At 41.5% G+C, this 144179-nt stretch overlaps 8 protein-coding genes across 10 annotated transcripts; 6 read left to right on the top strand and 2 right to left on the bottom strand.

Annotated features, from left to right (window-relative positions):
* Positions 1-15627: 15627 nt before the first annotated feature.
* LOC138593565 (poly(ADP-ribose) glycohydrolase-like) lies at positions 15628-41939 on the bottom strand. 2 transcript variants are annotated; one of them, XM_069664636.1, is made up of 18 exons: positions 41855-41939; positions 41575-41703; positions 40698-40774; positions 39889-40598; positions 39223-39345; positions 38426-38512; positions 38118-38192; positions 33747-33839; positions 32288-32442; positions 30221-30300; positions 30049-30109; positions 28950-29025; positions 27650-27797; positions 22627-22705; positions 21716-21824; positions 18767-18872; positions 17565-17693; positions 15628-16544 (listed from the first exon to the last, which is right to left on the bottom strand). In XM_069664636.1, exons 2-18 carry the CDS (start codon positions 41688-41690, stop codon positions 16369-16371), a joined length of 2400 nt encoding a protein of 799 aa, XP_069520737.1. In that variant the 5' UTR covers positions 41691-41703; positions 41855-41939; the 3' UTR covers positions 15628-16368. The 2 variants fall into 2 exon arrangements, with proteins under 2 accessions (XP_069520737.1, XP_069520738.1); XM_069664637.1 differs by having other exon boundaries at positions 41791-41906.
* A 658-nt stretch (positions 41940-42597) lies between these two features.
* On the top strand, positions 42598-52862 carry adam9b (ADAM metallopeptidase domain 9b). Its single transcript, XM_069665107.1, has 22 exons — positions 42598-42747; positions 43125-43231; positions 43315-43391; positions 43491-43569; positions 43652-43728; positions 45092-45284; positions 45379-45441; positions 45722-45793; positions 45905-46074; positions 46197-46287; positions 47328-47458; positions 47968-48139; positions 48578-48667; positions 48828-49023; positions 49169-49280; positions 49997-50177; positions 50335-50421; positions 50507-50612; positions 51770-51899; positions 52000-52099; positions 52294-52331; positions 52431-52862. Exons 1-22 carry the CDS (start codon positions 42681-42683, stop codon positions 52567-52569), a joined length of 2478 nt encoding a protein of 825 aa, XP_069521208.1. The 5' UTR covers positions 42598-42680; the 3' UTR covers positions 52570-52862.
* Positions 52863-53331: 469 nt separating this feature from the next.
* On the top strand, positions 53332-56216 carry LOC138593405 (L-seryl-tRNA(Sec) kinase). The gene is made up of 6 exons (XM_069664404.1): positions 53332-53610; positions 54044-54284; positions 54501-54702; positions 54795-54870; positions 54954-55047; positions 55136-56216. Exons 1-6 carry the CDS (start codon positions 53392-53394, stop codon positions 55348-55350), a joined length of 1047 nt encoding a protein of 348 aa, XP_069520505.1. The 5' UTR covers positions 53332-53391; the 3' UTR covers positions 55351-56216.
* LOC138593404 (zinc finger protein Pegasus-like) lies at positions 55964-58801 on the bottom strand. Its single transcript, XM_069664403.1, has 3 exons — positions 58364-58801; positions 58087-58275; positions 55964-57913 (listed from the first exon to the last, which is right to left on the bottom strand). The coding sequence occupies exons 1-3, from the start codon at positions 58497-58499 to the stop codon at positions 56988-56990; spliced, it is 1251 nt and encodes a 416-aa protein (XP_069520504.1). The 5' UTR covers positions 58500-58801; the 3' UTR covers positions 55964-56987.
* Positions 58802-59119: 318 nt separating this feature from the next.
* On the top strand, positions 59120-63193 carry acadsb (acyl-CoA dehydrogenase short/branched chain). Its single transcript, XM_069664661.1, has 11 exons — positions 59120-59197; positions 59541-59703; positions 59782-59882; positions 59986-60192; positions 60346-60516; positions 60625-60750; positions 60842-60934; positions 61029-61118; positions 61221-61358; positions 61917-62016; positions 62474-63193. The coding sequence occupies exons 1-11, from the start codon at positions 59162-59164 to the stop codon at positions 62548-62550; spliced, it is 1302 nt and encodes a 433-aa protein (XP_069520762.1). The 5' UTR covers positions 59120-59161; the 3' UTR covers positions 62551-63193.
* Positions 63194-66819: 3626 nt separating this feature from the next.
* LOC138593377 (homeobox protein HMX3-B-like) lies at positions 66820-68633 on the top strand. The gene is made up of 2 exons (XM_069664371.1): positions 66820-67099; positions 67378-68633. The coding sequence occupies exons 1-2, from the start codon at positions 66820-66822 to the stop codon at positions 67968-67970; spliced, it is 873 nt and encodes a 290-aa protein (XP_069520472.1). The 3' UTR covers positions 67971-68633.
* A 1172-nt stretch (positions 68634-69805) lies between these two features.
* bub3 (BUB3 mitotic checkpoint protein) lies at positions 69806-75759 on the top strand. Of its 2 annotated transcripts, XM_069664368.1 has the most exons (8): positions 69806-69933; positions 70991-71185; positions 71277-71346; positions 71475-71626; positions 72463-72621; positions 73276-73453; positions 73631-73847; positions 75510-75759. In XM_069664368.1, exons 2-8 carry the CDS (start codon positions 70991-70993, stop codon positions 75517-75519), a joined length of 981 nt encoding a protein of 326 aa, XP_069520469.1. In that variant the 5' UTR covers positions 69806-69933; the 3' UTR covers positions 75520-75759. The 2 variants fall into 2 exon arrangements, with proteins under 2 accessions (XP_069520469.1, XP_069520470.1); XM_069664369.1 differs by lacking the exon at positions 75510-75759 and having other exon boundaries at positions 73631-75061.
* A 57077-nt stretch (positions 75760-132836) lies between these two features.
* On the top strand, positions 132837-139516 carry LOC138593938 (G-protein coupled receptor 26-like). The gene is made up of 3 exons (XM_069665022.1): positions 132837-133504; positions 134383-134496; positions 139285-139516. Exons 1-3 carry the CDS (start codon positions 132837-132839, stop codon positions 139514-139516), a joined length of 1014 nt encoding a protein of 337 aa, XP_069521123.1.
* The last annotated feature ends 4663 nt before the right edge of the window (positions 139517-144179 follow it).

The following is a 144179-nucleotide window of genomic DNA, read 5'->3' on the forward strand; positions in this document are numbered from 1 at the left end:
TGATCACAATGACAGTTTTCTATAGCTATGAAAGGTTTGTTTATATCTGTAAGGGTTGTTACTGGAGTTAAAAAATATTGTGGCAATGTCTCATCCCGAACTAGTATATGATAACATAACATAATGCTAAGCTAACATGGTTGGAAAATATGATGACCAAGGTGATCAGTTCAAAGTACAACTGTAACCCGAGAAACAAGTAATAATAAATGAATAATACATTTTATTTGTATTGCACTTTATATTTAAGGAATCTCAAAGTGCTACAGAGAAGAAAAATAAAACAAGACAATTTTTATGTGTAGTACTCATTTGGATTCGGTTGTCTGTTTGCAGTAAGGGCACTTTACTAACACACTCCCAACAGATGGCCTCGTTTCACTGGCGTGTGATGAGGCCTTTAGGGAGGGACCCAAATGTAATTCTCCATTGGTTAAACCACTGAACCAGGTCGACCAAGTGCCCAAAAAACATTAAACATTTAGTCAAGCTTCCATGAACTAGTCCAATTAAATTTGGAACTCAAATTGTGTAAATAAATCATGCAGACCAAACAAACAGTTCAGTGTGTTAGTGGAATTAAGCACAGAACAGTCAAGTTCCATGATGTAGCAAATCATGGAGTTCAGTTGTTTCTCCGGGACAGTATCCTGGCTGAACTAAGAAGTTGGTTTAATTTGAGCCACTGTATTGTGTACATCTGATGATTAAAGCACATATTATTAGACAATGCACTGCAATACTTCAGCAAACTTATGAGACAATGCAAGCACGTAGTTAAATGCTTGCTATGACCCCAATGTCTACTGCCAAACTTGCTTTACATATCCAAGAACACGACTGGAAGAGGGCTGTGGTTAGCGCTGTCGCCTCACAGCTAGAAGGTCCCGGGTTTGAATCCAGGATCGAACTTGGGGGGCCTTTCTGTGTGGAGTTTACATGTTCTCCTTGTGCATGCGTGGGTTCCCTCCAGGTGCTCCAGCTTGCTCCCACAGTCCATAGACATGCTCGTTAGGCTCATTGGTGACTCTGAATTGCCAGTGGGTGGATGTGAGCGTGAAAGGTTGTCTGTCTCTATGTGTCAGCCCTGTGATTGACTGGTATGTTCAGGGTGTACCCCGCCTCTCACCCAATGACAGCTGGGATAGGTTCCAGCCGCCCTGTGACCCTGAACGGGATAAGGGGTATAAATAATGGATGGATGGACAATTGGGAGACTGGTGGCAAAGGACCCTGAACCTCATATTCCTAAAGTCTATCCCACAAAACTTCCAGGCGGACTGTCAAATGAAGACTGAATAGGAAAGTTACTGTGACTCCTCATGTCACCTGACAAGAGCAAAAAGCTTGTCCACTGTTCTACATCAAGGAAGGAAAACACCTCTCCTCCTGAATCTTAATTTCAACAAACAGCTGCAACTTGTTAGTCACATGGTGGAATAAGCTTCTCTGGAGAGGTAGGGAAGTTTGAAATCCTGATATTTGGACAAAATGTTGAGTCTCATCTTTAAATGGGGCCATCACCTCAATTAGCTGGTCCATGGGCACTGTTCATGAGAAATGGGCGAGGTTGTCCTTGAGTGTTTTGGTTCTGCCTTCCTCACAAAAGGAGATTTCTGTTGAGTTCCTCAAAATGTTTCCTTCAACACCGGACAATAAACCCACTTGCAATCTGAAGTTCTTGTCCTTCTCCTTCTCCTTTCAAGAACACCATGGACAAGGCCATGCCTCCTCTTCCTTAGTCATCTCCTGGTTTGCAAGAACCTTTTCTTTGGCCGACCAAGAGTCCTCCTAAATTGACTGACCAAACTGGACCCACACCCAAGTTTGCTTCCAGGACATAAGAAGCTGCAGACCCTTTATTCTCCGGGGAGTAGCCTTGCTGAATCCAAAACCTATGGGCCTTTTACTCCATTATTTCAGCTACTATCAATGCTCAGTACAACTGTCACACAGTTAACAGTTCTCAACCTCCAAGAAAATAAAGTCTTGGCCTGGTTATCCCTTACCTCACCTTTATTGAAATTGTGCTTGTCAGTGTCGCACCGGCAATGTGACATTGCAATGTGGTCAAGAAAAAGTTGAGCTCCTTTTCATACACCTCTCGGCCTCATCCGGTGTGTCCGGGCTGAATTTAAGTATTGAACACCACTGTGGGGAAAACATCTCACACTGCTGTGCGAGTCACCTCACAGTTCTAATGCCAGCTGTCCAGCCCGGAGTCTATTGACAGAACATTAAGCTGGGTCATATAACGCCAGTGCTTGCGGCAACGGGTGCTTTCCCAGAGTGAGGAGCAGCTAGTGACAAGCCTTGGCGTTGAGATCAATGGCGGAAGCCCACCTGGAGATGGATGATGGTAGTACATTACCACTAATAAGTGTCTGCCACGCTGCAGACGGCGACAGAGGCTTACCTGCTGGCTGCTATCGACTCGAGAGGGGAGCAGAGCTGTCCATCCAGATTCCCTCCCCCCTTCTTAGGGGCCTGACAGAGTGCAAGAGATATGAAAAGCCATTGCGGCTGGGTTTCTCCCTCCAGTGAGAACGACAAAAGGAGGGGGCATTTTCTATACCCTAGTACATGTGCTGCTCAGTAGGTAGGCTGCTCAGTAAGGGTGGGTTACAAAGAGATACACAGCTTTACAATGAGACACTTAAATGTGATGATAAGTGGATTCAAAGCCACGGTTTAAGCTTGTTAAATCATTCAAACAGGCAACTTACTGCTACAAATCATGAAGCATCTATCTGTGTCTCCATTTTGTTTTGCTTTTTCACAGAATGATGTTCCTAAAAAGAGTGCAAAAGGCATTACTGATTAAAAACCTACCTACCTACAAACCTTATGGCGGACCAGTGGACATGCTTCAGACCCAATGAGCACACCAGCTCTCATATATCATGTTACATGCTGTAGTCACTAATCACTATGTAGTCGTAATGAGCCTTTGTAATTGAACATGCGTACATGAATCAAAAATAACAGCTACAAGATTACAATCTGACTCCATTCAACAGCCAATTAGTTACACCGAACCCGTCATCCAAATGTTATCCCAACACTATTAACATATTAGTCGATTCAGAAGACACGGGTGATGATGCAGCCATCTTTGGAAGAGAAACTGAGCTTGACATTTTCCCTCCGAAATGGAACACAGAAAAAAATTGTCTTGTGGTTCAGATATTGACATTTAAGAGGAAATTCAAAGATGGAACTTGTGCCATTCCAACAATCTTTCAATTAAGGCCGAGTCTATATTATAGCTGTCTGTTTTCACTCATGAAGGGATTCTGATAATGGCCGTTCTGGCATTTATGAGGAAACTGCTCCCAGGCCAGGAGCTACATTTACACACCATCTTGGAGCCTAATTGGGCAAGAAGTGAAGCCCCATTAAATAATATGCCACAATGTACAATATGCCAAGAGCTGAAACAAAGTGCCTGTCCCATTTAAGCTGGTTAAAGGCACTGATGCTGCCGTGACAGAATCCTGTACATTTCAGGATCACATGGAGACTGATTGGCGTCCATTTTGGCTTTTTTAAAAGAGGGAATGAGAGGATGTGACGGATGCTTTTACAGTCAGACTATTGCAGTTTAATACTATAATAGGCAATGAAATTATTCTCCAATGAAAAGATTACTTATATCACACATTGTTGCATTTCACCACAGCAGCCAACTTCAAGCTCTTCACTTTTGCGACTGTCAACAGTTTTCTTCAGCTGTTTTGATATCTTATAATGAGGCTCTGCTGGGTGACAACATGACATCCATTCATCTCCAGGTACAGCGCTTCTAATTTCTTTTCCTATTTACTCCCTGCTCAGCGCAGGTACTTGTTTTCTCATGGTTTCTAAACAATAATCCATCCCCAGGCTGCATATCAGCAGTAACTCAAGCTGCGCTACTGTAAACGCAGAACCTAAACAGCGTTGGCAACGTATGATTCATTTTGTGATTGGAAGATCAATAACCAATTTGAAGATGACCTGGTGGAGAGGATCCAGATTGCAGGGCTGTGCTTCGATGTGCAGCGTAAATCTCGGGTGGTGGATGTGCGTCTAGGCCTGCCACGGCTCCTGCTCTGGGGAATGATTTATGCCTCGGTTTCGCGGCGTGTCCTGAAGCGGTCGGGCTCTCGCCGAATGGCCGGAGCTAATTTGAGTGGCTCCAGTGAAAGAGGCTGCTGAGTGAATAGTGGGGATGGTAAACGAAAGGGTCAGGGTGTTACAGTTAGGGAAAGTGCAGAAAGTCATGATTGGTGTGGAGGAAGAAAATCCGAACAGCCATTAATCATTAGCTTCATCTTCATAATCAATATCAAAAGCTCAATTCACACTAAAATAAATGCTTGACTTCTTTTCAAGCGCATAAATGCAGTAGCACAATCTAAGCAAGAAAAAAGGAGGGAGAAAGTGAGAGTCCATGACTGGATGCGAGTCGAGAAGGTAAATGGTTGTGCCAGGCCATCATCTTAAGACCAGAGTCAATCATCCACAAAAGCACTGCAAAGAGACACGCTTAAATGCTCTCCTCACATCGGAGTAACAACCATTCCTCCGCTTGCATGGCCTCCCAGTTCAGCATGAGAGCAGCTCTGAGAGCCGGTTGCATAAGCGCCAAACGTGAACGGATCCAAGGCGACAGGAGGGAGAAAAGTTAGATGGAAGGAACTCATTAGAAGCGCTGCACTCTCCTCACAAACCCCATCTCGGGGATGTAGAGTAATTTGTTAACTGGCCATGAGTTTTGACGGATATCTCGCAACGCTTGACAAGTGAAAACAACCACCAGGCAGCTAATAGCTATACTGTCATGAGGGCAAATAAAAAGGCATGAGTTTGCATGCATGCAGGCTTTGTGGCGCTGGTCACATGAGACACGCAGTTTGCAAAAGGCAATTCCCTCACTCCCTAAGTTCCCCTAACAGATCTGCTCTCCCGCCAGGCCAGATGTGAGACGGAGGGATTGTTGGTGCTAGGAAAAAGGGGGTTGACTGAGGAGACGAGGGGTAAAAGGAAAAAAAAAGGTGTGCTTCATTAAGTGTTCAGATCCCAGGTGGCCATCTGTCCCGGTAGCACCATCCCTGTGGAGCAGAGCTGTGTGGTGTGGAGAGGAGATGAGCAGAGGCCTGCAGAGAGCAGCAGAAGAATCTTTGAGCCCACAGCTGCCAGTGGCTCCATCACACTCATGACTCTCCGGTAACTACACCAACACGCGATGGAGCAGCACCCGCTTCCTGCCTCTGACAATTACAGTGAGCCATTAAGGAGAATGAACGCTGCCTCAACAGATGGGAGAACGGAGGTGTGTTCATTGGCTTGTTTGGGGGAAGAAAAGACAAAGCTGAGGTGGAGGCAGATTGGGACAAGAGGAGACTGCTAAAAGTTTCCATAGCCGATGATTCCAGTTCTCGATACCTACCTGTGTTTTACTAAAGGTCAACTTACTATAAAATATTCTGTTGAATATATTCCTTTTGCGACTAAACATACAAAAACCCACCAAAATGAGTGCCTTGACACGTGTTTATCAGACTCTGGAAAACCTACTAATAAATGCCGATTGTCTCTTGCCCCATTGCCAGTGGAGTATACTCCTTTCGGTCTCCCGAAACAGGGTAAACAGTGAAGATATTACGGTGGTTAGGTCTTTATTCTATCTATTACTCATTCAGTCTATTTATCAAACTTGGCAGCAACAAATTTGGAACGATATTCGAGCGCTGCTCCGATGGAGACGGGCGTAACGACCCGGGTTTTCTGTTCCCATCATTGGCGATAATTACCCGGGTCTACTGCAGAGTCATTTGACCTGGGTCTGAATGCCGATTGTAGCCTTTCCCGCTAAGCAAAAAGTTTTTTGACCAGTGAGAAAGGGAGAGTTTTACAAGCGAGTTTAAGGGTTGAATTATTTCACTATTTGAAATGATAAGAAAACAACCCAAACTGGCAGTTATTTAATCCCTCCTGGCGAGGTTGAACTACAACACCACCATAGGGGACTCTCACTATGATCAACTAACATTACGCTGCATCGTTCACAGGGGAGTTTCCTCTTTAATTAACTAATTCCGACCACTAAGAGGTGTATGATAAGAGGCAATCGGAAGTTAATGGGTCACACAGCTGTGAAGTAAAACTGCATGGCCACCTTCCACAGGTTTGCCTCATGTGCTCTCCGTACATCCTTGAGCTCATCTGTGTGTATTTACTTCCAGTGGGCTATGAAGGCAGATGAAGGAGGAGCGGAGGGAAGCCTAGCTGGAGCTGTAAAGTAATGGTTTCCTGCTTTAATGAGCGACTGGGGACGGCAATATCTGGTGACAGAGAGGGTCCCTCTGCCGAGCCTCTGTCACAGTAGAGAGCCTCGTCCTAAATCTCGCTCTTATTGCTACGAGCAGCGCGACAATATCTCACTCCGGAGACGCAACTTCAGGTTTTTATGGGTGCTTGGGTAATTGAACAGCAGGAGGAAAAAGGGGTCTATGCACTTATCCGTAAAGGAAGTGTAAGCAAACTAAATGACTGGTGAATTGATATCGGTTCGCTCTCTTCACCCCCTCTCTGTTGCCTTTTACTCACAGTAGTTTGTCAATGAGATTTGTTTGTGAAGCAGCGGTGTTTGGCACTGGACGGATGGTGTCATCTAAGCTACATGTGTCCTGGTGCAAATAAGCCTGTCAGTTTAGCCACTGGTTCATATGTAATAGAGGACGGGACTGAGGGATGGTGGCAGCACAGTTTTATGGCCCCTAAAACCACACTTGTCATAGAAACCGTCCCCTGAGGCAGCTCCTACGGGCAGGACAGATATGTTTTGTCTCTGTATTTTACAATTACCTAACAGAGAGATGGACTATGTAACATTTTGAGTCTCTAAACTGGAAATATTAGCTGACACAGACTCTCAGGAGGCAAACGTTACAGCATGAAAGAAAACTGCAAAGTCAGACTTTTACTTCCACAATAAAACAGATTACTGACAGCTATATGAAGCAACTGAATTATGACAGAGATCCCATAAGACCTTTAAAGGGTTGGGCCACCATATGATACCACTGGACATCTTTAAATATTGCACATGTGGCAAAAAAGCGGAATCATTGGCATCTCCATGATTGTTCATCGGCCCACAATCACTTACCCGTAAAGTCCTGAATATAATTCGCACTGGAATTTAAGACGCAGTCCCCAAAGCTATTTATTAGTATACAAGTTATTTCAACACTATTTCAATTTATTTTCATTCAAAACACACACAAATTACAGCCTACCATCTGTTTTCTCCATGTCGAGTTTGCAGTCCGGCTAGCTGTAGCTAGCGGCAGCTGGCAGCCTACGGTATCGTTGATTGTTGTGAGGCTGGAGGCTGCACAGGCGATCATGACGGTGCATGTCCGTGACAAAGTGTTAACAACAATCTAGCTAATTTTCTTCTGTTAAAACAGCGAGGAAAACACAAAACAGCACTGAGGCATATTATAAATAGGAGACGTTGTAGCGGCTCGGACCCAGAAACAGTTTAATGCGGGGGTGTGACATCACCACTTAACATCCAGATAGCGCCGTCGTCTGGGTAAAAATACGGCAACACAATAACATACCTATCTCTGCATTTTATACTGGTATATTGTTTGCACAGGTATATAGGATGCAGCCCACTTTTTAGATAAAAGAATCTATTAAAAGTGCGTCTTATACACAGAATTTTACTCTAATCCCAAATTAGAGGTTAAGCTGAGGGCAACGATGAAAGAATCTCTGCACTTCTCATCTCACTTAGAAGTCATAAATCCCCCAGAGTTATGATACTTGAAATCACTTTAGCGCGTCTCATTTCTGTCTTGATTAAAAAGGATGTCTCTGTAAGGACTGGAGGGCTTTCATAGATGGAATCTAATTAACATTCAGTAAAAAGACCCACCAGGGATTCACTTTCTCACCAGGAAATCCTCAACCGCCTGTGCAGCCTCTCACGTCATGTGAATACAGTTTTCACATTGCAGAAAAACAAATACAAATGTCAAGGAAGCACAAACCAAAGAGAAACTTATTTGCTTCTTTTTGCTCCACATCCTGTCCAACTTCCAGGAAAGGAGCCGTTACATGGTGCGCTGCCACCCTAACAATGACAGCTCCATAACAAGCCTGGTGCACCGAAGAGCCCGGAGGTCCATTCTGCCAAAGCCACTCTCAGAAGCACTACAGGCACATGCGACAGCTCCCTCCTCTCCATGGACAAGCACACAAAGAGTCGACCTGAGACACGTGACAGGCCCTGGCCTGGAGCCGCTCTGCGCTGCTATTCCCCACAGTCCACTGTCACAACATCCTCACATACATGCAGCAAACGACACATCAAACACTGAGAGCTATGGAAACGTCCCAGTTGCTATTTCTATTCTAGAAAAAATCACAGAATTATGGGAGTGTTGTTAGTGATTGTTATTCACAAATCCCTCATTTTAATGATTAATCGATTAGTGTGAAGATATTCAATTAACACCACATTTAACAGAAGAAGGCCACAATTTCTCACATTTAAGAACCTTTTGGAACGTGTCTTGGTTTGGTTTTGAAATAGTTCCTGACACCTGACATATCAATTAAGTGTCAAAACATCTAAAGAAGTTAAATACACTCAGTCTTACTCATTTTATTTTTTTTTTCTCCCAGTTAACGGCTGCTGCCATGTGTTGGAATCTAATCATAACCCGGGAAATGATCAAGGCGAAAGCCTGTAAAAATATCTCCTTTGAAATGTGAGGGAAACATCTGTCTCTGGCACCTTTGAAACCCAAAGAGAGACATCTGCCCGACGTGGTGAAGCACCAAAAGTTCAACCTATTTTTATATACATCTAATTCCAACATGCAGCCCTTAATGTTGAAAATATTGTAAAAGCAAAAGAACATTGGTTTCATATTGCCTAATATTCTTGTTGTATGAAATCTTTGCCAGGCAGCAGAATATACTTTTCTTTTTGAAATTATGATTGGACATGTTTGGACGCAGAGCAGATGGTGGAAGGAGCAACAAGTGTGCAATTAAAGGCCTGAGGAGATGCCTGCAGTTCAACACAGGAGAGCTCCGGGAAGGAAACAAATTCAGCCACAGAGCGCAAAATTAAAAGTTCATACCTGCTGCATTTAAAGCTAAATATGACATCTAGAGTGCTAATGTACTGTAGAAATGAAACCAGCAAGCACACGTGAGCTAATTAACAGCTCAGGCAATTTTAAGTGGTCAGCAGACTGTCATGAAATTAATAGTTTTGCAGATACACATGGAGGTAACCATCCTCACACAATTGCCTATCCAGCTGTTTTTATCTCCACTTAATAAGCTGAGGCAGTAAATTCTATTAAGCGGAGTACAAATACAAGATGATCAGGGCCGATTTTGGGCTCGATTCCCCCCTTCCGACTATCATAACAAAGTCCCGATATTTTGATGCCTCTAAAGATGATCTCTCCAGATGTTCCTGTGGTGTGAGGGATGCTAAGAGTGATTTTATTTCTCCCCCGATCTGCTCGGAATTGCCGTCGTGGCCACACCGATTTCAAATCGTAAATATCAAACATTTTTAATATTTACGATCCTGTTGTGTGGGGGGAACCTCGAGGACAGCCGAGCACGCAGTCTGTGGATCATCTCGTGGAATGAAACAATAGCCAGTGGGGAAGCACGCTGAGTCAAGGAGGAAGCTCAACAACCGCAGCCATGGTGACAAAAGGCAAACAGGGAGCCTAAAGTAACATGTACAGCCCTTGTTCACGCCGTTTGTTCCTGAATTTTCAGTAAGAATTCCAAAAACTATCATCGCCAATTCTTCCTGCCCTTCGTCTGCCATGTTTGTTTAAGTCTCATTTGACCGCGAGAGTTTTGCAAGATTTCCAGTTGTGAGAGTCGGAGTGGAATCTGTTAGTGTGCTGTTTGGGCGTAATCGCTGCTCTCCACACACTATAGGAGCAAAACTGTCTAATCTATGATTATATGTCGTCATGTGTGGTGTCTCTCACATTTTCTTTCTTTTTTTTTGTAAGATTATTTTTTTGGCCTTTTATGCCTTTATTGACAGGCAGCAATGGATAGTGTCACAAACAGGGGACGAGTGAGTGGGGGATGACACGCGGCAAAGGGCCGAGGGCGGGAGTTGAACCCGGGGCCGCCGCATCGAGGACAATAGCCCCTCTCTCACATGGCATTAGACACCAGATTTCACATGAGTTTACCTAAAAATGGCGCAACATAAGCAGTAAGCTTGCCCTTTTCTCCCACATCCTTGAAGGGTTTTTCTATACAAGGTGCCGTGGAGATCTTGTGTTTGAGCAGCCATGGCCTTGCCTCATCTTTCATTCAAGCTGAGTCAGTATCAATCACATGACACTCCAGTGATAGATAGGCAATCTAATAACACTAGGAGCAAAAATAACTTCACTCACTCAATCCTTGACCTTACGGAGCGAGCAGTCAGTTTGCTTAAAAGCTACGGCTATCACATAAAAATTGATTTTTTCTTTTGGATCAATCGCTGTGGAAACATTTGAACTAAAACGGCCAGAGAAAACTGTCACTAATAAATAATTGCTGTTGCATTGGATTTATTCTCCGTCTCCGCCTCCTTTAAAGAAGTCCATATTTAAGAGGGTTTTTTGACTGCAGGCTATTTAGACCGAGGAAAAGATAATGCAAGCAGGTTTTCGAGGCAGCGAAGGAACAGCCTTCGGACGAGGAGCCATCTCAGCATGTGTAAGAGCCGGAGGAGAGACACAATTACCATCAAACGAGAGCGGCTGTGACACCGCTGAGGCGCCACACAGGACACAGGAAGTGGTGAAACATTTAGGTCACAGTGAGTTCACACATTATCGCAGCCACAGCAGGGAGAGCTGAAACGTTTACAGACGCAGCAAATTGTGTTAATCATGATGGGATGAAAGTTATTGGACATAAGAGCAGGGTTTAAAGAAGATGAGCATGACGAGGCAAACGTTCCGTCTGCAAAGGGAGGTAAAGGTTAGTTTACTAAAATGGTTGATGGCTTGGCTAAAGTATGAATGCGTAAAATATTTTAATTTTATTAGTTGTAATTTGTTGCCGTATCGATTAGTAAAAGTACTTTAGTGGAAGTAAAAGTGTAAAAAATGACTCAAGTAAAAGTAAAAAGTAGTTTGCTTTCTTTCTTTTCATAACAAAGCAATGTTGCCATGGTTACCTTACAAATGAAATAAAATGAAACCGTTATTTTCAAACCTGACCCTATGTTTACATGTTTGGTGTCAAAATGACGAGATGGACCGTTTGTCAAAGAGTAGGATCCTTTGTTTTACCAAAAACAGCCGTTAGATCGCTCGTCATTTTACTTCACAGAACAGAGGAGTTGCTGATGATCTACCGCTGCCTTGGTCGGTGTGTTACGACGTGTAACAAAGCAGTGGTAAACCAGCAAGTCTCGTGTTCTGCGAGGTAAAATTAGTGCTTTCTTAATGGAGTCTGGTGGTTTTAAAGCGAGCGATCTAACGGCTGTTAAAAACTTCCTTCAGTGTTTGTCAAAGGTGGCGTTTCACTCAACTCTTTTCTGTCCCATTCACGGTTCACTAACGTTACGCGTCGAGCTAGCAGTCGCAGCCCAGCTCCCCTTCTTCGCTTCGGACTCATCTGATTAACCTGTGTGTGATGCGACGCATTTGTTTGGCCTCCGGTCCAAGTCAGGTTTTCTTTCTAGCCGCAGTATCCGTAGATAAATATCTTACTTAGTAACGGATGGATATACAAATGTAGCAAATTATAACTTCCTTTAAAACATAGGCTACTTCAGTAAAAGTACAATTACTGACTGAAAGATACTCACAGAAGTACACGAAAAAGCTAATCAATTACAGTAACGTGAGTACTTGTAATTACTACTTTGTTACTTCCACCTCTGGCTTTGACCCAACACACATTTCTAAGCTAATCTACATTTTAAACTTCATTCATTTTTATATTTTTGACTTAAACGTGTCAACCACCTCTGCTTGTACCAAGAAAAATGGTTATTATTCATGACGAATCAATTTCAAATTAGCAGCATCCCACAAGTACTCCAGTGCCCCAGGTGTAAACGCAGCATTCATCTTTTTTTCATTAAATGCGATTTATTATCATGGAAAGGACAACGTATGAATAATTAGCAGAAAGGAGCTCATGACAACGAATCCTATTTTTGTCTTATGTCTTCACTCCAAACAAATGTAAGCCACAGCTCGCAGGGTTTCATCAAACATATCAATATTCAGCGGATAACGCCTTTATTCTGTGGCCAAGAGGAGCTCTCAGAGCCCCTCCAAACACCACAGGGAGTATCCACTAATGATCCAAAATGATAAGGAAATATGAAGTAAATAGCGGGTAATGAATTTAAATAAGCATCCGCATTTATTATACAGCAGTCTACATAATCAGAGCTGACCTTCTTGGGTGGAAACACAGCGAAAGCGGTAATATTAGATGGCGATGTGGTTCCAGCTTCAAAAAGAATCTCATGATGATCTGTTTGTTTGTCCTCTGGGGTCCATTGATAATTTAACAACAGATTAAAGAAAACTTGGCCTTACTGTAGTGCTGCATGATGACTCAATTCAAATGCATGAGTGTACTGTACCTTGTGTTTGAATAGCTGTGATTTTTAGTCTCAATGGGAGCACTTCCTGTTGATATAAAGGTGCAAAGACAGCACATACGGTTCTCTGTCGTATTGAGACTCCCAAGCTTCCAGTACAGAATAGGTAACGGAGTGGATAGATAGTCTCTTCACTCGGAGAACCAAGGTTACAACGTAACCAAGCGTTCTCTACCGTATGGGGACTATCTCCACTCCACTCTGTTACATATTCTATATGTGTTGGAAGCTGGAGAGAGAGTCTCTTCACTCGGAGAACCAAGGTTACAACGTAACCAAGCGTTCTCTACCGTATGGGGACTATCTCCACTCCACTCTGTTACATATTCTATATGTGTTGGAAGCTGGAGAGAGAGTCTCTTCACTCGGAGAACCAAGGTTACAACGTAACCAAGCGTTCTCTACCGTATGGGGACTATCTCCACTCCACTCTGTTACATATTCTATATGTGTTGGAAGCTGGAGAGATAGTCTCTTCACTCAGAGAACCAAGGTTATAACGTAACCTTTGACGTTAATGCTAACATCAGCATGCTAACATGTGCATAGTGACAATGCTAACATGCCAATGTTTAGAATGTATAATGTTAACTATGTCAACAATCCTAGTTTTTTAGCATGCCAACATTTACTAATTACTACTAATTCTTACTGGATGGTGGTGCCATTTGGAAAGTGAAGGGATCACTAAAGTTCGTAGGATTCATCTTCTGGGAACTATGAATGCTTCCACTGAATCTGTGGCCATCTATACAGTGGTTGTTGGGATGTTTTGGTCTGGAATGCTTGATCAATGCCAATCCCAAGAGCCAAGCTGCTACCACGGCTATAAACAGGGAATTTCAGTTATTTCAACGACCTATTTACATATCATGAATTTGCAGGGGTGAATTAATCTTCAGAGAGGAAGCAGAATAATCACAGTAGATGATCCTAAAGCAAAAAAAAATCATGGCTTCAATACGCCACTAAAATACAACATAAGAAAATGACCAGTCAAATCAATGGCTAATGTAGATAGCTTTGGCGTGCCAGTCGCCAGCCTCGGAAGCTAATGACCAGCCTATCCAGTAAAAGATCCATTGGGTTGCTATGTTAGACGCATGACTTGCCGGCCTGGTCGAATTAATTGGCGGCTTCTCATTTACCACCTCCGGCCTCTCAGTTACCTGCGCTGGCTTATCATTGGTGAGATCAGTAGCTGGCTTCGGCCTCTCAATAGTCTTAATTTTGTCCTTTTCCCTGCGCCATAAAAAATTGGCTACTATAACCCCAAACAATGGAGAATGAGAATGAAGAAGCATGCCTGGGACCAGTTTTGCTACGACCCATCTGTGTTGAGCTTGTAAAGTATTCTCTGCATAAATATTATTTACCTGTCTTTTACACACCAAACTACAGTGTAGTCATCTGTCAAAGTGGGATCATGTCTAAAAGACGCTGTTCGTGACTTTATAACAGATGGTATCCAAAAGGTCAAAGACACACATGGGGCTCGCTGCAGAGGGATCAATCCAGTAGGATACCCATGTGTGTTTATGGTGGATCCCACAGGGAGAGACGCCACCAAAGGCTTGTTTTGAACTCAGCACGTTACAAAGGGAGACCACCTACCTCAAGTCCTGATTCCATGGAGGCAGACGGCACCAAGCTTAGAGACGCCTGCGCCTCATTCATTCACATAAGGATCCCAGGAGTCCATTCAGCAGTGCTCACTCTGGGGACAACTCATTTAACATTCAACTAAAAATATTTAGTCAATAACTCCTGCTGAGTGGGTAATCTGTAAATAGACAGATAAACACTTAGAAGGCATGCAACTAGAAAATCACACAAAGAGAAAGTGTCTAATAATATGCATCACTAAAATACTAAGCTTGGGTCTATAGTTAAAAGTAAATGTAAAAGTAAATGTCTGTTAAGTCAATATCTATCGCCGAATGAGGTAACATAATGGTGATTGAGCCTATGGCCCACTGACGAAAGCCTTTGCTGTGCCCAGTTAGTGACGTGTTTCCATCAGCCAGCAGTGGTTGGTCTGCCAGAGAGGGTAGGCGGAGCTAAACGGCTGCTTTTCCGCTCTCTGCACGTGTTGCGAGTAAACACTAATCTACTATGGCTGAACAAACAAACAAACTAAAGATCGATGACTACAGATACAACTTCAAAAATAAGTGAAAATACAAAGAAAAAGAAACGAAGTTGACGCTCAGATGAAGCAAACAGTCTGAAAAGGAAAGCGACCGTCAGCGAGGAAAATCAAGAGATACAACCGGAGCCAACCATGGACGTCACACATGCGACACTGTCTGGATATCTGGGAAGTGTGCTCCCGCTATTACCGTTTATCACCATAGGTGCCGCCAAAGAGAACGAAACTGAGATCTTCAAGATTACCACTTTAAACACATGCTAAATGGTGTTTGTATACTTAGCAACTTTAATACAATTATCCTACTGATGTGTCAGATTTATGTGGAAAGAACACACATTATCTATGTTGCCAAAAACAAATGTATGTCATCAAACCTGAATCATCGGTGCCAAAGGTCAACCCTCTGAGACTTACGTCGAGCAGCTTCTTCTTGATGCAAATGAAACAGTGTTTCATCCGACAGACAGAGAAATCACCCAGTAGCTCCACTGCCCGCCTCTGACTGGATGCTCTGTGATCTCCTCTTTACTTAATGAGGTGTCATGTACAGTTTATATAAAAGGTATGACCTTATTAAACTCTGAGTGAAAGGGTGAAGCGATAGCTGGGGAAATATAAATGGCACGGCAGTAAAGCAAAGGGACAAGGAGCCCTCTTCCTGACTGTTCTGAGATGTATTGCGGCTCCATTCAAATGCTTCAGAATAAAAAACGGGAAATATAAAAAAATTAGATATCAAATATACTTCAAACTGATTTTATTAAAGATGTTTGAAAAACAAAATTAACTGTACTTTTCATTCAAGTCTAGCTATACAACAATAAGAAGGCCTACAAATATCAGATTTACAGTGAATAAAATACAGAAACAAACAAATCAAATGAATATTTTAAGTGCAACTGGGTTCTTTGAAGTGCATATCACACACAACACAGCAAAGAATCCAATAAATGAATTCATGGACCCATGATTATAACTAGAATTTTGCACTAAACGCAGAAGAAAGGAGACAATTTCCCAAAGAGCCGGGGCTGCTCTTTAAATCCAACCGCTTTCCTGAGAGCGCTCCGAGCTTTCCGAACCCGGCTCTTGTTATTCTTTTCCTTTAACTCGATTTCTGACAGCCAATTCAATTAGGCTGGATATGTGTGGGTGTAAAAAAGGCAACATGACAAACTGAGAAGATGGATGGCAACCTTTGCTTCACCATTAAAATCACAATTGCGTCGTATTGAAGCTCAATCCATTGGCGTATTACCAGCAGCGGCGAATTGAACACAGCTTGGACAGCAGCGCGAGACAGGGTCATAACTAATCACCTTCAGCTGCTCTGTTGTTTTTGAAAAGGATCTGCATTGCCGGATTTTCACGTTTGCTTGCAAGCAGTGGAGCAGTGGAGGATTTAGTATATCGCCACAAAATATGCCCAACAAAAAATATATCAGATAAAAAAGCTGAAGGCAGATTGAGAATGTTTTGATTTGGTGAATGTTTCATGTCCAACAATAAGGCACGGTGACTCATCAGCCGCCTGACCTTAACTGCTGTCTGTGGGGACGTGTTGTCTGGCCGAGCCCCCGTCTGAGACATCCGGCGCCGGGGAGGAGCTGACCTGTTGGTAGATGAAGGAGTAGAGGCTGACGTCGGGGCGTCGACCGAGGCAGCTCTTACACACTGAGCTGTAGTACTGCCCCAGGAGATCGTACACCTCCCCTGTGATGGAAACAAGAAGATAAGGTGTGTGTTGTCTTGTCTCTGAAGTAGACCGATACCACGGCGGGCAAAATGAGGAGTTTCAGGAGTCATAATTAGCCATATTATTATATGATGGGTAACAAGAATCCAAAGAGTAAATATCATTCTGAAACATAATTTGAAACATAATCATGGTAGGGTTGGGCGATATGACATAAAATTTATGTCTATTAATATTTATTTTCCTTTTGGCGGTATCGGTATTACATTGCGGAATTACAAAATGAAAATTGTTTTCATGTACAAACAACTAAGAATTATACTTATTATTATTTTGGACTTTAAAGTCTGTTTTCTGTTTTACAAAACCAAAACCCCCTCCCACTTTTACCACACTTGGTTCAGTGACTACAAATCGACTTATGGGCTGCAGCTAGGTTACTTGTCATCTACTGTTTCTAACGGTGTTCAAAGGAAACAAAACTCAGGCATCCTACTTCCTGTCGCCAAACGCACAACCTCATGCCGTGTGTGCGCAGCAGGTGAAGCCACTAAAAGTAAACACTCCGCAACGCCTCTGCTCCATGAACGGTCCGTTCATGTGGCCACAGCGTTAAACAGCAACGGCGCAAGGTTCCTTATAACACATTCACTGAAAAGCCGACTCGGGTAGCTGCGCGTCTGACTCAATCATCCCGCCGACATTATATATGACACTACAGCATTGTGCACATGTTTACGGGCAAGTGACACACGCACTGTGCATGCAGATAGCCAGGTCTCTGTGTGCTCTGCGGAAGAGATGCACTCTGTGATATCAGACGGACTTTTCCTGTAGGTAAGTTATGATAAACGTGTACGAAAATCGAAACATTTGTTTTTATCCCAGTATTGACGGTGTGAAACCGGTATACCTCCCAGCCCTAAATCACGTTATCATTTCCTACTTAACAGCTGCACCAGAGAAAAAGAAAAAGTGCAAAGAGCGAACGGCAAAAAGTTGCAAGAAGTAAACAAGAAGCTGGTTGTTTGCCTCACCGACACTGATCTTCCTCTGAGTGAGGAAAGAGTGCATGTTGTGGACATCTGTCATGAGCTGGCTGTCACCAAAGGTGAAGTAGGCCACATCTCTGCCCGCCTCTGCAGCTGCCAGCATCTGGAGCAGAGCTGGAAGAGAAGAAACCGGTAATAAACCTCAACGGAAACAGTGGCACAAAATCTGTTTCAATACAGTAACAAGTTTCTTCTTTGGAGGTTAAATTCTGATCCTGTTATTTGTAAAAATACAGCAAAGTTTAAACAAACAAAGGTCCTAAAAGTCACCTAGTAGCTGATGTTACCGTTTGAAGTGTGCAGCATCTCTCTCTTAGTCATGTACTGTAAAAGGTAAGTAATCGAGGGAATAGGTCTCACCCCCACTGAGAACTGTGGATTAGTTACAAAGAGAGGCCAGGTCTGGCCCCGGAGAGCTGTGAATATTTTAAGAGACTGGAAATACGTCTGCTGATTAATGAAGGTTGGGTCGGTGGTGAGATAACGAGCAAAACTGAATCAACATTTTCAGAGGAGGGCTAAGCTGAATATGTCTACACTTCAGCACTTTCTCTTCCCGGCACTGTTTTAACCGCTTTTATCGTCAAAAATGTTCCGACAATTAAAAAATAGGTGTCTATGTGAGGCCATGGAGGGTAAATCCAGGAGGAGAGCAGTGTTAGAATTATGAGGCTCTTCCTGGGAGGCATGTCATTAAGCAGACAGTAGGCGATAATGCCCATGGAGGGATGTACCATGCTTCAGCTAATTAACAAATATGCATGGTTGTATGTGCAGTTAGTAAGTACAGGGGCTGTAAAGTCAAGTAGAAAGTGAGAAGCAGAGCTTCTATCGCAGACTGATACTCTCCTTAAGCGCCCTACTCAGTGACAGTGATACAAGGCTTAGACAGGAAGCTGTAACGGATTGATGGACTGGAGCAGGCGATCAATTTCACTATTAATGAAACATATTAACTTTGTCATTTAATCAATAAAAGGAAGGCGACGAATAGACCTTAACTAAATGAACGAATTCCCGGAAGACAAATGGATGCCCTCTCTGATCTGCTGGAGCCTTTCAATCTGATATTTATTCTTTTATATCGAAGAAAGAGGGTCTGCTTAGACTGCCGAGTGAAGTGAAGATGATGAGTTCACAGTTTTTTGTACAAGATCGACTGACGGCAACGTAACGTCAGAGCTTACCTTTCAGACGTGTGTCACCCCCAAATACCCCGCAGCCCCAGTTCCCTGTAGCCACTGCAGAAAGGTTTTGACTTTGATCCTCAGGACGAGCAAAGCCGCAGAAGGCCTAAAAGAAGACAGAATCGGGAAGATCAAATAAATATTTTAGGAGAGGAAATATAAACACAAAGCAAAACAAACTTCTATATAAATACAGCTCCAGTTAAGTCCCGCCCACACCGGAGGGAAACATTAATCAGAAACTGAATCTTTAACGAGACAGAAAGAATATGAGAACTTTGTGATCCTGACACTCGGCCAGGCAAATTGAAGAGATTAAAGGGGGGTATTATACTAATTTCAAGCTTCATATTTCAGTCTGTGATACCTGTGGAGTAGCTTAGCGTAATTTACAGTTAAACAAACTCCTCATTTTTCTCACCCTGGTGCTCTGTGCAGGCCCTCACACAGCCTCTGCCAGAAACGACCCAGTCAGCTCTGTCCCTTTAAGAAACCTCGCCCCTAACAAGCCTGCTTTCTTCTGATTGGCCAGCTCTCTGAAGCCTGCTGTGACGTCACAAAGTGCAGCGTGTAGAAGACACTGTGTTCACAGCTGCCTGCAGACTGAGCTGAGAAGCCTGGTAGCTAGCGGGCTAACTAATGCCACGTAACTTAACCTATTATAATAATTTGTTTCAAGGCCCCTTTCGTTTTTTTTAACATGTGTAACGCTAGCTATTCGAGTGAGTTAAAACCGAAAACTTTTACATGTAAATTTTATTCCTCGGCCGTGTAACAGTCCGCCATCTCGTTTAAATTGGTGCAGTGAATCTCGGGATACGTTGGGCCGCAAAGGATGCACCAGATGGATCCTTCGCAACCCGGGAAAAGGAGAACTCATTTATCGGACACACCTGAAGGAGCCTTCGAATTGGGACAGCCTTCAACAGGCCGCTGTGACGCAGTCGGCCTTCAAATACAGCCTTCGAAGGATGCAGCCCCTGCATTGGGACACAGCTTATGTAAAGCTGTAACGTTAGCTAGGAAGTGGCCAAATGCTGATGTTAGCTGCCGTCTAACGCTGTTGTTTTTAACTTGAAACATGGCCCAGTGTTCCTCTGCATTTTTACCATTTACTGTCTTCTTATTTGCTGATCAAACATGAAGCGATGTCAGTATTGTTTTGTTTTAATTTACTTCTCTGGTAGACAAAGGACTCAAAAATAATCTGATATCCTAAAATCTTGTGTTTTAGGCTAGCTGAAGTTATTTTATTAGTTGCATTCTGCGGCACAAATTGGTTTCCCTTCCATTCGGGGGATTTTCAGAATATGATTATAGTTTTCTTGTGTTGCATAAGTGTACTTCTAAGACAAAGAATTGCACTAATGGATGTAATTTAAGTATTTTTAGTTTAATTTTAGAGATAGCCATGACAGAGTGAGAGTTTTTTGTTTGGTTTTTAGGGCTTAAAGTAGCAGAAAATATATAAGGTAGCAAGTTATCAAAGATATCGCCTTTGTCTCAATGAGAAAAGCCATTCCGTCATCTGAATTGTGAATGAAACAGGTCTTCTTGGGATGACATTACATCGACTTGTCAGCCACATGTCGAGCGAGCTCAAGTGAGTGGGAAATGATGTGTCATCCCGTACATAAAGGAGGCCTCAGGTCTTGAGATCACCTTATCATTCCAGATCAGTGGTGTGTTTTATAAGAAGCAGGTCTTCAGAACGTCTCCGTGCCATCAAACATAAATGGAATACTGAGAGCAACAAAGTAATTCCATTTGCCTCCTGGTCTGTGCTTGACACATGAGTCATTGAGTGTACACATGAAGGTAGTTGGTCGAACATACATTTTTAACAGTGTGTCATTTCACACCTATTGCCTCCATTGAGTTACAATTGGTGTGAAATTGGTGTGAGCTTTACATATAAATCATGGCACATTACGGACCAAACCCACGCACGTGAACAAGAGCATTTGACATGACAGCATGTCAGGTGGGCTGGATGTCACATGAGCAATAATTTCTTAAAGCAGGAGGTGTTACATGAAAGACCTGAAGGGGCCCAGAACATTAATTTTCATACTGGACATTACGTGAATAGTGAAAATAAATGGTGAGGGCCCGTCCTCCTCCTGACCAGTCATAAATCCCTCTTGTGAAAGGGCAAAAATGACATTTGGCTGAACAATATTCGAAAGAGGATTGATCTCCATGTTGGCGCATCCTTCACACCCTTGTCAGGGCTGTCAAACTCCTCCATGCTTTTTGATGGCGGACTTGACAACATCAACATCTTGATTTCCTGTTATGAATAGACATGGCCGACAGGGATGATCGCATACATGCAAGGGTTACTGTTTTAAACGATGTGCAAGGTAAATTTTATAATTATGATTAATAGCCCTGAGGTAGAAAAAAGTATTCTGGACCTAATTTGCTATAGACATATGAGAATCCATTTGCCCATATTACATAAATATGACGTAATATTCGCATATTTAGCTTGAGAAAATGACATCAATTATCCTTTTAGCTGACATTTAGGATGAAACAGTTTTCCAATTATCAACCAAATGGACATTAAAGTCATGGCACCTGTGTAAACTAAAGTAAAATGTCAAAGTAAAAACATAAAACTGTTAAAGGGACATGAAAGTTAAAGATCAAAGCCTAACATCAAAGAGCAGTGGTAGATTGCCCCCCTCACTTCCACTGCCATAAATTATACAAACTGCTGATTTGTCTACAAAACCAAAAAAATCAAACACAGCAGACACACATTAACTGTTTCATAACCAGCTGACATCATGGTTCTATTTTTGTTCCCAGGAGCAAAGGGCCCGGACCAGTTCTCATGATTTGTGGCATGCAGAGCAAAAAACTTGCAGAAACACGAGTAAAAGAACTAAACACACAAAGAGGTAGCAAGCAGGAAACACAGATCATATAAAATCTAACCTTGTTGAGTTCTCGGTTGATTCTCTGTGGCTGAAACTGTTCAAGAAAGCTCTTGAAGTGCAGCGCATCAATGGCTACGATCTCTGTGCATCTTCTCTGCCAGCCATCGCTGAAAAAAACACACAAAACAACAAGTGTGTTCACTTTACACCACTTGTGAGATTCCATATGAAACGGTCAGCCAGCCCTAACTGTGACTTGTGTCTTAATGTACCTGGAGCATTTAAACATGGGACTGCCTAGAGGTACTTTTGGATGAAATCAATTGTTGCTCAATGATGATTCACACATGGAACTTCATGGGAGACAGCGCAAGTTATGGCTGGCTGGCCTAATTGCAGCCAAAAAACTTGGATGTGGATGTTGTCCCAGTAAACAAGGCCAACGCCACTACATTGGAAATATGGAAAGGGGCTTCCTCTAATATTAGGACTACTTAAAAGATAGTACATGAATAAATATATGTATTGAATGACTAGATCGGAACCGAGATCGGGAGGGGGGCAAGCCAACGGGGGTGGTAAGTTAGTATGGCAGGAGGGGTTGAGGGGGAAAGGGATGAAAATACAGATGTCGATTTCTTCAATAAAAAAACAATTGTTCACAAAAAAAACTTCCAAACAATCATTTTAAGGACACGACAGAAAGCATGTACTGTGACTTAAAAACCCAAATATCAACCTAATGGTGGTTATGTAGGAGCCTTAAGTTTATAGGAGTTATTCTCTGGGGAACATGAATGTTTGTACCAAAATTGGAGCACAATGGCTCTTGAGATATTTCAGTCAGGTCCATAGTGGTGCTAACACCGGTTAGCCCTCCTGAAGAACTAGCATGGCTAAAAACTATTGTAAAGAAGTGGTGTAACCAAGCATTTAGTTATTATTTAGGCATTGTCTTTAAAGGCATACCTTTGAGTTGCGTCCTGGTGGATGCCATCCCATTTGTAGGTCTGAGAATATCCTGTGTATTTACTGTACTGCTGTGTACCTGGTAATAAGAAACAGAGACATCATCACACACAACTTTGAAGCATAAATATTACTCATTTTGAATTATAACATGGCTGAAGGAAGGTAAGATTAAACTTTGATAAAGGGGGCATAAAAACCAGATTAATTATGCTGCATAAAAAATAGTTTAAGGAAGATAAAGATGTATCACTGACATCACTGCCACACAAATCATATTATAAAACCAACAACAAGCCCACATATAACACAGTAAAAATATAAAGCAAAAACAATCGTAACAGGATACTCTGAAAATCTGGCAGACATTCAACCAACAACACATGCTTGAATAATTCTGTGTAATAACAAAAGGAGTTCAGGCGGTGTGATTGTAGTGATTCTGCCTGATGAAACAGGAGCATCTGTCTCCTGACAACAGGAAGGTCAAGTTATTACCCCCCCTTGAAACAACGAGAAGCAGCGGCTGACCGGCAGCCCACGGGGGAACACTCACCACCCGTAAAGGGGGAGCGGAGGGTGGGGAGGCAACAGCACAGTCAAACAAATGAGGGCACAAATTAACTTCCCATTCATTAGCGCTCATTAGTACCTGGCTGTCGAGAGCACTCGCTGAGATGCTTCATGCTGCAGAGTGAATAAACCAAGTGATTAGTAGTGGGGCCTTGGTCGGCAGTTATAGGAAGGAGCACGTGGGGGGAGGGAATCTCTAGAGCGTACTCCACTTGACAGTCTAATAATCAGCCTGTCTCTCCACTCCTTTCTTTTAAGTAATAAGAAAAATCACTACCTGGATAAGACACTTAAGTTCTAGTTCAACAGTCTACCTTTAAAACAAAACACACAAGTAAAAGGCAGAAGGTGCTACAGAACATGCTACTTAATTTCATCATATGTTGCTGTTAGCCAAGTCATAGTTAATGTCCCAACAGCATGACAGTGAAAGACACTATGAGAAGATATTAAGGCGGCTGCTACTACATCAGCAGCCTTTATAATCCAACTATCGAAGATTACAAAATATCCTGATTACAAAATAGCCTGATATCAAAATATCCTGATTCACTGTGCCGTTTGAAATGTCCATGTAAGTGACAGTTTTTAAGTGGGTGTGTTATGAAGATTACACTGATGGCTTTAAAGATTAAAGCATTACAGCAGCAAAGTGGCAAAAAAGTCTTGTCCTCTTTTTGGAGACTTTTGGAGAACCAAACATGTACGTATTTCTCCAAAATAAACAGTAAACCTTAAAGTAATCATCTCGAAGATTTTCATGTAAATAAATGTCTGTTAAGTCACTATCTATCGGCGCATGAGCTAACACAATGATGACTGAGCCTATGGCCCACTGATGAAAGCCTTTGCATTTGCAGTATATAGTATTATTATGGACTGGGTGTCTGGTGCGACTTTTATGGATGGTTAGTGACGCGTTTTCCATCACCCACTGGTTGGTCTGCCAGAGAGGGTAGGCGGAGCTAAGCGGCTGCTATTCCGCTCTCTGCAAGTGTTGCGAGTAAACAGTAATCTACTATGGCTGAACAAGCAAAGAAAAGATGGATGACTACAGATACAACTTCAAAATAAGTGAAAATCCAAAGAAAAAGAAACAAACTCGACGCTCAGATGAAGGCAAACAGTCTAAAAAGGAACGCGACCGTCAGCGAGGAAAATCAAGAGTTACAACCAGAGCCAACCGTGGACGTCACACATGCAACACCGCAATTACCGTTTATCGCCACAGGTGTCGCCAAAGAGAACGAAACTGAGATCTTCGAGATTACAACTTTAAAGATTCATATTAAATGTATGCTTATCAGTCAACCCCTTAAGGATCTACAACCGAAATTATGCTGGTAAAAGTGTTAAATAATTGCACAGTCGGATAAACCATTTTTTTAGTACAATGATGAATTATTTCGAAATGTGTTAAATGTTACTTTTAAATATTCTAATAGCATTACATCTTTGATATAAAGAGTAAGCAAGTTATCACAAACGTTTGATTATTGATCGTGTTTAAAACTCCTGCTACAAAATTAGACGTCCTTGTGTTTACGATGCAAACACCTGGCCTTTACTTTGCCTCCAAAAATATATCATATTTGCGTTTGAATGGAACAACCTTCAAAACCAACATGAATTTTGATTTACATTTTTCAATCATGCAGCCTATTGGTCATTCAAAACATATTTTTATCAAGAGACACATCAATCTCGGCCTGGGAAAGATCTGACTTGTTATTCGAAATCACTTCTAAATAACAAATAGGTTAGATGAAAATCAGCAGGTATAATTCACAATGATCCTGAAGGTTGTTCCATTCATGTGTAAATACATCAAAACAAAGTGTCTCATATTTTTGGTGGGCCAGAGACGGTGAAAGGTCAGAGGCGCATCTCATTGCCATGTCAAAGCAAAAGTTGGCAACTGCAAGTGAACAAACGAGGACAACACCACCGTACACCTTCAAGAAAGACTGGCATTAAATATTGTAAAAACAAGGGTTCAAACATATCATCACTACTTTCACTGAAAACTATTCTCAAGCATCTAAAAACGCCGTCCTTTCCTACTGATAAATAAATAAATAAGAAAAAACAAAATTGTTATTCAGAGGCAAGAAATAAATCCCCATTTCTCCTGTTTGCGTCAAGGCGTGTACCACATCTGAATACATGACTTCTCCTTGATGCTATTTATACTTTTGACCGCCCAATGGCTGCCAGATATCTAGCAATCACGGAAAAATTCAATTAGGCCTGGGCACTTTTACGAATTTCAGTGCAGAGATAAGATCCATTAGCGTCCCTACTGTATGCCAAAACATATCACAGGGGAATGTGATTTACCACATGGCCACATTGTAGCTAAGGCTTGGACCTTTACAAGAGATACGGGCAAGGGGTTTAATAAAGATGATGGAATGGAAGAGTCCATTAGTGGAGCAGGTCTTGGGAAGGTCTTCCAGCTATAATTAATTCTGGGCCCCAGTAATAAAGTTAAGTGGCGTAAGTGGAAGCGGGAGAGGGATGACCGGCAAGAAGTCTGAAGGTGACTCTGCCAGAGCGGACGGACCTGATGCATCGGTATGATTGCTGATCAGGAGGGCGGAGGCTCTGGAGCCGCACTTCCTGTGTGAATCCAACCATCTTGTTATGTAATGTGAAAGCAGTCCTATTCAGGGACGATGAAATTGTGCAGAACAGGTTGCATCTGTGAATCCTCAGCAATAAGAAGTTAAAACACGAGGAGCTTGGGGTGACTGTAGAGTAACATAATTTGATCATCTTATCCATTCTTAGTATAAATATATGAGAGCTGGATTTCTGTGGGATTCCTTCACTTTTGACTATTTATGACATTATATTATTTTATTATTACTATTTATACTATTTATGATAATGTATAGTGAGCGGGTTGTTATTGCGGAATGGAACGCCGAAAGGCTTTTTTCAAAGCGCTCAGTCTTTTTTGTGCGGCCGCTCTGAGAGCTTCAAGTTGAAAATCCCTTCAGGCAACCAATCAGATGGGGCGCCACTCGTCACCCTGGTTACCACAACATGGAGGAGCAACTTGGTTTGGCTGTTTCTATCTATCACAGATAGAGATAGAGACCGAAAAGCCCCTTTGTGGGAGCAGATCGGCCAGACACTTGGGAATGGGAAAGTGTTGTGCATTCATCGCCCTACACGTTGTAAGCTTGTTGTTAACATATTGTCGTCATAGACACATGACTCGTGTGCAGCATTTTTTCTCTCACTGCAAAAGTGCTTCATCGTTTTTTTTTTTTCAAAAAAAAAGGGGCTTATAAGGACACAGGGCATTAGAAATGTTTCTTATTCGTTTAAAAATTATTACATATTTCCGTTTTCCATTTAAAAATAATCTATAACACTCATAGTGAGAGCTGCGTCCATAGCAACGGTTAACTCTAGCCTTCTAAAAATGAGCTAAGCTAGCTGTTTCTACTTACATAAAATGGAATGGTGAAGTAAGACGAGGAGCAGCGGATTGAGGTTTTCTGTCTGGTCACTGTCAGAGTCTGTTGACATTTTCTTTCATACTGTGTTCTGCTTAATGTTTACTTCATGTGCCGTCTTCAGTTTTGTAGATCTCTCTGTTGTGGCCTTCAGTTTATGCATCTTTTTGCCTTCATTGCTTTCTCTCCGCTCTTTTCTTTTTTCCCCCTCTGTAAACAGACCGACGTCAAATTTACCGGACTTCTTTTGGCGGATTGATATGTTTACAGTTAGTCCTCCGGATTGTGTGGTTAGAGCTGAACGGTCTCTTCTTCATAACAATGGTCTGTTATCAAGAAATAACAGACCACGGAATGCTGTGATTAACCAATCAGAATAAAGTATTTAATACAGCCGTGTAATAAAACTACGTCCACAAACAAAATCAAACAGCCAAAACAGAATCAACAAACAGCGACAGACGGATAAAAAAAGCAGAAAAAGCAGACAGAAGCCATCAGCCTCCTGCTGGGACTCTTGTTATTGGGTCTGCCGGCCTGTCCCGGCGTTGTTTGTGTGCAACCACTCAATACTGAAGTACAGCCGGTGTGAATTAGTCAACAGAAAGACCCAACAGAGCAATCAGGACAACCCAATCTCCAGCTCCCCACTGACACTGCCACTCTCCCTTTTGCAGCCAATCAAAAGGCAGCATGTGACAAGGACAGATACAGAAAACAGGGCAATTGCCACAAACATCCCTCAGCCTCTTGCTGAGCCAGGATGGGGTAAATTGAAGGTGTGCAGTGTGTGCGCCATGCTGGGTGTGACTAGAAACAGCTGTTATGTTTCTTCTGGCGAATTACAGGTCAAGCATGAGAAGAGAAAACCCAGGGTTTTATTGATCCGATCTGGATCAAAGGACAAAATCAGGAAAAGTAGGATTCCTTCAGTGGGAAATATTGTTGGACAGGGTGTGGGAGAGTCTTAGATCACTGACCTGTGATGATCAGACATTCGTTATGATCCAAAGCTTCAGTGAAAAGGCGAGCAACGATAAGCTCGGGGTTGATCAGAAAGCGGATTTCCTCTTGAACTAGACCGGAGCTGGTGACTCCTCCTCCAACAAACTGATTGGCAAAATCCACCTGAAATCAAGACAAATGAATGACAAATAAATGACTTTGCAACACTTTTTTTAGTCACATGCACAAAAAGAAAACATAAAACGTAACTATACTAAATCTATAGTTTCCTAAACTTGTTCAGCAGAAGCAAAACACCTCCTGTAAGGGTCTTGAAAGGCCCTTTCTCTTATATTTGTGAGAGAATCTCTGACAAGCTGTTTGGTAAGGCGGCCTGAGGTGCTCGCATTACTCAGACATCTGTCCCCCATGCCAACACGAGCTCTCCCCAGGAGCAGCACTTAGGTGAGCTGCTGCCGCTGGCAAATATCAAAACAAGAGAGCGGTCCTGCAGTCCAAAGTAAACATCTCCCTCCAGTCATAGCATGCTGCTAAAGTGACGGCTGACTGATGCCTGTGATATCTTTGCTGCTTGTTTTTTCAGGGTTGTGGGCAGATCTGTGGGTGACACTGATTTACTTGTTTATGATTTGAAAGAAATATCGTTTCAGCTCCGACTAGTGCGTGACAACTCATTGTTTAAGTCAGGAAGCAGCCATGAGGAACATATAATCCAATTTCAGGACTGACAGTTTTTGCTCATTGGCCTGTAAACACCCACGACCAACCCCGTCACAACCCCGGGAAGAGGCTGCAAAGGGGTGAGCAGCGCATCTCCCCAAACTGGTCACTCAACTCTGGGACAGCAAGCCAGCCTCCAAAGTCTGCTTTGACAGGCTGTCAGCATCAACCCCCCACCCCAGCAGAGCATCCATCAATCCGGGGGCCGCGGCGAGCCCCCGGAGCTGGTCATGTGTGCACATCAACTGTCAGCTCGTGGCAACTGGAGGCAAACAAAAGGTGAAAGGCAGAGCGGGCCGGCCTGACAGTGTACAGGAAGCATGGCCGACACTGAGAGCAGAGGAGGCTCAGAGGCCTCGACCCCAGTCCCAGCGCACACTCCCTGCGACGTGTCACAGGCTCCCCTCAAAGGCCTTTTCAGCAGCAGTAAGCATTCTGGGTGAAAGACTCCAGAATGTGGAGGCTCAGTGACGGACTACAAGGGGAGAGGAGGAGGGGGACCAAGGAAAAGGAGGAGTATTTCTCAGGCAACAGAAGAGGACTGCCAGGCCGAGACCTTCTATAGCACACTATAGTGCTACCTTCATGTCTTACCTGAAGCATTCCATTACCGTCATCCTCGATGGTCCCTTCACACGTAATGTGGAGCTTCGTGAGCCGAGTCTGTGAGCTGAAAGGAAAAACAAGAATTATTTTTCAGTTAATGACGACAGTTGAAAAGGTTTATTGTTACTTGCTTCAAAATAGTGTACTAGATTTAGGGCCTGTGTCCACTAACTTGCGGGTAGTGCCTGTTCTCTGTACAAAACCAATGCAGTTCAGCATTTTCAGCGCTCAGCATCCTCCTTCAGCAGTTTTTTGTCGCTGCGCTTACAGCAAACGTTCAACTTATTGAGGAGCGCGGTGGTGTTCCAAAAGTTGAACTATTTTCACTGTCACTTCTCCCTGACCGACCAATCAAAATCAAGAAGGGGAGGGACTTCTGATATGAACTTTGTCAACAACAATGGCAAGGGAGAAGCTAATCCTTTTGTTTTTTCGAGGGTACAATTTCCAGGTCTAGATTCCTTTCGACTGTTTCTATCTTTTCTTCGTAAAATTGCATTGAATTAAAGCAAATTTTGAGCGTACAGAGCGATTTAAAACAGACTTCAAGGAGAAATTCTCCCCTGGAAAAAGCTACTGTCAGCCAAAGCTGGTGTAATCGATAGAAGCAATAATTCAGCTCGTGGTTTCGCCCAGTCAAAGACATTGATCACTGCAGGCAATGGCTCAGAGCGATACAGAATCAGAAATGCGACGAGAACATACCGGTGGATCGTCTAATCTTCAGGTCTGCAGTCTACATTTCAAACCTGACGATTTTGAACGAGACATGACATCGGAGGCGGGCGTCCTAGATTGAGGAAGTGTAGTTTAGCGAGCTCCCTGGCCTCCGCCAGATGGCGTGTTTTACGTAGTCTGGCGGAGGTTTTCCAGGGCCCATTGGAGAAGCGGATAGCTTCCTCCAAAGACACAGAGCCAAATTGCATTTTGTTTCCTACCATAATGGCATTAGCTCCCCATAATAGCATGATGGGACTGAGGTTGAAAATCGGCGAACTGGCCCTTTAATGGTTACTACCGAGGGAAGCGGAGACGCCGCCAGACAACTTTCGTAACCTAGCAACAGTAATGCTACTTAATACTATACCTTTTCCAATTCAGAGGTTTATCCAAGCTTTTTCGTGTGAAGGTTACAAGTCCAGTAGGCTCTGAAAGGAAAAATAAAAAATAATTTTATAAGAATTTTAATATTATATTTTGCTTCACATCAATAATAATGTATTGGGGCAAAATTTGGACAATTACATCTGAACACCTACTTTGCTCAGTGAAACTTTTGAAATAGCACATCAGGGTTTTCAGCTTCTCAATCTTCCTTGAAGAGGAGCCCTCAAACAGCCTGAAGGTAAGAAAAGAGAAGAATATTAAAGCACATGTGATGTTTCTCTGCTAAAAAAGAAGCACACTTTTTAAGGGAGCAGGTTAAACATGGTGTCACAGCCAACCACCGACTCTTTGAGCTTCACTAGTGATTTAACAGCCACAGCAGAGACCAGGAAAATGACTCAGTGCTGTACAGACACAAGAGCTCCACTCTGGCCATGTGAGTTCAGTCATGCTTTAACTTTTGATATGAATTAGCCCATCTCTCCCTCAGCTACTCATTCAGTCACTCGCTGATTATGTAGGAGTTCCTTAGTTGTTACGACAATGGAGTTGCCCCGGGCCTGCCATCACAGAGCCACACTCATGTGCCACTTCACAGCACTCGCACAAAAAGAAGGAAGAGAGAGGGAAACAGGGCTCCCTCCTTGGGGATACATTAAGAAGCTCCGTGTCCCTTTTAAGTAACAAAGTCCTCAGGAGGAAAAAAAGGTCAAACCCCTGAAAATAACACACAACTGGACACACAAAGAGGCCGGTATAGAGTTGTAGCGGGCAGGTCTGTATGCACTTTCACCATCTCGCTGTCGAGAAAACTCTATAAAGGACCCCTGCAGCCCGTCCCACATGCTATAATAAAAGGGAAGAAATTTCATGCTAGCAAAATGAAGTAACGACAAAAGCTTGATGCACTAAGAGCCCTTCAGGGGCAGGAAACTCACTCCATCATATATTTCTATTTTTTGTCATTGTGGCCCCTGGAAACAATCGTGCACCGTGCAGTCCTTGGGGTCTTTGATATAAAGTAGCCACGAGTCAGAGCAGGCTTTTAGTAACGAATCCCAGTGTGGTCTTTGGGGAATAGAGAATTAATACACAATTATATAACATCAATATACCCCCCACAGATGTGCAGAAAGCTTTAATGTAACTCAGGAAGAGGGTATAAGTGAATACAGTATTATAACAGCTGGGTTTATGCATCATCAGAGCAAGAAAACATTTCTTAAAATGCAGGGAAATGCAGCCAGCAAACTCTGAGCTAAAGCACTTTGTGATAAACTACTAAATGAAGTTAGCTGAAGAATACTTTGAATGACAGACTACGTTCAAAGAAGCAAAAAAAAAACAAAGGATGGACTTAATAGGCTGTTTTTAAGTCCACATTGAGATAAAAAGAACACCTGCAGATAAAAACATTTGTTTTTGAAACAAGAGTTTGGATCCCGCAGATCGTTACCACAAGTTTTAAAACTAAAAAACATTAATAATAATAAAACGCGCACTTCAAAGCATTAAGTATTTGTCTCTGTTTTTAGCGACAGACTAAAAAGATGGCACCGTCTTTCCTTTCAAATCCCAGTAAACGCTTATGTGAATGAAATACTGATGCGATTGAACTCTGTTACAGCCTTCTGCCAAACAGCCAGTGGCCCTCTCTATTGTCAAAAGCAGCCATCTGAATCAATGTTAATCTAATTCCCGCTTCCATTTAGGTAATTACACTGTGATGCCAGCAGAGATGGGGGACATGACTGAGCAGCGATCTGCAGACTGATTTAGCATTTCTTTCCACAGTGAAAGCCTGCAGGGATTTCAAAATAAAAGACCCTCCTGCTTTTCTCTATGATAGATTTGTAATTATTATTATTGTAAAACTGACAAGTAGAACAGAATGACACAACTAGTATTGTATTTAAGATTTCTAGTAAGAAAAGCAAAGTGGCTTTAATGTTTAAATCTGTGAGATTATTGTGCAAAGAAGTAACATTTATCTCTGATCACTGAAGTGACTATATAAAAAAGTGTTTGCTCATGCTTAAAACTTCATATAATGTAAATATTGTTTGCTTTTACACCCATAAGAAGACAAAATAAATGGTAAGAAAATCATATGCAGTAGTGCCCCCTCATGGAAATGAAGCTAGTTGTCACAGCGGCTTCATTCACAGCCCGAGTAACTCCAAACACTTCCATATGAAACTACGTCGACCCTACATTACCTGAAGAAGTTGATGTCTGGGTAGTTGAAGTACTCAGACCTTCTGGAGTTGCGTCTGGGAAAGGTGCAGAAGAAGGCGTTGGCGAGCAGACATGCCACCTGCTCCTGAGACATGGTGATGGAGTGGTTCATGCCTTCCTTGAGGAGGGGTATCGGCTGGAGGAGGAACACAAGTACAGCTGAGGAAGGTCAAAATAATTTGTTTTGTTGATTTGCCAAATGAGACACTGAAGAACGTCGCATAAATGTAGTAATTTGGCAGCACTCTGTGCTTCTTGAATCAGCCATCATAATTACAATCAATGTCTATCCTTACTTACAAGAGATCTATACTCCTAATAAATAATCAGTGCATCTTTATGAGAAACTGTGGCGGGAGCTTGGTGCATTAAGACTATAGAGCGAGAGGAAACATCACTTTGTTGTATGGGGAAATGTTTAAAAGCACAGCGAAAATGATGGATAAATCTCTTTTTTAAGTTCTCCTATACTGTTCAACACATTCGGTTCAATGTGAAAGCTATTCAATAGTTTTTCAAGCTTTCTTAAAGGGGACATATTTTAGCTCTGCAATCAATTTTCTATTATTCGAATGTGTTTTTGAATCACGTTGGTAAAGTTTGTTTCGTTTTTTAAAATTGTATACATATTTTAATTTAATAATTTTTTCGGAGCCTCTCCGACCTTATTTGACAGTATTTGGAGTGACTGCATAGCTCCTCCCCCACGTGTGCAATCCCACGGCCGCACTTTCTGTCATTTCAAGGTTGTAGAAAACATGGCTGCTCTAGGATCGGTTATTCGGCCTTATATGTACGAGCCAGAATCGCCAGGAGGTATCGGAATGGGAAGTTGAAATCTTGTTCATCACCTCTTCATCTTTACACCTCAAACACAGACCGACGATTTTAACAGAATCATAGATCGATTTTGGCCTGGTTACTCAATTTTCTATCCATTAAAAAAGAGAATTATTCTACTAAATAATGAATTATAAAAATTATTATAAGGGGACAGAAATAAGCCCTTACAACACACACCAACTTTCCACACTTGCAATGTGTAGACTGATGTCTTTTTTTAAATGGCCTGCAACACTAAACGCATCACTAAATTTAATACAAACCTGTTTGCTTGGCTAATCTGGCCACCTAGTGTTACATAAATCGGCTACAACTAAATTTGACATGTAAAACCAACTACACAAAAACCTTTTTGGTCCCTTTTCAGCTGCACACAGCTTTAAATCATCCACACGCCAAAGAACAAGATGACCAAATTGACTATAAAACATCGGACAAATGACCATCAATGGCTACGTGCCTTGACCTCACCGTTTTTACTACCATTTCACGGGATTATTTGTCATGTCGTGACCTTTGGGATCAACCTGCTGCGGTGATCTACTGTGTCACAGGCCAGCGAGGAGGCAGTGTCTGTTGGTTAGTGATGGCTGTTACCTTGGTGCAGAGCTCAGATGCTCTCAGTGCTAATTGCACCATGTCTGGCAGCAGGGAGTCAAACAGATGTTGAGCCGCATCAGGCTCCAGGACCTTGGAGAGAGACAGAGATCTGTTTGTGTTAGTTGTTTTGCCACAAAACTCAGCTGTGACATTATTATGAGACGTGCCGATAAAAATGTAGAGGCTTAATGAACAGATTAAGAGATATTAAATATATATATTAAATATTAAAGCACACTACCTACAATTCTGTGCATGCAAATGTAAGAAAAAAAGGTGAAAAATGATTAAAAATCATCTCATTTTGAAAATAAAATGGGATTTTTAAAAGGAATTATTAAATACATCTGACTCTGGCTGGATGGTTAATCTAATATAATATCACCAGGGCCATTCATTAAAGGAACATACCATCCATGACTTCACAACACCGCCTAAGTGCGCTACAGTATCTTAGACATTATATACAACCCCTATTTACACCATATTGGCTTCAAAATGTCAGGCTGATCAATCACAGAGCAATTTCATCAAGGTTGCACAGCCATGCCAGCTTATTAAACAGTCTTCCTGGAAGAGATGCAAATGAACAAGCATCTGAAATAGAAAGGACAGTGTGTTCCCAGGACAAGGAGCCTTGACTGGTGATTTAGCCCAGGACATTTATATTATGGCAAAGGAAGCCTGACTAAACACTGTCATAAGTAATGACCTGGTTGACATCATAAACTGCTCCTATGGGCGTAATAAATGAAGGCGGTTGACAGGGCGAGGCGGCGGATACAGCTGAGGTAGTACAAGCGGAGCTCCTTAAATCAGCACGAGACAGTGCATCAAATCAACTGAGCTAACTCTCTGTATGACTTGATACAGGTCGGTACATCAAACCGGGCTGACAAAGTAATCAAGCAAGATGCAGGGGGTGTATGCAGCGAGGAACAAGAGCTCCCATTCAGATTTAACACAACGCTTCACGCTGCTGTTCACTTTCCCCGCAGGTCCGAGCAATAAAGCATCTGCTCGCAGGCGTCTGTGGACGTGTTACCGTGTTAAAATAAAACACTGCAGCGCTCATAACTGTAAATACAACACTGGTTTAACTGGAGGAAGAGAAATGGACAAAACTGATGCTGTCCGTCAACAGCTTTTCAGTTATTCATAAGGTACGCCTGCCCAAATGAATATTCAATGAGGGCGCCTGGCCCGTCACTCTATGCCATTCATGTCTACTTTTCTCTGACAGTGAGAATCATTCTGCTACAGCGGCTCCAATCTGGCCTCTCCAGGAGAAGAGTAACAGTGAACTATGGGGTGCAGTACATTGAGCTCTTTGATATTACCCATTAAACTTGTTTTTCACAGTCGAAATAAATCAAACATCCTTTGTGACTGTTTTTTTTATTTATTTAAATGTGTTAACAAACCCCTTCACTATATTCTGTGGGCTGTGCTTATTTCTGTCAGTACATTACAGATACTGTACATGTAGCCTATTTGCTTCTTCCCGTTCAGCATATTGGACTTTTAACACATAGACTCATGGCTCAGTCAGGCTGTGAACACATTCTGAAAGGGAGAATTAACAGACTTTTGTGTGCAATAATAAAGGGCATAAATAAACCAAATGTTTTCCAAGCTACAATGCGTCTTAAAAGTAACCTCCGAAAAAACACTGAGATACAACAGATGTAAGTCCCATCAGAAATTCATTTACACCTGGGCTCCATTCATAGATTTCACTCTGACTCCATCTTCTCCTTTGATCCTATAAATCGTTCGTCTCCTCTGAACCTTTTTACTTCCTACTGACAGTTGTATGTATGTGTTAATAGTGTGTCTGTATTTGCCCAATAAGTCGGTCTATTAGGGAAAATAACTCGGCCCTTTTGTCTTCTTACAGATTTGCTTAATATTAAAGTATTAATTTCAAAGAGTTTCATTTAAATAATGTCTGTTAAGTCACTATCTATCCTGGAATTAGGTAACACAATGGTGATTGAGCCTATGGCCCACTGATGAAAGCCTTTGCATGTGCAGTATCATGGACTGGGTGTCGATTGCGACTTACACATAAATAATTCACAAGCAGCGCCCAGTTAGTGACGCGTTTCCAATCACCCCGCAGTGGTTGGTCTGTCAGGGTAGGCGGAGCTAAGCGGCTGCTATTGTTGCGAGTTAACAATAATCTACTATGGTTGAACAAACAAAGAAAACATCAATACAAATTCGACGCTCAGATGAAGGCAAACAGTCTAAAAAGGAAAGCGACCGTCAGCGAGCAAAATCAAGAGTTTCAACCGGAGCCAAACGTGGACGACACACATGCAACACTGTCTGGATATCTGGGAAGTGTGCTCCTGCGATTACCGTTTATCACCATAGGTGTCGCCAAAGGGAATGAAACTGAGATCTTTGAGATTACAACTTTAACTTACATATTTTTATTACATATTGTACTCACTATTTTATATAATGTCAACATTCCTTTATTTATTTATTTATTTGTTATTTATGTATTTTTTGTTCTTTTTCTTAATTGTCTAGCTTCTCGGGTGTAAGGGGAGGGAGGGCGGATTAGCGGGAATGTATGTTTGTTTGTTCGTTCGTTTATGTTCTCTGAAAAGACAAAAAAACTATAAAGTTTGAAAAAGTTACCTGCAGGTGTCTAACATGAATCACATTGATCACACTTTAAATATTTACAATCTTTACTGAACAACCAGTCATCAATGATGCCAACATGCCATCTTTAAATCAATCAACAAAACAGTAGGTGACTAGATGTTTAATTTTTTTCAATACGAGTTATGTCCAACTCTATCTTAATATGTTTGATGGTGCTGGACATTTTGCAGTCTAACATAAATTAAATTCTACCATTACTGGACTCTACAAATACAATCCAGCGTCAACAACAGAACTTGGCCTCTGGCTAAAGCCGCTCAACATCCGATTTTATCTAATAAAATTCTCACTCTAACATGATTTATGAATCCATGATGAAACTGCGCTGCACACAGTTGATTCAGTAGTACTGTACGAGGCTGGGGTAAAGCATTCTCTGGGATGTAATGTCAGCTATTTTCATTTCTGACAAGTTACTAAACGTGACCTTTTGGCAAAAGATTAAATGATTTCTCTCGACTCCCAGTTTGCCTCTGAAGGGTTGCAACATTCTCCCATGTGAAATCCATTAGTGTTCTTGTGCCGAATGACAGAAACACATTTGACATATTGGCATTTAAGATAAAAGCTTTACCTGTGCTTCTACCCTGAGATGGGGATATCATAAAAACATGTAGCTTATGTGTTCAGTATGATCCCATGCAGCACACAGAGGATGATGTCTGCCTCACAATAAGGGAAATAAAGCCCATTGTCTGTCTGGTCTTACAGGCTCAGGACTTCTTATTTCAAACACTCATGTCGCAACATTTCCAGTCAATCCAAATTGAATATTCTCGTCTCTTTCATGAGCCAGACAGTAGAACAGCCCTGCCTGATTCTCTACACAGGATGACGCAGAGCCAGTCAAGACAACAGATGATGGATGGCCTCCAAATGAGTCTGGAGCAGACAACCAATGAACCAACGGCGCTCTGGCCATCATGATGTAACTCAGACCTATTTTATCCTTGGCTTGTAAAGAAAACGACAAAGCTCGGGACAGTAAAAAAAATAAACATCACATAAATAAAAGTCATAAAATACAACTTTATACTCTGAGCCACAGAAATCCAAACAGCCAGATGTCCAGCCAGCACAGGGAATAAAATATGTTCAAATGAATCGTGTGCTGTTAAAAAGTCGTCTGACTTTATTACTGTAACACAGTGACAAACACAAGTTGTGCTCACACACACACAAACCTTGTAACAATAGAGAACAAATCTTATTACAAAACATTTAAAAATCAAAACGCTTTCAAGACGTAGAGAATCAAACACAAGAAAAATGGCTGCTTAGTTTGAGATATTGATTTACGATAACATTTTAAAACCATATACACCAGGCTAAATAGAATCTGGTGTCAAATGAAACATCTGTACCACAGTGTCTTCCATAAACATAAGATACTGTCATTACGGACTAACAAGCCATCTGTCTCCGAGCTCGGAGAAAAGCATCGTCATTGGTTAACAATGCCTTCTGTTGGACAATCAAGCATAAAGAATGGATAGTTTATGTTTCATTACGCTACAGCTAATCATTAAACATCATGAACACAACATCATGTCCATCTGTGTTTAAATGTCTGCATGCCAAATTAATTAAATGATTGCACAAAATACGTAATTTTTTTTAAACAAAAATAACTTCTGGTTTCTGTAATATTCATATAAAAGCATCAGCTTTTCTTGTTCCTACCTTGGTGCAGTACGAACTTAACGCTGTGAAGTCCCATTTCTTGGCGTTTGATGCACTGTACTTCAATATCGCATTCTGTAACAAACAAATTCATTTATTACATTTACAGAAATTCTATACATGTGCAACAATTTATCAGATTATCTCGAGTCTGAGAGAGTGTGTGCGCCTCAGTTTCTGGGCTCATGACGCCATCTTATGGCATAGTCTGGTAACAACACTTACAGTGCTCTCTGCCACTTGTATCATGAGGTGAAATACATGAGCTCATGCCAAAAATAAAAAGAGGACAAAAAAGTGAAACTTGCCTTCAAGTCACCAGGACTTGTAAAATTGTTGTTTAAAGTTTCCTTGATCAACTCCCACCGGCTCTTATTCTGTGCTTCTAGTGTTTCCTGTGGAGGCACAAAATCTGTTAGGTGTCCGTAGTGTGAATTAAGTATGTTTCTAAATGCAAATTTAATAACATGATGTTGTTTTCTCTGTTTTATAAAGTAGTTACAAATTACTTATGTATTTAATATAATGCCACACCATATTCCCGACAGTCATTTGACCGCCAAAGGATTTCATCCATGCTCATAAAAAGTGCACATGAATACCTGCTGTGTAAAACTTTATAGTGAGTTGAGAGCCTTTATACTCTCAATTATGTATGTAGCACCTTTCATACATACAACATGCAATCCAAAGTGCTTAACAAAGAAACAAACAGACAGAAATTGACAACAACAAAAACAATTTTAAAAGACTAAAACAGGGAAGTAGAAAGTAATAAAACAAGACATGAATAAAAACTTAATTAAAAATGTTAGCACTGCAGTAAAACTAATAAAATGTTAGTTATCAATAAATTAAAAACAGTAAAAAGTTTAAGATGAAACTATGATAAGAACTTTGTCAATAAAATTACTCCAAATTAAAAACTAGATTAAAAAGAAAAGTCTTTAATTTCCTTTTTAAAATAGAGACAGAGCTTGCCGGTTTGATATCGAGAGGCAGTGAGTTCCATAGTTTAGAGGCATAAAAACAGAAAGCTCTCATGCCAGTGCTTGTGTGAGACATACATATACTGACTGAGGTCTAGAAGCATGAGAGTCATTACCTCATCTACTACAGGAAACAGACTCATACTGGAACAGGGCATCTTCACATGGATATCATCCCAGGTATCCTTAAACCGAGCAGGATATGGAACAGGAACTTTACCTTTCTCAAGCAGGTCTGTCTGTAGAAGAGAGCAAATAAAAAGAAGCATTAGTAGATGCAACACATGTGTGCAAAAAAACAATTTTATGTTGGCACTTATCTTTAAAAATTATTCTAAAAGCCTGATTAAAAAATATGTTTTAATTTTGCAGAATAAAAGCTGACTCAGGGACATGAAGTTATTGTGTTAATGACTTTTAGATGTACAAGTTGCAGGCTCTCAATTATAAAATGCCTACACTCAATTCCTCCACACAAGTTTGCACTTTGTGTGCGTTGGGTTCCATTACCCTGCTCCAGTTAAGATCTGGTTTCAAAGTGGTGAAATGCAGAATTCAGATTTGTTAAATCTACTGTACACCAACATTAGATGTTAAAATTTAAAAGATTTTTAAGATACACACAGATAAAGGACTTGTTTGGCAAAGGGCCTCCCAAGAAAACTTTCCGTGTAGCTATGTATCTGATACAATGGGTTAAAAAGTTAATTTACTGTATGTCTCGATTCGATAACCCTCAGAAGTGTTGGGGATATTAAAAAAAGAATAAGAATCGTTCAAACCCTGATCATCACAGTGTGCTGTCCAGGAACATTCCTCAGCGGAGGAAGTGGTCCGCCACATTCAGGCATCCTCTTTAACTCACTGATCGGCGTCCCCAGCCATTTCACATCAGGCTCGTCTGTATCTTGTTTGCCTGGAGACTTATCCGACCTGCGACGTCTCACAGGCAAACCTGGTGAGGATGACATCCCTGAAAAGAAGTCTGTTATTCTGGTATTGTGTTTCACAGAGCCTTCTGAGGTGGCTGGGCAAGTAACCATTTCTTGTTTTTCTGATACGCCATCATTGTTGGGCTGATTTTGATGAACCTCGCTCCCTACAAATTCCTTGGAAACTGGTGACAGGTCTTGAGGCGTCAAGGGTTGAGTTTCCTCATCTGAGTCAGAGACAGCAGGTTTTACATCCTTTTGGCAGTCCAGAACCTGAGCTGAGGTGCTTTGAAAGCCACCATCGTCCATCATTTCTACATCCTCTGTGGTTTGGCACACTTCAGTTTTACTTGGGGTTTTTTTGAACCACCGTTCAAGAGTGTTTTTAAACTTCTGTTGCTGTTTTGGGACAATTCTTTGGTGGAGACCCTTTGTCTTTACACCTCGCAAACCATCTGCTCTGGTCTTTGGCTGTTCATCCATCTTCGTCTCTGAGTTGCTTTGACTCCTTTGTTGATCTACTGTCTCGTTGTCTCTGATCCTAATATGTAAAGAAGGGACTGAAAGATAAAACAACAAACGTTTTACAAAGGGGGTAAAAATATAATTTTTCTTTTTTGGCATATATTCTGTCAAGAAAATCTATCGAAGCAAATTACCTTTAAGAGAAGATGTGGTGGACGTTTCAATCTTGAGCCTCTTTGCTAAAGGTTCAAAGTCTGTCAGCGCTGTCATTCTACAAAACGAGAAAGCAAAACATAACACATCTCCATATTATTTTTAAACAGAGGTGCCTCTTGGCAGTGTCAGAGTTTAGCAAAACTAGGTTTAAAATGAGTAAATCCAGATCTAAAATTAAGCGAAGATCTGCTGCACAATTCAAAACTAATCTCTGTTTAGTAAATCCAAGTTTATTGACATAAACTGAGAGTTTAATCAATATTTCCCCTGTTGGAAAGAACCAGTTGTACTGGTTCTTCAGACTTGCTATTGCCCTAGACACTCTGCTGACAATTCGTTCGACAGAGGAACTGTGTAGGCCAAACAGTTCCCCATCCACCCTCTGGAAACATCCGGTGGCATAAATTTGCAGGGCCACCAGGAGTTGGAGCACTGGTGCTATTGCTGCATTTCTTTCATGTTTGACAGTTGATCCAATCTTCCTGTAACAGTTTCCTTTATGAACCAGTATCTTGATTGAAATTCAGCTGCATCGTAAAACTCAATTGGGTTGAGTCTGTCCCTCAATTTTCCTTGAGGAGCTTCATTATTTTCCTCAATCCACCTCAAAAAAGTAGCCATTTTAAAAGTTAAACCTCCTCAAGTGTAAGTTTAAAGTTAACACTGGATCACATTTTAAATTTTGGTGCAACAGAAGTAAATTTAATCTAGGGTTTAGAGTAAAAACTAAACTGAGGTTTAAATTTAATCTCTCTTAATTTTAAGATAGCTTTGCAGTTTGGTGCAACATAATTTAAAGTTCAAACATGATTTAATTGGGTTTAAAAACGTATCCCAGCCTTAAGGTATACTCACAAAACAACTTGAGCTGACACCACGAATGAGGTATTACTTGGTTTTGTCCAGACTTGTTTCTTGGGCAGTCCTTTCTTCAGTAAGTGAGCAAATCTTAACATATGGTATGCAGCCATACATCACATCGGCCTATTTCAAGAGAGCAGATAACGGTGCTTCATTAAGGACCATCATTGTCCGTGCCGCTGTGTGACGTTTTGAGGTAACGTTACCAACCTGATAAGCGCTCGCAGAGTATCTGAAAATGCAGTGAAATGTTTAATATTATTCTGACATTCACCTTACGTCGCAGTTAGTTGTTGTACATCGATGGCTTGACAGTCTGACAAGAAACGACTATCGACCAACTACAACTTAATAGCTAGCTTACATGCTAACTAGCTTTGGACTACACTGAGTTGTCAAAACAATCAAAAATTAACCAGCTGAGAATACTCTCGAGCAGCTATATTGTGTAAAATGACAGCTTTATATTAGCAATAGTTTAAAAGTACAGTGAAAACATTTGTTGGTCTTTTGTAAATGATAAAACGCACAATGGTACTTTGTACAGTTACTGAATGTTGCTAAAAATCAAAAGCACCGCTGTTCAACACCAAAACACTTCCGCGTGAGTGACGTAACGAATACCCATAATATCGCGATAACTCCATAAAAGAGCCCTCATCTCAGCGTTTAACGCAAGTAGGCTGCTTTTTGCAGTACAAAGTTGGTAATGCATCATCTGAGATTATCACACCATCAAAACAAAGGTACACTTTATTTTGGAGACTTTCTGTGACTTCATATGAACAACACCCGATGAATGGAGGTGTGAATTAATAGTGAAGCAATGATTGTTTTTCTGTCCGTTAACACTAACAGCATAGCCCGCAACCAAACAACTTTCTGGTAAATAGTCTCACAAATATTTACTGTTTTGTCATACCACCGTTGCATTTTGTTTGCTTTCTTAAACCTGCCTTACACACCTGGAAGAAGCCACACCCATCGTGACGCACCTGCCCAGCAGAAGGAAGCCCAGGCACGATTCTTGAATTCATTAATAGCCAGCAGACGGACCATATGGGGACATAATCAAGATTCTATTTAATTAAACCGGGATTATGGATAGGAGACACATATTATTCGCTGTTTTCATGCTGTGGTACGTTTCTGGGATTGACAACAAAGGTGAGGCACAGGTGACTCGGGGAACAGGTTGAAAAGTATTTCGATGGAGGAGGAAAACAGTGAAGAGGAGAAAAAAGAAGAAGAAGCTTCCTTTTTTCTACACTCGAACAACGATGGCTGGACATTTAGAGATAATTGAGATTATTTTGCCATCGATTTTTTGCGGTGGAATTTTCTATGCATTGCTTTGTTTATTTGTGTTTTTTCTTAAAGGGGCATTATTGAATCGTATACAGTAATTTCAAAGATTATATTTCCCCTTCATGGATGCATTATGTGTGTGTGCTTTCTGTCAAGAGAAGAAATAACATTAGTTAAGCTCCAGAATACATTCTTCATATTTACAGTCTGTCTGTGTGAATACAATTTTGTTCCAGACCGTGTTGATGGGCTCAAATTACATCCGTCAAAGTACTCCATTGTTAATCCTCAAGTGATTCGCAGATGGACAAGGAGCATCAATAGACCAACACAGTCTAAAGAAGTAGGTAACAACCACGATTCAGTTACCTTTTAATCTGATTTTAATACTAGAAACATAAAGAATGCTTGTTTTACCCATTTCAGAGAAATGAAGACGAGAAAGTATCGTATGCACTCAATATCAACAACAAGAAACACCTCATTCACCTTCAAAAGAACAGGTATGCATAGAGTAAGAACTTTGTTAATGTTACTCAAATTATTGTAAGTCCATGTCACTGCTTCAGATGAAGTATCCTGTGTTTTTCCCCTCTTGTCAGAGACTTTTTACACCCAAACTTTGTCCAGTTTGTAAGTGACGCTGCAGGTAACTACAAGTCTTCATATCCAAAACAACATGTAAGTAAACACCAAGTCATTCTGGTTTATTAAGCTGGTTTGAAAACCCATTCTCAAACATGTGTTACTCTCCTTCTCCCAGGTGCATTGCTATTACCACGGAGAGGTGGAGGGATATGAGGATTCAGTGGTGGCACTCAGCACCTGCTCTGGCCTCAGGTTTGAGAATCTCTTCTGCTTTTCTGGTTCCTTGTATCAGTGATAAATGAAGCGAAAGCTGGCACTGATTCAAGAACAACATTTACTGGTGATCATATGAGCATGATGTCATTTCAGAGCAATGGTAGTCTTTATCATGGACACAGATTTTGACACTGTTTATCAGTTTCACTGTTTTTATGTGACTTTCCATACAGTTTAGTTACGATAGCTTGTATAGAGCGACAGCATTTAGTAGATTGAAAGAAAATTAGCTGCCTTATCAATCATTTTTCAACAAATGTCTTTACATTTTACTGGTTAAGGCTTATCAAATATAAGAATTTGATGCATCTCTTTGTCATTTATCAGAATCAGTGTGGGCACATACAAGGAATTTGGCTCCGGTTTAACATTACTCTCAAAGTACAGACACACAATTGACGTACTACACTTAAAAGGTAAAACAAAACAAGATAAGATAAAATAGAACTTTATTTATCCCGAAGGAAATTATAGTGCCAGATAGCTCCAGAAAATACAGTACAAATAAGAGAATACAAAAAACAACTCAAATATCAGTAAGAATATCAAATATAAAGCGTATGGGTTAATGCAAAAGAGACAGTGCCTAAAAGAAAAACAATATTACAATAGTCATTTACTAAAGTAGGCAGGAAGTAATGGTGGCAGTTAAATTGACAGTTATAATGTAGTAAAAACTTCTAGAGCACAAGATGGTGAATTATTAAGAAAACATTATTTTTCTCCTGATACAAGGAAACAAGGAAAAGTTAGTCATGGTAACACAAACACGTAAGACACTAAAAACTACAATATACTGGGCCTGTGAATACAAATACATTTTAAGAAGTATTAATATATATATATATATAGGTTCCGGGGATAGTGTATACATGGAACATGGAGGGTTAATTTAAGCGATGAATGATATATAATAATATAATGATAATAATGATAGTAATTAAGGAGTGTTTGGGTTTTGGTTAAATAGAAGAAGCAATATGAAGAAATCGCTCAGGCATCTGGGAAACACATTTTAGTGGCTAAACGTTCGACCAAATAACAGAAAATAATTGTGAGATTATTGATGAAAACAATCGCTAACAGCAACCCTTATTATATATCACTGTTGGATAATATTCTCACTAAGATGTGATACTGATTTCAGTTGTATTACTAAGTCTCAAGCAGAGCTACATATTGAAATTGGGCTGAAGTGTGTAAGGTTTATTAGCTCAGACCTTCTTATCAGTGACACCTTGTTCTAAATGTGTCTCTGAAAGTATGATCTGTGCCACACCCCAGCGTGACTGAAAGCATTTCTCTGATCGTGTATCTGCTGCGCTCTACTTCTCTGCAGGGGTGTCATCATCATTGGAAACGAGACCTATGGACTTGAGCCTGTGCTGGAGTCTGCCACCAACGACCACCTTCTGTACCTTCTGAAGGACGATCAGCCCGAGCAGGTCACCTGCGGGGTCGTCAGCGAGGCCGCATCGACGTCCAGCCACGAAACCTTTGAGCCCGGCCAATCGCTGACCAATCTGCTGCGGGTTAGGATGCTTTAACTTACTTTAATTAATTGAGCAGGTTTCAAAATGGAAAGAGAATAAAGTTTTAAGTAGCTGCTTTGTTTTGTTTCAACAGAGGAAGCGCAATTTGCCTCAAACCAGTTATGTGGAGTTGGTGCTGGTTGTCGATAATCTGAGGGTGAGTGTTCACCACTTTTCAAGCTCAGTCCTGTCATGCTATTATGGGCAGCTAATGCCATTATGGTAGGAAAAAAATGCATAATTTGTCTGCAACTGTTTGCTTTGTTTTAACTGAATGCAAGTAGATGAGCACTTTTACTGCACTCGTGGGTTCATCAGCCTTGTATAAGCAGCTTTAAATGTTGCAGTCCTTTTCCTATGCTGTGAAATCTAGTGTCATAAGACTGCTATAACTGTAAGGAAACTAACTGTTATTCTTGTGTTAATTGTATTTACAGTATAATTTTAAGAAAGGAAATGAAACGGCGATACGAGAGGAAATGGTGCAAATAGCGAATCTCCTGGATTCGGTGAGATCTGAAAGGAAATGTGTTTAATTCTAATAAATGTATGTGTTGTTTTTGTGCATGTGCAGTTTTATGATTTATAATGTGCTTCTTTTATTTTCTGTTGTATTCCAGTTTTATAAGCCGCTGAATATCCGCGTGGTGCTGGTGGGTCTGGAGATCTTTAAGGATGCTAATCCCTTCTCTGTGGAGGGTTCTGCAGGAGAAGTGTTGGGGAACTTTGTCAAGTGGAGGAAGAAAGATCTGTTACCAAAGATCAGGCACGATGTCGGTCAACTGGTTGTGTAAGTGCTGTTTGTTTTTAGTTTTTTTTTTATGATGCCATCAGATTTCACATTTAATACAAGCAACATAGTCTGAAGATTTTCCGAATAATGACAAATGTCTCGGTGCTGTTGTTTCTCAGTGGAAGGCCAGGCGCGTACGATGGAGGTGTGTTAGGTATGGCCTTTGTGGGAACAGTCTGCTCCGTCGCGAGCTCCGGAGGAATCAACGTGGTGAGTTCAGCTCCCTTTTAACTTCTAACACCAGCTGACACCGCGGTGCTGTGGCAGAAACTGATACCAGCTGCATTATTCATGAGAAGTCTTAGAAATGCAGCACAGTCATGCAGGCTCTGAATAACAGGCGAGTCAAACAGGTTAGACTTGATCACAGTATTAGTGAGCTCCATGACGAGGCAACTTTATTTTGGTGAATAGATTCCTTAAATTCTTTTCCATTGTGAGGCCTTATGTTGTTTCAGTATTCTATTTAAAGACAAACTGGAAAGAAAACAACTTTCTTCTTAGGTGTTTCAACATTAGATTAAGTTTCCGCCATTATGAGGTCAAGAAATGTATCGCTTTAAAGGGGTATTATGCTGTTTCACATTTTAAGACATATAATGTTATAATGTTGGATGTCCAGACTAAACGTGAGTGAAGTTTCAAATCTGTAGGTAAAAGTATGTTGGAGTAATCCCCAGGCTTCTCAGCTCAGTCTGCAGGCTGCTGTGAACGCCAGGTTTCGGACAGGCTTCAATGAGCTGGCCAATCAGAAGAAAGTGGGCTTGTAGGGGCGGGGTTTCTTAAACGGACAGAGTCGTTTCAGGCAGAGGCTGTATGAGGCTCCTGCACAGAGCACCAGTGTGAGAAACATGATGAGTTTTTTTAACTGTAAATTATGCTAAGCTACTCCACAGGTATCACAGAGTGAAATATGAAGCTTGAAATTAGCACAATACCCCCCCTTTAAGTTCCTGTAATAGAATTAAATACTCAACATTTCCTGCCACTTTTTTCCCATCATATAAAACTGCATTTCTTTATATGACTCATATTTAATCGGTTTACACTTGAGAAAGAGCCTTCAATGAATATCCTGATTCAGGAGTTGACAATTAAAAGTATCAAGAGAAAAGCTCTCTTGTGCTGTGATATACAATAAATCTTTTTTTAAAGGGAGATTCATGTGTAACCAACAGCCAGGATCATATATTTTAGTATATTAACTATAAGGAATATTGGCAATTATTGTATTTGTTGTGTCTTCACAGTTCAGCAATGACAACATTCCCTTAATCTCCTCTGTGGTGGCCCACGAGATGGGCCATAACCTGGGCATGAGTCACGACAACGCTCGCTGCACATGTGAGGAAAAGGGCTGCATCATGGGAGCCAGCGTGAGGTAACACATCTCAAAAAGTGTTCCTTGACATGGAATCAAATAAGCAGTAGTTGCGGTAGACAGTAGCTCAGTCTGTAGGGACTTAGTCTGGGAAACGGAGGTTGGCCGGTTCAAGTCCCGGTACGGACCAAGCATGGAATTGGGACTTGTAGCTGGAGAGGTGCCAGTTCTGGGCACTGTCGAAATGCCCTTGAGCAAGGCACCGAATCCCCAGGGGTGCTTGTCCATGTGCAGCCCCCTCACTCTGACATCTCAACCTTTAATGCATGTCCATAGGGTCCTGTTTGTACGTGTGTGTGTATTTCAGGCCTATGTAGCATGTTTGTGAAAAACATTGAATTTCCCCTCGGGGATTAATAAAGTATGTATGTTTTGTGTGTCTCCACTCTTAAGTAAAATAATCATTTATTTCTGTGTATTTGTGAAGGGGCCTAAAATGCTACGTCATACAAAAACCTACTAATGAATGTTTTTTTGATAACAAATATTTCTTCTTTCCATTCCTGTAGTGGTTCCTCCACTTTCAGCGAATGCAGCGAACAAGACTTTGAGAATCTGATCATCCGAGGAGGAGGCGTGTGTCTGAAAAACCAGCCCTCTCCGTCAGATGTGGTCAGTAACTCTGAATGTGGGAACGGACGGCTGGACAAAGGAGAGCAGTGTGACTGTGGCAATCTAGAGGTACAACACACACACACACACACACACACACACACACAAAGGTCAAGGAAATAAACACTTCACGTGCTTGTCTATTGAAGTTTTGTTATATATGATTTTGCTCTAATTTAACTACTGGTTGCTTTGACAGTTTTTAAGGCTAATTTTTATGTAGGTCCTTTTAGCTCTGACAACCAATAAATAACAATACGAGCCATGTTACACAGACAGTTACACTGCAGGGGTTGAGTTGTAGAGAACACAAAAATGTGCAACCCATAAAGCAGGTAACTTCTCATGAGCAAACCAGAATTTTGAATATAAAAATATACATTTGCAAAATTTAGTTCCAACACAAAATGCGAAAATGTGCCCAGCCACACGTTTCTTTCGGCTTTACAGGCAAGAGCGCACAGTTTTCGGTTTGTAGTAAACAGTTTCTGTGTCCTTTTCATACAGGAATGTAAAAATGACTGCTGTGACGCTGCCACTTGCAAGTTTACCTCCGGGTCGGCCTGTGCTCAGGGACTCTGCTGCGACAACTGTCAGGTCAGCGTGCTGTTGTATACGTAGTTATGGAGCTTATATTTGCACTGAATCCAGAAGATACGCTTCACTTGAGGAGACCTTTTTTTACACTTTTAAAGGGCTATAAAAAAAAAAAAGTATTTTTCTGATGTTGCCTACATGTGATTGGCTCTTGTTTTAGATCAGAGTTGCTGGAACAGAGTGCAGAGAGTCGGCCAACACCTGTGACCTCCCTGAATACTGTGATGGCTGGACCGCGTTCTGTCCTGATGACTACTATCTCATGGACGGCCTGACCTGCCAAAACAACGCAGCCTACTGCTATGAAGGGAGATGCCAGACGTATGACTACCAGTGCAAACATCTATTTGAACCAGGTACATTCATTAATGCTTCATATAAAGACTTGTGCGCTCTGGTCATCATTTCAGGCTTATTTATACCCCGTGCAAGTCAAACACATGACTCTTGTTTTCTTTTTTTGGGACACCTTAACTGTATTTTTTTGTCTCTCTTGTGCAGATCCAGCAAAAAAGGCAGAAGATATTTGCTACCAGCACGCAAACACTAAAGGGACCATGTTTGGGAACTGTGGAGTCAACAGCAAACAACAGTTTATCAAATGTAGTGTTGCGTAAGTACTTTACTGGAGAATGACTGAAGTGAAGGGTGGTGAAGAGGGAGCTTAGCCTGAAGGCAAAGCTTTGGATTTACCCGTCGATCTACGTTCCAACCCTCACCTATTGTCATGAGCTTCGGGTAGGGACGGAAAGAACGAGATCGCGGATACAAGCAGCTAAAATGAGTTTCCTCCGAAGGGTGTCCGGGCAGACCCAGAGCTCGCTGGAGGGATTATATATCCCGCCTGGCCTGGGAACGCCTCGGAATTCCCCAGAAGGAACTGGAAAACGTTGCTGGGGAGAGATAGGTCTGGGTCACCTTGCTTGGCCTGCTGCATCCGCGACCCGGCCCCGGATAAGCGGAAGATAATGGATTGATGGAACTGTAGAATTTGGCTCGGAAAACCCATGTAGATACAACTGTAAAAGTAACATTTCCTGATGTCCAAGATCCTCTGAATAGATAGAAGTTTCTAAGTTTCTTTGCATTTGTTATACTTAGCAAGGTCTTGTCACTCAAAGATGTTTCCCTGGCAAAATGTAGTCATGAATTTGGGGGGCGGAGCTTCCTGCAGAGCACTGAAGGAAGGAGTGTATTTGTTTGACTTGAGAACAGTCTTTCTCCAGAATTGCGACCTCCTCCTACCTTTTAAGTATAGATTAGCTTCTTTCAGCTTACTAATTGACAACTGTTAGAACTGACTGTGTTCTGTTGTGTCCTTCACTGTAGTAATTCCATGTGTGGGAAGCTGCAGTGCAATAATGTGAACCTTGACGTCCTCCCTCCCGGTGCCCAAGTCAGTATTGAGGTAGTTCAAGGTCACAAGTGTATCAATGCACACTTCAACCTGGGCTCAGATGTGCTGGACCCTGCCTACGTTAACCCCGGCAGCCCGTGTGGGAAAGGAAAGGTGAGCTGACGAATATTTAAACAAGTGCACACACCAAAGAAGAAGAATGTAACCAGGAAATAATGTGATTAAACTCGTTCCAGGAAAAGTACCGTCATTGTGAAAGTGGAATGACAATTTATGATTTCATCAGTAAGTTATGTGTCCTCTCTCTCAGACCTGCCTGGACTTTCAGTGTGTGAACGCCTCCGCTCTGCTGCCCAACTTGAACTGTGATGCCCGGACCACCTGTCATGGCCAAGGGGTAAGACAGTACTTCCTTCACTCCATCCTTCTGTTACTCCCTTACGATGACAAGTCTGACTTTGCCGTTGTGTTTTCACCTTCAGGTTTGCAATGACAGAGGGAACTGCCACTGTGAGGACGGGTGGGGCCCACCTCACTGTAACAGGTCAGGGCGAGGAGGCAGCATTAACAGCGGTCCTGCTCAGATAGGTGGGTTATAACTGATTTCATTACTTTGCTTTTCAGAATAAAATACACAGAAAGTCAAAAAGCACCCTGCTTTATTAATTTCACCCATAGACTGTATAAAAAGATGGACGACACGACAGCTCCCTTAAATTGAAGCCAAAACATTTCAAGCGCCCCCTGCTGACTGGCTGCAGTATAGGTCATAAAGCCCGCCTCCTCCATGTTAACAGATGGGACATGAGTCAAACTATAAAATCAAAATACACGTCAAAAAAATGTTTCTCAAACATGGTTTCTGTCATTATAGTTAGTTCTTATCATGCTGATTTATGTCCAAGTGTTTACTTTTAATTCGTTATTTGATGCTGTAAAAAGGATGATTGACAGCTCTGTTGACCAATCCGGCTCCTGCAGCCGATCTGCTCCTGATTAGCAGAGTAGAGGAGACATAATTAAAACAATCACTACAGTCATTGAAGTTTCCATATCTGTGAATGTCTGCTTCAGACCAACACAAGAAGCTGTTCTGCTGTTAAAAACGCCGACGTGCGGGATCTCTGCTGTCTTTGCTGTGTGTTTTGGGCTAGTGGCTACGGCGGCTCCACCCTTCCATCTCTACTGCGCAACTCTGGCTCCAAATGACGTCACCATCACAAGATGGCAGTGCCTATCACTGGGGCTGTTTTGGCATCAATTTAGCATAGTGAGAGCAGATGGAGACGTGTCGTCCATCTAGATATACAGTCACTTTTTCACCTAATGCGACTTGCATTAACTCTAAAAAGGGCTCAATATGAAAACCAGCAATGACGTTCTCTAAATACATGAATAGATTCCATTGCCTGTAGAAGTCATGTTTTAGGGCGTCCTATATCTCATATATTAATCAGTCTGTCATCTGCTGGCGTGATTGTGGAAGCAGCACATCCCTATTACATCTTTAATTTCAGTTTTTTGGTCTCGGATAATTTTTATAATGTTAAATATCTTGTGTCAGTTGGTCTATATACCCAGCTGTTATACTTGAATAACTTGTATAAGGTGAATCTAAGTTGTCCTTTTGGATGTTCTGTTTGTCATGATAGGAAAAGCAAGTTGATTGTTGGGTGTAACTTTCAGTTTATTATTCTGTACTGTTCCTTAGTCACACATGACATTCTGTTCTTTTCTTACCACAGACCACTCCCTCAGGGACGGCCTTTTGATCTTCTTCCTCTTGGTGGTTCCTGTTCTGATCATCATCATTCTAGCGCTGCTCTACGTCTACAGGAGGGATACCCTGGACCCGTGCCTGAAAAGACGTCCTAAGTAAACATCACCTCCAATTAGAATAATCTGATTATACTTATGACAAAGGCGGCACTTGCAAGGATTAATTTGTTTCTTTTAATATGTTTTGCTTTCACAGGTCTAGTAATGCTCAGAAAGGAAACTCAAATTCACAGCCGACGTATGATGTACATACAGCTGCGTCTACCCAGCCTCCGTTACAGACGGCTCCTGATGGGGTAAATATTTTAGTTTTTCTTAGTAATCATCACTGCAGGGAAGCACAGTGTTTATTTTGCAGTTAGAAAACCAGTTTTTAGTGCCTGAAAATGCAGTCAAACAAAAGAGAAGTGCTTAATCAAACAAAATAAGTGCATGCTTGTTTTCAGCAAAAACTTGCAGGACTGTAACTTATCTTTTCTTCTGATTCCAGCCTCGATATCCTTCCCCGACCCCAACTCCAATTTCTGGGTATGAACAGAGTTAACTTTCTTTATTTAACTTCATCTATAATGCCCTGATCAGTAGACACACCTGTATAACTTGTTTAACTGAATTTCTGTTTGTCAGTTTTAGGTATGGAGAACTGGATTACTGGAACGCAGAAACAGACTCTGTCCCAGACTCAACAACCAGTCAACAACCAGGAGCTCATCTGCAGGGACCCGGAGTACCCAGACCGATCCCCACCAAGCTGCCACCAAATTGATTCTGCTTTTATACCGAATATGATCAACTGTATTGTAAATGTATGCCGTATGCTGCTCAACACTGTATGAAGAGACTATTTTAAAACACTGTGATTATTAGACTCACTGTTACCTGTTGCCAGCAGTTTTTTAAGGTCGACTGTTACGTGGTGGTGGATGAGGCTGGTAAACGTGTACATTTTTAAATATAAAAAAAAAATCACCATATGTTTGCTACCATGCGTTTATTTTTGGAATGTTGTAAAATATTTTTTGATCTTGGTTATTGTAATATTAAAATAAAATTTGTATAAGGTAATTGGTTTCAAGTGTTTAAATTTCTGTGAACTGTAGTTGCGTTTCTGTGCTATTCCTGAGGTCCTAGTTTGTGTCCCAGTTATAATCAAATGATAATACATAGGAGGTGCAAGCAAGGCATATGATTATGTCAGAAATACAAATGAAGAAAGATAATATTTTCTCAATGGGTTTGTTTTCAGAATATTTTGTATTTTCCATAAAAATGTTCAGAAATGGTATAGATTATTTTGTGCAAGAAAATCTGTTAAGCCCTAAATTTTGTCTTGAGGGGTTTCTGACCCTAAAGTTGGGACCCATTGTCCTCAGAAATGCGCCTAAAATTTCCTTATTTAACCCCATTCTCTTCCGATTAGCCTTCATTCACTTGTTAGGCTTTTATTTTGAAAGTATCACCGCCGGAAATCACATTTCTTCCTCATGTTTTGACGTAGCATGATGCGGAAGTGAGCTGTGAACTTCAAACAGCAGTGGCTACAACATCATGTAAAAAGCAGTGTTTTAAAGCGACTTTCTGGTGGCGAATGGCAGCGGAGGAGTCTGGAGGTGTCGGCCGGGCTCCGGCCTGCCTGTGTGTCCTCTGCGGGCTGCCTGCTGCTGGGAAGTCCACGCTGGCTCGCGAGGTCCTCAGCACCGCAGCACAGCACGGATGGAGAGCCAGTGTAGTGCCGTATGATGACCTGATACCCGAGCAGGCTTTTCAGACCAAAGTGGAGGGGGACGGTGTTAAATTGCAAGAAATGGTGAACACATGAGAGTTAAATTGGATGATTTTTAAATGTGATTCAGGAATTGTTCATGGAACGGGTCCCTATTTAGAAGCAACACCATAAAGAGCCATCATATAAAAAAGTAGTACAATAATAGCACAAAGTAAATGATTTCAAGTGATTTTTACCTATAACATATAATGCAAACTACCAATGCAAATAACAGTGGTTGCTATATATGAGAATAACATTGCTATTGCATTAAAGTTTTGTAGCAATATCATTTATTTCTTATAGGGGTATAATAATATTATATTATTATTTCAATGGTATATTATATTTAAAAGATTGTCTTTGGGGTTTGGACTATCAGTCACACAAAACAAGCAATTATCTAAGTATTAAGTATTTTTTAAATGCATTAAATCTGTTTTATTTATTAGATCATTTCATTTTCTGCTCTCAGCAGACTGAATGGAAGTTGCACAGACAAGCAGTTTTGCGGTGCATCGAGCAGGTCTTGGAGAAACCTAGAGTCTTGGCCGAGCTGCCGAGCAGCTGTCAGATCAACGTGGCTGCATGGCAACAGTGCATTCAAAGTCTCCAGCAGCCTGAAGCTTTGGACCGGTCACCACTTCTCTTTCTGCTGGATGACAACTTCTACTATCCGAGCATGAGATATGAAGTGTACCAACTTGCAAGAAAATGTAAGCACCCTCCAATATTATAAGCTTATCATAACGTTTCATACTGATTTCATAACTCAAAGCTTTTAAAACATTAAATCTGAAATGATTCAAACATACTGTAAGCACCTGAATGCATCACTACCCTACTAATGACTGTGACCTGCTGAAACCAAGAAAGTTTCAAGACTCTACAAGCAAATTCCTTTGACTGCTTTTTGTTGGCTGTCCTTTCAGACTCGCTGGGTTTCTGTCAGGTGTATCTGCAGTGTGATTTAGAGTCGTGCATCAGCCGAAACCAGAGCAGGTCTAACCCCATTCCCACTGAGGTGATCCTGGAGATGGTGAAGCGTTTGGAGGCTCCAAATCCACAGAAGAACTCATGGGAGACAAACAGCATTTCACTCAACACTACAGACAATTTATCCAACGGTGACATGTAAGAATAAGCAGTTATTAACACATAATACTTAGTATTACTCCACATTATATTAGGTATTTAGCGGTTGACTTTGTGTTTTTCTTCCTCAGCCAAAGACTGATGGTATTGATCTCCAATGCACTGAGCAACCCGCTGAGCCCAGTCGAGGACAACACGGAACAAACGGTGTGTTTATGTAGCCTCCACTGAAGCTGTTAAAAGTGAAATATGAATTAAATATCTTATGATGTGGTCTTATACTGTTGCAGGAGGCTGACCGCCTGAAATGTGCCACCAGTGTGGTTCACCAGGCTGACCAGGCCTGCCGACGCCTCATCTCTGATGCCATGAAGACTGCCAGAGGTCAGATATACTACTACACAATTACTACTTTACTAAGTTTGTCATTTTCAGCCCAGCAGTATTGATCATTTTCTTCCGTCAATTTTAGATAATCAAGTACCCCCTGAGCACATGAGGTCTCTGGCCGCTCAGCTAAATGAATCCAAAGCCACGTTTCTCCACAACCTGCGGAGGCAGCTGCTTCAGGAAGCGACTTGCATCCAGGAGGAGGACGTGGATGTGGAACGTGTGGTGAATAGAGCTGTGGACGTTTTTGATCATGAGAGACAGGAAATCATGTCAAGAATCATCAATGGAATTTAAAGGAGCAGTTCGCCTCTGGAAAAAGCCACTGCCAGTCAAAGCTGGTGTTCTCTGTAATCAATAGAAGCAATAATATTTGAAATTGGCGCCATAGCTGTGGAGAAAGCTGTACAAAAAGCTTGTGGTTTCGCCCATTCTACATTCCTTCAACACCCAACGTGCATTGCATCCCAGCCCAGTGAGAGACACTGGAGTGAAATACTACCGACATTGATCGCTGCAGGCAATGGCTCAGAGCGGTTCAGAATCTGAAATACGTGCCTCAAAAAAATCTTCAGGTCTGCAGTCTACATTTCAAACCTGACGATTTTGAACGAGACATGACATCGGAGGCGGGCGTCCTAGATTGAGGAAGTGTAGTTTAGCGAGCTCCCTGGCCTCAGCTAGATGACACGTTTGACGTAGTCTGGTGGAGGTTTTCCAGGACCATTGGAGAAGCGGATAGCGTCCTCCAGAGGCAAAGAGCCAAATTGCATTTTTTTTCCAACCATAATGGCATTAGCTCCACATAATAGCATGATAGGACTGAGGTTGAAAATCGGCGAACTGGCCCTTTAATGACTTGAAACGTAAACTTTCAAAAAGGAAAGATTTAATCAAAAAAAGTCATGAGTGAATGTGAGATATTTTTTTATTAAATAAAAATAAAATCCACTTTTGTTGGTCAGTTGCTTTTCGGTTTGTGGACTATTGTGGCAGTTCAATAAAAAAAAAAAATGCATTTTTTCATTTTCTGTAGTACTCACTTTACATTTTTTAAGCCAAACTTTCAACAAAACATATTCAAACTCAAGACAAAGAGATACATAAGGGGTCATCTTCATGATCTTGTGTCTTTCAGTGTATACATTGCCCATAGTAAATTAAATAACGTACAATCAAGTCTTGACCCAGTTTGACACAAATAAAAAGCTACTTGTGTGTAATGTAATGTAATTCAGAGCAACACAAAACTACGCAAAACACTAAATAAATACTCGTAAAAAAGGGTATAAATTAGTAACAAAAAAGATGAAAAATAATTTTTTTGTTTGACGCCTTCCACTGTTTATAAAGTGAAGTATAAATACATATTAAGACAGCAAGCTGGAGTACAATGAGGCTGAGTGAGCACGAAGCTTGTTTTGAACACAAAACGAGCCAATTATTCTGTCAGTCTTTGAACATCCCACTTCAGTCTCTAGCAGAGAAATGTTGGTGTATTGCTGTTTTGTGTTTTAATCACCCCCACACTGAATCCTGAGCAGGTGAAGCTTATGATATATGCTTTGAAATACCTTTAAACTGTGTTTTATTTTAAATGTCTCATATATTAGCCACATATCTAATAATAAGTTACTAATAATAGGTTAATAATACAAATACTGACCATAGGATGAGTTGAAACGACACTGTGTTTTTCTGCAGTGCTCTGGTATTGCGAGATGTTTTGCTTGTTGTATTCATCAATCTAAAACTACTATGACAAGCCCACAGTCTGGAGACATGTAGAACTGCAGCAAGGCAACAATATAGTCCAGTGTAAAATAAAAAAGCAGTAGTAAAATGTTCATAACAAAAATACAAAATGTAATTCTGTCACCTTATTTAATTTGTTACAAGCACCTACTGGAAAAAAGGATCTATGCTGCAGGGAATCACTTTTTATGTTGCCCACGAGCGAAATGACACGCAAAGTCATATCTGTCTGTGCACATGTGGCCACAGATGTTGCACTGAAACGGGTGCTCGTAACCATGGCAGCCCATGTGAATGGTGTAGAGGATGTTATCCAGAAAGTGAATATCACAATGGGGGCATTTCTGTAGGAGCTGCTGGTCCGGTGCGGTCTGTGCAGGGGGGGCGGGTGTTCCAGGCTGGCTGTTGCTCACACTCGCAGTCAGAGTGTTCATGCTGTTCTCAAAGCCGAGGCCGGGATCAGGACTGTAGCTCCCGGGGCCAGACACGGGAGATTCTTTATTAGGTGGAGATGTCTGGACTCCGTTTGAACACATTGCAACGTGTTCGCCAGAGACCTGCTGTATGAGGATGGGCTTCTCGTCTAGTAAGGACTCTCTGTCTGGTGATGTAGGAGTCTGAGACTCAGGGTGGAGGTCGGCCAGCTGACCTGCAAGTGTAGACAGCTGGTCCAGTGGGTTGTTAAAAGTCAAACCATTAGCACCTCTGTTGCGACCATCATTCTCATCCACCTTCTTGTACTCACTGCCGTTCAGATGGTGGGGGATCTTATTAGAAAAGTCACCCAGATAATCGGACTTTGGCATCATCATGGAGGGAGGGTTGAAGTTGATGAGCAGCCGCCTGCCAAAGCCCAGCGAGCCTGTCCTCTTCTGCAAGGAGCTCAACATCCTCTTGTTGGCGAAAGGAGAGCGGACGACCCTGGTGGGCAGAAGCTTGTGTCGGCGGCGGCGATGGTGGGACAGGTTGCTGCGGTCGCTGCAGCGGAAGGCGCAGAGATCACACTTGTAGGGTTTCTCTCCCGTGTGTGAGCGCATGTGAGCTTCCAAGTGACGCTCGTATGCTGAAGCAAACGGGCACAGCTGGCAGCGGTGAGGCTTTTCTCCTGGTTAACAATAAGGAGAGGACAATTGCAGTTACAGTATTTATTATGACATGTACTTTATTTTGAAAGAGTAAATAGCATTTAGTATATGTACTGCACAAACAGGTATACAAGATTGGGATAGATACTAGACAATCAAATAGCAAGAAGATATTCTATTATTTCATCCTGACCTGTATGGATGCGGATGTGCTCTATTAAACGAGTCATGCCCTTGTTGGCATAGCTGCAGTAGCTGCACTTGTACTTCCCATCACAGGTCCTCTCCAGGCCGTCCACCTGTACATCTGAGCTATCCTCCAATGGCAGGTTCACGTCCACAGGCGCAGGGTCCAGGCCATTTTGCTCTCCCCGGGGTGCAACTAAAACAAAACATACAATCATTTTAACATTAAACTCTTCAGTTATCATAGATATGCTGCTGTATATTATATTGTAATTTCTTCCCACCGTCTTGATATGGCTCCCCTGCCTCCTTTTCTCCGCAGACGGAGCCTGAGATCATGTTGACATGCTGGGTTTGCTGGGTCAGGTATTCTTGAAATTCCCTCACAAAATCCACAGGCTCGGTCTTTATCTCTTCCATATTTCTTTCGTATTTTGTATTTCACCTTAAAATGTCCAAAGGAGATGAGTCGCGTGCGTCTGCTTTCAAAAGTGACTGCGGATAAAATATTTGCTTTTAATTCAATAAAAAATCTAAATGGTTAGCTGATAGCTGGTAACATCAATGCTAACGCTGCCTAGCTAAAGCTAGCCAAGCCGTCAACAATTTGTGTTATTTATATAATACTAACCATTTGAAACAACTAAACGCGGTTCAGACAGTTCCAGTACTACGCAACATAATCGCTAAAAAGTGAAAATTGTAAAAGCTGGGCTCTGGGGATAAATTATCCGGATAGTATTGTCGGTGGTGAACGCTTCCGTTTGTTGTGATGTATTTGTGTTCCGTGTTCCTGCAAACGCAACTGTTGCCTTCATGTACGATTGGAAAAATAACTATTAATATTGCTCGCCCAAAGTAGTCTCAAGAAAGCTTTCCTCTGCACACAGTAAAGCGCTATAAGTGTCTTTGTTTGAAGAGACTGATAAGAGCATCGTACTGGGCAGCTTAATTTGTTTTGCTGTTCATTCTGTATTTTTTTAAATATATAATTAACGCGTATACACATCCTTAAAATTAGAGTGTCTGACTCGTACACGGGGCACTTGAAGGTAGCATCACATGTAAACATTTTATAAGAAATGATGGCTTCCCCGTTGGTCAGGATTTTGGCGAAGGTGAGACAGAATATTTCGGTCATAAGTTATTTACTTTATGAGGGTTACTGCTTTGATTTTAGTATTTAGTATTTTCAGTGTATCGATCCTTTATCCTTGAATTACGTAACCCGGCCGACTCCTGCTAATGTGTCGTTAATAGCTAGCAAAGGGCTAACGCTAGCTTGAGAGCACAAACTGACTTGTTTAATCACAAAACTTGAAGTAATTTAGCACTAAACTATGAAACCTAACTTAACATGCATTGTAAATGATACGTGGCATGAGTGTCTACCATTCTTTTTTAAACTGTGTATGTATTTAAACACGCAGAGATTGCTACAGTTGTCTTCCCTGCTTTCAGTCTTGCAGGCAGATCTCTCGACCATGGGGTTCATGCCAGGCTGGATGGAGGAGCTTGTCCAACAGACCTGCACCAGATGTGGCTTCAGACCTGGCAGGCGGGGTGGTCTCCTTTCCTCCCCTTCAGACATTTTCAGAGGAGGAGGGCATGATGAGGGAAGCAGGTGAGCTTTGAATCTTGATATCCACTGCAACTGAGAACATCCTCCTCAAACACTAAATGTGTCTTGTTGTCTTGACAGTGAAGAAATATGCACAAGAGCGCATTGCTCCTTTTGTGTCAAAGATGGATGAGATTTCTGCCATGGATGAGGAAGTGATCAAGTCTCTCTTTGAACAAGGGGTATGTATTTCAAGTGTAAATTTCCAGATGTGAAATCACATTTAACCAGTATGAGTACTTTTTTTTTTTCTATCCTGTGACTTTGATACTGAATATTCCACAGCTCATGGGCATTGAGATTGACCCAGAGTACGGCGGCACGGGCTCCACGTTCTTCTCCTCCATTCTGGTCATTGAGGAGCTGGCGAAGGTGGATGCATCTGTCGCTGTGCTCTGCGACATCCAGAACACTCTGATCAACACACTGTTCACCAATCTGGGAACACCAGCTCAGAAAGAGCAGTACCTCAGCCGACTGTCAACCGACATGGTGAGCAAATAGACTCTCTGTCTCGTCTTGTATGGTATAAAACTCACATGTTGCTTTCCTCATTTTGCGAACAATTGAGACCTTCTGACTGACTGGGTGTGTTTAGTCTACACTGTATTTGCGGTAATGTTTTCCTGCTCTTATGTCGCTCAGATTGGAAGCTTCTGCCTCTCTGAAGCAGAGTCGGGGAGTGACGCCTTCGCCCTGAAGACACGTGCTGATAAACAGAAAGACTATTACATTATCAATGGATCCAAGATGTGGATCAGTAACGCAGAGCACGCAGGCGTTTTCCTGGTCATGGCCAATGTGGATGTCTCTGCTGTGAGCACGACTTTGTATTATTTGTTTAAAAAAGAAACACAACATATTTAACCTCCTCAGAAGGACTTCTTCTTACAGGCGTTTTGTATCGGATTATTTGATTGACAGGGATACAAAGGCATCACCTGCTTCATCGTGGACCGGGAAACAGAGGGGCTCGAGATTTGCAAGAAGGAGAACAAGCTCGGCCTGAGAGCATCCTCCACCTGCCCGCTCAACTTTGACAATGTCAAGGTACCACCAACAAACACCTTGTTCCCAAACCAGATTTAAGTGAAATAAATACATAATCTGGCTTTGAATAACTATCTGCTGTTCATTGTAGGTACCAGAGAAGAACATTTTAGGACAGGTCGGTCATGGGTACAAGTATGCCATCGGGATGTTGAATGAAGGCAGGATTGGAATTGCAGCTCAGGTACAACATGAGGCATTTTTATTTAAATGACTTATAATAAGCCAAACGTGCTCTATTTAAGATTACAAATGGGAATATTGTGTGTGTGTTACAGATGCTAGGGCTGGCACAGGGCTGCTTTGACCATACAGTTCCCTACACCAGACAGAGAGTACAGTTTGGCAAACGTATCTTTGACTTCCAGGTAAAGATCCAGAAAAGACTCTATTCCCTTTTTAGATAACAGGTTTGTGGTTTGTCGGACCATGTACGCAGTGATATCTTAATGTTTCTGTTTAAATTCCAGGGCATGCAGCACCAAATAGCCCACGTAGCAACGCAGATCGAAGCCGCCCGGCTGCTGACGTACAACGCTGCTCGACTAAAGGAAGCTGGGAGACCTTTCATTAAGGAGGCCTGCATGGCAAAATACTTCACTTCGGAGGTATATGTTGTATCTTTTTGTGAATTATTTTGAGAACTGGAAACACAGCCTGATCAGGCCCGTGACGGTGACTTTTGGAAATGAAAACTCCCGCCTCCCGCCTCCCGCTTCCTGTCGGCACACACGACCACACGCCGCGCGTGCGCTGCAGATGTAGCCGATAAAAATAAACACTCCGCGGCATGTCTGCTCTGTGTAAATGATGCCGCAGCGTTATCCAGCACCGGGATGAGGTGCCGCTGTTAACGGGAATACTCTAGGTTGTGCATGCCGACAACAAGTGGGAGACGTGAGTTTTAGTGCTGGTTTAGTTTACAGGCAGGCGGGAGACAGTCCAACGAATCCTGTAGATTAGTTATTGAATACGAGAAACTGGCGAGTTTTTGTTTTGCACCGAGCAACAATAAAGTAGCAGCTTGACCTGTTTCATTTAATTTGCTCCGCTATCGCACGTCCTGAGATGTAACTATTGCACATGCGCACATCACAATTACAACTGTTAATTGTTTTATCGCGCAGCCCTAATAGTCCGAATATTATCTGTTTCTTCTTCCTCAGGTTGCAACATTAACCACATCTAAATGCATCGAGTGGATGGGAGGGGTCGGCTTCACTAAAGACTACCCCATAGAGAAATACTACAGAGACTGTAAAATCGGTGAGCATGACTACACAAACACTAGCCACAGTTGTTTATATCAGAGGATGTTTAGATAAAGGCGTCTGAAGCTGTAATCGTGGAAAGGACACAGCTCATGAGGGCTGCAGGAAGGTCAGGTGTAGCTGTTTGTGATTGGACCAGAGTGAGGGGTGGAGAGAGAGAGAGGGGTGGCTGTAATCGGACTCTGCAGGAATTCCCCCGTCTGACCCTTCAGAGTGCCATTATACCAACACACAGCCAAGGAAGCTGCCAGGGCAAAAAGTCGCTTTTCCTTTCATCACCTACATTCAAGGCTGCTCACTTCTCCAGTCTGAGCTGCATAATAAACCCCTTTGTCCCCCTGAGAGTGAAAGCTGCACATTCATGTACTCTGCAGGGGGAATTTGACTAAATCGACCTTGTTTTGTTCGGCAGGAATTTATTCTAATGCTTCGTTTTGTCTGCATCTCTCCAGGTACCATTTACGAGGGCACCACAAACGTCCAGCTGTCCACGATGGCTAAGTTCATCGATAAGGAGTATGACCACTGAAACCATAAGATGCACTTTGCTGTGTTACACTCCATATTGTTTTGCTCAAATGTATTAGTTGGGCTGAATTGACTTTAGATCTGAGCCTTGTTGCCGATTCAAATGTTTGTAAGTAGTTCCCACGACTGATGTTACTGTTTTTGTGGACACAATTCTCCAGCTGTTGGGTTAAAGTTCACCTGGTTTGATGATTATTTTGTTTATTCTTTTACTTTCAATCAGACCTTTCCTAAATGTGAGGAATACAATAGTTTTTGTCTAATATAGAGGTCTACCAATTCCCTACTATCCACATATGTTGTATTTTGCCTTTTTATTCTGCGTGAAATATGATCAAACATCATGCAATATCAAGTACTATAACTGATCTATATGTTGCAATATGATACGTAATATTTGATTACAATTATTTGGGATTTTTTTAACATTTCAGTGCCTTCAAAAGTTCTTTTAACAAAGATCAATGACTTAAAGCATTCTCTTTCTCTAAACTCTAAACTAGGTGGATTGTTACATTTCACTCATTTATAAGCTCCATAAATACTGTACAGTTCCTTGTTTGGAAAATAAGATGTGTAGTGTAATTATCTCTAAAGACTGCTCTGTCAATATCTTTTATCAATAAATATGTTGTATGCTGCAATTAACCTCCTTTCTTTGCTTTAATTGAAGAATCACCTGTTTGCAGTGTGATACCATCTCTTGCCACTAGATGGCAGCATTCTCCAGAGTGACACTGAGTTGAGCCAGCTGCCTCTCACTCATAGATCAGTCTATTACTGTGTCTTTTAGCAGCCTGTCACCTCTAATGATATTTTATATCAGTTTAATTATGCCGGTGCTTCACATGAAAAGAGGCTGTCTTGCATAATTGACTCACTGGTGATTTCCTGGTGAGATTGATTACCGTTCTAAAGCCTACATGTGCCGTGTGAAGTTAGGTCCATAGCTTTGAATAAGGGACATGCTGGGTCCAAATGACCCACGAGTGAGAATAAACGTTCCGTCCAAAGTGGCTGTTTAAGGAAAAGAAAGCAGATTTTACAGTGTTTTATATTGTCTGTTTACAGGGTTGGAGAACAGATCTATGGCTGCTGCAGTGGAGTAGACTGGCAGTACTGATACAATATACAGACAGCCACATGAGGTAAATCGAAAGTGCATTTTTCCCCACTCACCCTATTTCACACAGGTATATCATTATAAATTAAATTGAATAAACTTTATTGAAACAGGCAAATAACAGGGTTTTTCTCTCCCAAAAAACACATACTATCTAACAGTATACACAGTAAAATCACAAAATAGTGGGAAAATTGGTTAAAAATAGAACAGATATTTATTGCCATTTGCACAGGTACAGGACAGTACAGGTACATTGGAATTTAGTGTGTTCTTCTTGATTCAGCTTTACAAAATATAAAATGATCATCCGAATAAATAAACTACATTAATATAGACTAAAGAACAAAAAGTATACACTATATAAAAGATAAACACGTTCTAAAAAACATAAAAGTACTCTGTATAAAACAATGAAAAAAATAGAGGTACTCTTGTCCTATGAAAATTTTGCACATCTGTTATTGCACATGAAAATTATGCACATTTATTATTGCACATGACAATTGTACACATCAATTATTGCACATGACAATTATGCACGTCTGTTATTGCACATGAACATTTTTCACATCTGTTATTGCACATGAAAATTATGCACATTTATTATTGCACACTCACATTTTTCTGTTATTACACTTACTTTTATCGCACTATACTTTGCACCTTGTTATTGCACCATGAGATACTTCAAGTAGGTGAGGTGGGGGGTGTGGTACCTTCTCCCCCTCTTACTGTCTGAGTCTGACAGTGGCTGGAAAGAATCTGTTGTGGAAGTGGGCCTTCTGAGTGGAGGTGTCTGAGGTTGTCTTATAAAAGGATATCATAGATGCGTTCTGGTGACAAAGGAGAGGACTAAACAACAGATAAAAAAGTTCCTATTTGACATTTCTTTGTAATAATTTTACTTACTGAGTTTGGCACATAAATGCAAAACTTTATATTAATACTTAATATTCATTATCACGAGTTTACACCAGATCAACAGTTAAACTTAATCCTGTCTTTATGAACATCTTTTTTTTTTTGTATCTTGTAAGAGATCTATCAGACAGAGAACCACCAATACAGTCTTATAATAATAATGTCCTGTAAAAGAGGCCGTATCTCTGTATTTCAGTGCATCTCCATATATTAGTTTTAGAAAAATGTAAAGTATGATTGAGGCTTAGGTCTTCTTTTAATGGAACTAATAATCTAACATGAGTAGAGTCTACTTTGTGTGATAGTAACTAATTAAACCTCTTTATATTGAACGTTGCCCTTTGTCTGATTAACCTCATGATATTGTTGGTGCTGTCCATCTATTTGGAGAGAACAGGACAGGTTTAAAATAAAGCTGAGACAGCCACAGAATAACATATTATTCATTAAATCTGCTCCATGTTTGCTCAGACATTTCTAAAATCACTCAAAAGACTAAATTGAAAATGTAAAACAGAGGCCTGCCTTCGCATCATTGATTGAGAGTCCTTCTTTCCCACCTCTGATCCACTCTGACTCGTTGTGTCTTTTGTGCGCGCCCCTGTCTAATGAACCTAATCTGCTGAAAACACAGCGATGAGCTTTTCACTCTGCATCGACAAACAGCAGCTCAACTGGCCTCTTTCTCCGCCCCCATCTTTAACACGGCTATGAGACCTCTAATTATGCACCGATTCAAGTAGCTTTTCACAAAACACAGTGTTGTCCTTTGGAGCTGGAGAGCGCTCACTGAGCTAAAAGGACGGGCCCGCATGTTTGGAGGTTGAGCAAATTCATTTGGTTTGATTAGTTCTCTGCTGCAGCTTCAAGTTTGGATTATAAGGTGATTCATCAAGTGGTTCATCTTAAACATCCAATGTTTTTGTATTCCATAATATGTGCACAAAAAAAATGTCATTCTGCATGACAGGAGCAAAGTGACAGGCGTGCATGTTGTGTGTGTCGTCTTAAGGCCTTTCTAAATGATGTGCATAAAGCACATACCAGGGATCAGCTGTTTATTGAACAAATCTTCCATCATCTCATCCATGTTCCTTCAGTCTTAAAGGGACATCAGGATGACAGCTTACAAATATCAAGAGTCTATAGCATTTTTAATATCTTTATCTTCTGCTTATAATCAAATTATCGCATCACAGCTGGTCACATTGATGCTTTGTGACACGGACTAATGTAATTTGCTGCTTCCAACCACTGGTATTAACTACTTAAAGTGACAGGAACAAGACCTGTTGAGTCATCCTCTTGCTTTGCTCTCCCTTTTTGGTTTGTGGTTTTTTTGCATGGCTAATTTAAAAAGCCTTTATCTCAATGGTAAGCATTCAATTTGATGTGGACCTGCAGCACTTCCTCACTAATAAAATTACACTGAAGTCAATAAGCTTTGGTCCAGGATGCATTCTCAGTGCGTATTGATTTCTTGTGCACACAGGTGGAACAAATGATACCGGACTATTTAATAAAACAGACGAGTTACAGCTCCCACCATATATATTCTATATCATTCTGTCTTTGTTTTGGTATAAGACATACTTCTACTTTTAAACATCTACTTTTAAGACTCCTAATTATTCTTCATTATGTTTTCTGTGGCTCCAATTATTGCGTAAATTGTGCGTAATTTGCGTAATATTTGTGCCAAGGCCAAATTGAGATGTGACAATCCCTGAACCGTTTATTCAATTTACTGACAGGTGATTGCGGCTCGCGCACGCCCCCTCACCCCCCAAACCCCCCACCCCCGCGACACTCTCCTCTTTAATCTAATTGGATGATAAGTGGGTGCGTACTGTTGAGCCCGGAGGCAAAACGCTCGCGCGGCCTTTTTTTCTTTGGAGTCTATTCTCGTCACAGCCCCTTGCGGTTTCCATCTCAAAGCCCATTTGCTATTGTACCTGCCCAATCGCAGAGACAGAGCGCGTTTAAACTCGGATGGCATTTTTATTTCATCACTACAATCCGGCGCAAGTTTGACGCAGTGATCTCTGCGCTCTCAAGCTGATCGTCCTCTGGAGCTGGAGCGACTTTTTGTTTTTGTACCTCTCTCTGTGTCTCTTTTTACCCACCATTTAAACACCGACTTCAAAACTAGACACTGTTTTCCAGGTGTTTTTCACCCCTTGCTAAGTTTTAATGGTGATCCACATCGGGCAGTAAACGGTGATGGCAGACTCTGATGCGCAAGAGACTCGCCAACCAGCCAAAGACTCGCCTTTCTCCATAAAGAACCTGCTGAACATTGAAGACAAACCCACAAAGCCGAAGAGCCTCCTCGGCTCGTCTAAAGGAGTGTTTGAGGGCAGCTTCTTCTCTCGGCTCGGGGACTTGTCTTTCCCTCGGTTTGAGTTGCCGGCACAGAGAATCGGACTGTCAGCGCAGTATTTGGAGAGAGCGTCTGCCTGGTGGTACCCGTACACGCTCGGGACTCATCTCAGGACCGCAGGTAAATATTATTTTACTGTTATTCTGCAGATGAAGGAAATGTGAGGTCCCGGCCTGGTAGAAATCAGGGGATATCATATGAGTAAAATGGAATAAACGAATAAAATCAAAATGATAAAGAATCAACTCCCAACTCTCTATTTAATAGTTATAGCGTAACAAACAAAAGAAAAATGAAGCATTTCCCTCCATTAATCCGAATGTACAATTAATGAAAATACACTCAGGTTTAATGGCTTGCATGAACAACTTTGAATACTTTATCTTTGTCTTCCGTAGGGTCTGAAAAGGCCACCCTGAGGGAAGCTTCCCCGGCACCGGACAGGAGCTCCCCTGATCTCCAAAAAAGTGACCAAGATGCCAAAGAGGAAAGCGCAGATGAAGACATCGCGCTGGATGAAAGTGACTCTGAAGAGCCAAAGAAAGAAACCGACCAGGAGGACGACTGGAGGAGAAAAACGGACGAGCTGGACGCAGACAGGAAGCCCTGTCGGAAGAAGAAGACGCGCACGGTGTTCTCCAGGAGTCAGGTGTTCCAGCTGGAGTCCACCTTCGACATAAAACGCTACCTGAGCAGCTCGGAGCGGGCCGGCCTGGCCGCGTCGCTGCACCTGACAGAGACGCAGGTGAAGATCTGGTTTCAGAACCGGAGGAATAAGTGGAAAAGGCAGCTGGCCGCAGAGCTGGAGGCGGCCAACCTGAGCCACGCTGCGGCGCAGAGGATTGTGCGCGTGCCCATACTTTACCACGAGAACGGAGCCCAAGACACGACCGGGGGCCCCGCTGCAAACTCACCGGGCAGCCAGTCGCTGCTGGCGTTTCCACACCACATGTACTATTCCCACCCGGTGCCGCTGCTGAGGCCTGTTTAACGCTGACTGCGTCATTACGCGCTGTACATATGTTTTTAAATGAGTAAACATTCGAAAAATAATGACATTTTGTATATTTTGTAGATTTAAGGACACAATGTTACTTATTATTATTATTATTATTATTATTAATCCTGCTGAAGCGTCCTTGAGCAAGACACATCCGGATCAAATTGTTACAGGAGGAAAAATCTAAAATGATTATAATTATTTAACTTTTATTATTGGTGTAATTGTTACAAGTTCAAAGTGGGTGAATATATTTGATTATTTTTTCTTTGAACAAAAAAAAACAGGGTTGACTGTCTATATGTATTTTACAGAGATTTGTGTCAGTGTTTGTAGCAAAAAGTGTGAAATTTAATATTTTGATATTTTCCAATATTGTGCAATACCGTTGGCTTCACGTTAGGCTACCAGCTTTTGTCGCCTTTTGTTCACTTTTACAGAAAAAAAACAGGCAATTATTTCTTTATCTCTAGTGAGGACAATCATTTGATCCTTTAAAAAAAATCCCCCCCAAACTGCAGGTGATAGGCATTTGTTTTTATGACGCAATGTTTTGCCGGTCATTTAAAGCCATGAAACAGCCAAAAATAGCCTCTGTTTTGTGTATGTTTATTTCTCTGATGTTGTTATTGGAATTCTGTATATTATTATTATTATTATTATTATTATGGTCTCACACTCAGTAAAGATTTCGTTCCAAAAATAAATGTTTTTCTCTTTGGTATAATTGTGATGCACATGGGGGAAAAAAGTAGTGGTGACGAAAATATTTAGTTTTTTAACATTCGTGAGGATGGAGTTGTTTTTCTTTTTTATAGTACATTTTATCAGTACATTTGGGGTCTGCGGGGATCACGGTGTTCTACTTCCAAACTAAAATACCCCGAGATGAATTGGATAATTCTTACGCTCAGTCATGGTCATCTTTATAAAAGTGATGACTTCAGAAATTTTGGACGATGGCCCAATTTGAAACCGCATTTAAGAGCCATTTTTCTGGATAGGATTATTTGACTAAGTTACTGTCTGATCTCTTGCTGGAGGGCAATTGTTTGTTACATTGTTTGTGGTAGCCTATCTTAAAGGTCTGACAATAATAGAGATAGGCCTACTGCTCTCACAAAAACGCTATGATGTTCGCTATTAAAAGGCTAAATTAAAGTTCATGTTTTCAGATATTTAAAATATTGATATTAATTTTAGAAGGCATTTTTTCTATTTATTGGCGTGTGAGAAAAGACGGGGAATAGCATTTGACTTGTTTGACTTTGACCAGTAAGAAATTGTTATTCAAGTAAACGAGACATATTTGGGCAAAATTCTCAAATCATGAACAAGAACGTGAAGGGAGGCTACGTACAGAATCAGTATACCTCACGACAGCATAAACGCGGAAATAGATCTAAATATAAATAGGCATATATTTAAAATATAGATATAGGCCTATATAAATATCACATAATATCTATTTACAGTAAACGGAACTGCTCAATCATAGTTGGCTGTCGTTATTCCTTTGTTGGCTAATTTACTGTTTAACTATGGTCCATTATAGTGTTTTATGATGAATGCATTGTATCGATCTTAAATGATAAAATAATGAACAATTATACACACTCAGAACATAGCCTACATCCTGCGTGTCAGCGAGACACGCAGGATGCGAGCGAGCGAGCAGTCCTGTGTCATGTGACCTGTATTGAGACAACGGAAATAGACGTAGAAGGTAAAGCAACCAATCATATCGCAGGCGGGAACTCGAACATTCGTATCAACCAATCAGCATCCTCTGGAGCATGGACAGCGCTTTCAATGGAGTTAGCTTCACGACGCCACATTGCTTTGTAGCAGAATTCACGTTATATATTTAATATAGTATAGTGTACCAAAGCAAAATAATAAGTCCTGTTGAAGATAAGAATCCGTCGCATCTGAACGACATCTAACTGAAGCGGTAAGTAAAGTTTAGGGCATGTAGTCAACGTTATATGCATGCTAGCGTTAGCGCCACTGTTTTAAGTTGAACTGGGCTCGGTGTAATTGCTGGATGCAACAGTAACGGAACAAGTCAAAGCGGTCGAAAACCCGCTAAGAAAAGCAATGTAACTGTTCAATCAAGTCTTACAACAGAAAACAATGTTATTTACCATGAATGTTAAATGCTACTACTATTATTCGGTGGAGCTATGTGGCTAAATCCTGAACCACTGTCACTGAGCTAGGCTAACAACAATGAGAACTGTTGATCAACCTGTATGTAAGTCACTTACTTCCAGTGTTATGCCAGAAAATAGATAGCGGATGCATGTTTTTTGTTTCCTTTAGGAATAAGAAAGGAGTAACCTACAGCTGTAGTGTAAGAAAATGCTGCTTGAAAGGTCTTAGCCACATGCTATTACTAAAACAAAACACTTGGCTTTTGCTCTGGTCAAACACAAAGCATGCCTTTTATAATAACAAATCTATTATTTTGAATCTAATAAATTTCATTTTAAATTAAATTTCAGCGCTAGATCTAGGTTTGTCTGAAATTATACCAACATGCTTCAACACAACAACAATGTAGAGATTCAATGTAATATATCTGTAACAATCATTACATGCCTCAAGGATATGAGTATACTATAATTAATATACTTTCTGTTTATGTCAGAGGTGTGTTGATTAAACTCTGAACATTTTTCAAGCTCTGGTGTCTTCGTGTTGTTGGTGAACTATATTGCACAGCACATTAAAGTTGTTGTATCCATCCCTGCTTTTTTTTTTTTGTATTGTTGCATTTAAACATGTAATTTAATCAGTCAGGACACAGAGTCATCTTGAAGCATTCAGTTCAGTTCAGTTCATCTTTATTGTCAGACTCAAGGTCCATTAGTTAAAAAACCATACAACAAAAGACAGGGTATAATGCATACAAAACTAAATAAAGGGGAAAAACATTCCCAATTTGTATAAGATTTCCCATTATTACATTTCAATGTCAGATTAAAGTATTTGCCTCTCCTTTGCAGATGACGGGCTCAAACGAGTACAAGCTGAACCAGGGTCCGGAGGACAGCATCTCTGCTGTCAAGTTCAGCCCCAGCACCACACAGTTCCTGCTGGTTTCCTCCTGGGACTGCACCGTCCGTCTCTTTGATGTCGGAACCAACACCATGCGGATGAAGTACCAGCACACGGCTCCAGTTCTTGACTGTGCTTTTTATGTAGGTCACTTTTTTTATGTAGGTTCACTTTTGTCGCGCAGAAGCATAGAAGTCTGGTCTATACAAATAACATTTTCCTTTTTACTTGCAGGACCCGACACATTCTTGGAGTGGAGGTTTAGATGCCCAATTAAAAACTCATGATTTGAATACAGACCAAGGTATGTCACCAACATACAAACTACCTTTAAAAGGTTTCAAGTATCATCACCTAAGCCTGTCTCAGAGCTTCACATTTGTGTGCTCAATATGCTGTTCATATTTATTCACTTTTATTCTCTGTGAACAGACACAATAGTGGGAACACATGATGCCCCTATTCGCTGTGTGGAATACTGCCCAGAGGTTAATGTTATGGTAACAGGGAGCTGGGACAGATCAGTACGCCTGTGGGACCCAAGGACGCCCTGCAATGCTGGCACCTTCACTCAGCCTGAAAAGGTAGATCAAACGAGACACTGTATACTGCATAGCAGTGCACTTTGCAGGGTTAATGAGTGACTGTCAAGCAGAAACATCAAACGCCCACAGTGTACTTTTTTCTTTGTGCATGTTTCTTGTCACCGATTTAATGTTGACACCTTAATGTGATGGTGCACTATATCCCCTTTCCCACTGGTCAAAAAACACCAGGCTTTTTTGCTAAGTGGGAAAGGCTACAATCAACATTCAGAACCAGGTCAAATGACTCTGCAGGAGACCCGGGTAATTATTGCCTCGGCTCAGCTCGGAAATGATGGGAACACAAATCACTAGTCGACATGTTAATCTCCACCCCCTTTCTGGCACGATGCATTGAGGTTCCGGCCGCTGTCGCGTAAATACAGAAGAAAAACATACAACAGCGAGATGAGAGAGCTTCTTCTTGATTGAAGGTAAAAGGAAATAAGGCGACAGGTTTCCGGTGTGTTTGTGACATCAGACGGTGACGCAGCAGAAAAGAGGAGTATACTCCACTGGCAATAGGAAAAGAGACAATCGGTATTTATTAGCAGGTCTTCCCGGGTCTGAAAAACCTGCGTCAACGCGCTAATTTTGGTGGGAAAGGGCTATAAGAGGTAGCCAATAAAGATGCAATGTTTTCCAGGAAGTAAATCCAATTGGGTTGTGGCCTACATATGTAAGACATTTTTAACATGTAATATATACAACTTACAGTGGTGAAAATGGTCATGCTTAATTGTGACTCATAAATAGTTGCCTGTGTTTCTGCAGGTATCAAGTGAGACTTTTGGTATTGCTCATGTTGTGTCTCATACTTGCTGTCTTTCTTAAAGGTGTATACCCTCTCTGTGGCTGGAGATCGGCTGATTGTTGGCACGGCTGGAAGACGAGTCCTGGTGTGGGATTTGAGAAACATGGGCTACGTACAGCAAAGAAGAGAGTCCAGTCTGAAGTATCAGACTCGCTGCATCAGAGCTTTCCCCAACAAGCAGGTACCCTTTTAACATCACTGTCACATGAGCTGTGTCCCAATCCGCGGGCTGCAGCCTTTGAAGGAGGCGGTCCACGGAGGATACTCCATTCATAGCCTGCGTAGACCGTTAAAGCCGAACTGAAATGAGACGGTCTGGTCTGCCCTTGCATCCCCAAACGCCGTTCCTGTCGCCTAGCAACAGGTAGCTAGCGGGCTAACTAGCTAGCATAACTAACTAAGTATTGTTTTAAAGATCATTTGTGCCCTTTTTTTTTCGCTAGCCATTTGATTGAGTTGAAACCAAGAACTTTTACATTTTAAAGTGTATTCCTCGGCCGTTTAAAAGTCCACCCTTTCGTTTGAATTGGCACGCAATGCATCTTGGGATACGGTGGATGTACCCAGTGGATCCTTCACGGCCCGAGAAACGGAGGACGCATTTGAAGGAGCCTTCGAATAGGGACAGCCTTCAATGCCCTTCTGTGATGCAATCGGCCTTCAAATACAGCCTTCGAAGGCTGCAGCCCCTGGATTGGGACACAGCTAAAGTGTCTGCACTTCTCATGACAGATGGAGACAACAGTTAATATTTGGAAGACTCCTAACAGAGCATCATGTTACAGCTAATGTGAGGAAGCTGTTGCTAAATCCTTATTTTCTGTCTTGGCTTCAGGGATATGTCTTGAGTTCAATCGAGGGACGTGTTGCTGTGGAGTACCTGGACCCGGGCCAGGAGGTGCAGAAGAAGAAGTACGCCTTCAAGTGCCACAGGCTGAAGGAGGAAGGAATCGAGCATGTTTACCCTGTCAATGCCATCTCATTTCACAGCGTTCATAACACCTTTGCCACAGGTACGGCTGGCTAGTTAGTGCTCATTTAGGGGGACTTTGTTTTTTATTGCTCATAGATTTCCCTGTGACCTTTTAGCTTTGAGCTGGCAAGGTTAAAGGGCAACACACACTCATAGATCCATATCTCAACACGGTCTAAGTCTTTTGAGGTTAACCTTGACTGTCTCCTTCTACCAGGTGGCTCGGACGGCTTTGTGAACATCTGGGACCCATTCAACAAGAAGCGCCTGTGTCAGTTCCACAGGTACCCAACCAGCATCGCCTCACTGGCCTTCAATAACGACGGCACCATGCTCGCCATCGCCTCCTCCTACATGCACGAGAAGGGAGACATCAACCACCCAGAGGACGCCATCTTCATCCGTCATGTCACAGATGCCGAGACCAAGCCCAAGTGAGTCCTGCTCACCTCTTGTCCTTAGTATGATGCCGGTTCACTGCTCGCTGAATGCGTGAGCAGCTGCATTAACAAGGAGCAAGTCCAGCTGCAGCATATGCTGATCTCTATCTCTGTCCGCCCACTTTTCAATATCCGACAGTTGAAAGATGGACGGATAAAAACTCAAAAATCCTCCCACCATGTTTGCTGTCATAAATATACACTCGGTGACCAGACAAATAAAACCTGCTGTACACTGTTGTATAATCCAAACAACAGGGCTGTTAGATTTAAATGTGTTCAATACTGATTCTGTGTTCATCAGAAAAGGCAAAAACAATATTGGAAAAAAAACAACAGTGTTTAATACCAGAAAACTTTAATTTCAGTTTTGTTGCATTCTTCTGAGCACGTGAAGCACACCTCAGCCTCCTAAAGCCCTGCAGTAAATCTCATACATGTAGGAGTAAAGCAATTGGCTGGCATTATAAATGTAGACATTTTCAATTAGGTCTGAAATTAATGTTTGTTTGTTTGTTAGCATTTTATGTCATTTATAGAGTCAAAAAGAATGTGATAAAGAAAAGTGTCCATTGATCAGAGGCCAAGGTGTCTTGTGTTGCCCAACAAGCTCTTTGATTATCAAAATACAGTAGTTGAGACAAACAAATGTACAGACACACAATGTTATTTATCATGAACTATAATCGGCTGCAGATTTCTGCAGGAATATTTATGCCCAAGGATTTACCCACTTCTAAATGAATGACAAAGGTTATGCAGAAGTCTTAGGCCCAATCTCGATTTCCACGCTCACACGCATTTCTGCAGACTTTGCCTGTGGGAATTACCCACAGTTCATAGCGAACTTGGGCACATACACAAACGTGATTGTCCAGCCCTGCAATAAATGTAAACAAATTTCGTACAATGAAGTAGCATTCAGTAAAGTTTGAAAAAAAAATACAGTCGGCTTTTTTCTTAATAGATTTAATAGCACATCTGGTTTTCAGACAACGTGTGATGCCATGATCGTGTGTCCCATCCCTTGTTTTTATACAGTTCTCAAACCTTCACGGATTTAAACTCACGCACTGCACGCCGGACGCCATTATAGTCAGTGAGGGTTCAGTGCTTAGGCTTTAGGGTGGAGATCGGGATTGGGCCATAGTCTGTATATAGAAAATGTTGACTTTGTGAAGGAACACAGGAACGAGTTTAGAGCAAATGTTCCTCCGATGTCTCTCATAACAACTTTGGAGCAAATGACTCCCCATTGATGATCCAAATGTAATAAAAAAATGTAGTTTTTTTTACGTGTTATTTGTTATTTCTACCAAATTTTTTTCATACATGCAGGTCTCTGCACCTGCATGAACTTTACATTGTGTTAACACACATTTTTTTCTTTTACAGTTTATTCAAACAAAAAAGTATTTTTATTATACATTTTTTCTTCAGTTTCGAATTGACAATTTATAGTTGTTTTATCAATTTGAACCCACTTTGAGTGTCAGGTGTATGGGTGTTTTTTTTCCTCAGACTGTGTTGAACCTCAGACAGAAATAGTCCTATTAATCAGTACTAATGTAGGGGCTATCACTAGTCTCCAAACACTGGTTCAGTGATTGCTCCTGAGTTGATTGAATCTGCTTCTTTCTGTCCTTGGTTTTACAGGTCAACCTAAGTCCACCTTGGAATGGTTCCCAATGCTAATGAAGCCTTAATGACATTTGGGTTGTCTGCTGGCATCCAGTTTACTATTACAATATTGTTTCATGGCATCTCTTTCTGTTCAAATACAGCAGTTGTTGTTTCTTGTAAGTAATGTTTGTTAAAACCTTTCCTCTCTTTTCCAGCTCTTGTTAAATATTTTGTTGTGTTTGTGTATGTTCTGTTGTTTTTCTCAACTAAAGCTGATTTTATATTCACCTTTGGTCCTTTTGGAGTTATTAAACATGATCTGTTTTTATGAACAATGTGTTGCATTTAAAATTCCACTGAAGCTTTCATTGGATCAGTCTTCAAACACTGACTTTGACATTTGCAGAATGATTAAAAACAATCTACCTCAAACAGCATAAAACCACATAATACTTGTCACACATGCTACCTGCAAAAATGAAGCTGAGAAATGCCAGGAATGTGTCGGGGCAGAAGAGGCCTTTCTCTTGATGATGTGTTGAGGGAAAGCGATGATCAACTCGTCTTGCCGAGGGCTCCACTTGCCCTCAGACAGTGACCCGTGCTGATAGATATCAGAGGCCTTAAGAAGCAGATCCTGCTTTATTGTTGGGAAGAAATTGGGAGAAAACCAATAAACTGGATGAAACCGGCTACGCACAAAGATAAAATGATCATGAGACTTATTTGTAGAATGTTCCTCTTATTTTAATGGTGCATCATCAATTGAGCACCCTGAGTAGTAAATTCAGGCATGTAGGAGCAAACGTACACTGCTGACCATAGTGCTACACATCTTTATGGCTACACTGGTGGTTTATTAAGTTATATATAGCCTACAGAGAGAAAATGTAAAGCCAACTTTCCCCCCAGGCTTTTTTGTTTAGTGGGAGAGGTTACAATCAAATCACTCTGCAGTAGGGATAGACCGATTATCGGCGCATTTATTCGGCATTTTGACGCATATCGGCATCAGCCTTTTTTCTTTTTTTCTTTTTTTAAAAACGACGGCCGAAACAAAGTTAAGTGTTGGAGTTTGTATTATTCAAAATTTTGACGCCAATATTTTCACTTTTACTGCAAATGAATATCGGCTTCAAATATCGGTTATCGGCCTCCTTGACTACTAATAATCGGTATCGGTATCGGCCCTGAAAAAACCATATCAGTCTATCTCTACTCTGCAGTAGACCCGGGTAATTATCGCCTCGGCTCCGATCGGCATTGATGAGAACATACAACCCGGGTTGACACGCTAATCTCCGCCCCCTTTCCGGCTGCCGCTCGTCTACACCCAAGCCTGCATCAATGCGCTAATTTTGGTGGGAAAGAGGTGTATAAGAGTTCAATAGATTCTACAGTTTTTTATTAATGTCGGAAATACGTTTTTTATCAGATGTTTCGGAGGCGGAATACTTTCTCCATCGCTGAGTTTATCAGCTGCTGTTTAGCAAGTTGTCACACTGGTGACAGAGTCAGACGCGACACAGACCTTTGTAATGCAGTGTTCAGCTTTATATGAATGGGAATAGTGAACGCGCCGCAGTGCCCTGCAAAAGTCTAAGTGGTGTCTCTTTCTCCTCAGTTCAGATTTTCAATTGCAACTAATGCAATTTGTGAAGCCCTTCAGCCAAAGCAGAGGAGAAGATATAGATGTCAATTATTCTATTTAAGAGCTCCAATTTTTTCTAATGGCTCTATCTGCCGCTGCGGTATCCTGGAAATGATTAGTCCGGATCGGTTAAATGATGTAACTAATTCCCATGATTGTCGATAATGAGTCCTTCTTTGACGTCAAATTATGACTGCAGCTTAATATGAAATGGCATTCATTTTGGGACGTGATTACAGCCCGTGCAGTTGGACAGAGAAAAGGCCGGGGGTTTGTTGTTGAGGCTTCAGTGAATTTCCTTGTTTCCTGTCATCTTAGGCTTCTGCTAAATTGGAAAATTGAGTTATTTGAGTGTACATTAAAACTGTTAAGGTTGTCTTGTCTGTATTGGCTAGCTTTGATTAAAGAATGAAGTAATGTAGCAGCCTGTTTGTCCATTACATTAAAGCAATTACTGAATTTTGTGACCTCAACACACAGCTGGAAAAGAGATACAAATGTAGACCCTTATAGGATTTGTTAAACTGTTATTTTTCAGATTACAGCAGATAAGTCTGTCGCATTATCTATCAGCATCTTCCTTTAAATCCATCCCCACAGATCTCTCTCCAGCCTAGTTAACCACATCTGTGGTTGTGTGGCCGGGCTCTGGTTTCCAACCGCTCAAGTGTTGCAGACACTTTGGCTCTACATGAAAGCGTTACATGACAATTAAAATGGGTGACTGTGCTCCAACAGCCTGTCATGTGCATTTAACCCAACCACAAAAGGCTCTTATGTTCACTCAAGAGGGCACGGATGACCTTCAAGCAGACACCTTATCTCTCAGGACCGGTTTCTAATATTATATCAAGCTGATGATACCGTCCCTCATGAGTCGTGCAGAAATGGGGAAATCACATGATGCATCAGGAAAATATTGACAATAATCTGTCTTATGGTTTGTCTTGTGTTTCACTGGCACATGCTGCAGAGCAGAGGTGAAGACGGCAGCACCAGGCAATAATGAAGCTTAAAGATGCATTTATTTATCTCTAACATTCCCTGTAGTTACACCTGAAATAAACGGTCTCATTGCAAGGTTTTCTGACCTATTTGAAATGTTCCTTCTCTTTTCCAATGGTACATGAATGTAGCAGTTCAACAAATCATTGAGATGATAATTCTGTCGCTGAAAGCAAAGTGTGACTGTGACTCTTATGACCACCTTAGGAACATGCATGAAGGGTTTTAGATTTGGGGTTGATAGTTTCTAATAACCAAACAATTTCCTGGCTTGGAGCAGAAGCTAAGTTACTTTCATGAATTGCCCTTGAAGTGATAATCTCAAAGATCTCAATTTCGTTCTCTTTGGCGGCACCTATGGTGATAAATGGTAATTGCGGGAGCACAGTTCCCAGTTATCCAGACAGTGTCTCATGTGTGACGTCCACGGTTGGCTCCGGTTGTAACTCTTGATTTTCCTCGCTGACGGTCGCTTTCCTTTTTAGACTGTTTGCCTTCATCTGAGCGTCGAATTTGTTTCTTTTTTTTTTTACTTAGAAGAAAGACTCTCCAACAGAGAATGCAATGGGCTGTTTGATGACGTATGACAGGTTCTCACCTTATAATTACTATCAACTGTGCACTTGTTAAAAAAGAAACGATTTGGGCGACTCTGCAGCTTGGAGGAAAGGTGGTCAAATAATTGATTGGAAAGATTTTCCTGATGACTTACAGATCCAGCAAAGACACTACTTTATACCGCACAACCTGGCAACCCAAACCTCCCCATGTGAATGAATACTGCTGAAGAAGTTACTTCACCATTAGTGCAATTATTGAAATGCCTTATTATAAAGTCTTAACAATGGTAAATGTAGATTCAAAAGAGAGCCTAAAATCTGGCATAGGAGGGGCGCTGGTTTAGCTCAGCTGGTAGAGCAGTCAGCCCCACGTACAGAGGCTACAGTCCTCGACACACTGATCGCAGGCTCATCATTTGGTGCATGTCACCCCCTGCTCTCTACTCCCAACATTTCCTGTCTCTCTTCAGCTGTCCTATCCAGTAAAGGCAAAAAAATCATCTTTAAAATCTGGCGTAGGAGTTTGAGTGACTATCCAATGTTCCAATCAATCAACTTCGGTCACTTGCATAGGTGTGTGAGAAGGTCTTGACACATATCCAATAACTAATGTCCAGACTGGAAATGTATTTGGGTGATGTTCCCATTCATTGCAAGAAAACATACAGAAGGTGAAAACGGTTTGATCCCTCCACTTATGCCCAACTAACTTCCTATTGCCCGTGACCTATAAACACCTGACCTGACCCATCATGTGACTGATTACCCCAACACAATACACGCTAAAAATGGCTCCTACAGGAGTGTAAAATATTTAAATTCAGACAGTGTTGGTCGCCTTATGATTTAAAACCTATTCCAGTTTTATATGAAATGGTTTCACTTTGCGATGAACGCCTACAGTCTGCCATCAAACTTGCCCAAAATGAACATCCTGTTCTGGTCCTGTGTAGAGCTGCCGCCCTGTTGCTGCTGCACCCCATTTGGAACCTGATCTTTTCACTTGGACGTAGCCGCAGCCTGCCACAGCACCTCTCTCAGAGCCTCCCCCGGCTGGGGAGGCTTTTAAAGAGCTTTGGTGGGCGAGACAACATCTCCTCCAGAGCATTGTAGTTACATTAGAGCCTAATTAGACGCTAAGGCTCAAGGCCATGTAACCCATTGCTAGGTTTCACACTTGCAGCCATCCATCTCTGTACAGGCCGGGCAGGCAGGCAGCATGGGGCTGACTGTGGTGACGGGGACGCTCACCTGGGAGCCGCACTGTAGTTAATCAACAATGTCTGGGCGTGACAGGGGGGTCACAGATTTTGGCCTCCTAGGCTTCCTGCTGCAGATTAATCACTTGGTAATGTGTGGCATTGCTGTTTTAGAATCAGGCCTGCAAAACTATTAAAGCAGAATTTATCACTGTTTTTTGAGAATGAAATATTATCTGGTTATAAGCTGAATTTAGATTAAACTTTTTGACCACAGAGAACCAGAAAATATACAAGAAGGCACATTTAGCTTTTCACCCAATGATGGCAATCACATCCGGTGGGTTGGTCTCTCCACAGCTCCGGTCCAGACAGAAATACCTGAACAACCATTTGTTGGATTGTCATGAAATTTGGTGCAGACGTTCATTGTTTAAAGGAGATGTATGCTAATAACTGACTTTATTCAATAGTTTTTAGTATAACCTCATAGTGGAGCAGGACCATGAAATGGAGTGCCATGAAATTTGGACATTCTTCCCTCCTTCAGGATAAATAATCTCCTTGAATCCACCTTTCAGCAAGAGAACGCTGCTACGCTGATGTTCAGAACTGTAACATCAGCCCCCCTACATAGTTACTCAAATATCGGAACTTTTTTCTCCTTAAAGGGCCAGTTCGCCGATTTTCAACCTCAGTCCTATCATGCTATCATGGGAAGCTAATGCTATTATGGTAGAAAAAACATGCAATTTGGCTCTGTGCCTTTGGCGGACGCTTTCCGCTTCGCCAACAGGCCCTGGAAAACCTCCGCCAGACTACGTAAAAGGCATCATCTGGCGGAGGCCAGGGAGCTCGCTAAACCACATTTCCTCAGTCTAGGACGCCCGCCTCCGATGTCATGTCTCGTTCAAAATCATCAGGTTTGAAATGTAGACTGCAGACCTGAAGATTTTTTAGACGATCCACCGGTATATTCGTATTTTGGATTCTGTACCGCTCTGAGACATTGCCTGCAGCGAAACGGTAGTATTTCACTCCAGCGTCTCTCGCTGGGCTGTTCCTTTCAGAGGGAGGGGGCGCAATGCACGCTGGGTGTTGTAGGAATGTAGAATGGGCGAAACCACGAGCTGTTTGTACAACTTTCTCCACAGCTATGGCACCAATTTCAAATATTTTTCCTTCCATTGATTATAGAGAACACCAGCTTTGACTGACAGTGGCTTTTTCCAGGGGACAATTGCACCTTTTAATCTTCCTAACAGGCTCAACATCAAGACCGATTTCAACCTAAATGGACGGGAGAATAACACAACAGTTGCATTTCGACCGCAGGAACTTTCCCCAGGGACGTGGAACATTTGGAGGTAATTGTTGGGTTTCCACCCGGGTCTGAAGACGGTCTGTGGACTGAAAACACGATTCCTTGGCGTATCCCAAACAGCATATCTTCCACCTTTAAGAGCCTGTAGTTTTTTACTTAACTCCAGTAAGGAGGTTGAATCCATACTTCTACTTTTATCTAAGACTTTTATACACAAGTATCTGTACTTACTATCTCTGCTTGAGTAAAGATTGTGTTAACTATTGCCACCTTTGCGGATGTTAGCACTTAAAGCAACAGCATTCAAGAGCTGCTACAGTAGCATAGTTGTCACATACTGTTTCTGTTCATTCAGCTTCGAGGCAACTTAAAATGTTAATCTATACTTTCCTTCCCTGAAAGTCGGGTAATACGATACCCCAGTAAACACATCAAAAGATAAATTATGGAAATTGATGCTTAAGTTAAAAAAACGGGGCAGCATTCGAATCAGCTTTCATGCCACCTGTCAGGCTGATGAATGTGCGTATGAGAAGACGGGGGCAGCCGGTGCATCGGGGTCATGTTTGAAAATGTATGGCCTGGGGGCACCAGAGCTGCAGAGATTAAAGGAGGAAACACACAGAAAGTGAGGTTTTGTTTATGACTTTTACTCACCCAGAAAATACAATAAATCAGCCTCTAAAAAGGACATTTCTTTTTTAGATTGATAGATTTTTTTCAGATTAGGATGTTGCCTACAAACCTGGGAGACAATGGTTGATGGTTCGCACACCTTTCCCATGTATAGGGTGTCATATTATACTATGACTGGGTTGCTAATTTCCTCCAGGGGTGAAACCACAAGCACTTAAACATAACTGATCCACGTCCTGTAGAGATCCACCTGTCAGGCTCTGTGGGAGCCGATAGAAAGCCCCGCGGATCACACGACATACTGCACTTGAAAACATAGACCCTGTTGCATTGTATCGATGATTTGCGGTCAGCTTTGGAGTGACAGGTCGTTTCTTTCTACTGTCGGAAAAATACAGCGAGGGCGGATCCCGAGAGGGGCGGGGGGGCTTTGGAAAACAGTAACTTGTTATCCCCGTTTAAACTGAAATCAGATTGCAGGCCTTTTCAGGACAGCCTCTTTGTACACTCTTCATGTCTATGAGCTCTCTGTGCTGGTTTAATGGGTTCATGGCCACAGGGCAAGGGTTACAGTTTGTCCTTCCTGCAATTAGCATTCACGGTTAGCTTAGCAGAACTAATGCACCACATCTTTGAGGCTCAAGTTCCATGTGCCTCTGAGTGACTGCAGGCAAGCTTTAACGGACTCCTCGTATCCATTTCAACCTGCTTTATTAGATGTTATTGGCAAAATCCCCTGAAGAATACCATTTTAAGCCAGCTATTATCAGACGATTAAGTGCCGGTGTCACATTGGAAATACAGAGGTTTTCATGTAGAGTCAGAGGTGGCAAAAGTCTCTTTACTCAAGATACTTTTGTAACTTGTGTAAAAGTGGAAATACTGTGTCAACGTCTCTATTGAAGCAAAAGATGAAAAGGCTTTGACATGTACTCACTATAAAAGTAAAGAAGTAGTTCCCTGAAGGCCATTACAGGCTTTTTCCATCCATAAACTTAAATGACTGTGCTGAAGCCAATGAAAATTATCTTTGCTCCAATGTGTAAATCAGTTGGATGGTTGCTGCTCTGAATCTCCTTGAATGTCGTCAGCCATGTTGGCTGCTTCACTTTCATCCACAGTGACACAGTATCTCCTTGTCGTTCATCGACGTAACATTCACTCGACGCCTCTTCTCTGCGTTCGAGTTTCCCTCTCCTGTCCGTTTCATCTTGATGCATGTTTTTCGTGGGTTTCGTAAAGATACGTCCGTCCTGTGTGATTTGCACTGATATGCCAAGGAATCGCCTTTTCTACATGTTATTGTCCCATCCGTGGTGTTGATGTTGGGAAGGCAAATCTCTCAAACACAACATAAAAATAATGAACATTTACCCTCAAATGCATTCACGCTAACGTAAGTACCCTGATTTGCAAATGTAAGCAGTAAAAAGCTCAGATGTTGGTGTTTAAATGCGGGCTGTAAAAGAAAAAGTAGGCAAAAATATATACTCATGTAAAACATAGACACCTGAAAAACAAGAGACCACTCCAAATGTTCCTTAAATCAGCATCTCTCTCTACATGTCAGGGCGAGCCCAATCCAGACCTGAACCCCATTGAAAACCTCCTGAATGTGATCAAGAGGAAGATGGAGGGTCACAAGCCATCGAACAAAGCTTTGGCCTAACGTCACCCAACAGCACTGTGACAGTCTGGTGGAGAGCACGCCAAGACGCATGAAAGCTGTAAAACATTAATATTCTATTGCTTTAAAATGATCATGAACCTGTTTTCTTTGCTTTATTCGAGGTCTGAAAAACGTCTTTTTTTGCGAATAAAAGACCTCAATGAGAATATTTTATTTGGAAGTAGGAGAAAAGTTTGTTTTACACAAACACAAACCAAAGAAAAACTTTGCAGTGGTCTCTTATATTTCTCAGGCTCTGTGTAGTCCAGCTCATGTAGCACAAAGCTGCAGTGCAAGAGATCCTTATTTTCACATCATCGATCAATAAGGGCCATTTCTGCACCACTCAATTGTTTCTCACATGTTCCCATATTTCTGCATCATAACAAAACATGCAGCCTCTGTCCTGTTATTATTTTGTTGCCATGTCACATTTAGGTCAAGACTCTGTGATCTCTTGCCTGCTCCAGCACACAGGAACAGTTACACCGAGGCTATTGTGGTAGCAGTTGCGGGGCCGTGGGGATCTCATGGGTCTTAAGTGACACAACCGCTCAAACGGAGCAGCTCCGAGCCGTTTTCTGCTATTAGCTTTCTCTGTGTTGTGTAATATTACATAGTTTACGTGTTGATCAATGGACGTTTATGTAGGTTGACTGCAGTATTGTTGGAGAACTAAGGCAAATATGTAGGCTGTAATGTGAATGCGTCTTTTAAAAATATGGGAGTAGAATGACAACAGACATAACAGTACAAACAAACGCTACGCTAAAGGCTAAAGGTGAATTTAATACTATATTGTCGCACTTCACACTTCTTAAATACAAATACATACAAATAACAAACTGCTTCAAAAACAACATAAAACAAGAAAATGTATATAGTGTTTAACATTAAATATATTTAAGTAAAAGTACAAAGATTAAACACAACTTGACAATATTTAAAGGAGCAATTCTCCCCTGGAAAAAGCTGCTGTCTGTCAAAGCTGGTGTTCTCCGTAATCAATAGAAGCAATAATATTTTAAATTGGCGCCATAGCTGTGGAGAAAGTTGTACAAGCAGCTCAGTACATTCTACATTCCTACAACACCCAGCGTGCATTGCGCCCCTCCCTATGAAAGGAACGGCCCAGCGAGAGACGCTGGAGTGAAATACTACTTTTTTCCAGTCAAGGACATTGATCGCTGCCGGCAACGGCTCAGAGCGGTACAGAATCCGAAACACGACAAGAATATATCGGTGGATCGTCTAAAAAGTCTTCAGGTCTGCAGTCTACATTTCAAACCTGACGATTTTGAACGAGACATGACATCGGAGGCGGGCGTCCTAGATTGAGGAAGTGTAGTTTAGCGAGCACCCTGGCCTCCAGTAAACGTAAAACGCGTCATCTGGCGGAGGTTTTCCAGGGCCCATTGGAGAAGCAGATTAGCATCCTCCAAAGGCACAAAGCCAAACTGCATTCTTTTTTCTACCATAATGGCATTAGCTCCCCATAATACCATGATAGGACTGAGGTTGAAAATCGGTGAACTGGCCCTTTAAGACTTAAAGTTACTGAAGCTTTTTGCTTAAGTAGTGGTTTTTAACATCATCACTCACTTTACATTTTTTGCCCTGGAAACTATATAGAAATAATCAATCTTGTCGCTGATGGTCTGGTTTGCTTTTGTAGGTCATATAGAGTCATCAGAATTAATTTCAGTCTGTTTCATAAGCAGTGAAAAACTCCTCACAGGAGCTTTAAGTAATGGGCCTTTAAAGAGATTTAAGCAGATAGACTTTTAGAAGTCAAATCCAGAGGCTGAAACGACAAAATTTAAGGTGACACTTTCTCGCTCATGTCCCAGACCTGGAGTTCAATGAGAAAACTAGTAGGGTATGTCCTGTGTCTTAATGACTATACTTAATATGGATGCGGAAATATAATGCTTTGCGTGCCAGGGAAAATCTATGTTATTGAATATAAAACACATTTGTCATTTCCTAAGTGCATTCTGTCTGAGTGATCAGTCACTGCAGTGCATTACAGCCCAATCAATGACATAAAAAGAGGTGCTTTCATAAACAGCTTTTTGATTATTGGACATTACTAACTTCTCTGAATTCACTGAAGTGAAACTGTGTTGTCCCATCGACTCAAATGCAGATTAAGCAAACTAATGTGAATGCAGAGATCAATGCGCTCATGACGGTTCTGTGCGTAGAACGGCAATGCATTTAGAAGTCTGGCTATAACCCATCATCGTCCACACATTATATTATTATTGATGGCTCTGCCCTCGGGCGAGTCCATTTGTTCTCAGATTTGCGACAGGCGGCAGAATGCTGGATGGAGGTTTGTTCTGCAGCCGTGCCAGCAGCTCTCTTATTCCTCTATTGATCATCATACCTCCCAATAATCTGCCGCCTGACACATTTGACAACATTATGTGGAACAGGTCAGAGGACGGCGCTAATGAAACTGCATGATGGATGTCGTTATCCGCAGCATTAACCTTGCTGATAGTTGTGACAGGCAGCGCATTTACCCACACGGAGCTGCGACCCCGCAGAGCCTGCTGGGAGAGCCAGGGGAATAAAAAGCTGAGCGTTCATTGAGGTGATCCAGAGGCATGTATGGGAATAAAGTATAATACAAAGTGTGAGTGCTCAGCGAGCAGCTACTGTAAAAACATGTTGGTTTGGGTTTTACAGCATTCAGATGTTATGAGTTATCATGGTTCTAACACACATTCATTCAAATTTCAGCAGGTTTTTACTTAAACTTCCAGAGATCTCTTGACTATAATCTAATGCGTAGTTGGAGAGGACAGGAGGGAAGGAAAGACGGTTTTTGGGGTGGATAGAAGTGATACTTTAATTATCCCCAAGGGGATTTTTTCACTGTTTTTTACAAACATGCTACACACACACATAGGCCCCAAATACACACATGTACATGCACTAATGGAGAGATGCGAGAGGGCACATGGACATGCAGCCGAGCAGTGGGGAATTCAGTGCCTTGCACAAAGACAAAGGCACCTCCAGCTACCAGCCCAATTCCACCCATGGTCCATACCAGGACTTGAACCGGCCACCCTCCGGTTCCCAAGCCAAGTCCCTAAAGACTGAGCTCCTGTCTACCCCATACATACCAAGGATACAAAGGGCAGCAGGACTTCTTCCTGAATTCCCCCCCGGGGATAAATAAAATATTTCTGATTCTTAAAGCTAGAAAAAATACTCTCCGACAATAGGTTTATTTTTGCAGACAGCAGAATCAGTCGGAGTTTTTTTTGAGATCATGAGTTTATTATCGTTCCCTCATAGTAACAAAGCTCTAAAGGGTTCATTCATTTCGTAATCCTCAGAAAAATAAGGGGACTATTTCAGATTATGCGATAAATTTATCAGGAGGAAAAGACTTGTTTTCTGAAGTTTTATGGAGACAGTGAACATGAGCGTGTAATTCGTGTGATCACATGTCAGCCCTCAAGACCACTGACATCACTGTGGGGGAGACGGTGGGTGGAGGGTCTGTTCAGAACAAAAGCAAAGCAAATGTTCGGGTCGCCTGCCGCAACTGAAAACAACTTCTGACTTTGAAGTAGAGTCTGATACATTGATCAATAATGAGTACATCCTTTATGTGAGCTGGCATGGCACTCTTGATCTCTGATGGGTCTTATAAGTACCGTAAAATTCAGGGTGTTCTTTTGATGTAGTTCCCTTGTTGCCACAGTAGGTGGCGTATGTACTCTGGTGGTTGGGAAAGTATATGTAGAAGAAGAGGCAATCACCCAGCAGGTGAGCTGCCTACCGGGGGTAGCACACACTTTTTGACCGTTGGCGGCGGCGTTGTTGTCATTGTCGTTTTAGCTTGGCCGTTTGTTTGATTTGCGTTCATGTTGATGGAGTGCATTGATCAACGAAGGGTTTATTGTAAAAGGACTCGATGACATGTAACATAAACTGCATGATGCCTGTACTTCCTTTGTGGACTCAATCACTACAACACGCCATGCCACCCGGAAGACGACACATCCATTAAGTAAACACCGGTACAGCAGCCACCCAGTGTCTTATAGGTTTATATTTGCGAAATCAAGTCACTACAAAAGGATTATCTCATCTTATTTTACCCAGACGACATTTCACCCTCACGACAATCAACGCACCGCTAGCTAGCAGGATTGCAAAACTCGACATGGCGAAAACAGATGGTTGGCTTTGATTTGTGTGCGTTTTGAATGTGTTTCAAATAAAATAACTTGTATACACATTTTTATTATTATTTAATAGCTATAGAAAACCTTTTTTCCCCCTGTGATACCACCCAAAAACAGACGGCGTCTTAGGGCGCATTCACACCTGTTTGGTCCGAATGAAAGACCAAATTGTTACAAAGTTGCATTTTGCCTCGAGTTTGGTTTGTGTTCACACGGCGGCTTTTACCAGCGGACCAAACGTTTAGATGCGCGGGTAAACTGCTCTCTGATTGGTCAGAATTTCCACGTGGTAAAACTCCCTGAAGTAAACAAAGCGAGAAAGAACACTCCTCAATCACACTCAACATGATGGCAGACTTTAATGTTTTGTTGTCTGAGTTTTTTTAACTTTTACCGACATTGTTCCACAGATCGCTCAGTTCCATCTCCTTTAGTTTTGACCCCTCCGTATTCTTTTTACGTTCTCACCAGAATCAAATTGGACCGTGGTTCATTTGGAAACGGACCGAGACCGGACTTTTCAAGCGGACCATGGTCCAGTTGTTTGGTCTGCACCAGAGTTTGATTCCGGCGTTCACACCACCTCAACGAACCGCACAAACACTCTAGGGTTCAATCGGACTAAACAAGGCTTGTCTGAACCCGCCCTTGTATTCCTGTGCGACGTATATTCTGGATTTTTCGGTAATAAGACAAAACAGCCTTTTGTTTTCTTGTTAAAACCGTCGGATATTCTCAGGATAACAAAGTTTGTTTTGTCCAAAAATACAAAACGTAACTCTTGAGAGATAACAGCGTTAAAAAAAATAATTGCAAGCATGGCTGGTTTCGCCTTCCGTATATTTTCGCTCCAGACGAACAAAAGACATTTCATGTTCGCACAATGAGAATTCAAAGCACTCATGAATGTCATCACTACCTTTCATCCACACAAGATAAAAGTGAGCAGATATTTTACATGTCTGGATTTTTGTCAGAGTCTAAGAAAGGAGGCGGAAAATGACATTGTAAAAATCACATTCAGCGCGAGCTCTGTGAGCGAAGTCATAAGAGAGGTCTGTAACACCAGGCGTGAAGTGAGCTGTGTGACTGCCAACGCTCCGCTCTGCTCCTCTCCACTCCATCCATCCCTCCATCCCGCCTGGCTAATGTATCCCTCTCAATAGCCGGGGACAAGGGGAGAAAAGACTGCTTGTGTGAAGCACAAAAAGCCCCACCGCGGCCGCGCTCGCAACAGTAATTGGCAAGGAAGCTTCATTTCATTCACTCCTGTATGTCTTTTGTTGTGCTGTGGCTTTTTACAAGTGTGCAGCTTTTGAGAGTTGTTTCAAAACCGGCTAATTTCTGCAGCCCCCCGGCCTGTTGTTCCTCGTGCGCACATTTATTTAATTTTTTTTTTTAACACACAATGAAATCTTTTTTTTTTTTTTCAATGTCGGACACTGAAGTGTTTTAATAACTACACCTTTAATAGAGTCTTGACGATACTTTTGAGTACCCTACTTAATTTTGAACATCTGCAAAAGGTGGAAAAACATTTAATCTCTCCTGAATCCCTGAAAGCTTTGATGCTGTTCAGTGAAGTAGCGGTCACAGGAGAGAGGTTGGTGGGCATTAGAGGGACAGCCCGTCTCCTTTCATCATCACATTGTAGTATTTGTTTAAAAGCCTTTAAAATGCAGCTTGCAGTTATGTTTTCACCACAATTACACCTTGTCCTGCTGTAAAATGCATTAAAAGATGTTTCACTGTCGTACATCAGTGCATTTTCCTTCTCATAAGCGCTCTTAACCTGCTGATACATCAGCTTTACATGCTGCTAAAGGTCTCGGGGAACATCTATTTTCTTCTTCAGGTGTAATTCAGTTCCTGTATGTATTCATGGATCCTGTATTTATGTAGGTTAGTATTTACATGTTCACAGCAGCTTACACAGCCACTGGCAGTTCCCAACCTGTTTTCCTTTGACCCCCTTAATATGACGCCATATGTACCTGTCACATATGTGAGTTATGTAAGTATCTCTAAGAAAAGGTGGGAAAATAATAACAGGGCAGATGAACAAATATACATGTGAGGAAAATGGGTCCTGGAGCCCTGTTTGGGGAGTTAGTGGTCCAGCTGTGGAGGACAGGGGTTATTGGGACTATTTCTTTAAAGTAGTTTGATTGAAAACTGTTGACAGCAGGATTATCCAGAGTAACTTGTCATGTTGCATCTCAGCTGTTGAGTCTTAGCCTTGGTAGTAGCATGGCTGTATAGATTGTGATGTTTGGTTTGTCCCCAAATGTGGTCAAGAGTAAGAATATCTAACTACTGAATCGACTGGCGTGACATTTCTTACAGGCCTTCGTGGTGTGCCGATGATACTAAAGCCTTTGATGATCCCCCCACTTCTCTTTTACGTCACCATTAGTTTGATATTCGTTCGTAGTTTGTTAATGAGATGTGTTGACGCCAACTGGGTGGATTTTCATACATTCAGGAATATTTATGAGTCCATCATGATCAGGATATTGTTGCGTTTCCCCAGAAACAAAAGCTGAAGTCACCCTGGAGCATGTATCTTATTTTTTATGTATTGATTGATTTTTATCTCATTGTTTTATTCTATTCTTTTAACCTATGTCTGGTAGGAATTTTAACTTCTGGTGTTTAATTATCTTAATTATTTGCTTTTATTTCATGGATTGCAGCACACTTTAAATTTGTTTCTTGTTTATGTTTCTTGTTTTATGTCTTGTCTAGATTGTCAAACTGTGTTGGATGTTTCAACTCTCAACTGCGAAACTAGTTTACCCTTGGGTATCAATAAAGTAACCTGAACCTGAAGGACCGGGGTTGCAGTTTGGAAAACTAACAAAACACTGCACGTGTCCCAAAAGGGTCAAAGTTAAAAACTTAGTGGTGGGAATTAAACTCCCCACAGCCAACCAAACGAAAGAACGAACAGAAGAATTGGACCCAAAACAAAGGAGAAGTTTGGTTCACTGGACAGGGGGGAAGCAAAATCAATGGGAGCAGAAACTGGCTCATGCAGCACACACTCAACTCGGATTTTCACACAAACAGAAAACTCAAAAAGCCAACTGATGGTGTTGACTCTCTGGAGACAAAGAACCAACTGAACAGGGAAACCCCGACCTCCTAATATAGCCTCCCAGCCAGGCTGATTGCCCTCAGGTGAGCGAGAACATCACAGGTGCACTCAATAGCTCCTGATCAGCAGGGAAACTTCTCCAAATACTATCTGCAAAACTGGTGACATTCCCATCACTAAGCTGTGCTTTGAGCTAATGCGCTAAACAAAGGCAGAAGGTGTAGTAGACCTGCTCAAAGAACAACTCTGTTTCAACTGGTTGAGAAAGAAAACTTCAGAATACAGTGCAAATATAACAAAGGCTTTCTGTTTCTGGTTAAAGACCCGAGTTTAGTTAGACAATCAGAATTAATTAAATGAAAGCTTAAATTTGATAGTATTTCGAATTTTATGAGTTCACCTTCCTGAAATTGAGATATTTAAAGCGACAAACGCAGCTGTGCTTACAGGTAAGAGATGCAAAGTGATGCTCAAGTATAAACTGCTGAATATTGTTGTACACTTTCAGAGCTTTTTGGTGTTTATGTAGGGGCACAATCAGAGTCGTTCCTAATCGTTTCCCCACTTACGGTTAACGCAGCTTTTCTCGTGGGGTTAGACTCTCAGTACAACACGATCTCATCTCTAGGGCTCTCTACGAATGTAACAAGCTTGCATCTCAGAAAACATTACCGTTAAAGAGAGCGCATTGACCTCCGCCTGATCAGAACCTTTGAGCCAGTCAAGCTGCAGCAATGAAATAACAGAAGATGGAGGTTCGGCTGATGGTGTCAAAGTGTTTGTTGTGTTTGTTTAGCGCTGAAATTTGGCTGACAAACTGCAGGGGACAGGAAGTGTTTCAAACATTTTGGTGAGTCCTCAAGTTGAAAATGAGCACGGCACTGTGGTGCAGGATTTCCAATGCTCGTTGTCCGTGTCCAGTCTGCTTTACAGCTCCATGCTCTGTACAAAGGAAAGGTCTCACGGGTCACCTGACCTGGCAACCCCCAGGAAAGTGCTAAATGTCCAGAGGTCAACATGGACACACGGTCCGACTGCTGGATCAAGACTTTTAGTTTCACTTCCTGGACATACTCGCACTAGGAGTCCTTTGTTCTATCAAAACCTGTCCCTTCCAGATGGTCACAACACCCATCTTTAGCTTACATGACGTACATGTTTACTGACGAGGAAAACAACTACATATTTACAGCTGATTCTATTGTGCTATAGATCCACGCTGACTCGATTTCCGGGAGGATTTAAACAGAACCCTCATTGATTCACTTTCCAGAGGAATTGCAGCCGGGATCAGTTTACCTTGTTACCTTGTCACACTATGTTCTGGTCTGATCTCCATGTGCATTTCCGCTCTGCTTCCCCTCCCTCTCGCCGCCACGCTGCCCAACAGAGCTCGCATTGTCCCCGTGGCCAGTCATCCATTCCTAATATCCAGTCTTTTACCCCGCTGGAGACGCGCTACATGCTTTCAAAGGGCAGAGGGAGCCGTTGATGGATGCCCTCCAGATCCCAAATGAAGCTTTGACGAAAGTAGAGACTAATAACTTTGGATTTTTGTAGATTATTTGCACCATGCAGATGTGGAGAAACTCGGGAATAATGTGAGTCACCATAAAGAGCATTAAATCTTTTTATTATGAGACCAGAAAGTACAAATACATGTAAACATAAAACACTCAATGACTAAAAAAACACACCAATGAATTAAAAAAAACATGCTGAAATCAATCCACTGAAGAGGATGGTTAACAATCCTGCTTCTTAAAGTAATAATCTCGAAGAAATGTCCGTTAAGTCACCATCTATTGCCGAATGAGGTAACGGTTATTGAGCCTATAGCCCGCTGATGAAAGCCTTTGCATTTGCAGTAATATGGTATGGCTGTCTGGTGCGACTTTTGCGGAGAAAATCACAAGCTGCGCCCAGTTAAGCCGCTTTCCCACCGGTCAAAAAACCTGCTAACACCGGCTTTTTTGCTCAGTGGGAAAGGATTTCAGACCCGGGTCAGATGAGGTTAATTATCACCTCGGCTCTGATCGGCATTGATAGGAACACAAATCCCGCGTTGACACGCTAATCTCCGCCCCCTTTCTGCCGTGACACTATGCTCCGTCGGTAACTCCTGCGACTCCTCGTCATCTCAGCTACAAATTCCACCCGTCTCCGTCCAAGCAGCGCTTCAACATCGTTCCAAATTTGTCAGCGCCAAGTTCTATACTCGGACTGAATGAGTAACAGATACAATAAAGAACTAACCACCGTAACATCTTCACTGTCTCCGCCGCATTTATGACATCAGACGGTGACGCAGCAGAAAAGAGACCGACAGGAGTAAACTCCACTAGCAATGGGAAAAGAGACAATCGGCATCTATAAGTGGGCCTTCCCGGGTCTGAAAAACCTGTGTCAACACGCAAAATTTAAGTGGGAAAGGGGTATTAGTGACATGTTTTCCATCACCCAGCAGTGGTCGGTCTGCCAGAGAGGGTAGGCGGAGCTAAGCGGCTGCTTTTCCGCTTTCTTGTTGCAGGTAAACAGAAATCTACTATGGCTGAACAAACAAAGAAAAGATGGATGACTACAGATACAACTTCAAAATCCAAAGAAAAAGAATCAAATTCGACGCTCAGATAAAGGCAAACAGTCTGAAAAGGAAAGCGACCGTCAGCGAGGAAAATCAAGAGTTACAACCGGAGCCAACCCTGGATGTCGGGTTAAATTGGGAAGTGTCCTCCCGCAATTACCGATTATCGCCAAAGGTGCCGCCAAAGACAACGAAACTGAAATCTTCGAGATTACAACTTTAAGTTGGCTTGATGCTGAAAGTGCTTAAAGTTTTCCAAAAAACAACAAAAAAATACAAAATTCTCATTTGAGTTTAATGAACTAGAGTAAAACATGCATGCGCCCACCACTTATGAGAATTACATGTAATAATTTCCTTAAAATTCCTTCTTCTCCCAGATTGTTTATTCGTGTCCGTCGTGTTTGTCAAGTGTTATGGAGAAAGCAGTTCCTGAAGACCCTTTATGATTTAAGTTTAAATAAGCAAAGACAATAAAATTCATCAAAAACACGTACATTCAAGCAATGTTGACCTTGATTCTGAGTCTAAAAAATGTGCACCTACAAATACAAACAGCACAGCCCTGTTTTATGCCCCCCCCCCCCCCCCCCCCCCCTCAGGTAAAACAGTAAAACAGACGTTTGAAAAAGTGAGGAGCTTGAGTACAGTGTAATGATGTTTCAGGTAGAGAGATGCCATGCCAGGAGATACCATCGACACAGAGAGCTCCTGCTATTGCATTAGCTAAAGGCACTGATATCTTAATGGAAATAACTTCATTTCGGCCACTACCAGGCACAGCAAATACAATTGCTAGCTGTTAGCGCAGCCGTGCGAGCCCGGTAACTGATGGAAAGTGACTCGGGCACGGTTATGGCTCTTGAATATGTTATCGTCTCCTCTGCGCGGTGGAGCATATTAATAAAGCACCTTACAGTCACACCGTCTAAACAGACCGTAAATCACTGCCCGTTGAACCCGTACACAGTAACATGCTCGGCTCTGATTGTACTAGAGGCCACAATTAACACATTAAACACTTGAAATCTGAACTGATGTGGCACAATCAGCTGACATAATGATTAATTAATGGCTGGTGCAAAGTGTGGGCCAGCCCTAGACATTCAAAACAAGAGAAAGTTAATCAGGCTAATTGTCTAAACCCATCTTCATTAACATAACATTGCCACAGAGGATCAGAGAATCAGGGAAAATTGGAAAAATGGGTCTTTTTCTTCGTTTTTTCTTCGTTTTTTTTACACTAAATGTTCAGAAAATAAACAAAATACAAACAATGCATATTAAAAGGCACTCGGTGAAATCATGATAAGGTTTGAGCTGAATTAAGATCTGCATTCTTGTGTTGTGATGGCTCTCTTCCATACTGAGTCATACACACTGTCATATGCTGAGTGTGATGCTGTGAATGGTGCTTGCTGGGATCTTGGCGTCTGCCTCCTCCCCGCTGACCCTGAAGATCACAGAGGTGTTGGAGGGGATGGTGGTGGTGGCGTTCAGGGACTTCCCCAGCCAGCCCTGAGAGCCACGCTTGTACATTTTAACTGTTACCTGCAGACAGACAGAGAGGAGGAAACAGGAAGGAGAGGTTATTCAGGTTATGATGTTAAAACAAGGTGCTGTTCTGGGATATTCAGGGCTTTCTCTGACGTCTGGGTAGAGCTAAGCAGACAATCATGACTTTAACCTTTGACCTCTGTGTGTACAAGCTGTTGCTTAAACCCCTTTCCCACCGTCTTTTTTGCTTAGTGGGAAAGGTTACAATCTGCATTCAGACCTGGGTCAGATGACTCAGCAGTAGACCCGGGTAATTATCACCTCGGCTCCGATTGGCAATGACGGGAACACAGAACCCGTGTCGACACGCTAATCTCCGCCCCCTTTCCGGCGTGACGCTATGATGCGCATTGAAGTTCCGTCTGCTGCTGCGTCGTAGTCATACAACGGCGAATTTGTTCTTCAACACTGGCAAGACAGCGAGGTGAGAGCTCTTCTTCTGATCCAAGGGGAAGTTTGTTGTTCGCCCCTGGGGCGTCTGTGGCTCAGTGGTAGAGTCTGTTGTCTTTAAATCGGAAGGTCGGAGGTTTGATCCCCAGCTCCCTCAGTCTACTTGTCGAAGTGTCCTTGGGCAAGACACTGAACCCTGAATTGCTCCCGGTGGCATAGCCAATGGGTATGAATGTGATAACTGATTGACAGTTGGGCCTCTGCCATCAGTGTATGAATGTGTGTGTGAATGGGTGAATGTGATATGTAGTGTAAAAGCGCTTTGAGTGGTCGCAAAGACTAGAGAAACACTATTTAAGTACAGTCCATTTACCCTGTTTCTGGCACGTTTGTGACGTCAGACGGTGACGCAGCAGAAAAGAGACCGAAAGGAGTATACTTCACTGGAAATGGGAAAAGAGACAATCGGCCTGAAAAACCTGCGTCAATGCACTAATTTTAGTTAGAAGGTGGTATTAGTGGGCTTGTGGGCTGAAGGACCAGTATAAACTAAAATTTGTAGCAAGAACCTTAACATGGAAATGTAGTCCTTGAAATGGAGTAGACAAAACTGTTAACCAAACTCAGTCTGGTTCTACCCAAAGGCCTACTGGCATCTATATTATGTGCAAATCTCCAGAAATTTGGCTGAAAAAAACAACTATTAGATATTACTCTGTGACTTAGATGTTTCATGTATCAACAGTTGAGAAGTAGCTGTTTGTAGAGGCACAAAATTGCTTGATTTGTGCAACCAACGAGCCAAACAACGATATTCAAATGGTACTAGAGAAATGACACATTTTTCCAGGTGTACCAGGCAGTTACATTTTTGTTTTCTGGCCAAATGTTTAACACGTTAAAACAAATCCTCTTTTTATTGGAGGTTGATATTGCGGAAAGATCCTCCGCCGAAAATAGCCTTCAAAAAAAGCTGTCAAATTTTCCTTTACCACGCCGACATATTGTCCGACTCTTTGGAGAGCGTGATCCGAACGGCGGTGTGAAACAGAATAAATATTAAATTAACCTTATTTTCAATGTGAGCTTTTTTAATTCCCCTCCACATCTTGAATGGAGTCATACCTCTCTTGATTTTATGTAGGTTGTAGGGCATAATACGCTTTAACACTACATCAAAACTGCCTGTTATGTTTGAGCCTGACAATGGAAGCCTTAACTAGATTTAGACATGCCGGTAATTGAACCACATCCATTTCAAAAAGAATGCCCGGCTGCATCTCTTGTTTGGCTGCATTTACAGGGGATAACAGAATATTACAGTGCCTTTTCACAGTTCCATTTTCTTTCACTTTAGCATTAGGCAATTTTTCAATTATTATTTTTTTCCATGTTCTTTCATCCCCGGCTCTCCATAATGTCTGGGCCTTTTAGTTAATGGTAGCGACAGTCAGAGCCCAGTATATCGGCTCTTGTCCATTTTGCAGGTCATTGTGGAAGCCCAATAGGCCTTTTATTACGCCGACATCAAAAGGCAGATAAGCATTAGAGGTGGGGAAAATACCCTGCACTAGATATGTTCCCTCTTTCCTTTGTCTGCTATTGAAAGTGATCATTTTAATAGTGAAGAGGTTGCTGAGCTTTGGGGCTGATGGGAAGTGCGACACCCCTGACAGCCTCCGAATATGAGCAAGTCGATAACACAACACGAGCGCACAGCACACCCTCAGCACCTGCACGCTCTCGCTGCTAACCTAATTATCTGCAACAAAGGCCGCCGCGATTTCAGACACACATCTTTTCCACCATTTACTTACTTATTACTGTGCATTAAAACAGGGAGAAAGAGAGGGGAAAAAAGGGGAACAATTGTGTCTTATATTGCAGCCTTGGCCGAATGCCACATGGCTTGTATTACAATAGCATCAGACACTTCAGAATGAGTGTCTATTAATTTGGGATGCATGAAAAAATAGCTTCATGACAGCTGGTGGCAGAGAGGCGCACAAACCAACACAAAGACATCAGAGAGGGATTTTTCTAACAAATCACAGCCAAATGTAATAGTTAGTAATCAACAATTAGCTAGTTTAATGGAACTAGAGATGAGTACTCTCATCATTGGGCCGCTGTGGACTCAAACACAACACTGTTTCTACATCATATTTAAAGAGAGAGACAGGGAGAAATCCATTCACTTCAGATAGCAAGGGCAACTTGAGAGGCTATAACACACACTCGTGCCTATGTGGGAAAGCACCACAGCCTCAAGCAAGGCTGCAAAGTCCTCTCAATGTTATTTTTATAACAGAAAATATTCAGAACCTGCATGTCGATCCAGATCTGCAATAATGTTTGCACATTTTGTCAAAATATATTAACTATTTGTTAAGACAAATCCTGAAAAATGGCAGTCAAATTGATGCTATTTCTGCAGCACCATACAAAAGACACAATGCATGCTAATTTTGCAGGAATACTTTAAGCTAATGTGGCATCGAATTTTGTAGCAACTGCAGCTTGCATTCAGTAGCTTATGGGTTACAGTTGGACAAATGTGTAAAATGCAATAACTTCTAGTCTTTACTACCACAAATAATTAAAAAAAACAGGTATTGTAAAATAGTGCTGAAGATTTCATTCAGAATATACCAATAAAACATGTAGAATTTGTTGTTTTTCTTTATGACTCACAGATTGTTTTTTTCAACCAAAAGAAGAAGAAGAAATATTTTATTAATCCCTGAGGGGACATTCGATGTTGTCCCTCTGTTAGAACAAACATGCTACACACACACACACACACAGGCTCGAAACACACACAGGCACAAACAGGACTCTATGGACACTGACGGAGAGATGTCAGAGTGAGGGGGCTGCACATGGACGTGCGCCAAAAGCAGTTGGGGGATTCAGTGCCTTGCTCAAGGGCACCTCGACTGGAGCTGGCTTCAGTTACCAGCCCCAATCCCACGCTTGGTCCATACCGGGTCCCTACAGACTGAGCTACCGTCTACCCCAAAATATGAAACTCTTCATGCAGCTTGAAAACATAGGCTTCTTGATAAAATGAAACAATTTTTCTGAACAGAAAACTGCAGAAACATTTAAAAGCTAAGGAACCACATAAAGTTTATTCGACTGTGACAGACATAAGCTGGGCTTTATAATGCAGTGAGGAAGTATGTGGCCGTTATTGGCACAACCTCAAAGAAGGGAGCTCTGTGTGGTCTAGACGACCTGCGTGCCAGGTGTTGTGTCAGGATCTGTCACTGCTTGTTAACCACTTGAGGCAAGTGTCTACTGTAACCAAATTACAGAAGAAGAACAAAGTGTGCAAGAGCTGCTGACGTGAAAAAGTACAATCTGCACTGTACACTTAAGATAAACCAAGCCAAGCAATAATGTCTCACTTTGGACTCTTGAATTTTTCACAAGTGTGAGACAATCTTGACTACGCCGAGCACAGACAGGCCTGAGTGTGTGTGTCTTCAGAGTGAGGACAGGACCCTTGGGGCTAAGGCTGGGTGTCAAACAAAGGGCTGAGAGCTCACCTAACCGTGTCTCCCCCTGATCCGCCTCTCACTTTCTGTGTCGGGGGAGTCGTGTGAATGACATCACTGCTCACATTTCAACGAGACGAACTCGGTCTGCTCTTATTTACCGTCTGCTAATAGTCATAAATCCTGCCTCTGGTTCTCTGCTGACCTTTTAACCTTTTCAAACTCAGGACGACGGCTCGTTCTCAACCGAAAGAACTCGCACAAGTAGCTGAGAGTCATCTCACTGGTTTCCTTATCTTCTACCTGAAAGGATGTTAATGGCTAATGGTTTGTTGAATAAAACTTACAGTGTTAATATTTGTAGTTCAAGGTCTGACGGGTCTGACAGACGTGAATAATGTGAGGATCTGTGTAATTGGGTAGGGACGTGTCACCACCTGCGTGTATTGCCATTCACAGAGTTCAGATCCTCCCCGCTGATAAAGTCAAAGAATCCCGGTGGGGTATCAGTCAGAGGGGGCTGTTACCTGGAGCTAAGGGTGCCGTGTTTCAAGTGAACTCTGAGTGAGCGTAACGCCACACCAGCTTCAGACGACGGGCTCTTTGTTCCGCGCCGTGTCTCAGCAGACACACACGCAGAGAGGAACACTGAGTAACACACCTCTGGCGCAGCAAACATCTTTGTAAACAAGCCAAATTGTGATGGAATCAGACCAAACGTGGTTCACTGTCATTCTGGATGGATTTAATGAGGCAATTAGGTAAACACTGTGGTTTGGCTCACTGGTTGAATAAATCACAGTCTACTGAGTCGGGGTGTGAATCCCTGGATTAGCAGCAATTTAATTTAGTTACATTCTTTGTGATGCAATTAAGACAGATTACTGTTTTTATTTTTTGATTTGATATGATTTGTAATAAGTGTTCAGCATTCACTGTGCAAAAGCATGGGCACTAGCACTCCTCATATTTGCACTATTGTCTTCAGTAGGCTTGTAGATGCTAGTTAAACATTTAATGTAGGCTTCACCATATTAGTTTAATATTTAATGTACATACCTGGCCAACAAAGCTGATTCTGATTCTGATAGGTGGCCGGTACTGTACAAAGAACATGAATATGCAAAGTATTTATCATTGATCATGTTTCCGACGTGGCATTTTATTTTTAAATCACCTCAAAGTACAACGCACGGCAGAACATAAAACCTACAATAAAACCTGAAAACATGGTCGCTCTGTTTTAACGGAGCAATAAATCCCAGACAACATGATGAACAAAATCATTGCAGTGGTCTAAGGATCGAATTAGATTTAAATTAGACAAACCAACGCTAAAGACAGAGTGGGTGTTAATGTATTAAATAAATAATATATGATAAACTTTTTCCCCATATGGTTTAAATGGGTTAACATATCTTAGCCTGAATTGCACTGAGCATACATAATGTATTTCTTAATGTAGCAGTAGTTGCAGTATAAAAGTGGCATAAGCAGCGCTAGTCATTATATTATTAAATTGACATTGGCTGCAATGCTTCTCTTAGATGATTGCTTAAACAAACAGCATTTGATTTTATGTCATTATTCAAGCAAATCAAAATATTGAATACGCTCCAATTTATATCTGATGAGTGCAATGAAAGATTCTTAGCCACTCTGCCTGATGACACAACTAGAGTCTGGTTCACTGAATAAAATGAAAACATGATAAGGTAGTAACTAGTGGTGGGAATCGCAAGGGAACTCACGATACGACACGTGGCCCACGATAACGATAATATCACAATACAGCGATTCTGCGATATTTGATATATTGCAAGACAATGATTAATCACGATATCTGATAAACTGAAGAACACAAAATGCCCCTAAAAAGGTGAAGGCAGAATTAATGTATTATTCACTGCAATTAGGTGTTAGTTTCACACATATTGACACAAATTGATATGAACAATGATGCGGTGAATATTTGGCACCAGCGATACGATAATTGTATCACACCAGTCGGAACAGCAATACATTGCAATATCGATATTTTGTCCATAATAGTAGCACTGCAAATCAAAACGCTCCACAGCCCAAAGAGCCGACTTGAAATTGCTATATTTAAAGAGACAGTAAGTTCATAACAGGTACTAAATTAAGAGTGATATAAAGAGTGACGCTCACTGATCAATCTATTATCAAAATAGTGATGGAATCATTTTATGTTGACTAATAATTGTTTGAGTGCAAGAAGGGAGACAACACCAATCTGAAGAATGGACTCACTCTCAAAGCTGCTTGTCTGTCGAATGACTACAATCCTTCTGCGTGAAATACTCAAGGTGTGGTCCATCCATTAAATACATAGACTCTGGTTTGGTGACATTACCGTCTTTGTCAGTAACTACATTTGTCTAAAGTAATGAACGTTAAAGATGGTTGGTTAAGTTCTGAATAGCTCCGTTTCTGCTTCAAACCAACCTGCCTCTGCTAACAGGAAGCCATTAGACTATCTGCAATAACCATTTACATCCATTCACCCAGCTCTGACTTTATTTCCATCCCACATAAGTGCGTTTTCTGCGAGAGGTTTAAAATATGAATCCCCCTCCTCTTTCTCCTCAATGGGTCTGGTCGTCTGGCTGACTTGAGAGGGCACAATCTATGACTGATTTAATTTGCTCTTTACAAACATCTCTAACAGCATTACCCCCCAGAGCATACACTGACTGCCCCCATCCGACTCCATTAACTCCCAAATCAGGTTTAAAGACCATATTGATGCCGTCCGTTATTAAGGGTGATTATCAAAACAACAGACAATGGGCCAAAGTGTCTGTTAACTAGTTTATCCATAATTTCACATAACTGTAACAGATGGCAGGGCTGTCAATTATATACTGTATCTGCTGCACACGCACTGTCTGGACATGCGGCATATTAGCCTTCACATTAAAAGAACGATAGTCTGCTCACAGGTGGTCACAGCAAAAGGACTGCAAATAAACCACGATAATAAATGTCAAACACACAAATGCATCGCTGAGAAAACATAGAGAACTCGCCAATTACTAGCTTGTGTTTTTAGCCGTCCTTATTGTATAATTAAAAAAAAAGAAAGTCCCATAATAAATTCTAATGTTGCCGTTGAGTCCACTTCACCACCTTTATTCTCCTCAATTAACGAGAATGGCTTTTGAAGCTGTAATTAAGTGTCTCTGCTCCACTCGGCCTCTTCATTATTCATGAATCCCTATTGATCATATCTCTCTCTCCTATACTGTGGGGGATCACTGTAATATCCTGTATCCCAAAAACAAATAGCCGAGCTTCCCAAGATAAAATTAACATCTTGGCCGGCGACCAAAGAAAAGTTTCCTTTAGATTCTAAATCCAGCATTTGATACCAAATTGGATGATGTCAGGAACTCATTAATAGGACAAATATTGAATGAAGCCGATACTGTATGTTCTTATCAAGGCATTAAACATGCTATTGTAAAAGTCTGGGCAATAATTCAATATAATCGGTAATTGAGTTTCAGTGGAGTCGTATTGATATGATCGCATCATTACATCTACAAATATCTTTCATTAAAGATGAATCTGCCCATTATTTTTTTAATAATAAGTAAAATATTGCGTATAAAAAGTCAGAAGGACGCCAGTTACCCAGAGCCCAAAGTGATTTCATGGAAACGCTTGTTTTATCCTAAAGTTTACTATCATATATGACAAGAAAGTTTGGCTAGCTTGAAGCACACTGAAATTGTCACACATTATTTTCTTTATTGTGTAAATGTTTCAGCAGCACATGAAATTATTGCTTAACAAAATGTTACAACAAAAAGTGACAAAAAAAAACCCCAGAAAAGTAGCCTTTTTGTTTTTTGTTTACACATTTTTGGTCATTTTTAGTGGATGTAGCATCACAATTTATGGCGTGCATTTAATTGAGTATTAATAATTTTTTTATGTGATTTTTTTTTTTATGTGATTTTTTTTACATTAGCAATATCTCGAAGTACAGTACTTTGAAAGCAACACAATATTCTTAATATAAAACATGGTTTGACTTTGATCTTTCATTGTGATGTATTTGGCTGTACATTATAGCAGTATAAACACACAGATAGCAAACTCCACTGTGGGTGTCAACAGCTCATTCCACATTCAAATAAATTATTTTGTAATGAATATTATTTGGAGTACTTTGTGTAATTTTTTAACATTAGCATTATGAAATACATTACAATATTCCTAATAACATGGTACAAGTTTGATCTTTTATTGTGATGTATTTGGCTGTACATTATAACAGTATAAACACACAGATAGCAAACCCCACTGTGGGTGTCTCCAGCTCATTCCACATTCAAAGAAATTATTTTGTAATGAGTATTATTCGGATTACTTTGTGTAATTTTTTTAACATTAGCATTAACTTGAAATACATTACAATATTCCTAATAAACATGGTATGAGTTTGATTTTTCATTGTGATGTATTTGGCTGTACATTATAGCAGTATAAACACACAGATAGCAAACCCCACTGTGGGTGTCTTCAGCAGTGATAAATATTATTTGGATTACTTTGTGTATTTTTTTTAACATTAGCATTATCTTGAAATACATTACTTTGAAAGCAACAAAACATTCTTAATATAAAACATGGTTAGACTTTGATCTTTCATTGTGATTCATTTGGCTGTACATTATAGCAGTATAAACATACACTAGCAAACCCCACTGTGGGTGTCTCCAGCTCATTCCACATTCAAAGAAATTATTTTGTAATGAATATTAATGGCTTGGAGCTTTATTTTAAACATGTATTCAAATTTACTGAAACTCCATCTCCACCTGTGTTAAGTAGGAATGTGTAAAACATGAACTCTACGGGTTGATGTTTAACTAAATTAACAAAAGAGCGCGTGGAGAGCCCTCAACAATGACTGGTATTGCATGCTGGGTGATGAATTTGGAGGAAACACATTGAGTCATCTTCAAATTGACGGATGCAGAATCTCTCCACGGGACTCTTCACTGTGGCTTAGTGCTCGAGTGAAAAAATAGATTTTTACCAAGTTTAATCACACGCTATTACAAGGCAGCTTTTATCATTGCCTTCCACTGTGTAAGTGCTGGTGTCTTCACTAGTTCATTACCGACACTTGTGATTCTGCAGCACTCTTCTCATGTGTAATTGCATGGTTAGCTTTCCTCTGTAGCTTCCTACACACACTTGGGTGCAAATTATTTCCAATTCCAGTTTCCTTTTCGAGAGCGACGCTGCAATTACAGAAATCTGAACATCCTGGTAATTTCCCCAACAATTTTCATTTCGCTTGAAAAATGCAACTAACAGAAGTTTCTCTCTAGGAAATTCCTTGTAAAAGTTTTCTTTGAAACTTTTCTGCAGGTTTAGTTGTGTACTTGATGAACTGGACGAACAGGGGACTCTACGGGAGTGTGATCATTTGCACAAAGTGTCTTTTCTTAATTTGCTTTAGATAACTAGAAAAAGTGTTGATTTTGTCGTCAAAAAACAAATTAAATTCTAGACAGCATATATTGGGTACTGCATGTATTTTCTTTAAATGGCTTAATTCTTTCTTCTCCACACAAAAAGAGACCAAAAAGCCACGCTGGCTGTCAGCATCATCTATTTAGGCAGCAGAATTTGCAGGCTTTGTAAATAGCCATCTCCCGGCCTTTTGTGTGCCTCTATTCATTAGCACCACAAAGCGCTTGATGTCTCCCCTCTCTGCCTTTTTCTGTGCTAAGCACCACGCGCACCAGCCTTGTCCATTACGGGCCTGTGACGCGTGCAGCCTGGGAGATGGCCAAACAGACAGGAATGTCACGGTGGAGTTAAATTAACAAGCTGCGCCTGTGTGGAATCTGCAGCCGGTCAGAAAGGCGAGATGTATCTGTGGTAACCGAGGTCTGATTACTTTGTTTGCAGAAATGCTGTCGGTGAATTTGCAGATCATTTCACCTGGATGGGTGGTGTAGTCAAGTTACGGTGGAAGGAACTCAATTCTTGTTCCCCAATTAGTAGGCGCTCTACATGCTGAAGCACAGAGGCTCCATTTCTGCTCCTCCTGAATAAACGTTACATAAAACAGTCAAATTTCAGAGCCCACATAAAGATGAACAACATGGGTAACCTGCACTTGAAATTATTACATGAATACATCTCTAGTTCTTTCTCTCCCTAACACACACACACGCTCCCACACACACACACAGTAATTACCCCCTCAATCCATACAAATTGAATGAAGCCAGAAGCGCGGTCTAATAATATAGACCATAATTAATAAATTACAGCCACTCTACTCAATCATTCTCCACTTTGGGCACATGTAGCCATCCCATTCTCCGCAGACTAATCGACTGAGCTCGCAGGAAACACACCTAGTGCCTCCGCGGTGGCTTTGCGGATGCATCTGGTGCCACCTTTTACAAGCAAACAGATGCCTGAGTGAAACCCGGAGCCATATCGCAGATCTTTTACCCCGTGTGTTTACAAGGAACAAATCAAAAGCATGCATTATTTCTGGGATCTGAAAGTGCGCCTGGGGGAGCGATCGGGTTTCTTTGCCGAGCCCCAGAGCTTCCCCTCGCAGCTGCTGCACACGAGCAAAGAAAGACAGAGAGGATGATACATCCACAGAGTCCTAGGAGCAAAATCTTTTACTGCTTTGATTCAGTTAATTGTTCAAATATCTTTTCTTTTTTATATTTATTACAGCTAAATAATGCTATTCAAATACACAATCCTGTCCCTTGTATAAGAACATACCAAAAGAGGTAAAACAGATACAATAACTGAATATTTGCTCTCTATTTTCACACGTCTTTGTAGATGAATGTGAGGAGGTTCACCTCTCACTGCCTCCATTAACAAATATTCCTTTGAAAATAATATATTTTGTTGTCGCCGTGTGTGTCCCCTCGGGCTGGAAAAGGGCCCGCTGGAGTCTGCCTAATGATTGTTGGGTCATGTATCAAATACACAGCAGCTGGAGGCGAGGGGGGGGGGGGGATGTATACAGTCTGGAAGTTTAGGGGGGAGGGCGGGGTGGGCGAGGTAAAGCCTGAGTGCAGTCTGTAAGGAAAGCTCAGAGTGTTTGGGTGTGAAATCTGTCATGGATGCTGAGCGGGGGTCGTGCTCTCTGGACCTTAAGAGCTCTGACCTCAAACATTTCTCTAACTAGCGGCACCGGAGTACAAATAAAGAGACCTAAAATAAATCAATGTTTTTTAAGGCTTTTTGTTAAAAATGTCACAAAAAATTATCTTAATCACTTGGATTTAGTTTCTATTGTCACAGTTAGGATTTTAGGAGACAACCTGTAAGTAATTAACGTAAAATCTGGACTATCAATCGCACTGGAATATAAGACACAGTCTGTTTTTGGGGGGATCCCAGAGGGAAAACGGTTTTCTATAGCTATTTATTAATAAAAACATGTATACAAGTTATTATTCCAACACTATTTAAATTTATTTTCATTTAAAACACATTCAAAACACACACAAATTACAGCCTACCATCTGTTTTCGCCATGTCAGGTTTGCATTCCTGCTAGCTCCAGGTGCGGTAGCTAGCGGTAGCTGGCAGCCTACGGTAACGTGGATTGTTGTAACGGTGGTGGCTGCATTGGCGATCATGACAGTGCATGTCCGTGACGAAGCGTCATGCTTAAAACAGCGAGGAAAACACAAAAACAGCTCTGCAGCATATTGTAAATAAGAGGCGTTGTAGCAGCTTGGACCGAGACACAGTTTAATGTGGAAATGTGACGTCACCACTAAACAACCGGACAGCGCCATCGTCTGGGTAAAATTCCGTAAAAATTTTTTAAATGAAAAAAAAATGTATTTAAAGTGCGTCAAATTTTACGGTAACCAAATTCATTCCCCACCTTGAAATAAAATAAATAATAATCATCCCAAAAAAATTTAACCAATCTGAATGTGAATGGGCTCATAGGAGGCTTTTTGGACCTTGTTATCCTGAGTTAATGCAGTAATTAACACAAGGAGTGTTCCTGGAAATTACCTGAGAGAGCGCACTACAGAGACGTTACAGGCTTTAAAAAAAAGCTGCTTCACTGCTTTTTCTAGATGGTGAGAAAAGATCTGTTGGCAAAAAGGACCACTATATAAGTGTAATTGCTTTACCAATTTAATAAAACCTGGACTTAAAATTAATCAAAAATGGCACTTAATGTTTTCAAATAACCATGCCATGCTCTGCAATGTTCAGAATAAATTCAACCTTTGTTTTTCCAGAGGAGCCTGACTGAAAGCTGAGTGAAGCAGTCCTAAAGTACTACTGCCACCTGCTGGTCTCCCGCGTCATTCAACCCTCATTTCTAGATGTAAGAGTTCATTAGAGCCGTGCAGTGGACTGACCTGAGGAACGTGTCCCAGCAGGGCCCACAGCGAATCAGCTGACAGGGTCTTGACTCTGGAGAACTCCAGCATGTCTGTCTCCTGACGTTCCAGAGCGATGTACTGGCAGCCCTGGTAGTCTCCTTTCAGCTGCTCGCCACAGTGCAGCCGCACCAGATCCCACGTTCCCACCCCTCTCAGGACCTCCCGCACTGACTCCATCTGCTTGTACGACAGATGACCTGCAGAAAAGGAAACATAGAGACAAAATAAGATCACCTTCTTTACATTCCAGTCAGAAGCTTTCCTATTTCATGGTTTTTAATGATCATTACACTTTCAAACATGTCAAATCAAGTTTGCCAGGTCCTAGAAGCTTGAGAAAATCTGCAAGGTAAGTACAATTATTATTACATTTGGGGATTATTGGAGATTTATTTATTTTATGTTGTTATTTAAGTTATTTAAAAGACAAATAAATCTGATTGACAAGAGCTGTGACACTGTTTACAGAAAAAAGTTCGTAAACTTTTCAAGTAAAGAGTCCATGTGAGTCATGTCAGGAAATGAGGGGAAAGAAAGAGATGACAAGCTACTAAAAAGGTCCCCAGTGAGATTTCATCTAGGTAAATTTTGATTCGTGGTCAGCTGGTTCAAAATTCTTGAAATTTTACAGCTGCTAAAATTCCTGAGCATCATTTATGAAAGTTACAGAAGAGAGCATATTTAAAATAAAGACAAGCGACTCCTACAAGCAAAATTGATACAAGAGCATTAAAGTGATTGTCACTATCTATCACCGAATGAGGTGACACAATGGTGATAGAGCCTATGACCCACTGATGAAAGCCTATGCATTTCTATTATGGACTGGCTGTCTGGTGCGACATTTGCGGAAAAAATCTGAAGCGGCACAAGTTAGTGACGCGTTTTCCATCACCCAGCAGTGGTTGGTCTGCCAGAGAGGGTAGGCGGAGCTAAGCGGCTGCTTTTCCGCTCTCTGCAAGTGTTGCGAGTAAACAGTAATCTACTATGGCTGAACAAACAAAGAAAAGATCAATGACTACAGATACAACTTCAAAAATAAGTGAAAATCCAAAGAAGAAGAAACAAACTCGACGCTCAGATGAAGGCAAACAGTCTAAAAAGGAAAGCGACCGTCAGCGAGGAAAATCAAGAGTTACAACCGGAGCCAACTGTGGACGTCACACATGCAACACTGTCTGGATATCTGGGAAGTGTGCTCCCGCAATTACTGTTTCTCGCCATAGGTGCCGCCAAAGAGAACGAAACTGAGATCTTCGAGATTACCACTTTAATACTGAGAAAAGGTTGAATTACCAAGAATTAGGAATTAGAATTAACAACACAATTTGGAAACAGTCAAAGGCAAACTTCTTTACAAGTTTTTGTGACTCATTAGCAGAAAAGAATAGATTGCTAAAATGGTCATTCAATGTGTAACACGCTTAATGTACCTCCTTTGAGGACCCACTCACCAGAGAGCCAGGAGGGAGTCAGTGCATCTGAGATCCAGGCCATGTAGCCCTCCCTGAATGATCTGAGGAAGTCGTCTATCATGCTGTGGGAGACCAGCTCCCTCCTCTTCCTCAGCTCCTCATCCAGCTCGCAGTCCGGAGAGAGGAAGACGACTCTTGGGAAGAAGAGGCTTTGGCGCACAGACACTCCACTCCTCTTCAAATGGCCACACAATTTAGTCGTCTTGGTCTGGAGGAGAAGAATTTGGGGATGCGTTGATTATTTTCGTTTCAGAAAACATGGCTGGGTACAAATAAATACTTTTTTAGGGTTGACAGAAATGTGTCTGTCGCTTTAAGAATCAAAAACAGCTGGAATTGATGTCTGGTCTGCTTTGAAGTCCTGTTTACTTTTCTTTGAGCTGTCTTTGATTGAATTATAATTATAGACAGATTTATTTGGGCTAAGTTCTTGTGCACCTGCTCGTGTTTACATAACATTTAAGAGGTTTTAATTCTTTGATTAATTAAAAGGCAGTTTAGTAAAAAAAAAAAAAAAACATGTTTTCTTATCTTCAAAGCAAAGTAAAGAAAAAAGTATTTGCATTGAGGCCAAGGACATCATGAAAGAGTGTGATGTGAAAACAACTGACAGATCTACTTGATTTATGACACAACAAAGTAGCAAATGATTCAACCATGTTCAAAAAAGTTTTTTCATGGACATCTGTTGATACATTGACTGCAACAGTTAAAAGCCTGAAAGATGAAGTTAGCATACTCACAATCACACTATGCAAATTTCCAACCGCACCCTCCGTCGCGAAAACAAAACACGTCTCTGCCATCGTTTAGTGGCAACCTTATGAAACTTAGCTAGCTTGAAATGTAGTAATTAGCAGTAGTAACATTAACGTTAGTAGTCAGTAGTGAGTTAACAAAAATTAGGTTACAGCTGGCTCGCGCATTGCCAAAGTGGTTGCCATAGGTTGCACATAATGATACGCATCACCCCGTCCATTAACGGGATTGGCTCCTTAGGTTTGTGACGTCATAAACCTGCCAATCTGAAAACGTGTTGTTCAGCCTGTCTTTGGTACACTGCAGTTTAAAAGCAGACAGACCCAGCCGTGGAGATGACTGCTTATTTTGTCCCTGATATGTCTTGTAGCACATGAAAAACTCCACATGGAGATGTTTACAAGGTTAAACACTGGATTTTCACTGGAGGGCGTCTTTAACAATCTTCTAATCTTCTATAAAAGGACCCATTTTCTGAAATTATACAACTTTAAATTGCCACAGATGGTCAAGTTGTATCTGCTTTGTGTGCATTAATGAAGTTAATTCGTGCGATTCAAGCTGAACTATCTAAATAATTCAGTGTGTGTTTGCCATCAGACTCCTCTGTCAAGCTCCCGTTCCAAGTTGAGCATCTATAGAGATGGAAATGAATGACTCCAAACAGACCCAGGCGCATAAGGTGACAGCTGTGTTTAGGCACCTGCCTGCTTTAACCCCCACCACCCCCCACCCCTCCGTGGAAATAATTACGTCCTTTCAAATGAAGAGCGGGCACTTAGGAAGTTTAGGAAGCCCCGCTGCCGTGTTTGAAATTTCCATATAAATTGTTGCGGTGACTCAGAATCTCTTAACCCGGCTGGAGTTTGGATGAAAACAATGTGCCGGACAATTGATTGGACCTTGGACACAAGTGTGCCAGACAGTTTGACATTTAGGTTTTTTATGTTGGTATTTCAGCATGTCAATCAAATGTGTCTTTTGTTTTGTTTTTTACCATGATAGCTTTGAGGGGATCTTCAATCTGCTCGATGCAGGTATTGGTAAAGTTTTGGTCCTCTTCTGTCACCTTCACTTGCCAGTTTTGGTTGTGAGCTGAGACTGTGCCTCTCCAGGGTTTAACATCTATGCAGAAGATCCCCTGGCCTTTGTGAAAAGGAAACACAAACTATGTTAAAAGGCCTATTACAAAGATTCACTGCGCACTTAAAATGCATTTCAGCCTTAAAGAACTTTAATTATTTTGTGTCTCACTATTAGCAAAAGCAACATTCAGATGATATTGAATCCTGGACCACAATATCAGTTTTATATTGATTTAGTGCCCATCTTTATCATTTCATTTTAGATACTAACCTGTGAGAATTACAATGTTGATGTCATCTTTGGTGGTTTGAACCTGGTCAGGGATTCGCAGGTTGCAGTAAACATCTTCCTTTCTCAGCCCGGTGAGTTTCCTACCATGACAGAAAAAAATAATTTTAGGGTACATTTCCTAAAAAAGAACTGAAAGTTCATTAACTGGTTTTATTTTGGCACCTTTGGGAAAATAGAACAAGCAAACACAACATTGGCCTATTACAATATGTGTACTTAAAGGGCCAGTTCGCCGATTTTCAACCTCAGTCCTATCATGCTATTATGGGGAGGTAACGCCATTATGGTTGAAAAAAAGGCAATTTGGCTCTGTGCCTTTGGAGGACGCTATCTGCTTCTCCAGTGGGCCCTGGAAAACCTCCGCCAGACTACGTAAAACGCGTCATCTGGCGGAGGCCAGGGAGCTCGCTAAACTACACTTCCTCAATCTAGGACGCCCGCCTCTGATGTCATGTCTCGTTCAAAAATGTCAGGTTTGAAATGTAGACTGCAGACCTGAAGATTTTTCAGATCCACCGGTATATTCTCATCGTATTTCAGATTCTGTACCGATCTGAGCCATTGCCTGCAGCGATCAGTGTCCTTGACTGGAAAACGGTAGTATTTCACTCCAGCGTCTCTCGCTTGGCCGTTCCTTTCAAATGGAGGGGCGCAATGCACACTGGGTGTTGTAGGAATGTAGAATGGGCGAAACCACGAGCTGTTTGTACAACTTTCTCTGCAGCTATGGCGCCAATTTCAAATATTATTGCTTCTGTCGATTACAGAGAACACCAGCTTTGACTGACAGTGGCTTTTTCCGGCGGCGAATTGCTCCTTTTTAGTTGCATATACTTCCATGTCCAGCAGACACAATAAGCACTCATTTGGAGTTGGATTTCTGTTCATTCAACAAATGTCAGTCCAGTATTCGCCCTCCTTGTAGCTCTGTTTTAGTCTCCACCATCTTTAGCTGCTAAATTTTCCACTATGCTCACCCACTAGTTGCTTAATTACAGTAGTTTGACTGCCACTTGGTAACAGCTCAAAACAAGATTGATGACAGTAAAACAGCTGAAAGATGCTAAAACTAAGTAGAACTAAGGAGAACTGCAATACATATTAATTATTGACCAATGCAGCTATAAGTTTACATAGTTCTTACCTGGCATGTTGTAAAAACTCAGGTAGTGTTGGTGTCTGATGTGAGCTCTGGCCTTTAGCACTTTCTGAAGCTTTGGAGCTGAGATGAAACTGGGTTAACAGGTTTCCAAGCTGAGGCATCCTATTCTCTATCTGAAAAACACAACAACACAATAATGTCTAACTCAGTGCACAGCTTAATTAAGACACATAAAACGTAAAAAAAACAAAAAACAAAATAGAGTTACATAATGTATTCTGTCAAAATGATACCAACAAGCCAAATGCAGCATACTTGTGTACAAGTTTAGCTAAATCCATAATGTTTTTTCCATCTGAAGCTTCACAGATTCAGTTGAAACCAGTGTTTCCGTTGCTTCAGCCTTGTTGTTGAGCCCTACAAGCCCCCTGGAAGCATGCTAACTGCTGCATTCAGCCTTTGAAGCTTTGTTGACAACACTTGAACGCTTGAACTTGAACTCTGGGACCCTTTGAAGAGAACAAAGAGCAAAGACAACACTGCGTGCTGAACTCCAACGAGCTCTGAAACAAAAACATTACGTACTGTTGAAGTCTCGCGCTGTTTGAAGAGCCTTTTTCAAGAGCGAAAATGAGGGGATTCAGCTCGACATTTTCTCCGGTGATAATGTCTCTTTCCAAATGCTGAGCAACGTAACTCTATCCAGGAAAGCTGTTTCACAATTTTACCGCCCCCCTCCTCCTCTCCTCTCCGCCTCCTCCTCAGCAGCAGCAGCGCTTCCAACCGTTCCTGGAAGAAGTAAACAACAGACCACGTGCACCACCTGCAGCATCATATTTCGCCCAGAGAGACATGACGCCACGGCACGTCACTCAGTCCTTCCTGCAGTGTTTACATGATGCGTTTAGGGAACTATTCCTGTAATTTTCATGTGATGTTTATGTAACGCTTTGGACAACCTTTGGTGGCAGAAATAACTGACCACCACAGTGTAAAAATACTCCATTAGTACAAGGTGTTCTCATTAAAATTGTAGTTAAGCTAATGTAAACAAAGTCTTTGCAACGCAATGTACTCAAGCATAGTACTCACTGTGATGAAGGCTGGAGTTTATTCTTTCTCCAGCTAACAAAACAATTCCACTATGAGGTCCATGGAGCAGCTGATTTGGAGATCACATGATCAGCTATCAGGGGTTTGCTTAGCTGTACAATAGGAGAAACAATATAATTCAAACAGCTATAGAGGATTATGATCATGTGATATGATCAACAGCTAGGCCGATAATATGGACTGTTTCTCAACCATTGTTTCCATATTCGAAAATTAACTTGTGGCATAAGATTAGGGAATGTTCAGTTGACCACATGCTCATCTATTCAAACTGTTTGAGGGTAAACCCTGAAAACCCTATAAGATGCATCTCGTTTTCAAGTGGGTCTTCAGCATGGCAATTATTAAAAAATAGATACATAAATAGATAAGTTACCGTACTCATATTTTACATGATAAGAACTAGTACTAAGTTAAAGATTAAAAACTACATTATGAAGAAACACATCCCAAAATGTCAACCTTTGTTTAATTCAAGTACCTTAAAGCTCCTGTGAGGAGTTTTTCGCAGGTTATGAAACAGGCTGAAATTAATTCTGATGACTCTCTACGACCAACAAAAGCAAACCAGACCATCAGCGACAAGATTGATTATTTCTATTTAGTTATTTTTAATGCCTGAAACTGCTGGTGGGGGGTAGGTGTCAGATGAAGCGACCTTTGTTTACATTTTCCAGGGCAAACGTTTTAAATAAGTGATACACATGGCTGTTAAAGAAAGCAGGATGACATGTTTTGTTAAAAACCACCACTTAAGCATGTACAGGACAAAATCAGCAAAGAGATCAGAGGTATAGCTTCGTCCACAGGGGGCGCCAAAATCAACACAAAGCGAACGTTCCTCACAGGAGCTTAAAATGAAACTTACACTGAAGTAGGTGAAGGCTAGTCGCTACGTCTACCAACATCCAAGCAAAAATGTAATGTTTTATGGTTCTAGCAAAAAATAATCACCCTTTTTAGATTCAAAATTACAACAGAAATAGTCTGTGGTCTTCTTTGGTGATAGGTGCATTTAACCAAACTGTGCATACGATAAAAAAACACCAAAACCATTTATCAATCAAATATCAGATTTGTTTTTGCTGCAATGGTGCAATAGTTCTGTTGGATATAAATCATCATAGAATACAGAATATTTCACAATATCTTCTAAAATAACTGCAGTCATTATTCAAGAACATGAATCATTGGTGCAAATAATATAGTTAGTATATATAGTTATACTTCGATCAGTGCCAAGAGCTACACATCTGATCATATCTTTCATCAAATACGATCAATTTTTGCCTCCACAAACGAAACAGGTTGGGACTGGTAAGTAGTTGCAATGAATGATAGTATTGATATCTTTCATTCTAGCTTTAAAGGAGAGATTCAGAGAGTTAAATAGTTAGCATGGCTAGCTAACACTGGATTATTGTTATGTATTACCCAAATAATTCTAAGATATATGATTAATTTAATTTTATAGGTGTCTAAGATAAAAGTTAATGAAGAAATGAAAAAAATAATAGCTGAAAATAATAAGATTACATTTCATAGCATCTGCAGGGACACTGATAAAATATATATGTGTGTTATTCTCCCTGAACTTGTAGAACCAGGAACTTGCTCGCCCATCCAGCAGGATTCTCACGTCCTGCATGAGCCCATACAGAGAGGATATTACAAAAGTGATGAAGAATATTTAATTCAGCAGTAAATACACGGTGAATATCTCAATGCGGTGATAAACAATATCCGGACAGCACAAAATACTGTGAAAGAACTTAATATCAGGAGCGGATAGCCAAATCAGCTCATATGGGCTCAATGGAAGCCAATAAACAGAGGCACTCTGCCTCTCCTGACCTTCACTTCTGGGTGAGATCGGGGCGATAACGCAGGCACAACCTCAATAAAACCCATACAATGGGGTAAAATAAATAGATATTAAATTAAAGCAGAGGCAATACTGGCTGAACTGCTGCAGGAATTCAGGAACAATAGCTTCTTTGTGCAGTTTAATATTGTCTACAATCACCAGCTCATGATACATTTGCAATCATTCTCATCTCTAGCCTCCACGTATCAACACGTATAATCATCTTGTATTGGAACTTGCAAATGACTTGTGTGTGCGAGCAGACACGTTTAGATATTAAATGTGCTCCGTGCTCCCAGTTTGGCCTTTTTCAGTCGGAGTTAATATCAAATTCATAATCTGTCTCTCATCTCCGACTGTGCGCCGAGGAGGAGTTTATGGTGTCAAACATTTTCATGAGGGCGTGTTTGTCTTGCACACACTGTAGCCTGACTACTTTTTATGTTCTGTGAGGCCACTAAATGCTCATAAGATTTATTTCTCTGCTTATTTTGGTGTCATTATGGTGTTGTCCACAGCATTTTTTTTTTTGATACACACCCTCTTTAGGTCCACTAAATGCTTCAAGTGCTTCCCAAGTCATGCATCTTCCATTCTCATCGTTAACGTCATTTTCACCTAATGCACCTGAAGTACTCCACTGCCTGTGTGAGGAGTTACTGAGGGCTTTCACGTCCCCTTAAAGTGTAGTTAGGCTCAGCTACTATTGCATAGAGGCTTAGTAGAAAGAGAAGTAAAAGAAGCTAGCACAATCTGGAGAGTGATAGTGGTATAAATGTGATGTATCGGTACGAACTGCACTTCCATGCACAAGCAAATGAAATTCAGTTTCAAGTACTGTTAGGAAAAAAAAGGATAATAAATTTTCACCCTGACGATATTTCCATTTTCAATCTTTCAAATTAAATACCTCATTTGCAGAAGTAATGGCTCCGTGACACCGCTGACGCTCTGCTCACTAATTTTTGCTCATTTCCTTTGAATTATTAATACGAGAGATTCTCCATATGCTCTCTGAGGATTCGCGTCCATTCGTTTCGCAGAGAATTAGCATTTTACAGTGGAGAGTATGAAGAGCTTAACTGCCCCAATCAAACAGGGTGATTTAAATCACGTCTGATCAAGATGTTTAAAGGGTCTGCAGCTGGATGACCCGAGGTAAATGGCCTGAATATATTCCCGGGTCTCACTCACCTGTACAATTGTAGGACGATTTCACCCGATGAAACATGGGTGCAAGGAAGAGGTTTGTAAAACAAGACTTTTGGATGTGTTTCTTGCTAAATTGCTAATGTTGCTAATTGCTAATTATTGAACTGATACGATAAACACAGTTAAACTCGGCTCAAAATGAAGCTTGAAACAGTGAAAAACAGTTTTAGTATCGACCCCGGAGAGCCTCTTTGTGACTGGCCTGCCTCGGTAATTAGTCCTGCCATATGAAGAGGTAATTTGTATGCTAAAGTTTAATTGTTCAATTATCTCTGGATTTGAGAGGAGGCCTTGGTGCCATTTTGCCGTGTTTGAAAATAGCGTTGAACCCCTTCATGCCACATATTCTAATAGTTGGCAATTACAGAGAGAGCCCTCTAACTAAGTTGATTGGCGCAGGCCGGCCCCGCTGAAAAGCCTTTGCTACCTGCGGGTGCAGCTGCTGGCAGGGAAGAGTGGCTCCATTCAGTCTGCAGAGCTGAACCAGCCGCGCTCTTATTGTGAAAAAAGGACCTCATGTAGCTGCTGATAGACAGCAGAAACAGCAACTGTGTAAGTACTGAGGAGGACAACATGTTAAAACAACATTATTACAGAGTAAACAAGAGGAGATGGTGTGTTTCTTGTGCTGTAAACGGGAGGAGAAAGGGATTATTGTACCTTTTTGTAAATGTATTACTCAATCACTACTTTTAATATGCAAATACTAGAGAAAGAATGAAGGGAAATAATAATAAACAAGACAATCGTGTATGTGTCAAACGTCAAAAAAATTACAAAAAGTTTAGATTAGCAGTCTAGCAGTTAGAAAATAAATTATTGTGCTGGTAATTGTCTGTATTATTACTTTAAAAGCATTGAGTACGTAATTCCAGGGAATTGTATTTTGCAAAACAGTTAGTGTCAAACAAATTGATATTCACAGTGATGAAGATGTTCTTTAATAATTAGTGTTTTGTAAATTACATTAAAATTAGTACTTTTTTACAACTACAATATGAAGAATGAAGGCATTAATAAAATCAAGACAATTTTGGACGGGTGCTTTTAACATCTTTTTGTGTAACACATTTATTGAACCTAACTCACTGACTGCATACCAGACGCCACTAACAACTAACCAGGCCGGGGCCATAGCATTCTGTACCGTGCTTAGAAGCTTGATACTTCTCGGCTGGAAGAAGGTTGCACCACCGTCACACAAGCACTGTGTGGAGGACGTCACAGCTCAAGAATATAGTTTCATATAATAAATATACTTTGTAATATTATGTATATCATATTATACCATAGAGTAGATTGTAACTGCTGACAAACAGTGGCATAGAGCAACTAAAAAGACTAAGAATAATACTGTTTAATAGAGGTAATCATTGCCTTAAAGTTTTCAGAGGGACAGTGAAATGCATTTGGTAAACATAAATGTCATCTTTACAGGAAGTAAGTAAGAAATAAAGCAACATAAACAATTAATCAACAATTTATTGAAATCGCAACATGCGCTATTGCAATATTTAAATCATAGGAGGCGCAATATTTATTAAAGGTAAAATGTCTTTTTGTCTTTTTAATTTAAGTATTGTGCTGCAGAAATGTTCTGGCGTACACGTCATACACAAACGTAAGTAACGCAAAAATCACACCATAATCATTTTAATATGTTCAATGAAAATTAGAATAATGATGTAAAAATGATCATATAGAAATTGCAATATAAGTAAAAAAAAAAAAATTGATATGTTATTAAAATCGTTCAGCCCTACTTTCCATGATCCTCGACCTTCTGGGAGTCTTGAAGGCATTTCTAATACAGACATTTATCCTCTAATTACATCCACACAATCACTTACTGATGACCTGGGCTGATGACGATGATAATGGTCCGTTTCATGCTTTTCAGGGGTCCAGATGGGAATCCAGGAGACAAAAAGCTGCTCTTCACTCTCACACAGCATTTCTTTAAGATTCTCATTATAGCTCTAATTGAACCATATGTGTCTGGTTTGTAATAGGCTCCTATAGGGTAATGAGTGACATGATGTATTTAACAGAGAAAGGTTTAGTCTCCTGCAGGCCACTCTGCTCTCAACAACAATAACAACACACAAAGAGTGAGTTTATTTTGGCCTTGTTTAAAGATATGGAAAGAACTGGAACATTTTTCATGGCTTATACATACATTTTAAATTTTAGTTAAAAGTTTCTAGTTTTTTTCACAACATAGAGCAGAACAAACAACTTTGAGGAGATAACTTAGGAATGATATAAGTTGCATTAAAAACTCGAGCTTCATACAGAGGTACAAGAGGACTTTAAAAGTCTACGTCAAAAAACTCTACAAGCTGAAAATGTCGCAATAAATAACTAAAATGAGCTAAATTTAGTTTAGACTTGACCTTTAACCCTTCCTGACATATTGTACACCTCACTTCACATGTTTGTGTTAGTTTGCAGTTATACAAGACCCTTGTGTAGCTAAAGCAGTGGCTCTCTTACCTCAAACTTGTTGTAGTGTAAATTCTTCTAGATGGAATTGTCCCTTATTTTGGTCCATAATGAGCAGGTCAGCTAACAGCAACATTTTAGCTGTTAGCCAAATTTGTAAAAAATAGACAGCTTGTACGTGCATGCATGAGCAGTTAATCTGAACTTCTTCTTTTACTTGAATGAAGCACCGGGCACATGTGAAAAGTATTTAAACACTTACTTACTGAGTTAACATGAGCATTTCTATGTTATGCAGCCATCTATTAAGTTATAACTCCCCTACATTTTAAAAGAAATTATTGTACATTTACTCCTCTTGAAATGTTTTATTCAACAGCTTTAATTACTCGTTACTTTAACGTTTACGATCCTAAACTTTTTGTCTTGTGACCTCTTACAGAAAGGCCAAATGCTCTTAGTTTTAGGCCCTTGTCATATTTCAGATGTCTTTAAGTAGCAGTCCTATGAAAGACATGTTTCTAAACTCTATTGAAATCATTTCCAAAACTTGTAGATTTTGCCACCTTGGTGAGCGTAAATGTGTTTGAACCCACCGCTTTATGGGGCAGAAAGTTAAATAATACTGTTTCATGTTCATTTAGGTGATGAAATGCTGTGAACTTTCTTCTTCACTTGAACAACATGTGGCAGCGACAGAGTCAGCCCCCTTTTGATGAGTGATTTGTAAAACCAGAGGTATAACAACAGGTATTTTCAGCTCTTCCCAAACAACAAAAAAAGGCCCCTTTCATATCCCTCCAACTCTGTACTCACAATCCAAAACAAGGGTGCAATTGTGGTTGTCACCAAACAATGACATTTTTTCTTCTTTCACTCTCTAAATTCCCCATATCATCTCTACACAGATGAGCAATTTGTCTGTCATGAGGTCTGGGGCATCGGCCCACTCCGGGGCCTATTTCACTGACAACACTGTTATTAGCGGTAAGCCGAGCCAGTGGCAAATGAATCTGCCTACTGTTCAGGAGGCCGGGGCTCTTTTCAGCGATTAATTTGATAAATATATTAATTATGAATCTGGATGACAGTACAATCAGATTGTCAGGCTTCCAGACTTGGCCTTTGTGATAAGTCGGCTTTGAGATCTGGCGTGCTCAGGTTTCAGGAGCTGTCATCCCCGGGGCTCAGCCTCTTATCAGCGCCTGACCCATTCACTCGGTAATTTCCTGTGTGTTGTAATTAAATGGAGGCTTTCTGATTGCAAGTGACTCTCTTTAAGAGGTGCGTCTTTGGTTTCAGGTGAAAGGGGTGCTCGATGGACGGGCTGTCTCCCCCGCCCTCTGCAGGACTCAGTGGGCAGTGAATGGCCTGTGTACAGGGCAGAACGTGTAACATTCAAGTAGAATATAATAGATATACTCTATAGTAAAAAAAAACCCTACCTGGAGACAAACCTACCCAAATTTAAAGACCTACACACACAGGATGAGGATTATATTTCTTTTGTTGCCGACTTTACTTAGAACAAAACCAATAAACAATCATTTATAAAAAACAATTTGAAGCATTATCTGTCATTGTAAGGATATACTGGGATCTTTAAGCCTGAGTTTAAAAATCCTCTGCTGGCTGCTGACAGTCGATTATAGACTTTTACTGCAGGTGCTGACTCTGCCCTCCATCGCTTGGATACTGTTACAGAACTGGCAGATGGACATCCAGGGCCTATAGCAGTAATCTCCTGTCAGTGTAGCCTTACAAATAGCTGCAAGGCACAGGGAGCGTTAAAAAAAGTAGGACTCTGTTAATAGTAGAAACATTATTGCTGTAATATTTTGCTACTTGAAAGAGATACTTGTCATAAGGGATGTTTCATTGAACGTTTCTGGCTGAAATTTGCACCATACTGTTCAGATCTATGCTAACAAAGCTGACAAAGGTTAATACAAGTCAAAATTTTAATTTCAAAAATTCTAAATAGTAGAAAAAAACTTTCAAGATATCCATAGTAATTTTGTAAGTAAACATGTCATATTGTATATTAAAACTGCAATACTATTAGGGGGGAAATGTAGACATAAGGATGCACCAATGCACCCACAGACTGTGTAACATAAGCATGAAGTTTGTCAACATGGCTTTCACGATCAAAAAATTAAAAAAAGTCAGTCTTTCTTTGGTGACCCCAGGTCGCTTGGTTACGTTGTAACCTTGGTTCTCTGAGTGAAGGCGCTATGTCTCCAGCTGCCTCGTACATATGGATTATGGATTATGGAGAAATGCTGCGGTTTAAATGCCATTCTATAGTAGCAGCATGGACTGATTTGGCCAAAATGTAGTATGCAGTAAAAAAACAAAAGCAACATTTACAGTATGCCAAAAATACCAGGGTGTCGTTCTGATTCATAAAAAAATCTCCAGTCTACCTCGCCTACTGTATCCCACAAGTGCTGGAACGTCACAACGGCAGTTGAAAAGGCAGACGGCAGCAGAAGGGGGCGCTATATCTAAAGAAGCAGCTTTTTGCTATTGACGGGCTAACGCTTTCCAAAACTGGAAACTGTCGCCTGCCGATGCTTACGGAAACAGAAATTCGAACAGGTCCGTACTACAGACTACCACTGAACACTGTATGTTGTACGTAGTATCTGATTTCAAACACAGCAATAGTCTCAGTACGACAGAGAATGCTTGGTTACGTTGTAACCTTGGCTGTCTGAGTGCAGAGACCATCTTTCCACTCTGTTACACATTCCATATGTACAGGGAAGCTTGGAGAGATACGACAGAGAACAAAGAGCTTCCTGGTTATTATTTTTAGTTCTTTGATAAACTTCATTGAAATTTAATGAGGCTGAATTGATCTGAAATTGTAGTCAACAAAGAAAGTGACATAAAAAGGTTACAAAGTAAATATGTTAAAGATAGTAAAAACACGTAGTACCACAAGTAACAAGTGCATTGTGGGTATCCTAATGATGACTTTTTTCCCTGTAAGAACTGAATTTATTTTTCAATCAGTCAGGACATCAAAAATTTAAAACTGGATACCTGATATTGAAAGCCCAACACATGAGAGGCAAAAGTGACGTTATTAGTCCTAGACAGAATGACATTTTAAATATCTGAAACGGCAATTGTGGATAGAAAGAATGTCGTTGTTGGCATCACAAATGTTTGAACTGTATATCTGCAATAATAATCCAGGAACAGTTAGCCGTGTTAATCTAGCTCGGCTGTGCTGCTCCTGAAGGCACAAAAGGTTTCCCTGCCGCCCTCTTTCAATTTCCCTCCCTGGTATCACCGAGGCCCTATTATTAAAATCCCGTTTTTTTTTTTCTTCATACGGCCGGTGAGCGCCATTAATTCAGAGAGTGGTGCCATTATGGAGGCTGTGGCTCCCAGGGTAGCACTGGGGAAGAGGTGGGGCAGTGGCTTTTCAACATTAATGGCCCCCATGTGTGCCTGCTATTAATCTCAACAAGGAGTGAAGTGGCTTCATTCCAGCTGCAGGAGCAGGACGAGCGCTCCCGAAACACTGCAGAGGTTAAATGGAGTTTTGTCCTGGGCCCTTTACTCCGACCTGTGACGTCCTGCTGTGGGTGTTGTTCATTAAATCAAGAGTATTTGTCTATTTGTCTACTATGTTGGTGTTGTATAAAAAACTATCAGCTTTGTGCAAATATTTGAGCAGAAATTAATATGACACCTTGTTAAGTCTAAAACTTGGTGGTAATATTTCATCTGGCTCCACAGCCTCTTGGCTGCACGCCCAGTCTGCAGGTCACCTCTCACTTAAATTCAGCGCTATATTATAATGTCTATGACAAGCAGGCCATGTAATTCACAAACGCCACTCAACAAGACGTGGGCTATAAATATCAGGGAAATTAAACAGTGGATAAGAACAGCACTGACCTTGCTTTGCCACAAGGAGGAACCAGTGAATTTTGCTGCCGTCGTTCTTCATTGCTCGTTTATGCTTTATGTCCTGTGTGTGTAATGCTGCATTATTTCACTAGATGGCAGGAGTGCATGATATATAGTGAAGACCACGCTTGTCCCTTTAGGACGATGAACTTCCAAGATGATCTATTTTATAAGCCGATCGCCTGAAGAAACAGCAGCTTTTTCTTGCGTCATTTCTATTTGTAATATGATGTAATAACAATTTGTTACCTATCTACATCACATTCACTGAGAGACTTCATAAAGCTTATCCGTGAGGGATCTGATCTTGCTTCTATCTGCACAGCCTCGTGTGTATCACCTTAATGATGCATTAATGTTCACATCACTGTGTGAGGCCTGCACGCTGGAGAGGTTAATTGCAGTCTCCTGCAAGCCAGATTAGTCGGCTCCCTGCAAACAGGGCAAAAACAAATTATATTCTCATATACATGTAATCGCGCTGATATGAAATTAATTTTCTGAAGCCCAAATCTGCTGTCATCCCCTTGTTGCATTCTATTCATGCTGGCTACACTAAGCCGGAAATAAAAGAATAATTACGCATTAGAGTTTCTAATTAAGGTTTCTCTCAAAGGTGAATGGAACACTGATGACATTTTTTAGGGATTTATTAAATTACTGTGAAATCAAATTAGGGCCGCAAATTAATCCTTGCAAGTGAGTTAGATCAGTGAATGAGAAAATTGACTTTCCAACACAAAGCAGGGGGAAGGTGTGAAACACCAGCACACCGCAGGTTGTCGAGGAGATTATAATGGATGTACGGCAACAGATCTTGTTTGAATGAAGATGTCAATATGGACCACGTTTACATGGAGTTAAGGGCGGGGCTTCCTTTAGAAAAATTCCTTGGCTCCTTAGTGAACAAAGCTTTTATTCCAAGATACTCCTGCACTTTGATCTACGTCTCAATCATAAACAGTACAGTGGTTCGGTGGCCTCCAAAGGTCGCCTTTTCCTTCCTGGAGAAAGTTACTAAAGCTCAAACTGCACTATTGTGTCTATAGCTTAGCTTCAAAGCTATTTATCCACCACACATATCACACTGAAAAGGAAAAGTTTGACTCTTTGGGGGAATGTACTGTGTTACTTTCTTGTAGAGAGCGAAAGGATTAATACCTCAGAGCAAGAGCTAAGAGGCAATTAACTTAGCTTAGCGTTATTTAGCTTAGTCTAAAGATTAGAAGCAGGGGGAAGAAGAGCTAGCTTGAATCCGTTTAAAGGTCAAAAATATGCCTTTCCAGCAGCACGTAAGCTCTCTAATAAAGACATTATTGATTGTTTTTAGGATCAAATAGGAAGTGTTAAAGTAAAATGTATGTAGCTGCTGCTAACTAGCCTATTTCTTGCTAATCAATTGGACACAGTGTTGTCCCTGAGAGGTATATCTGAGTTGCTGCACAGAGGTTCTGGGCTGTTGGATAAACTGTTGAGGGCCTACATATCTTAATCACAAACAACTTGGATTAACCACCAAGAAACAATGTGCTACAACTGATCGTAGAGGCACTGGCAGGCAGATTTTAAACCTGGGCTAGCTTTCTTAAAAACAAAATATAATATGAAGAGATAAAAGCTTAAATTATTTTCTACTACAGTAGTGGATGTAGATGAGTCTTAAAATCTAGAAAGTTAACCTCTGAAACTCTTCCTTTAAGTCTGCATTAGCAGTAATAATGACAGAACTGTTATTGACTCTTTGTAATAATCACCTGCTCTCTCCCTGCTTTCTCCTAGGTCTGCCGCTCAATGTTGAACTCCACAGCTGTGGAGGATTGAAGTAATAAAAAGACGAGTCAAGTCTCAGAAGACCGTCGGTGTTTCCATTCAACAGCTCCTGAGCGAGGGCGAGGCTCAAGGATGCTGAAGTGCACGGCATTGTTGTCCTGGGGAAAATTCATAATGTGATGCAGGAGCCTGAATCTGTCGTACTGGAGACACTGTCCCCGCTCTGGGATGATCTTTTATTTATTTATAATGTTTTTATGTGTTTTAATGTATGTTTGTGTTAAATTATGAATGCAATAATTTAGGAACCACTTAAGGGAAAAACATTCAGCTGGACTCAAGGATGAACTGATTCCAATTGTTGGTCAAAGGTCACAAAGGTCACCTACACCTAACAAAAATGCTTTGGGCCATAACCCAATAATTCATATTTAAAATGATTAAAAAAAACTGTCTCACAGGATGATTTGACGAAGTGGTGACTTTTTGTTTTACAAAAAGTTCAAAGGTCAACTTTGCTGTGACATCACAACATCCTGGAAGTTGACTACAACTATGTGTTCTTTCAGAGTCGGCTTCATTTGCCACACATGTGAGCACATGCAGGATTTTTTTGTTTGTTTCTCTCAAAAAGAAGAAGAACCGCCCCTTGAATTTTCGGTGGAGGCAAACAACAACAGAGTAGGGTTTGGGTCAGAAGATACTTTTGTCTTTTGGTGCACACACCTACTAATCAGGGAGTTGGTTATGGTGGTTGTTAAGAAAGTTGCTATGGATAGCCATATGGGTTAGTGGTTTAGTGGTAGGGTAGCTGCCTTCCCTGCAGGAGACCCTGATTTTGGATTCACAGAACCAAAGGCTGTCAGGCACCGAGTAAGGATTCAACCGCAGAGACAGGTGATAGTTCCGAAATCGTGGTCTTTATTCAAACCTCAAACCTGGGGTCCGATACACAAAAGTCAAGAAGCGAAGGCAAAGGTACAGAGATCATATAGGAAAAAATAAAACAGGAACTAGGTAAGGAAAAACTGGTCAAACACGAGGGTCTTGGATAACTAATTTAGAGAGCTGGATGTATCTACTGCTAAGGCAAGTGATAATCTGGCAGGGAAGTGAGGGAACACCAGGGCTTAAGAAGGAAAAGGCGTGAACGTAACAAGACACAGGTGCAACACATTAGGGAGGGACCCGGTGATCAACGGTGAGGGAGACAGCTTGACAGGAACTGAAAAAGATGAGAGACAAGGGTTAACAAAATAAAACAGGAAATGTCGAAATAATAAATTAACTTGACAGGTCTGACAAAGGCAGGCCCGGGCATCAACACCTTATGTTAATTGGTGATGTACTTTTCTAGTGAGTATATTCAAGCAGCTGCTCCCCCTGGAATGGAGTGCAGATGCCTGGGGGTGTGCTGAAGTTCGAGCTTCCCCTCCTGGATGAAATCACAAGCAAAATACAACAAACAAGATAGAGCAGGAGTCAGGCGGGGGGATCTAGGTTTATAGTGGAGAAGTGGAAGGATTTTGTGCAGTCTGTGAATTATTTTATAAGACCCCCTCCCAGCCTGTAAGTTGAGGGCAGTGGGTACTCACGCAAGAATGGTTCAGGTAAGTATTATAGAGTGTATATATGTATTTTTAATCTGAAGGGCAATGCACTGTTGCAACAATACTCGGCCTAAACGTTATAGATTGTGTGGATGCCTGCCAGCACTGTCTATGAAGCAGTTATAGGTTATTGGTTTCTAGCTTCAGGGGGTGAAATGGTTCATATCGACATTAGAAACATAAATACAAGAGAAATATAATTGAAATAACAGCTGTCCTTTTTAAGGGGTGTTGGGGAACATTTTTAATTGAGGTCAAATTAAGGTCAAAGATTTCTCCAGGCTACATATCTGGATGGCGCTCAGACTGGATGGATATTTTTTTAGATCTGCTCCTCGCCACTTTTTTCTCTTTAAACAGATATCTCCAAACAAATGCAGAATTTGTAGGCAAGGGGAAACTTTTCTGGTGTCAGGAGTGTTCAAGTCAACTTCTAAATAACAAAAACAGTTTGTTCTTTACAGTACATTAAAAGCTTGCTCCCTGAAAGAACAAGACAACACGCGCTGCTCCGCTGTATCCTTTCCTGGATCTAATTGAATCTAAACCTCGCAGCTTCACAGCGAGTCTGACACTTTCAACTTTGCTGGATAATTGCTAATAAGATCAATACATTGCAGATTGTTTGTTTTTCGCTGCTTGATGTAGCGTCGACTTCAAACAGCTGATAATGACACGGTGAACCCATCTGTGAAATAAAGAGATGAAAGACAGACTGCCTCGTACTTCAGTTGATGTACGACCTGGATTGACACCTTCAAGGGTGAATGTGCAGAAACATCTGTCGTTTGTTTTGTAATTGGTCAAAAAATCCCATTTTTCTCCCAAAACACGGTTCATTACAGCTCTTTTCTGAGAGTACACCAAAAATGTGTTTTCATCCAAAAGAAGCTTAACAGCATACGTGCAGAAAACTGTCAAATTACAGATAATTGTCGTCTTTCTTTGGTCCAAATATTCACAAGGAGTCTAAAAGCGATTTGTCAGCAGCTACTGCAAAACAGTTGAATCCTTTTGTGTTGTTATCGTGTCAGTTGCCTTTTTGTGGCCTTGTCGTCACACCACCAAAATCCTCAAACATCCTTATTAAAAAGACGCCTATACTCCATAGTCCAGTACCTATATTTGCTGTTTATAAATTGCTGAAGGTGACCTCAGACCATGGTGCTGGGTCTCCTCCACGTCACCACAGTTGATGTGTAAAGACAAGGACCTCAGATTGTCCAGCCGAGCGTACGTATTGAGGACATGGACAAAAGCCTCTCATCTGGGAGGCAGTTTGAACATCCATACAGTGTGATCATAATGTACTAAACATCTATGTGCACTTGTGTGGCTTGTACATTCAACTGCTTCAAGCTTAAAGCGGGCTTATTTGTTTTCTTAGATGAGAAGATCGATACCGCTTTGACTTTGAAGCTAACGCCAGCAGCCGCTAATTTAGCTTAGCGCATAGACTTGAAACGGGGGGAAACAGCTAGCCTTGCTCCGTGAAGGGGGCAAAATCTACCTGCTAGTATCTCTAATGCTCACAAATTAACTTAATGTATCTCATTTATTTTAGTTTGTGTGTTTTTCTTTAGACAAAGCAAAGCTAGCTCCTTCCAATCTCTGGCTAAGTTAAGCTAGCAGCCTGTGACTTTAGCTTAAAGCAGATGCGCGTATAAATATAAGTGCAACATTTAAATAATAATATAGTGATAAAAGTTTTGGACACTGCAAAGTAATGCCAGCTTTAAGCAGCAGTTTTGGCTCTATTTTTTGCAGCCAGTATCCAACTCTTAGCAAAGGTGAAGACTAAGCCAGAGCTAACAGGAAGCTGGCGTCTCAGAATGATCATTATCGACATTAGCTGACAACGCCTCGCTTTGCCTTCACTTGCAGGTTGGCATTTCACTCAGCTTATATTAAGCTTCTTGTCTAATCGAATATCCATCCTGTTGTTACCTGTGTGACCTTCAGGAGCCATGACACTGCTGAGCTGCCAGTCAGCTCATATTGTATGCAGGCACATGGCACTTTTCAATTGTCACATTCGCACCAAATTTCCCCAAACTTTCCCCAAACTTTTCTCGCAACAGAAATCCTGTGTCACCAGTGTTGACATATTCAAAATATAAGTGACAAGTCTATATTCAAGAGGTGAGTCAGGAAATATAGCAGCCATGACATACATCTTTACACCAGCCTGCCAATCCACGGGAAGTCAAGTGTGGAATTGGGCCTGGCAGCAAATTTAAATCCACACTTTCACAGCAAAAAAAAAAAAGGAGGAGTGCTGCAGGCTCTCTCTCACATCCTACTATCTCTCACAGTCAAGTCCAGCACTTGTTAAACCTTCTGACATGAGGTGTCACCCTCAAAGTGTGGACTTGATGCGTCTGGACTTGTCTCAAACACAGGCAGCGCGATTGATTCCCACCTAAAAAGTGTGACACGAGGTGACATGAGATCCATGTTTGCACAGTTGAGATTGAGAAGATAATCATCATTGTTGGTGTGAAGAGCGTTTCAAGTGGAAGATAATGCAGTGAGAAGTGTGTCCTCGACACATCATGTAAAAGTGGCATTATAGTCATCTAGAGCCTAAACAATTTGTGGATAAGTCGATAATGTAGGTCATTGATTAAGTGTTTTTAATCAAGCAAAATGACTGAATGATTAGCTTCTCAAATGTGAGGATTTGCTGCTTACTTCTTTGTTTATATCTTTTGCACACACTTCCACTTTTTGCACAATCATATAGTTTGCAAACTTAAGAATCCCTCTGTAGCTCATCCATGTTGTGCAATAGGTGATAAAAACAGTCAGTAATGACTTCATTAATCTTTACATCATAAAAATACACGTCCTTCTGTTTTTTTGGCGTCTTTATTGTGACTATACGTCATTTTTAATCTCTTAGTCATCCTCTAAAAACATCAGACAAAGGAGCTACTTTGCTGTAATAATTCAAGGTGATATGACCTGAGGCCACGAGGCGTCAAAGCCAATGTGTCCGCCTCAGATCAGACCTCATTTACATGCATCTGCATTAACATAATGCTCTCCTCAAGACTCTTTCAGGTGAAATGAAAGAGGACGGTTTTTTTTGTATCGGAAAAACAGCATCCATATTTATCAAAGGCTGTTTTCATGCGCCGATGTCTAATGTGCTATGGCGTCTAATGGAGATAATTGTGAGGCTTTGTTCTGACTGATACATCACAAGAAAAAGTCCATTATTAGAGACATGTGTTGGCTAGAGAGAAAAAAATCAGTCACAATTACAGTGATGTCATCCATACATGTTAAATCTGAATCCCCAATTTGAGCTACGAAAGTTTTTAGCTATTTGTTCCCCTCAAGATTTGTTTTAAAAAAGTGATGGTATTTTGGGGCGCTGGTTTAGCTCAGCTGTTAAATTGCCTGTCCCATATACAGAGGCTACAGTCCTCGATGTGGCGGCCCACCCTCGACCCTTTGCCTCTTATCAACCCCACTTTCTTTCCCCCTGTTTCTGACACTATCCACTGTCCAGGCTCTTTCAGTAAAGGCGTAAAAAGGCCCAAAAATATATCTATATTAAAAGTTACAGTATTTTCAGATCTCGACATTATTGGTGGTCGAGATCAGTGGTTCCCAACCTGGGGTCCGGGCCCCCCAAAAAGTCTGTTCAACTATTAAAGAATACATTCATCCTTACATACACATGTATGCACACATATATTTCTGATACATGCATGCGGAAATGCCTACATCCAGATATTTGAATTTAACTAAAAGGGGTGTTTAGGGTTACTACCGGCTGCCAATAAAGATTTGGAATGTTTATTGTTTTGGTGCACATGTGTGCGGGCTCAGGGGGCTCAGCCTTTCTTAGATACAAGCAGGTGGAATCCAAGGAAAAAAGGTTGGGAACCACTGGTCTAAATGTCTACAGTTTTCATATTTGTCCGTTACATCATTTCAGCCTACAGTCGTGAAACAGCCTGTAATGGCGGCCTCATAACCACCGGAGGCAACTGCATTAGACGTACACTTAAAGTAAAACCACTAAAAGTGCTTGTTTTCGCCAATGAGAGGCAGCTGTTCCAAGTGTCTGACAACATTACGGTTAGGATCCCTAAAGAGATAGACCTGTGTGTTAAAGAGTAAGATTAAAGGAACATAGATCTTACACAAGGAGAGGTCTCACTCTGAGAACTTGTAAGAGGTGAGTTGTAGCAGGAAGTTGGACAGATGAGGTAGGGATCCTTATCATAATGTTGTCAGACACTTAAAATAGCAATCTGAGCATGTAAAATTATTATGTCATACTCTTTAATATGGTTGTTATTGCTCATAGTCATATTTCTACTACTATTGTTGGCATGGTAACTATAATTATCAATCTGTCGCTGTGTGCGGCTGTCCTTTTTCTTCTTCTCTTTCCATCTCTCTCCTCCTGTCTCTCCCTCTCTCCCTCTTTCTCGGCCCATCCAGTCTTGGCAGATGGTTGTCCACCAATGAGGTCCTGCTCGAGGTTTCTGCCTGTTAAAATGAAGTTTTTGTAGGCCAAGTGTTTGCTCATTGCTGGATTCATGTTGGGTCCCTCTAAATAATTCAACAAAGAGTGCAGTTTAGACCTGCTCTTTATGTAAAGTCTCTTGTGATTTGGTACAATATAGATAAATATGGATGGATTGATTGATTGATCTAAGTAACCAAAAAAGGCCCTTTCATTATACTTTTTTTGGGCACAGTTGCCCCAAAGGAATATGTTGACGGCTTTGCAGGCAGTTTCGAGCAGCTAGCTCAGGTGATCTACCGGACCAATTAATAAATGTTTCGTTCCTTTTAGTCATCAAGACCACGAAATATATAAAAAATGGGCCCAGGTTAAGAAAAAACTTTCTCGTCGAGGGGCTTGTGTTGCCACGGGCCGCCCCAGTTGGAATCCAGACGCTGTTGGGGGAGAAGTGTGGATGATCTGAGCGGATGTGATGTGAAGAGAACTTGAACTTGCAGAAGTTGAGGAGGCGGGTTGCATAAATTTGCCTGAATTGACAACTGACGACAGCAACACTGAAAGATGGTTTCATAATTCATGACAGCGATGAGGTGATTCGCTGAAGGAGGTTTGCGGAAAGATATGGTTTGGAGACGACCACCATTAGCTGATGAGTGAAAGAAGAAGAGAGCATATAAATAATGAGCGGGCATCAAGTCCTCCTGGTTGAACTTCCGTTCAGCTTCGTAATGACTTTTTTTCCCAGCTTTATTGTCTGAGGAGCTGGCATTTAATTATGAAAAGAATAATTAAAGCGAGGCCTACATGAAGCTGCTCTTGTGCCTGAGATCAACCGGTGGCTCTGCGCTGATAAAGCCCCCGAACTGACAGGAGGGAGCTGCACAAGCAGTTGCATGACACACGCTCGAGTGTTCCTTGCGCTGCGGGCTGATTGGCCCATCACATGTGGAAGTATAATGCAGGGAATGATCCGTCAGAGCCAAAGCCTCACTCAGGGGCTAAGATGGAGCTGCGTTTCAGCTTAATAACACCCAGCAGCTGCACTTCTTCCTGTCCTTTCCCCTTTCTCTTTGCATCAAGAGCAAACATCAGCTCGTACTTCATACGACGCAGGCATTTTAATGAGCTTCACTTTCAATGCAAATCTCCCTTTTTACTCTCCTGCTCCCGCTCATCTTTGCCACCAAGCAGGAAATGAAGAGAACACGGCGGCCTGCATAGTATCACATCTCCACAGCCGAGCACCCTGTGCATGTGTGTTGCAGTAACAATAACTCTTTCCGCCCACACACTCTCACTCTCCCTCCCCTTCCCCTCATGGCAACCACAACCACCACCACCACCACCTCACCCTGCTCCAGCGCCTTCAGTGGCTCACGTGCCTCAGCACACTCCGATGAGTCCCATGTTACACAGGAAGAGAAAAAAATCCTCACATTCAAGTCCAGAGGGGCATCAGAGTGCGGGGGCGTCATCCGGCTTCCTGTGGAAATCAGAGGATGTTGTTCCCTATCAATCTGATGAGGCACACTTGATTTGTAAATAAGTAAAGCATGAAGGAGGAGAGAGGCTGCTGGGATGAAATAGACCCAGATTTAATGGGATCACACTCCAAAATAAAACTTGTCAGAAGGAGCCAAATTGGGGGAAAAGAATAAGATTGCTTTTGTTTTTAAAAATGTGCAGGATATTGTGTGTGCTCTTTTGTGCAGCTTGCTGCCTTTACTGTATTTATTATTAGCATGGCACTGCTTGCTACCTTGCTGATAGCATCACTTAGTTCGCTTGCAATTAATAATAATAGGCTATAACAATCATTAAAACATTAAGTGTATATTTTTCCACATCCACCAAAAGTTTGGATAATGAAAGAAGGAAACTCATGGGAATCAAACGCAATTATCCTTTTCTCGTGGGAATCCCCGCTTCGCTCTTATCAGTGTCCTTTTAGTCTCTCGGAGGAGACGAGGGAGAGATCAGTAAGCCCACACACTGTGCAGTGTGTGCGGAGGGGTGATACCTCGAGAGCGCATCACAGGACGACAAAACCCCTCTGCAAAACGCAGAGCCAGAGTAGAGCAGCTGTGGCACGAGAGCCGGGCTCTTTGTAGTTGATAGGAAAAAGGAAGAAATCGCTCAGAAGAATTCCTGATCCTACTTTTTTTTTATCATGCCGGAATCCTCCTGATCATCTCCCCAGGATCGCGCGCAGAGGCGATGTAGTGGAGAGAAAGAAGGGGGACTCCACCGGTGGAGAGATCTGGGGATGCTTGGACACGGTTATGGGTGATTAATGCCATCTTGCAGCTGCAAAACAACACTGGATATGCACCGAAAAAGTGGGGATAAGTGAGTTCGGGGCGCACAGGATGGACACTGCGGAGGTAATCCTGTCTGTGCTGGTGGTTGTCATTATTATAGTGTCGTTGCTGTCCAACGTCCTGGTGCTGATCTGCTTTCTGTACAACCCGGAGATCCGCAAGCAGGTCCCAGGTCTGTTCAACCTCAACCTCACCTTCTGCAACTTGTTGCTGACTGTGTCCAACATGCCGCTCACTTTGGTGGGACTTGTCAGTAACGCTCAGCCGGGAGGAGACGGCTTCTGCCAGACCGTGGGCTTCCTGGAGACCTTCCTGTCCACCAACTCGATGCTAAGCATGGCAGCTCTGAGCATCGACAGGTGGATCGCGGTGGTGTTCCCTCTGAGATACCACTCCAAAATGCGCCACAAAGACGCGGCGTTTGTGCTCGGGTACACGTGGGCGCACTCCGTGTCCTTCTCCACGGTGGCCGCGTGCCTCTCTTGGGTGGGATATCACCGGCTTTACGCGTCCTGCACCCTGGCCAACCCGAGGGCGAGCAGCCGGACCCAGTTTGTCATCTTTACGGTCTTTTTCCACTCCTTCACCTTCCTCCTGTCTTTTATAGTGCTGTGTTTCACATACCTCAAAGTGCTGAAAGTGGCGAGGTTTCACTGTAAGAGGATAGACGTTATCACGATGCAAACTCTGGTGCTGCTGGTGGATATACACCCCAGGTGAGCCCCTGGAACTGCTCCTGTTTTTATTACGACTGCATCAGACACCTCTTACTACACTTGACCATGTAGACTCCCATGTTTATTATTCATTAAGATTCTCAGGCAGATTAGCTCATTTTAAGTTTCATCATCTAGAAGACAGCATCTAGAGAGAAAGAGAACAAACTGTACCCTCTGAACTCTCTGATGACATTTGATGCCATCTTTTTTTTATCTGCGTTCAGAACAGTAACAGTACAGTTAATGATGCTTTGCCATCTTTGCTCTGACATTTGAAGCTTGTCCTCAGTATTCAGAGAGGATGCTAAATCTCATTCTGTTAAAATGTCAGCCAGATTTTACTGAAATGCCATTGCTTTACTATAGCTCAAACTAATATAAGGTAAGTGTGTTCGGTGTGTGTGTGTGTGTGTTTGTGTGTGCAGTTGTGAGTTAAAACAATCCCTTAATTTCAATTAAAAAGCAGGGTCCCCATTTGTACCATCCGAGCAGTTGTCCTCACGATGTAGCAAAAACAAGTATGTGTGTGTTTTAAATCACAGTTAAACCGTCTATAAGATGCGTGGTGGCGTCCTGGTTCCTGCTTATCTTTTTTTCTCACACTGATGATTTCATCAAATATTACTTGTGTCATTATGACATCATAGGCATGGTGCATTCAGGTCTACACACACAAATTGAAGACGTACTTCTTGAAGTAAGGGATCCTCACTTTGCAGAGTCTTTGCTATAAAGTTATTATGTTACCTCAGCTGTATTTAACCCCTGAAGAGAGGTTCAGTCACTCCTCACTGTCATTTATAAGTTTTGTAGAGACACTTTGTTTTCTTTCCTGAGTTTGTTTTTGTTTTAAACCCATTGAACTGTGTTCTCAGCGTTCGACAGCGTTGCCTGGAGGAGCAGAAGAGGCGACGACAGAGAGCCACAAGGAAGATCAGCACCTTCATCGGCACCTTCATGCTCTGCTTTGCACCCTACGTGATCACAAGGTGAGTGTATGCAGGAGGAGGGAAGAGGGAAACTACGCTGGCACACTGCGGCGTATACACAGGCCTTTTGTTTCGCTGGTATCCCCCGAAACCTCCCTCCTCAGCTGTCAAACCCCCCTCTACTCTCCCACCGCCCCTCTGCTGCCTCTCCACACCAGCCGGAGTTGGAAGATGAGATTGGCTGACCTTGTGATAAGTAATATGCCTCTGCTCTGCTGTTGTAGCTGCAGCACCAGCACTTTTTTCTCCTCAAGTTCGTCGGGTGCATCAGTTAGTCAGGTAGAATCCGCTCGCATTAATCACTGGACAAAGAGCGGATGTCAAAACACACAAGTTATGTGTGAGTGGACAAGTTAAAATGATATAAAGGACAGGAGGATGTTAACATATATATATTGTCAGGGAGATAAAAGAAACCAAAGAATGGCTCACTCCTTATCTCTTAGACAGTATTTAAAAAAAATGGGAAAACAAATGTAAGAAGGAAAAGTAAACGAGTTCAGAATTCAACATGTTCTCTAAGGTCTGTTTTTCCCCCAAAAAAACAAACTAAAAAAAAGAAGACGGGGAAGAAGAAAATCAAACTTCCCACTTCTTTTATCTTTCAGTTTCCTGTTTGTTCTGGAAGTTATCCAGTTTAAAGTAATAATCTCGAAGATCTTAGAAATAAATGTCTGTTAAGTCACTATCATCGAATGAGGTAACACAATGGTGATTGAGCCTTTGCAGTTTCAGCATTACAGACTGGGTGCCTGGTGTGACTTTCGTGGAAAGAATCACAAGCTGCGCCCAGTTAGTGACGTGTTTTCCATCAGCCAGCAGTGGTTGGTCTGCCAGAGAGGGTAGGCGGAGCTAAGCGGCTGCTTTTCCGCTCTCTGCAAGTGTTGCGAGTAAACAGTAATCTACTATGGCTGAACAAACAAAGAAAAGATTGATGACTACAGAAACAACTTCAAAAATAAGTGAAAATCCAAAGAAAAAGAAACAAATTTGACGCTCAGATGAAGGCAAACAGTCTAAAAGGGAAAGCGACCGTCAGCGAGGAAAATCAAGAGTTACAACCGGAGCCAACCGTGGACGTCAACACTGTCTGGATATCTGGGAAGTATGCTCCTGCAATTATCGTTTATCGCCATAGGTGCCGCCAAAGAGAACAAAACTGAGATCTTCGAGATATCTTGCCGTTGAAAATGATATTTTTTAATGTTGCCAGTCCCAAACCTGGACACATGAAACTAAACTAAATAAAACTAAAGAAAATAAATAAACTGCCTATTTAAACATGTACTGTAAAATCCGGAATATAAGATGCAGTCTGTTTTGGGGGGTAAAAAGGTTTTCTAAGGCTATTTATTAATAAAAAAATGTATACAAGTTATTTCAACACAATTGCAATATATTTTCATTCAAAACACACAGAAATCACAGCCTAACATCTGTTTTCACCATGTCAAGTTTGCCCTCCTGCTAGATACTGGTGCGGTAGTTGAGCTCAGCCTACAGTAACGTTGACTGTTGGCGGATGGCGGCTGCCCTGGCGATCATGACGTCACATGTCTGTGACGAAGCTTAGGCTAGATTGTAGCGCCATTGTCTGCGTAAAACACTGTAACACAATAAAAGACCTCTCTCTGCATTTTATACTGGTATATTAGTCGCACCAGTATATAGGAACACTTTTCAGATGAAAAAAAGTGTATTAAACGTGCGTCTTATACACCGAATTTTACGGTAATTTTAACAGTAGATGATACAAATCAGACATCCATCAAGCTACAACTTTGGAAGGCCACTGCGAATAAATTAAGAGATAGAAAGCAATCAATATTAAGATTGATTACCTGTTTTGTGTATCCAAGATCTTTCTGGAGCTGTTTCACCAGCATCCACATTTTCTTTTAATCATCAGAAACACTCTTAGTGCATTAAGTCTGCACACAGTCTGACTTTGATGTACATCAGTTTTTAAAGATGATCACGCTATAGGCTTGAATCCTGCTCAGAATACGTTTGTAGTATCAGTTTAGGAAACAGCTGGTCTTCATTTGGAGTGTGGATGAACTGATCCTTTATCCCCTTTACCCCCTGATCCATATTATTTTAACTAAATGCAAAAGGAGATATTTTTCTTAAATGAGTTCCCCTGTGTCTAATTTAAAACTCACCCCTGCTCCTAAGATGTGAGGGTGATGTGAGATAAAATGGATGTGTGGTAGGATATGAAATGATCCAGGAGGTTTGAACATATTTAATTTGACATATTTTGACTTTTTAAAATAAAACTAGTGTCACAGACGGATTTTTCATCCACTCGGACAACAAGCACTGACAGTTTGTTGCGTTATCAGTAACTGTCAGTAACGAACGACCGCAGCAGCGCGGCACATGCTCTCATCCTGCAAATGGCAGTTTACTAATTACAGTGTGAATACATTACGCTAAAAGCTCCTCCATTGCCTCTCCGGCGCTCATTTGTTGTCGGGGTCATCATGTGTGTAGTGAAAGCCCTGCTGTGCCGTGCGCTGTGGCTGACTTAACCTCCTGTTCTCTGCGGCGATGTGGAGTGTGTGGGCAAATGCCACTGATGGCTACTGGCCCATGTAAGGCCGGTGTTAATGTGCTGACAGAGCTTGACTGTGGACAGAGTAATCATACAGAGTGCCGGAGCAAAGGATCAGCGATTTTTTTATACCTTTTATGACACCACATATGGTAAAATATTTCTTTACTTGAAAGAAATTAATGTAATTGGCCCAATTTGATATCTTTATGAGTGTGACAGGGAGCAGCTGCTTGAAGCAGACAAAAGGCCACAGTGTAAAAAGATCATTAGGGGCCACTTTAAATCAAGTGTTTTTTTCCTCTCTCTGCTGGAAGAACTCGCTCTCCTCTGTCCTTTAAGATTCTCTGCTTATGGCGCTCACTCTCATACAGTATTAAATACCAATCAAACTTTATTGGCTCGTTTCCAGGCATTCATATCTGCTTAGAAAGGTCTGGTTTATCCATCAGATGGCTAGATCAGATGGCTCTTCAAAAGGGGGATGCTGCTGACTGCAGTTGAATAATGTACGGTGGCCGTTAAGGGCAAACACACTGCAGCAGCCTGAAAAACTTTTAGTGGGATATACGAGCAAATTTTAGAAATTATGTACATTTGAACAAGTCTAGGTCAAAACCGAGTATGTGGCTAATGTGCGCTTTTGTGGGCAATGTGTTACAAGGACTGTCCTCATGAGGCCGATGACAACGTGTTTGAAAGCAGGTGCGCGCTGCGGACATAGGTGAGGACAGAGGACGAGCAGCGGAGGAGCAGCTCTGCCGACTCCCCCAAACAAAGTATCCAGAGCCATATAGCGAGAGAGTCGTGTCAGTGGACGTCCAGTATGCTCCATGATCCGCAATTGCGATGACGCAACTCTCTCTCTATAGGGCTCTGAAAGTACCATCACTCACTCACTCACTCAGTTACATACAGACCTGTGTGTAGGGCTGACCCAAGAACATACAAAAGTCATGCGGGCGTTGTAACGGACTGCCGTGGTGAAGAGGGAGCTGAGCCTGAAGGCAAAGCTTTCGATTCACCAGTCGATCTATGTTCCAACCCTCACCTAAGGTCATGAGCTTTGGGTAGCGACCGAAAGAATGAGATTGCGGATACAAGCCGCTAAAAAGAGTTTCCTTTCGGAGGGTGTCTGAGCTCAGCCTTAGAGAGAGGGTAAGGAGCTTGGAGATCCAGGGGGACCTCGGAGTAGAGCCGCTTCTCCTTCGCGTCGAAAGGAGCCAGTTGAGGTGGTTCGAGCATCTGATTAGGATGCCTCCTGGGCGCCTCCCTTTGGAGGTTGTCCGGGCACGTCCAACTGGGAGGAGACCCCAGGGCAGACCCAGAGCTCGCTGGAGGGATTATATATCCCGTCCGGCTTGGGAACGCCTCGGAATCCCCCAGGAGGAGCACATTGGAAAACATTGCTGGGGAGAGGGACGTCTGGGCGACCTTGCTGAGCCTGCTGCCACCATGACCCAACCCTGGATTAGCAGAAGATAATGGATGGATGGATGGATGGATGGACAAAAGACCAAAACAAATACAAAAACAGACTCTCCACCATCATTACCTGCTGATTTTGTATGTGTTTTTGAATTTGCATTATCTAAATTTGCCACCCATCCGACCATCCATTATCTACACCGCTTATCCTGTTCAGAGTTGCTGGTGGGGCTGGAGCCCATCCCAGCTGTCATTGGGCGAGAGGTGGGGTATACCCTGGACAGGTCGCCCATCGATCACAGGGCTTTTGTTAGAGTACTAAAATAACCTAACAAGCTTGTCTTTGGAGTGTGGGAGGAAGCCGGAGAACATGTCAAGGAGAACACACGGAAAGCGGGATTCGCTCAAGGAATCTTCAAGCTGTGTGGAGCTTTGCGCCGCTGCAGCCCTCGTCAGCCTCTGTAGAAATGAGACGAAAAGTGGCTTCACACTGTGAATCTACTTACATGAAAGAAAAAGGAAACTTGACAGCTTTCTACCTTTTTATCTGGTGGCTGAATGCAAACAATGTCAGCCTAAGTCTCCTAAGGTTTACTTTAGTTAGACATAAGCACGAGTACTGTACATCATTTAACAGCAGTAAAGAAGCACCATCCCCCCTGCATCAACCTCTTGGAGACTGTATTTCTATTTCTGCATAATAAGCTTAGGGCCTGCATGTCTTTTCCAGTATGTTGACTTGCCTTTCCTCCTCTCTCTCTCTCTTGCTCTCTCCCCCCTCTCTTTTTGCTTGCCTGCAGGATCGTGGAGTTATTTCCAGCGGTGCCTATCAACCCCCACTGGGGAATCGTCTCCAAGTGCTTAACTTACAGCAAGGCGGCCTGCGACCCCTTCGTGTACTCCCTCCTCAGACACCAGTACAAGAAGACGTGCACCGACATCATCAACAGGCTGCTGAAGCGGAGCTCCTTGAACGCGTCCAGCCGCAGGATCGACAACAACCAAGTCAACAGTATACCCACGGCAGAGTGACAGGAAGCGGGGGATGATGGGATACAGTCTGAGGGGTTGACCTGGGAACAGTCAGGGAAATATGAAGCTGATTTATCGTCAGTGAAGAAGAGAGTAGATATTGGTCGTTCCTGTCCACGTCTGCTTGAATTTTGTCTGACATGCCCAAAAGACTAGAAGTCACTACAGACAAGGGCGAATCCCCGCACAGTAATACCACTGTGCTTGCATACTGAGCGCCCAGAACAGCCGATCAGTGCAGTGAACTTGTTGTGAGGACGATAAGCAACGGCAGATTTCGCTTCCACCTGGAGAGACAAACGCGCTCATCCGAGCAGAAGGGGCCGGTTCCTCGAATCATTATTCTAACTACAGTAGCTTCAGGCTCATATTAGATAAGATGCTTTTGCAGAATATCCGTTTGTTTTACTGTAGTACATATTTATATTAATATTTTGAAAAAGAAGAGTAGGAAATGGCTGTATGTGTGTTTCAGTCTGTGCAAATGACAAGTTGGTACTTTATGTAGCACTGAAAACTAGCCTAACCAAAACTTGATCGGGTAAAACACACTCCCAATCAAACAAGCTTGACACTTTTATTTTGTGGAAGGAAAAAAAGAAAAACTATGAGGGTTTTTTGTTTCATGTGCGTTGCCATTATTTGCGTTTAAGCCCCCATTTTGAAGGACTTCTTAGTGACCCAGCAAAGCCGAGTTTTAACGGGTAAAATCAGCCTTCAAACCGGCTGCCTCTGCTGTCATGACTGACTGTGAGCCCCTCAGGTTGTTTATTCAAGTGGAGCGTGATTGACTGTACTTTCCCCTCTGTACTCACAGACAGGAGTCAGTAGAGTATGCTTCATGCTTTCACACACATTTGAGCAAGGTGGTCAGGAAAGGAACATGTACATGATGTCTTTGTTTTCCTTCGCTTAGCAGAGGGATCACATGAGGACTGATGACATCAGGTGATATTTGATACGAGCAACTGTTCGAACAAAGCAGCTCTGGAAGCAGAATTCATCTTATTTTTAACGTTAGTGGAGACGCTGTAGAGATGTGAATGTGTAACAGATATTTCTGCCTGAATTGATTGAACATACTTTAGCATGCATGTCAGACATAATGGATATGAATCAGGGTCGAAACAGCTAACTTGCTAAAGTAGATTTCTTTTAGAAGGTTAGATTCCAATATTTATGTTACTAGTGCAAGAAAAGATACAATATTATTAATTGTTTCCTCTGATCCAATTGGTCTAACTTCCGGTGGTGCTTTATGATTTCTTTCATCAACCAAAAAGTACAACATAGTTTTGAAAACTACTTTTCAAAACTACATTTTGAAACACCTTTCACACGTTTGATTTAATTCTTATTAAATTAAAGTTTTGGAACTTAGAAGTTAGAAGGATGGTTCTGGATTGTAAGGGCCTGTGTCCACTTACGGCGCTTTTTGCGCAGGCAGCGCCCATAACCTCAGTTTCAGAGCCCTTCTCACAGGCGCTTACGAAAGGGGTTACAAAAGTTGTCTGCCGGCACTTCCTCGGTTGTGACCGTTAAGTCTGTTTTAAATCCTTCTGTATGTATTTGCTTTTATACGTGGAAATTTTATAAAGAAAACAATGAAAAGGAAGCCTGGCATTAGCAGCAGCTCTAGATGAAAATTATACCCACAAAAAAAGGAATGGATTAGCTTCTCCTCCACCATTGTTGTTGACAGATTTGATATCTGAAGTCCCGCCCCTTCTTGATTTTGATTGGTCGGTGAGGGAGAAGTGCCACTGAAGAGTGTGGCGGTGTTCCAAAATTTGCGCAGCGAGAAAAAACAGCTGACGCTGAGGGCGTTTTTGTGCTGAGGATGCTGAGCATTAAAATGCATTTGCCTTTTATAGAAAATAGACGATTCCAGCATGAAAAACGCTGCTAGTGGACACAGGCCCTAATCCTTATTCTATGAACTCAGGCAGAGACCTGTAACCTGCAACTTTACTGGGCCTTCAGCTGTAGGGCACAGCCCATGTGAAATAGCCATTCTTTACTATATTAGCATTTTTTCACAATTACATTTTTTTATGGTAAACCAAAACAAAAAGTGACAAAAACAAGTTCTTGCTTTATTGCTAAAAAGAGTTGAAAGCTTATTTCTTTATTTACCTGTTATTGGTTTGGTCCATTACATGTCAGTAAACCCCCCAAAGATATTCAGTTTAATCACAACAGATGACTTTTAATGCTGCAATCATACTTCTCTATGAATTGACTGATTGATTAATTGCCTTAAGCTCTATCAAGAACCCAGCGAAGAATTAATTGAAAGGCTTATACTAGCAGTAAATTATGGAGAATGGTGAAGATTAATTAAAAACCATGATGTAGATTGGTTGTAGGTCAAGCAGGCTGATGAGCAGACAAAATTGTTTTAGCTGCTCTCGTATTTTATTTCCAGAGTTGCTTTGCTCGCAGAAATGTTCATATAACTAAATTACATCCTTGTAAAGCAAAGTGACAGTGTTTCTAAGAAAGATACTTAGCAAACAGTACATGTTTTTAAAATGAGATAGACAGCTGTGGAAGGACGGCAATACAACCTTTTTACTCTCACATGGAATAGATGTTCTGTATATTTATTAAGTCCCATTGCGTGTGCAGTAAATTAGTTTCCAGGCTTTTCTTGAAGCCTAAGCCCAAGAGCCCTCTTGACTGACAAAGTGTTATATACCCACTACATGTTGTACCTATTATATCATTTTTTTCTGTATCAGAAGACAGGCAGCTCTGTATCAGAGGGCTTTAGACTGGGCTCCACTTGTTATAGAGTTGACGTACAGTAGATAGAACGCCTCAGTTCAGGACATAAGAGACTATAGATGAAGAGAAAGTTTACTTTATGGACATCGCATTTTGAGTTTACACTGTTTTTGTGTGTGCATACAAATGGCCAACAGTGAGATACTGCTGTGCTAAATGATCAATGACTCCCAGTTAGCCAAATGGAAGTAGCTGCATTTCACCAGAGAAGATACAAAAATACATATGAAGTTACTTATTGATACATAATTGTTTTATTTTGTGTCTGTACCTTCAAGTATTTATGATTATACAGTGGGAAAATGGTTGTCTTGGACATTTGATGCATTGCATAGTACTGTATAACACTCCAAGGCAACCAATGCCTTAAATTTTGTAGTATACAGCGGTTCAGAGGTTTATTCATCATGGCATTGGGATATATGAACACTACAGATTGAATCAACCATTGCCTTATTCACTTTTGTTCATTAACACACAATCACGTAGAATCTGCCTCTGTATTTCCCTGGTTCTGCTTTTCCATGGTTATTTCTGGCTGATGTTTTGCACTGATGTAGAGTAGGTATTTTTCTCATAAATGATGACTATAGTTATTTGGTGACAAACAAGCTAAACAATATATGTTGACAGATTTAGATAAACGACTACGTGAAAAGTATTTTTGTGTCTTTTTGATAAATGTACTTTATGACGACACTGTATTTGTTTGAGTGTTACAGAATGTGCTGCTTTAAATGCAAATTAAGTTTGATCTGTTGTTGATAGTTGACGATGACTCGAGTGTAATATACCTCATTTTGTTCTGGTCACTGACTTGACTGCCTGAAGTGTTCTGTTATGTACCTCCTAATTTATTAAACCACTGGCTCGATGCTGCTGCTGCTAAAGATGGCTGAGCTGACGCTCAGTTGATGAAGGTGGTGATGGGATGATGACGACTAATGTTTCCATCTGTTGATGATAAGGTTGGTTGTGGTAGTGATTGTAAAAGCAACGCTGGTGAAAATGAGACTGTTTTAGATTTTGACATTAATGATTAAAGTAAACTGACTTTGCCAAAGTGTTCTCATACTGTTTCACAAAAAAAGTTTTTCCAGGAAAGTGCTGCGAATGCATTTTTTTAATGGCATTATATTCAATTAGTTTTTGTGTTGATATTGGGTTAATTTGGTTTGTACTTACAAGAAAAGAAATTGACAATTTTCAATATAATTAGATCATTTTTCCCAAGAAAACAACTTTTGTTTTCGGTCATTAAAAAATTGCAAGCATTTTGTTGCCTCTGTAGAAAAGCCTGCTCTGTCACTCTCTATGTGAAGCTGCATTAAACAAATTCCCAGGCAAAAAGATTAAAACAAGAACAATTAATTTAAACAAAAATTATACATATTACATTTGTTACAAAAGTTTTCTTTCTCCTTAGGAGATAATTGTGTTGTAATTCTTTGTTGGTCTTCTCAGGTAAAAGTGACAGAGTCTAAAGACACATAATCTGGGACCTGATTTTGGCCACGTTGTATGCTATCAGCTCTGATTAGGTATTACATCATAATCACCATTGCATTTTACAGTTGACCCTTCACTAAGTCCCGCCTCCCTTGGTTACTGTTGCCACACCTGTCAAGCTTTCGCACCGGCATGTAAATATTATGCCGTTTTCAGCTATAACAGTGAGAGATGTTCCAAGGGAGATGGAAAAATAGTTCCCAAATATCAGAGAGAAGTCAACAGAAAGGACGACAACACCCATTTGAAAGCTACATCCAGAATATAATTTGTCAGCGGAGTGTTGAGAATGAAGAGGACATAAAAAACGAGCCAAGCGTCAGGCATCCCACGTCTTGACAATTCATATTAAGGACAATCATAT

Source organism: Semicossyphus pulcher, unplaced genomic scaffold (assembly GCF_022749685.1).
Source record: "Semicossyphus pulcher isolate SPU_LCO1_2020_fin unplaced genomic scaffold, fSemPul1.0.p SCAF_16, whole genome shotgun sequence".
NCBI lineage: Eukaryota > Metazoa > Chordata > Actinopteri > Labriformes > Labridae > Semicossyphus > Semicossyphus pulcher.

Coding starts and splice junctions, on each gene's coding strand:
- acadsb (XM_069664661.1), top strand. CDS start 59,162: ATGATGGCTTCCCCGTTGGTCAGGATTTTGGCGAAG. Junction 60,193..60,345: donor GCCGACTGTCAACCGACATG/GTGAGCAAATAG, acceptor TATGTCGCTCAG/ATTGGAAGCTTCTGCCTCTC. Junction 60,751..60,841: donor TCAACTTTGACAATGTCAAG/GTACCACCAACA, acceptor TGTTCATTGTAG/GTACCAGAGAAGAACATTTT.
- adam9b (XM_069665107.1), top strand. CDS start 42,681: ATGGATAGGAGACACATATTATTCGCTGTTTTCATGCTGTGGTACGTT. Junction 45,794..45,904: donor TAGCGAATCTCCTGGATTCG/GTGAGATCTGAA, acceptor GTTGTATTCCAG/TTTTATAAGCCGCTGAATAT. Junction 50,178..50,334: donor GCCCGTGTGGGAAAGGAAAG/GTGAGCTGACGA, acceptor CCTCTCTCTCAG/ACCTGCCTGGACTTTCAGTG.
- bub3 (XM_069664368.1), top strand. CDS start 70,991: ATGACGGGCTCAAACGAGTACAAGCTGAACCAGGGTCCGGAGGACAGC. Junction 71,186..71,276: donor TTCTTGACTGTGCTTTTTAT/GTAGGTCACTTT, acceptor TTTTACTTGCAG/GACCCGACACATTCTTGGAG. Junction 71,347..71,474: donor TGATTTGAATACAGACCAAG/GTATGTCACCAA, acceptor CTCTGTGAACAG/ACACAATAGTGGGAACACAT.
- LOC138593404 (XM_069664403.1), bottom strand. CDS start 58,499: ATGGAAGAGATAAAGACCGAGCCTGTGGATTTTGTGAGGGAATTTCAA. Junction 58,276..58,363: donor AGGGGAGCCATATCAAGACG/GTGGGAAGAAAT, acceptor GTTTTGTTTTAG/TTGCACCCCGGGGAGAGCAA. Junction 57,914..58,086: donor GCACATCCGCATCCATACAG/GTCAGGATGAAA, acceptor ATTGTTAACCAG/GAGAAAAGCCTCACCGCTGC.
- LOC138593938 (XM_069665022.1), top strand. CDS start 132,837: ATGGACACTGCGGAGGTAATCCTGTCTGTGCTGGTGGTTGTCATTATT. Junction 133,505..134,382: donor CTGGTGGATATACACCCCAG/GTGAGCCCCTGG, acceptor CTGTGTTCTCAG/CGTTCGACAGCGTTGCCTGG. Junction 134,497..139,284: donor GCACCCTACGTGATCACAAG/GTGAGTGTATGC, acceptor GCTTGCCTGCAG/GATCGTGGAGTTATTTCCAG.
- LOC138593377 (XM_069664371.1), top strand. CDS start 66,820: ATGGCAGACTCTGATGCGCAAGAGACTCGCCAACCAGCCAAAGACTCG. Junction 67,100..67,377: donor GACTCATCTCAGGACCGCAG/GTAAATATTATT, acceptor TGTCTTCCGTAG/GGTCTGAAAAGGCCACCCTG.
- LOC138593405 (XM_069664404.1), top strand. CDS start 53,392: ATGGCAGCGGAGGAGTCTGGAGGTGTCGGCCGGGCTCCGGCCTGCCTG. Junction 54,703..54,794: donor AATTTATCCAACGGTGACAT/GTAAGAATAAGC, acceptor TTTCTTCCTCAG/CCAAAGACTGATGGTATTGA. Junction 55,048..55,135: donor TGCCATGAAGACTGCCAGAG/GTCAGATATACT, acceptor CGTCAATTTTAG/ATAATCAAGTACCCCCTGAG.
- LOC138593565 (XM_069664636.1), bottom strand. CDS start 41,690: ATGGCTGCATACCATATGTTAAGATTTGCTCACTTACTGAAGAAAGGA. Junction 32,443..33,746: donor CATCTGAGCTCTGCACCAAG/GTAACAGCCATC, acceptor TTCCTCCTCCAG/CCGATACCCCTCCTCAAGGA. Junction 29,026..30,048: donor AAACCTCTGAATTGGAAAAG/GTATAGTATTAA, acceptor TTTTCCTTTCAG/CTCACAGACTCGGCTCACGA.